The sequence below is a fragment of the Nicotiana tomentosiformis genome, chromosome 1 (genome assembly GCF_000390325.3).
Source record: "Nicotiana tomentosiformis chromosome 1, ASM39032v3, whole genome shotgun sequence".
In the NCBI taxonomy this organism is placed as follows: Eukaryota; Viridiplantae; Streptophyta; class Magnoliopsida; order Solanales; family Solanaceae; genus Nicotiana; species Nicotiana tomentosiformis.
In genome coordinates this window covers 155,684,166-155,828,344 of record NC_090812.1, presented here as the reverse complement: position 1 = coordinate 155,828,344, position 144,179 = coordinate 155,684,166, and the positions used below count along the sequence as shown (strand labels likewise).

General features: G+C 36.6%; 5 protein-coding genes and 1 long non-coding RNA gene across 10 annotated transcripts; 5 read left to right on the top strand and 1 right to left on the bottom strand.

Moving 5' to 3' along the window:
- The first annotated feature begins 23,207 nt into the window (after positions 1-23,207).
- LOC104084593 (E3 ubiquitin-protein ligase PUB23-like) lies at positions 23,208-24,813 on the top strand. The gene has a single exon (XM_009588493.3). The coding sequence runs from the start codon at positions 23,524-23,526 to the stop codon at positions 24,796-24,798; it is 1,275 nt and encodes a 424-aa protein (XP_009586788.1). The 5' UTR covers positions 23,208-23,523; the 3' UTR covers positions 24,799-24,813.
- Positions 24,814-35,495: 10,682 nt separating this feature from the next.
- LOC138891663 (uncharacterized) lies at positions 35,496-74,314 on the bottom strand. Its single transcript, XM_070175354.1, has 3 exons — positions 73,940-74,314; positions 36,533-36,698; positions 35,496-36,394 (listed from the first exon to the last, which is right to left on the bottom strand). Exons 1-3 carry the CDS (start codon positions 74,312-74,314, stop codon positions 35,496-35,498), a joined length of 1,440 nt encoding a protein of 479 aa, XP_070031455.1.
- Positions 74,315-77,947: 3,633 nt separating this feature from the next.
- LOC108945052 (uncharacterized) lies at positions 77,948-81,046 on the top strand. Of its 3 annotated transcripts, none has more exons than XR_011413369.1 (4): positions 77,948-78,113; positions 78,433-78,519; positions 80,027-80,526; positions 80,794-81,046. It is a non-coding gene; the product is annotated as an uncharacterized lncRNA (long non-coding RNA). The 3 variants fall into 3 exon arrangements; XR_011413367.1 differs by having other exon boundaries at positions 80,023-80,526; XR_011413368.1 differs by having other exon boundaries at positions 77,954-78,113; positions 80,374-80,526.
- A 12,838-nt stretch (positions 81,047-93,884) lies between these two features.
- On the top strand, positions 93,885-96,277 carry LOC104120111 (E3 ubiquitin-protein ligase PUB23-like). The gene is made up of 2 exons (XM_033652542.2): positions 93,885-94,365; positions 94,728-96,277. The coding sequence occupies exons 1-2, from the start codon at positions 94,027-94,029 to the stop codon at positions 95,652-95,654; spliced, it is 1,266 nt and encodes a 421-aa protein (XP_033508433.1). The 5' UTR covers positions 93,885-94,026; the 3' UTR covers positions 95,655-96,277.
- A 25,292-nt stretch (positions 96,278-121,569) lies between these two features.
- On the top strand, positions 121,570-128,507 carry LOC104120110 (serine/threonine-protein kinase Nek5-like). Of its 2 annotated transcripts, XM_009631809.4 has the most exons (14): positions 121,570-122,376; positions 122,474-122,540; positions 123,416-123,481; positions 123,570-123,616; positions 123,730-123,775; positions 123,928-124,008; positions 124,096-124,138; positions 124,213-124,262; positions 124,966-125,047; positions 125,270-125,319; positions 125,430-125,503; positions 125,743-125,794; positions 125,878-126,489; positions 126,765-128,507. In XM_009631809.4, exons 1-14 carry the CDS (start codon positions 122,279-122,281, stop codon positions 128,226-128,228), a joined length of 2,832 nt encoding a protein of 943 aa, XP_009630104.1. In that variant the 5' UTR covers positions 121,570-122,278; the 3' UTR covers positions 128,229-128,507. The 2 variants fall into 2 exon arrangements, with proteins under 2 accessions (XP_009630104.1, XP_018634531.1); XM_018779015.3 differs by lacking the exons at positions 121,570-122,376; positions 122,474-122,540; positions 123,416-123,481; ... (1 more) ...; positions 123,730-123,775; positions 124,096-124,138 and having other exon boundaries at positions 123,939-124,008.
- A 1,730-nt stretch (positions 128,508-130,237) lies between these two features.
- Positions 130,238-140,380, top strand: LOC104120109 (protein CLP1 homolog). 2 transcript variants are annotated; one of them, XM_009631808.4, is made up of 11 exons: positions 130,238-130,376; positions 132,850-133,098; positions 134,243-134,311; positions 134,439-134,531; positions 135,857-136,098; positions 136,247-136,385; positions 136,479-136,535; positions 138,892-139,026; positions 139,197-139,432; positions 139,940-139,984; positions 140,077-140,380. In XM_009631808.4, the coding sequence occupies exons 2-11, from the start codon at positions 132,883-132,885 to the stop codon at positions 140,162-140,164; spliced, it is 1,320 nt and encodes a 439-aa protein (XP_009630103.1). In that variant the 5' UTR covers positions 130,238-130,376; positions 132,850-132,882; the 3' UTR covers positions 140,165-140,380. The 2 variants fall into 2 exon arrangements, with proteins under 2 accessions (XP_009630103.1, XP_070048729.1); XM_070192628.1 differs by lacking the exon at positions 134,243-134,311.
- The last annotated feature ends 3,799 nt before the right edge of the window (positions 140,381-144,179 follow it).

The window sequence follows — 144,179 nt, the reverse complement described above, 5'->3', positions numbered from 1 at the left end:
CACCTTTAGACTTACATGTACGGATTTATTATGGAAATATGAGTATGAATTATGTATACTCATGGTATGGTGATTAGAAGCCATAAATTCCCAATTTAAATATATAACCATGGTAGATATTGAAAGGTGATTAATTGATGTAAATTTGTTGGTTGGGTGTAGATGAATGGTCATGCATGTGATGATTGGAAGTTATAAATTGTTGGTAAATGGTGGTAGTTGGATGAACTAATTCCATGGTTAAGAGATGTAGAGATTTATGCACTCTATGCGTTTGATAAAATGCCTAAATAACCTAAAACTTGGAAACTTAATTAATATTGGTCCAATCGAATTATGTTGATGTAGATCGAAGTTATAAAAGTAGTTGGAGGATTTAATATCATTAAAAAGCTGAATCAAGAAAGCTTGGTTTGTAGCAATTTTTGCCGAAGTATTTTCTAGGAAATATTCATCAGGATTCGAGCCATTCGGAGTTGGATAATCGCGAAAAATGGTTTACCAGTAGATTGAGTTGCTTGAGATAAGTATCTTGCCTAACTTTGAGTGAGGGAATTACCCTTTAGGCATTGAGTTTTATGTGGAAATTGTGTAATTTAAAATATTATACACGAGGTGACAAGTATGTACTTGGTTTATATGTGCACATTATATCGGTTGAAATTCGTAGACGCCCTTATGTATTAAATTGGAAAATTTTTGGAACTTAGTAAATCCTTGATTTGTCATTCCTCATTACTTGTTTCTCGAGTTTATATTTTATATGATAATTTGGTGTGATTGCCACTTGGATTTTTATGTGAATTCTGTGTGTTTGTTGATTTGATATTTCTTGGAAATAATCACATTATGCATTTTTTTATCTGCAAATAATTAATTAAATAAGTTTAAATTGAGGCGTTTATATATTTATCTAAAATTTGGATTAAAGAAGGTGTTGTCCTATGATGAGTTATCTTCCCATCCTTGTGGTTGTTTTTGAGATTTTATATACATTGTGTTGAGTCGTGGACTATCTGTTGTGAAATTAATTGACTTTGTTGTACCTTTAGAATGGTTGTGGCCTACGGGAAATTTGTATATACGAATTGACGATGTTTTGCTGTTGTGATAATATTTTGTGTGATTTGAGTTACTGTTATACTGTGTATAAGGGTGGCATTTCATTGTTGCCATTATGCGGGCATAAGGGTGGAATTTCACGGTTGTTATGTGTGTTGGGATATTGTCTGGGGGAGTGATAAGTGAGGCTATTAAAACGGAGCGATAAGGGAGGCTATTATAGGAGCGATAAGGGTGGCTATAAGAGCGATAAGGCTGGCTATTGATATTCTTAAGGCGGAGGGATAAGGGAGATTATTATAGGAGTGATAATGGTGGCTATAGGAGAAATAAGAGTGGCTATTGTGAAGGATGATATGTGATGATGTGGGGTTATTGTGTTGATAATTTTTATGTGATGATGTGGGGTTATTGCATTGGTAATTTTCATGTGATGTTGCGATTTTTCTTGTAATTATTTTTATATCTTGTGCAACTTGTCTTGTTGTTTCAGTAAACTTGATAGTTGTCTCATCTATATTGAAATTATGAGCTTGTGGCTAGTGCCGAGCGGATTATGTTATATGGGATCGGGTTGCACGCCGTAATAAGTATAATTAATATTATATTTGATTGGCTTGCACACCGCACCTGATATGAAATGTGAGCACGAGGTGCCGAGGAAAATATGATGATTTTTATTATTGGCACGTGAGTTGTCTGTGCGATTTTGATAGAAATATGGGCACGAGGTGCCGTGGAAATATGAAATTGGGATGAGACCCGTGTTTTATGAATATTAAATGAGGTGTCACAGAGTGACTTTTATTTGAAAGAATTTTATATTCGAAAGATATTTGTTTGAATGATGTATATTCGGAAGTTATTTATTCGGAAGAATTATATGTGAAAGATTTATATTTGAAGGACTTGATTAATTGGTTGTACTAGTGTTCCTTATTTGTTTGAGCAATAATTATGGTGTTCTTGTTGCCTTGCTGTTTATATCACTGGTTGACTTTTGTTGTTATCACTGCTAGTTGTTATTTAGTAATACTGTATACTTCTATATTGCACAGGTTATTTGACTAGTGAGTGTCTTGACTGTACCTCGTCACTATTCCACCGAGGTTAGAGCTGCTTGGTCGTCACAGTCCCTTGGAGTGTTTCTATTTTATTGTACTGTCAACTCTTATTCGAATAGTATTGTATATTCGATCCTTGAGATCATTACATGTATTCAGTTAGAGTTCGTGACTGAGTATTACCAGTCTTGGGAGGTTGTTATATTTGTTTCCGCTTTTGGTTTCAACACTTGTATTAAATTATATTTAAAACAAATGGCGCAAAATGTAATTGTAATCGGCTTAGCTAGTCAGAGAGACTAAGTGCCATCACGACGCCTATGGTGGGATGTTTGGGTCATGACAAGTTGGTATCAGATCTCTAGGTTCATAAGTTATACGAGTCACGAACGAGTCTAGCGGCTCGGTACGAAGACGTATGTACTTATCTTCGAGAGGCTACAGAACTGTTAGGAAATTTCCACTTCTTTCATTCCTGTCGTGCGGAATTTTTTGATTTTGGAGTTTGAGCCTTTGTATCTCTATTCTCTCACAGATGGTGAGGACACGTGCTACTAGGTCAGCTAAGCATGCACCCGCTCATTCTGCTAGGGTCGCAAAAGGACTTGGCTGACGTAGAGACTGAGGAAGGGCACGTGCCGCAGCTAGAGCACCTGTCAGAGTAGCGGTTGAGGAGCCTTAAGTAGCTCCGGTTGGGGGATAAGTACCGGAAGCACCTGTTGTTACCCCCGGACATCAGGAGACTTTAGCACAGTTCCTGAACATGTTTGGAACATTAACTCAGGCAAGATTGATCTCCGTTTCACCAAATATTTCACATATTGGGGGAGGAGCTCAGACTCATACCGCCCGTACTCCACAACATGAGTTCACATTGGTCAGGTTCCGAGTGTAGTACCGGTACAGCCTGTTATTCTGGTTCAGCCCGAGGTTAGGCTAGAGGCATCAGTAGAATAACAAAAGACACTTGGGAGATTTAAGAGGTATAGTCCACCTACCTTCAGTGGCACAACTACCGAGGATACACATGGATTTCTAGAGAAGTGTCACCGTATTCTCCACACCATAGGTATTGGGGAAGTGAGTGGAGTTGCCTTTACTATATTTCAGTTATCATGAGCAGTGTATCAATGATGGCAAGTTTATGAAGAGGGTAGACCAGCTGATGTAGTACCACCAACTTGGGCTCAATTTGCACAGATATTTTTAAAAGAATTTGGTCCCTAGACTCTCCGGGATGTGTGGCGCATAGAGTTTGAATGGTTGCGTCAGAGCACCATGACAATGTCAGAATATGCCATCAGGTTCAGTGAGTTAGCCCTACATGCACTTGTTTTGATTCCTACAGTCAGAGAGCGAATACACATATTCATTGAGGGGATAAATTATGATCTTAAATTATGCATGGCTCGAGAATTATAGTCTGATACTCCATTTCAGCAAGTGGTAGAGATTTCCAGAATGTTATAACGTGTTAGGAATGAGGAAAATGAGTCTAAGGAGGCCAAAAGGTCTTAAAATTCTGGAGGATTCAGTGGATTCTACTCTATATCTAGCAGTCATCATTGTGTAGGCTTGTGTAATCGGTTAGCCCAGTCCGCAATTCAGAGTACTCGTAGCGCTCCAGTTATTTGGTTTAGTGCACCAACGGCAAGAGGTTCTTACAATGGTTATTTCAGTTATCTGACACAAACTCAATACGAGCAGCCGCGACCTTAGAGGGTTTGTTATGAGTGTGGCGATACCAGGCACATCATGTGAGATTGTCCCAAACTTGGGAAAGGCGAATTTCATCAAAATACTCAGGCTACAGGATTTATTTCAGTTAATACTCCACGTACACAGCCAGTTAGGGGTGGAGGACAGGCGAGTAGAGGGAACCTAAGAGTGGGAGGCCTGACCCGTTGATATATTTACTATGATTTGGCTGAGGCCGATACACCATATGGTTTCGTTACAAGTATGATTTAATTTATAATAGAGGAGCACTATTCTTATTTTGATTAGACTATGATTATCAAGGTGAAAGCTCCTTTCATGCTCCTTATATGGTGAGTTTGTGAATTTGTACTCCACTCAAGTGTTTATCCCTGTTGGGAGATTTGATAGTGTTAGCCCATGTCTATCATTTTTGTTTTGTACATTATTATGGGCTATGAGTCCAAAAGTGACTTTCTATTACTCACTACAATGGGCTTTGATATAAATTCAGGATAGTTTGATTAAAAAAGAACTGTGAATTATATGCTCTACCGGTGTGGGAGTTCATTATGTGTTGTGAAATTGTTTCACGAAATTTATTAAAAAAAGAAAGAAGACGAAAGAAAAGAAATGGAAAATTTCAGTTGGCACAATGTCCAAAGTACTTGTGATTCAGATTTGAGGATGGGATCCTCGCAGTTTAACATGATTTGATATGTTTAACTCGGGCTATGTGTCACGGTGGAAGTTATATCATGGTGAGATCTTTGTGGTTAAACTCCCTTTGTGAAATTGAATTTGTACTATAGTACTAATAGGGAGTCATGCATGTTAGGCTTATCTGATAATTTCTTTATGTGTTTCTATGCATATTTAGTCATATTCGTGCTGTAATTATTGAGTTTTAGCCTACGAGGTGAGTGCCCAGGTGGTTTCAAATGTGACTCGTTATTCCGGATAAATAATTACGAGGTCTTCATGCCTCGCTTGTTGCTGTCAGTGTTGTGAAAAAATTGAAACAAGGTTTTGGATAATGTGAGGTTAATTGACGATGCTGGAATTAATTATGAACAACTTTTATGACCATAGATGTGATTATGGGAATACGTATGACGTGTGCGTATGCACGAGTTGTTACAACCGGTTGAGACTAATACCGTGTGTTGATGTAAAAATCAGGTCTTTTGAAAATATTTAGAGTGTAAAAAAATGTTTTTTAAAGTGTATAAAAGAAATAATCTCAATTGAGACAGTGTTGCCGGACCCATGTAAAATTTGCGGTGACGTAGAATCACCCACAAGTATGTGTGTAAGAATATACTCGGTAATTTAATGTCCTCAGAATAATTCTTGGCACGTTCGAGGATGAAGGTATGTTTAAGAGGGGGAGAATGTAACGATCCGACTTGTTGTTTTGAGATTAACGATCCGTTCAGCGACTTAAGGTCCCGAGCAACTTCATAATATGTATTATGACTTCGGTGTGCGGTCGAGTTTGGTTTTGGAAGGTTCAGAATTAAATTGGAAGAACAATCCTTATTTAAGAAGCTTAAAAGAAAAGTGTTGACCCGGAGTTGACCTTGATGTATCGGGCTTGGACTTCAATTCTGGAAATTTGAATAGATTCGTTATGTCATTTACAACTTGTGTGCAAAATTTGAGGTCATTCCGGATCGATTTGTTATGTTTCGGCACAAGACCTGACTTACAACGAGAGTATATATATAAGGAGTTATGTGATGGAAAACCTATCAAATGCAAGATGTTCGAGTATAGTTTCTAACGCTTCAAACTGTTTGTCATTTAGACATTTCTACAAGAAGTTATAACCATATTACCAAAGGCTGGCATAGGAGTGAACTGCGGATGCGAAGCATCCGGGGCCGCATCCGAAAGAAGGGATGGCACAGATGTGCTGCCATAGCATCCGGGGCAGCATCCAGAATCCAAAATTCTGGGCCTATAGATACAATTTCGGGGTTCATTTTTCCCACCTCACTTTGGACGATTTTGGATCTCTTCTCCACTCACTCAAGACCACCAACTCCTCTCTTCTTCAAGGTAAGCAATCCCGATTATCTTTGTATGAAATTCCATCATTTCTACACTAGTATTGATAAAATCTACACATAAAATATTTAGATCTTCAAGAAATTTCTTCAAGAACTCAAAGGAGGGTTTTGAAAGATTTCTTCTAAAATATTAATCCTACACCCTTAGACTTACATGTACGGATTTATTATGGGAATATGAGTATGAATTATGTATTGGAACTCATGGTATGGTGATTGGAAGCCATAAATTTCGATTTAAATACATAACCATGGTAGAGATTGAAAGGTGATTAATTGATGTAATTTTGTTGGTTGGGTGCAGATGAATGGTCACACATGTGATGATTAGAAGTTATAAATTTTTGGTAAATGGTGGTAGTTGGATGAACTAATTTCATGGTTCAGAGATGTAGAGATTTATGCACTCTATGTGTTTGATAAAATGCCTAAATGACCTAAAACCTGAAAATTTTACTAATATTAGTCCAATCAAATTATGTTGATGGAGATCGAAGTTGTAAGAGTAGTTGGAGGTTTTAATATCACTAAAGATATGAATCAAGAAAGCTCGCTTTCTAGTGATTTTGCTGAAGGATTTTCAACGAAATATTCATCTGGATTCGAGCCATTCGGGGTTGGATAATCGCGAGAAAAGGCTTACCAATAAATTTAGTTGCCTGGGGTAAGTATCTTGCCTAACCTTGAGTAAGGGAATTACCCCTTAGACATTGAGTTTTATGTGAAAATTGTGTAATTGAAAACCATGTATACGAGGTGACGAGTACGTACTTGGTTTATATGTGCAAATTATATCGGTTGAAATTTGTAGACACCCTTATGTATTAAATTGAAAAATTGTTGCAACTTAGTAAATCATTGATTTGTCATGCCTCATTCCTTGTTTGTAGAGTTTGTATTTTATATGATAATTTGGTGTGATTGCCACTTGGAGTTTTATGTGAATTTCGTGTGTTTGTTGATTTGATATATCTTGGAAATAATCACATAATGGATTTTTTATCTACAAATAATTAATTAATTAAATAATTTTAAAAATGAGGCATTTATATATTTATCTAAAATTTGGATTAAAGAAGGTGTTGTTCTATGATAAGTTATCTTACCATCCTTGTGGTTATTTTTGAGATTTTATATACATTGTGTTGAGCTGTGGACTATCTGTTGTGAAATTAATTATCTTTATTGTACCTTTGGAATGGTTGTGGCCTATGGGCAATTTGTAAATACGAGTTGATGATGTTTTGCTGTTGTGATAATATTCTGTTTGAATTGTTGTGTGATCTGAGTTACTGTTATACTGTGTATAAGAGTGGCATTCCATTGTTGCCATTAAGCGGGCATAAGGGTGACATTTCATTGTTGTTATGTGTGCTGTGATATTGTCTCGGCGGAGTGATAAGGGAGGCTATTAAAATGGAGCGATAAAGAAGGCTATTATAGGAGCAATAAGGATGGCTATAAGAGCGATAAGGGTGGCTATTGATATTATCAAGGCAGAGGGATAAGGGAGGTTATTATAGGAGTGATAAGGTTGGTTATAGGAGAAATAATGGTGGCTATTGTCAGGGATGATATGTGATGATGTGGGGTTATTGTGTTGGTAATCTTTATGTGATGATGTGGGGTTATTGCGTTGGTAATTTTCATGTGATGTTGTGATTTTTCTTGTGTTTATTTTTATATCTTGTGCAACTTGTCTTGTTGTTTCAGTAAACTTAATAGTAGTCTGATCTATGTTGAAATTGTGAGCCTTTGGCTAGTGCCGATCGGATTATGTTATATGGGATCGAGTTGCACGCCACAATAGGTATGATTAGTATTATAAGGGATCAGGTTGCACTCCACAATATATATGAAATGTGGGCACGAGGTGTCGGGAAAATATGATAATTTTTATATTGGCACGTGAGTTGTCTGTGCGGTTTTGATATAAATATGGGCAAGAGGTGCCGTGGAAATTTGAAAGTGGGTTGAGACTCTTGTTACGAAAATATAAAATTAGGATGAGACCTGTGTTTTATGATTATTAAATTAGGTGTCACAAAGTGACTTTTATTTCGAAAGATATTTATTTGAAAGAAGTATATTCAGAAGGTATTTATTCGAAAGAATTATATGTGAAAGATTTATATTTGAAGGACTTGATTCATTTGTTGTACTTGTATTCCTTATTCGTTTGAGCAATAATTATGGTGTTCTTGTTGCTTTGCTGTTTATATCACTGGTTGATTTTTGTTGCTATCACTTCTAGTTGTTTTTCAGTACTACTGTATACTTGTATATTGCACAGGTTATTTGACTAGTGAGTGTCTTGACTGTACCTCGTCACTACTCCACCGAGATTAGTCTTGATACATACCGGGTACCGTTTATAGTGTACTCATACTACACTTCTGCACATTTTTGTGTTCAACCTAAAACCTAGAAATTTTACTAATATTAGTCCAATCGAATTATGTTGATGGAGATCGAAGTTGTAAGAGTAGTTGGAGGTTTTAATATCACTAAAGATCTAAATCAAGAAATCTCGGTTTTTAGCGATTTTGCCGAAGGATTTTCAAGGAAATATTCATATGGATTCGAGCCATTCTGGGTTGGATAGTCGCGGAAAAAGGCTTACCACTAGATTGAGTTGTTTGAGATAAGTATCTTGCCTAACCTTGAGTGGGGGAATTATCCCTTAGGCATTGAGTTTTATGTGAAAATTGTGTAATTGAAAACTATGTACACGAGGTGGCGAGTACGCACTTGGTTTATATATGAAAATTATATCGGTTGAAATTTGTAGACGCCCTTATGTATTAAATTGGAAAATTGTTGGAACTTAGTAAATCTTTGATTTGTCATGCCCCATTCCTTGTTGTCGAGTTTGTATTTTATATGATAATTTGGTGTGATTGCCACTTGGATTTTTATCTGAATTCCGTGTGTTTGTTGATTTGATATTTTTTGGAAATAATCACATTATGGATTTTTCATCTACAAATAATTAATTAAATAAGTTTAAATTGAGGCATTTATATATTTATCTAAAATTTGGATTAAAGAAGGTGTTTTCCTATGATGAGTTATTTTCCCATCCTTGTGGTTGTTTTTGAGATTTATATACATTGTGTTGAGTCGTGGACTATCTGTTGTGAAATTAATTGACTTTGTTGTATCTTTGGAATGGTTGTGGCCTACGGACAATTTGTAAATACGAGTTGATGATGATGTACTGTTGTGATAATATTATGTGTGAATTGTTACGTGATTTGGGTTACTGTTATGCGGCCTATAAGGGTGGCATTCCATTTTTGATATTATGAGGGCATAAGGGTGGCATTTCATTGTTGTTATGTGTGTTGGGATATTTTCTGGGCGGAGTGATATGGAGGCTATTAAATAGAGCAATAAGTGAGGCGATTATAGGAGCGATAAGGGCGGTTATAGGAGCGACAAGGGCGACTATTGATATTGTCAAGGCAGAGGGATAAGTGTAACAACCCAGCCGGTCATTTTAAGCATTTACGCTCCTTTCAACTATTTGAAGTATTGAATAGCTTCCTACAAGGTATTATGACTTGTGTAAATTATCGGTTTGGTTTTAAGGTACTTCGGAGTTAGCTTGGAAGAATGAATTTCATTTTGGAAGCTTAAGTTGAAATAGTTAACCGGATATCGACTTATGTGTAAACGACATTGGAATGGAGTTTTGATAATTCCAATAGCTCTGTATGGTGACTTTGGACTTAGGAGCGTGTTCGGAAAAGTTTTTGGAGGTACGTAGTGGAATTTGGTTTGAAATGCCGAAAGTTGAATTTTTGGAAAGTTTGACCGGGGGATTGACTTTTTGATATCGGGGTCGGAATTAAATTCCGTAAATTGGAATAGGTCTGTTATGTCATTTATGACTTGTGTGAAAAATTAGAGGTCAATTGGACTTGATTCGATAGGTTTCGGCATCGAATGTAAAAGTTGGAAATTTCATAAGACTAAAGTTTCAAGTGAGTTAGCGCAAGACCCAACTTTGAACAAGAATATCTATATATATATAGAGTTATGTGATGATCTACCTATCAAATGAAATATCTTCGAGTCTACTTTCCAACGCTTTAAACCGTTCGTCATTCGGACATTCCTACAAGAAGATATGATCAAATATCCAAAGGCTGTCCTGTAGCTCGCTACATAGCTCGCAAGGCCAGGTGTAAGACCAGGCTTTAGCCTGGCGAGGCTAGGTATAATACCAAGCTTTAGCCTGGCAAAGCCAGCCAAAAGCCAGGCTTAACCAGGCTTTAGACTGGCGAGGCCAAGCCTATCGCGCGTTAAAACCAAGCTTTAGCCTGGCGAGGCTAGGTCTGTAGCCTGGTCCAGAATGTTTGGAGTATCCATTCTTTTATTGTTATAACCCGCCCAACTTCAATAAACAAGCCTTGAAGCTCATTTTGGAGCAAAAATCTGATATTTTTAGAGAGAAGGAGAGTGTTCTAGAGAGAGGAAGAAGCTCAAGTACATTGTTCATCAAGATCTTGTTCAAGCTTTGAAATCCAACAAGAAAATATCACAAAATCTTCACCCAAGAAGTAAGGTTCTAACCCCTAGTCTTCAATTTTGAGTTTGGGTAAATATGGGTGATTAAGAGTATGATTCTTGGGTGTAATAGTATCATTTATACATATCAATATGGTTTATGGAAAGATTGTTGAGTTCAAATGGGTGTAAATTGGGTTGAAAATGGTAGAAATCTTCAAGATTTTAATTGAAGATTTGAGGGTCCAGTTGATGTCAGAATTTGATGAATTTTATATGGTTAGACTCGGGAGAGAATGAGGATTATTATTCTACCATTTTTGACTGGTTTCGAGACGTGGGCCTGGGGGCCGGATTTTGGTCGATTTCGGATTTTTGGCCTATTTATGTAGCTTTTCCGTTGGAATTCGATTCTTTCGCCTATGTTGATAGTATTATTCTGATTATGGATAGATTCGGAGCTTTTGGAGACCGAGTCCATAGACGAGGGCATCCCGGAGTAGGATTTTTATGTTGTTAAGTTAAGTAACAGTTTTAAATCTGGTCCTGAGGGTATGAAACCCCGAATTTTGGTATCATGTGATTATTTTTGGAGGTGACACAGATGCTAGGTGACGGGCGTGTGGGCGTGTACCGAAGGGATTGTGACTTGGTCCATCCCGTAGCAACTATAAATTTGAATATTTTATGGAAATTATATGATACTTATATGTTTTAGAAAGAATTTCTGTAAATTGGGTTGAATGCCATGTTTGGGCCTTGCGCTAGTATTGTCTTGACCCTTTGGGGCTTTTTTCTTACTATCCTCTCATTGTTTTCGATTGAAAATCTATACTTAGTCATGTTTATACTTGTTTACCGCATAACTCAGTTTTTCTGACTCTAATTTTGATGCATATAAATGTTTTGGGCCGAATGCCCTATTTTACTAAAATGCCCAAGTGGCTCGAGAGGTTTATGACTGAGTGAGGCATAGGGCCTGATTGTGAGAATATTTTTGGGATCAGGATGCACGCCGCAGCAGGTCATGTTGGCTTTATATATATATATATATATATATATATATATATATATATATATATATATATATATATATTATATTATTGCACGTGAGTTGGTCGTGCAGATCTATATATTATACTATTACACGTGAGTTGGCCGTGCAGATCCAGATATTATTATAGCATGTGAGTTGGCCGTGCGAATCCAGATATTATTACTGCACGTGAGTTGGTCGTGCAGCACGTGAGTTGGCCGTGTGGATCCTTATATTATTATAGCACGTGAGTTGGCCGTGCGGATCCAGATATTATTATTGCACATGAGTTGGCCGTGCGGTTCCTTATATTATTATTGCACATGAGTTGGTCGTGCAGCACGTGAGTTGGCCGTGTGGATCCAGATATTATTATTGCACATGAGTTGGCCGTACAGAAACAGATATTTATATTATGGCATGTGAGTTTTCCGTGCAGCACGTGAGTTGTCCGTGCTTATAGCGCTTGGGTTGTAGGAGCACCTCATGAATCTGTACACCCCCAGTGAGCGCAGGTACCCATTGAGTAAGGGTTGGGACTCCAGGGAGTTATGAGGGCTGGGATCCCAGTGAGTGATTGTTATTCTGAAAGGTTGTACTTAAATTCCATTTGTTGTTGCATTTAGTTGCTATCTGTCATTGTTGTTAAATCTCTGAAAGATTGTTGATATACGGATTACATGAACATAAACTGTATAAAAATTGATTTGACATTAAACTACCAGATTTGATAGCATGTCTATTCTTTGCTGGGATTACTGGAAATGAACCATAACTGTGTAGCTCGTTACTATCTTCAGTTCCTTATTTATTATTGTTACTTGCTGAGTTGGTTGTACTCATACTACACCCTGCACTTCTTGTGCAGATCCAGGTATACCCGGACATAGCGGGTGTTGATTCTTCCGTACAGCTAATTTTTCAGATATTCAGAGGTAGCTGCCGTGTTTCACAAACCTTGTCTCTCCTTCCCTATCTCTGTATTACTATAATATTTGGTCTTAGACTATTGTAGACCGTACTTTCCCAGATTTATATTCATATTAGATGCTCATGTACTCAGTGATACCAGGTTTTGGGGAGTGTTCGTATTTGTATTTGGGAGATTTTGTATTGTATTTAAATATTATATTCTCAAACTTAAAAGAAATTGTGGTTTAGTGACATTAACGGCTTGCCTAGTATCGAGATAGGCGCCATCACGACGGGTGAGATTTTGGGTCGTGACAAGTTGGTATCAGAGCTCTAGGTAACATAGGTCTCATGAGTCATGAGCAGGTTTAGTAGAGTCTTGCGGATCGGTACAGAGACGTCTGTACTTATCTTCGAGAGGCTGCCGAACCCTTAGGAAAATTTCACTTTCTTGTATTCTATCGTGCAGAATTGATTTATCTTGAAACATAACTCTTTGAATTCCTTCCACGTATTTGTATGCGCACATGAGCGCTCGGTATCAGCTGTGCATCACGGCTTGTTATTTCATGAACGAGGTTCGAAATGTGTATTCTGTGTTTTGGTGATGGGCCAGTCTGGAGGACTTGAGGCCAGGATTAGACCGCAGCTTAGGCTCGGTAGTTTCAGTTGTATGAACTTGTACAATTTGACTCATATGTCCGGTGGTAGTGTCCCTATGAGTGGAATTTGTAGCTCTATGTATGGCTGGATGACCATATGATGATTTTTTTTGTGACCGCGGGATGTATTCAGATGGTTAAGGGATGTAAAAAGAGACTATTGGGTATTTGATTTCTGTCTCGATTTGACATAGAGTCTCGAGTTATGAATGTGTTGAAGAATCTTTTATGTGGTGTAATTGTGGAACAAATTGAATTTTCGTGTCTTGTTGATGAGTTCAAACTCATGAAGGTTAAGTGATTACATAGGAGTTGTGGGAGTAAAAAGGGTATAGAAAGATGCCAGTTTGAGGCTAAACATGCGGGGTATCACCTGCGGAATAAATTACAGAGGTGTGATCTTTATAATGTTGTGTGGAGAATCTTCTTTTCTACCAGTAGGGCAGATGTATTGGGATTTGAATTTGAATCTGGTTGAGAAAGTTGACTTGACTGTCACGAGAATAAATGCGAACTTAGCGGATACTTGAGGTAATTATGGTTGATGTGTCTTGATCTTGAGAAGCATTTTCGTTGAACTGACTGTAGTATTATGGCAGTAATAAAGTATGGGTATTGTGAGTTATGAAGTGTTTTAATCTATGGCTTTGAGCCAAGTGAGGGAGCCTTCTTTTGACAATTCAATTCATGGTTATGTGTCAAATATTTTTTATTTTGGTCTGAAGTATACTTGGGAATCGGTGATGACTTGCAGAGGTGGAGTTCGAGAATGAGTCGAGTAAGGAAATTTCTAGATACGGGTTATATTGCGCTTTATAAGTATATAAAAATCGTGGGATGAGTGAGTTGTTATTTGTGAATGATGTAGTGCGCACAGAGTATGAATGTGATAGGTGGTATTAAAGTAGAGTTACTCCTTTGAGTGTTGTTGTGCTAATAGGGAACGTGTCTTTTGGCCCATTTGGGTGGTGTAATGTGGATTTGAACAAAAGGGGTGACTCTCGAGAAAGTTCCAATGGATTTAAGATTAATATGTAATAATTGAGAATTTTTGGCGGATTTGTTTATGGCTAAAATATGAGATTTAAGTTGGATGGTGTCGAGACTTGTGCCATTTTTGTATATCATTAGGGATTTTATATTTCTGTATCAGAAAGGTGAACGAAATGGCCTTAGACTCAAATAAGGTATTTTCAGAGTGGGTGTTTCGGTTGTGGTATTTATAAGGGAAATTATGATGTGGAGAGACTCTACAGATATTTTGGTGGCAATATTCTTGGGTTTTGGTGACCTACGTGGTTTGGTCGAGTTAGAGGAATTTAGTTCTAATAGCTTACTTATGTGCAGATGGATTTCAAAGTGTTCTTGACGGTTTGAACCAGATATTCTCTATCGGTGTGGGAAACATGTTGTATTTTGTGATTTCCTCCTGGAAGGAAGCGAGAGAAGGGTTTCTAACTAACCGGGTATGTAATTTGCCGGTGACTCAGAGTTGATAATGAGATTCTTGTGCCTTTCACATGGTAGGTGTGGTGTGTTGTGCGAGATTTAGATTCACACGCATAAGGTGGCAGTTCATTCTTGAAAGAAAGATCACGAATTTTGGACAGAATGGTCAGTTTCAGATATTTAGAGGAATGTTAAAATTGCCCGAGGATCCCTGAGAAGGGTGTGCATTTCAGAAGGCGCGTTATGTTTTTACTTACAGATGTTCATCGATATTGCAGTACCCACATGGATTATAGACTGCTAATATTCAAATTATTTCTATGTGGCAATAAAGAATTATGAAAGTATTCGTCATGAGAAGATCGTGAAAAGAAGACGTGTTAGTCATTCTAGTGCTGGAGTTGGGATCAGTTAAGGTGATTCATGTGTTTGATGAATTTGGGGACTGGGAGTTTTCAGGAGTATGTTATTTCAGGTTGAGGCCTATTTGAGGTGAGTATTTTAATTTTTACTTAGTGGAGGCACTAGTTGCGTTAATTAATTGTGATAGCTACACGCTATAAGTGTGCATATATGCGGGGTTTGAGCCAATGTGCGGGCATTAGGGCAAGTACTCATACTCGAAATAATGCTTAGGCTATGATATGCCTAGAGTTGGTTGTTGAGCGTAAAGTTATAATGTTTCTCGTGTTCGTACCTTTGTTGAGAACTATCTGGGTTACATTTGAGGTTTAAAAGAGGTTAATTCCCCTGAATAAATGGGTAGTTACTATTTTTGCGTTAACATGCCAATTTGAAGTGTAACACCAGACTTTGCACATGCTTACGCTATGGAGTGTTATTTATACCAATCCAGGAGCATGTGAATCTTATTTCATGTATCATATACATGTGTCCTTATTTGATTTCTCCTCTATGATATGCTTGGACTGGAGGCCTGTGACCATGCCTGGCGGATTACGTTATTGATACGATAGCACGTGAGTTTTCCATGCGAGTGATATTAATATGAGCTCTAAAAGAGTTAGTTACTGTTATTAAACTTGTGTGTATCGGTTGTACAATATATAATGAGATTATAGCATTACAGTGGTGGTAGTTCTTGTTGAACTTACAATACATTTCTCTACTTTGAGACATTTTCCATTTTTGGGTACAAAGTTGCGCAGTTGTGGATTGAGTTGTATTGGTGTGGCATGTTAATAGGATAGTTGTGTTTAATAATATAAGGTCATTGGACCAAGAATGGATACTATCAGGTTGGATTCCGATATATTGGGAGGAAAATATTGAAGGTCGGCATAGAAAGTGATTTTATCTGGGACTATGGTTATGGCTGGATACAACTTGTACATACTTATACAGTGTGTAGATGTGAGATTCGGGTATTGAAAAGAATTCTGGATGTTAGAAATTTGGCTGCATGGTTTTTGGGCTAAGGGTAAATTAATGATTTTCAGTTATGTTGTGTGGTCAGGCTTATATAGAATAAGGTGACGTGAGATCACCCTCGGGTATATGCGTGGTAAGATGGAATAGTGATGTGGTGGCTTGGAAATAACTCTTGACACGTTCGAGGACGAACGTATGTTTAAGTGGGGGAGATTGTAACGACCCGACCGGTCGTTTTAAGAATTTACGCTCCTTTCAACTATTTGAAGTATTGAATAACTTCCTACGAGGTATTATGACTTGTGTAAATTATCGGTTTGGTTTTAAGGTACTTCGAAGTTAGCTTGGAAGAATGAATTTCATTTTGGAAGCTTAAGTTGAAATAGTTGACCGGATGTCGACTTATGTGTAAACGACATTGGAATGGAGTTTTAATAATTCCAATAGCTCCATATGGTGAATTTGGACTTAGGAGCGTGTCCGGAAAACTTTTTGGAGGTACGTAGCGGTATTTGGCTTGAAATGCCGAAAGTTGAATTTTTGGAAAGTTTGACCGGGGGATTGACTTTTTGATATCGGGGTCGGAATTCAATTACGTAAATTGGAATAGGTCCATTATGTCATTTATGACTTGTGTGCAAAATTTGAGGACAATCGGACTTGATTCGATAGGTTTCGGCATCGAATGTAGAAGTTGGAAATTTCATAAGACTAAATTTTCAAGTGAGTTCGCACAAGACCCAACTTTGAACGAGAATATCTACATATATATATATATATATATATATATATATATATATATATATATATGGATTTATGTGATGATATACCTATCAAATGAAATATCTACGAGTCTACTTTCCAACGCTTCAAACCGTTCGTCATTCGGACATTCCTACAAGATGTTATGATCAAATACCCAAAGGTTGTCCTGTAGCTCGCTACAGAGCTCGCAAGGCCAGGTGTAAGACCAGGCTTTAGCCAGGCGAGGCCAGGTGTAATACCAGGCCTTAGCCTGGCGAAGCCAGCCAAAAGCCAGGCTTTATCCTGGCGAGGCCAAGCCTATCGCGCGCTAAGACCAGGCTTTAGCCTGGCGAGGCCAGGTCTGTAGCCTGGTCCGGAATGTTTGGAGTATCCATTCTTTTATTGTTATAACCCAACCCAACTTCGATAAACAAGCCTTGAAGCTCATTTTGGAGCAAAAAGCTGATGTTTTTAGAGAGAAGGGAGAGTGTTCTAGAGAGAGGAAGAAGCTCAAGTACTTTGTTCATCAAGATCTTGTTCAAGCTTTGAAATCCAACAAGGAAATATCACAAGATCTTCACCCAAGAGGTAAGGTTCTAACCCCTAGTCTTCAATTTCGAGTTTGGGTAAAGATGGGTGATTAAGAGTATGATTCTTGGGTGTAATAGTATCATTTATACATATCAATAAGGTTTATGAAAAGATTGTTGAGTTCAACTAGGTATAGATTGGGTTGAAAATGGTAGAAATCTTCAAGACTTTAATTGAAGATTTGAGGGTCGAGTTGATGTCGGAATTTGATGAATTTTATATGGTTAGACTTGGGAGAGAGAGAGAGAGGATTATTATTCTGCCATTTTTAACTGGTTTTGAGACATGGGCCCGGGGGCCGTATTTTGGCCGATTTCGGATTTTTGGGCTATTTATGTAGCTTTTCCGTTGGAATTCGATTCTTTAGCCTATGTTGATAGTATTATTCTGATTATGGATAGATTCAGAGCTTTTGGAGATCGAGTCTAGAGACGAGGGCATCCCGGAGTAGGATTTTTACGTTGTTAAGGTAAGTAACAGTTTTAAATCTGGTCCTGAGGGTATGAAACCCCGAATTTTGGTATCATGTGATTATTTTTGGAGGTGACGCAGATGCTAGATGACAGGCGTGTGGGCGTGCACCAAGGGGATTGTGACTTGGTACATCCCGTAGCAACTATAAATTTGAATATTTTCTGGAAATTATATGATACTTATATGTTTTAGAAAGAATTTCTGTAAATTGGGTTGAATGCCATGTTTGGGCCTTGCGACAGTATTGTTTGGACACTTTGGGGCTTTTTTCTTACTATCCTCTCATTGTTTTCGATTGAAAATCTATACTTAGTTATTTTTATACTTGTTTACCACATAACTCAGTTTTTGTGACTCTAATTTTGATGCATATAAATGTTTTGGGCCGAATGCCCTGTTTTACTGAAATGCCCGAGTGGCTTGAGAGGTTTATGACTGAGTGAGGCCGAGAGCCTGATTGTGAGGATATTTTTGGGATCGGGATGCACGCCGCAGCAGGTCATGTTGGCTTTATATATATATATATATATATATATTATATTATTGCACGTGAGTTGGTCATGAAGATCTATATATTATACTATTGCACGTGAGTTGGCCGTGCAGATCCAGATATTATTATAGCACGTGAGTTGGCCGTGCGGATCCAGATATTATTATTGCACGTGAGTTGGCCGTGTGGATCCTTATATTATTATAGCACGTGAGTTGGCCGTGCGGATCGAGATATTATTATTGCACGTGAGTTGGCCGTGCGGTTCCTTATATTATTATTGCATGTGAGTTGGCCGTGCAGCACGTGAGTTGGACGTGCGGATCCAGATATTTATATTATGGCACATGAGTTGTCCGTGCTTATGGCGCTTGGGCTGAAGGAGCCCCTCATGAGTTTGTCCACCCCTAGTGAGTGCGGGTACCCATTGAGTGAGGGCTGGGAGTCCAAGGAGTGATGAGGGCTGGGAGCCCAGTGAGTGATTGTTGTTCTGAGAGGTTGTACTTAAATTTTATTTGTTGTTGCATTTAGTTGCTATCTGTCGTTGTTGTGAAATCTCTGAAAGATTGTTGATATACGGATTACATGAACAAGAACTGTATAAAAATTGATTTGACATTAAACTGCCAGATTTGATAGCATGTCTATTCTTTGCTGGAATTACTGGAAATGAACCATCACTGTGTAGCTCGTTACTATCCTTAGTTCTTTATTTATTATTGTTACTTACTGAGTTGGTTGTACTCATATTACACCCTACACTTCGTGTGCTGATCCAGGTATTTCCGGACCTTGCGAGTGTTGATTCTTCCGTACAACTGATTTTTCAGAGATTCAGAGGTAGCTGTCGTGTTTCGCAGACCTTGTCTCTCCTTCCCTATCTCTGTATTACTGTAATTTTTGGTCTTAGACTATTGTAGACCGTACTTTCCTAGATTTGAATTCATATTAGATTCTCATGTACTCAGTGACACCAAGTTTTGGGGAGTGTTCGTATTTGTATTTAGGAGATTTTGTATTGTATTTAAATATTATATTCTCAAACTTAAAAGAAATTATGGTTTAGTGACATTAACGGCTTGCCTAGTATCGAGATAGGCGTCATCACGACGGGTGAGATTTTGGGTCGTGACAATAAGTGAGGCTATTATAGGAGTGATAAGGGTGTCTATATGAGAGATAATAGTGGTTATTGTGAAGGATGATATGTGATGATGTGGGGTTATTGTGTTGGTAATTTTTATGTGATGATGTGGGGTTATTGTGTTGGTAATTTTCATGTGAAGTTGTGATTTTACTTGTGTTTATTTTTATATCTTGTACAACTTGTCTTATTGTTTCGATAAACTTGATAATAGTCTGATCTATATGAAATTGTGAGCATGTGTCTAGTGCCGAGCGGATTATGTTATATGGGATCGGGTTGCACGCCGCAACAGGTATGATTAATGTTATATGGGATCGGCTTGCATACCGCGACAGATATGAAATGTGGGCTCGAGGTGTCACGGAAAATATGATGATTTTATTATTAGCACGTGAGTTGTCCGTGTGGTTTTGATAGATATATGGGCACGAGGTGCCATGAAAACATGAAAGTGGACTGAGACCCGTGTTACAAAAATATAAAAGTAGGCTGAGACCTGTATTTTATGATTATGAAATGAGGTGTCATAGAGTGACATTTATTTGAAAGAAGTTTATATTCGAAAGATATTTAATTGAAAGAAGTATTTTTGGAAGGTATTTATTCGAAATAATTATATGTGAATGATTTATATTTAAAGGATTTGATTAATTGATTGTACTTGTGTTCCTTATTCGTTTGAGCAATAATTATAGTGTTCTTGTTGTCTTGATGTTTCTATCACTGACTGATTTTTTTTCCTATCACTGTTAGTTGTTTTCAGTACAATTGTATACTGCTAGATTGCACAGGTTATTTGACTAGTGAGTGTCTTGACTGTACCTCGTCACTACTCCACTGAGATTAGTCTTGATACTTACTGGGTACCGACAGTGGTGTACTCATACTACACTTCTGCATATTTTTATGCAGAGCCAGGTATTGGAGATATCGGACTCGGGCAAAGTTAGTGTGTTGATCGCAAGGATTCAAGGTAGAGTTGCTTGGTTGTCGCAGTCCCTTTGAGTCTTTCCATTTTATTATACTGACAACTCTTATTCGAACAGTATCGTATATTCGATCCTTTAGATCATTGCATGTTTTCAGTTAGAGTTCGTGACTCAGTATTACCAGTCTTGGGAGTTTGTTATATTTGTTTCTGCTTTTGGTTTCGATACTTGTATTAAATTATATTTTCAAAAAAGGAATGGATCGAATGTAATTGTAATCATCTTACCTATTCTTAGAGATTAAGTATCATCACGACGCCTATGGTGGGATTTTTGGGTCGTCACACATACCCTCAGAACCAAGTTTAGAAATGTTACTTACCTCACACCGTGCAAGTTCTTTATTCTAATATGCCCTTGCTTTGCGAATCATCCTCCGAACACCTCGAATCTAGTCACAATTAGTCGGATACAGCCAACACAAATTATAAGAATCAATCCCATATGAAAATACAATAATTTTCAAATAAAAATACGAAATTCAACCCAAAATTGGGCAGTGGGTCAATGTCTCGGAACACGACTAAAGTTACAAAATATGAACGCACATTCAACCACAAGGCCAACTATACCAAATTTACCAAATTCCGACATCAACTCGACTTTCAAACCCTCAAATCCTATTTTCAAACCGTAGGCCCAAATTCTCGAATTTCACCTCAAAAATACTTAATCTAGTCGAAATACTCAATGATAATTCAATATTATTGACTAACAATGATCGCAAGTGATTTACGTCAATATTTCCCGTGAATTCTCTCTGAAAACTCGCCTCAACCCGTGTTTGAAATGTCCAAGAATGAGAAAATTTCGAACCGTTCTGTTTTTGTACACTGCCAGTGCTTTCGCTTCTACGACATGTTTAGCCGCATTTGCGGTCACGCTTTTGCGGTGAAGCTTCCGCTTCTCTGACTATTTTCGATTCTGCGGACTCGCTTCTGCGAAGCAGCCTCGCCCCCTCATTGCCACTTCTGCGGTCGAACCTTCACAGATGTGTGTCGCTTCTGCGGTTAGCCATGCGCATATGCGATCCCTGACTTTGCCTAGCCAATTTCTCTTCTGCGCAACCAGGCTCGCACCTGCGAGAACAGTTCCACAGGTATGATTGCATGAGTAGGCAGCAAGTTCCAGCTTTGTTTTAAGTCTAAATTTTTATCCGTTAACCATCCGAGGCCCCCGGGACCTCAACCAAATATTCCAACAAGTCCTAAAACATCATACAAACTTAGTCGAGACCTCAAATCACATCAAACAATGCTAAAACCATGATTCGCACCCTAATTCAAGACTAATGAAAACTAACGAAATCTATGTTCTACATTCGATGTCGAAACCTATCAAATCAAAACCGACTGATCTCAAATTTTGCACACAAGTCATAAATGACATAACAAATCTATTTTAATTTTCAGAATCGGATTCCGACCACGATATCAATAAATTTAACTCCATGTCAAACTTTCAAACTTTCAATTTCCTATTTTTGTCATTCCAAGCCTAATTTAACTACGGACTTCCACATAATTATCCGTACACAATCCTAGGTCCAAAATCACCATACAGAGCTATTGAAATCATTAAAATTCTATTCCACAGTCGTTTACACACAAGTCAACATTCGGTCAACTATTTCAACTTAAGCTTTAAATCTTGGAACTATGTGTTCCAATTCATTTCGAAACTTCCCTGAAAAATCGCATAATCACAATTGAGCATAAAATATTCAATAAATAGGTAAATGGGGTTGTAATACTCAAAATGACCGGTCAGGTCGATATTTGAATTTTCAGATATCAAGAATCAATTAACTTCTTTTTTCCAAAGTTGCCCTTGGAGTAAAAAGTCAAAGAGCATTTGTTGTATTTCAATAAACAAATTAAGGTTAATAGGATCAACTTTATTAGTAATTAATGTTAAAAGACAAATTTTTTAATATATGTTAAAACAGTCAAATAAAATCAATTAAATTGGACGGAGAGAATAATAGTCTAAGCAATTAATCATTTGTTTTTCCTGTCAAAGCAATAGATCAATTCAAAAGGTCAAAAAAGGGATACCTCAACCGTGAGCACACAAACCAACACCGACGTATCTTTCCTTGGTCCTCCCAATTGTGTGTCTCATGCATTAATTCATCCCCCATCTAATTAATAAGTCGTCTCTTTGAGTTTTTCCACATGTTCTCTTTTCTACTTCATCTTCTCCAAGAAAAATTCTCAAAATAGGAGACAAGATTTCAAATATTTGGGTTTAGGGAATACATGAATTTGTTCATGCATTTTACGATCGTATTCGGATACCATATATCATTCCCTAGCCTAGTAGTGTTACAAAAATGGCAGAAGATTAAAAGAGAAGTATAACTTTGAGACGTAAAAGATCACTATCTTTCCAGAGATATTGCACGTATGTTCTTTAGGCGATTACAAGTAATTTTCTGTCACGATACAACAAGGCTTACTCTTTTAAGGTCTTAAAAATGGCTTTCAGCCAGCCACCGATGTGGGAACCCCCACCTATACAAACTATATCTTACAAATAGCGTGTTGTCATGCTCAACACGTGTCGTTATTCAACTGCCCACGTGGTGTGTATATTTTTCAATAATAGAAATCCCCTATTAGAATATGAATTCCTATTGTTCCCTTTTATCAAATTCATACTTCTTCTAAATATTTTAAAATTTTAATTTTCCAAAATCTTGGGAAAAGTCCATTAAGAACTCCTTTCTCCTTGTTCTGATTCACTTTATCTCTCTCTCTCTTCTGAATTTCCGTGTTGACTTCTCTCCTTTATCAATGTGCATCTTATAATTGCATGCACCTCTCTTTACAAGTGTATATATACAAGAACCCTTCTCCTATTTTTCCACAAAAATCATCACCAACATTTAAATTCCTTCAACCTCCGAAAAATTCCACTTTATTTCCATCAAAACTCTCCCCACTTGGTATTGAATAGTGTATCCGTCGGTTTTATCACCAGAATACTTATGAGATAGTGGTTGACCTATCGAATGCCTTCTTCATTACTTGAAAAGATATGCAGTATCTTTTAGCTTTTTCTTGAAATTGAAAATCTTTTCTTTTTAACCATTCACTATCCAAATCTACTGATTCAACTAATCCAATTCGTGCCCACTAGTTTCACTAAGGAAGTAAACTGTTCCATATCAAGAAGGGTTTGAACCTGAAACCTCTTAACGGTGAAAATTAAAAAGATGGCAGAAGTTGAAGTTCCTGACTATTTTCTTTGTCCAATCTCAATGCAAATGATGAGGGATCCAGTCACAACATCAACTGGAATAACCTATGATAGAGAAAACATAGAGAAGTGGCTAATCAAGTTCAAGAACACAACTTGTCCAGTCACCAAACAAGAGTTGTTGACCATTGATCTTACCCCTAACCACACTCTCCGCCGTCTGATCCAATCTTGGTGCATCATGAATTCTTCCAATGGTGTTGAACCAATTCCAACTCCAAAACCTCAAGTAACAAAAATCCATGTTTTAAAACTCCTTAAAAAAGCTATGGAATCCCCAGAAATACAACTTTCTTGCTTGAGGAAACTTAGATCCATTGCCCATTCAAGTGAGAGCAACAAGAAGTGTTTAGAATCAGTTGGGGTTATTGATTTCTTAGCTTCAATTATAAAAAAGAAAGAGGTGGCTTTTGTTGAAGACTCAGAGTATGTGTCATATGATATTGTTTCGCGAAAAATTCTCCATACGCCAATGGAGTTAACTAAGGCAAGTGATGAAGCATTGGATATTCTCTTCCATCTCAATCCCTCTAATGAAGATTTAAAAAAGTTCATCTCTCAAGATGAACTTTTCTTGGATTCTTTATTGCATTTCTTGAAATGTGGGAATTACCAATCTCGAGCCTATGCAATAACCCTATTAAAATCAGCTTTCAATGTAGCTGATCCAGGGTTTTTAATTGGTGTAAAACAAGAATATTTTAAAGGAATATTGTCTGTTTTAAAAACCAAAATCACACAACAAGCTACTAAAGCTGCACTTAAATTACTAGTGGAACTTTGTCCATGGGGGAGAAATAGAATCAAAGCAATTGAAGTTGGAGCAGTTTCAACCCTAATTGAGCTACTTCTTGACACAAATGAAAGAAGATCATGTGAATTGATCTTAGCAATTTTACACCAACTTTGCAGCTGCGCCGAGGGCCGAGCTGAGTTATCGAGCCATGGGGCTGGAGTCGCCATTGTTTCGAAGAAAATTCTTAGGGTTTCTCAAGTGGCAAGTGATAGAGCAGTGAGGATTCTTTCTTCTATTTCGAAATTCTCGGCGAATTCTAGGGTTCTTCAAGAGATGTTGCAAGTGGGAGTTGTGTCAAAGTTGTGTTTGGTGCTTCAAGTGGATAGTTGTTCAAAGACCAAGGATAGAGTTAAAGAAATTCTAAGGTTACATTCTAGGGTTTGGAGAGATTCTTCTTGTATTCCTCCTTATTTGCTCTCTTCTTATCCTTCATAAAAGAAAATTTGATTTTGTTTTTGCCTTTTCATGTTTGCATGGATCAATTGAACTTGTATATAGTGATGGTGGAATTATTTTTGTTACACTCCCAATGTAATTTAGTTAGTGATGATATTACTTCTATCTTTTAGATCTACCGTCACATAACTATTTATAACGCTAGTCACTACTCCCATTGTAGCTAAAATATAAGCCCAACAATCTAAAGCGATTAAGAACAAATAAAATTTGCTACAAATGTCAACTAACATGGGTATTTCTGCGTATGAGAATATAATAATGGAGAAGGTAATAGTCAAAATAGAATTTGTTTCAGCTAGAATTCTAGTATATATATATATATATATTATAAAACAGTGCATGTATCGAAATTAAAATCTGTCTTTGTTATGTAGATAATTGACAGAGATTTCAAAATGTCGCATTTGAACATAAATGATAGAGTTAATTAGCCTCACAAAACAACAAACATATGAAACGAAAAATTGTTTTGATCTGTGGAGCTTCTTGAGATGTGATCTTTGTTTTCTGTCTACTATTTTAATCTTACTCCCTACATCCTAAAATAAGTATCACTTCTTACTTTTCTAGAGTTAATTTAACTAATTATTAAAGCTAAATTAAATTAAATTAACTTTACAGTTTAAAATTAAAATTAAAATATTTCAAAATTATACGAAAAATACAATAAATTATAATTTATCTTAGGTCAATATTATAGAAAAATATATTTTAAAATGTTAATTAATATACACACAATCTAAATTACGAAAAGCAAAAAGTAACACATATTTTAGAATTTAAGGAGTATGTCATTTTACAAGTGAACATGCAAAGGAAATCGGCCCACCTAAAGATTCTGAAAGTTCAATATTTTCCTAGGGCTTTTATAGTTGATACCTCGTCGGTTCCAATGTATGTGATCGGTGTTAAGATTTCGAGAAGAGTTATTTTTTTTATTATAATTTTTCATATACTTTTCAAATATTTTAAGTTATTAATTAGTATGATTTATAAACGTTCTACATAATTTTTAAATATATAATTTTATTTTGAAAAATTTTAAAAATTTATGTTCAAATACACCATCAAATTAATTAAATTTGATTCTCGAAAAATAAATCACATAAATTAAAGCATACGAAATATAACATGGTCTGAGTTTAGTAATTAATAGTTCGGAAGGTCAAAGTCATACATAGATTTAGATAAGTGTCCCATCCTCGTTTTCTAGTTGATTGTTTATTCTTTTTCTTTTTTCAAAATATTTGTCTGGATCTGAAGTTGTTTGACCTGTCCAATGAATAAACTGAAAAATAACTGTTAATGAAAATTTCCTATTAGAAAAGCTGAAGTGTTTGGACAATGAAATAGACGTATCTATCTAGACCATAAAAAAAGTCTCCCGTCCATATTTCTCCCACGTACTCAAAAGTACATAGCTATAGATCTTGTCTTGCATTTTCTGCATCTATTTAAGATTTAAAATTTCCTAGCTCTTACTGTGGTTTCAAATTAAAATACAAGAATAATAGAGTTCACAATAAAATATTTATTAATTTAATAAATTTATTATTACATATATAAGATCCAGATAAAAGTTACTGAATTATAAGTGTGAACTTTTTAAAGGCTTGGTTGGAACTTATATAATATTACATGTTAGCTCCGTACATGCACCTTCCTACATCATAATTAGGTAAAAATAGTATGCGCTAGCCAATTTTTGGATTGGTAATTAAAAAATAGCAAGTGTTTGTAAAGTCATTAAAAAATAATTACTATTTTGCTTAAACACGGAAAGTTCCAGCATAATATGCTAGATCATGAAGCTCCTGCGTATAAAAACTTCTAGCATATTATGTTGGAATTCCAGCACATGAAAAGTTCCAATATAATATATTGGATTATGGAGCTCCTACGTATAAACTTCCAGCATATTATGTTGGAACTCCAGCACATTATAAAATTCCAGCACATTATGCTGGAATCTCATATATAAAAATATTCGAATGTTGGTATTTTTTCGAATTTTAAAGAGTGTTTTAGTTTAAATTTTATCTTTACATGAAAAACTGACTAAATTTTAATTATTTTTGAAACTGTAGCTATTTTTTAATTATTAGCCGTAGTTCTAACTATTTTTGATTTTTCCTCCATAATTAGATCTAGTCATGTTCCTTGCGGGCTATGAGCCTTAGCGTTACATCGCTGGCAAATTGTAGAAATGACACCAAGTGGAATTAGGTATCATGACTTTAAATATTTTAATTCTTTGGACATAAATGTCTTGAATTTTAATTTTTATGATAAAATAAGTATTGACTAATCTCTAAATAACACCTATAAGAATGATTTTTTGTATACTTCCAGGCAAATTTTGGAACTACTCTAACGAATTTTGTGTGGAAAAAGCACTAGTATTTTTATTGACAAATAGTCATGCTTTTCATAGATTCGTCTGTGCTGTAGCATAAGAAAAAAAATTATAAGTGATGTCGATATTTTAAGATGTAAATATATGTATAATCACATAACAATCACCACTGTAAAATGAGCCTATGGCAACAGTTCCAATATCGTTGCAATAGGTATTAAAACCATTGCAATATATCTATTAGAACGGTTTAGGGACCGTTTCATTAGGTCGCGCGCCTATAGCTCTATTGGAACGGTTTGCAACGGTTTTCCATTTATCTATTGTCACAGTTAATTTTAATCCAATGCAACGGCCTTGAACCGTTACAATATCATTTATAATGGTTTTACAGTGATGATGCTACAACTTTAATTGTTATCGCAACGCTTCAAATTATCTATTGCAACGGTTCTTAGGATAAAATGTTGCGCTTTCTTAAAGCTATCGCGACAGTGTTTATGATCAAGTGCAACGCTTTCTGAAAAGAAACTATTCATTGACACAATATAATAAAAAATATCCAACTAGTAATATCTATAAAAATAAAATATACAATATTATTTGACAATTCAAGAGTTAGCATACATAAGTTTGTAAATACTCGAAAATAAAAGATTTGAAGTCTTAATAATAATTTCTAGTACACATAAGTATTGTCTTCACTTCTTTCGTTAATCCTTTGTTTATTTGCTCCACCTACAAAATATCATAAATAAATAATTCAGCAAAATTTCACAGAAGCGATCATTAGAACTTCACAAAAAAATCGGTCGAAGCTAATAACCAGTTAAGAAATATTAGTTTACTGGGAGTAACAAAGAACACCAACTGGAGTAAAATACAGCTCCAACAAAATCCAGAAAGCTTCACAGAAACAATAGATATAGCAACAAAGTACACCAGCTCAAAGCACAACATGATACAAAATAATATCACACCAGATGGCATAAAAAGGACCTGAACAACAACAAGTAAAACACCTACTGAACCAGCCTGAAAATGATATGAAATATTACACCAATGGCATAAAAACGACCTGAATTGCAGTAAGTACAACATCCTCATACCACCGTAAAAATGATATGAAACATTACTCCAAATGAAAATAAGGAACTAAATTGCAGCAAGTAAAATACCTCCAGAACCAGCCTAAAAAGGATAGAAACATCACACCGAAGGCATAAAAGAACTTGAAAGAAAGCAAGTAAAGCACCTCCTGAACCAACCTAAATATTATACAAAATACCATACAAAACGATATAAAAATGACCTGAACATCAGCAAGTAAATCACCTCCAAACCCAGACTAAAAGTCTTACCATTAATTCTATATTGAAGATCTGGTTTGTCCATGTGCGATAATTGACCAACATTATTCAACCTTTTAGCAGCCGTGAAAAAAGCACAAACACTATAGGATTAGCAAATTATATTGTGGTAAGACCCGACCGGTTGTTTTGAGAGTTGTAGCCTCGTTCCCCCATTTACTGCTCATTTTGTGCTTTATAGCTATTATGTTACTTGTTGGGGTAATCGATTCGGGTCCGAACAGGTTTCGGAATGAATTGAGATACTTGGTCTCATGGTTGAAGGTTTAGGTTGAAAAGGTGGACCGGGTGTTGACTTATGTGTAAACTAATGCGGAATAGAGTTTTGATGGTTTCGTTAGCTCCGTTGGGTGATTTTGGAGTTAGAAGTGTGTTCTGATTGTGACTTGGAGGTCTGAAGATAAATTAGGCTTGAAATGGCGAAAGTTGAAAATTTGGAAGTTTGACCGAGAGTGTACTTTGTGGTTATTGGGCTCGGATTGGGGTTCCTGGAGTTGGAGTAGGTCAAAGACGTCGTTTGTGACTTATGTGCAAAATTTGAGGTCAATCGAACATGATTTTATAGGTTTCGGCATCGGTTATAGAATTTGAATTTGCTTAGTTTCAATAGGCTTGAATTGAGGTGTGATTTGTGTTTTTGATATTGTTTGATGTGATTTGAGGGCTCGACTAAGTTCGTATAATATTTTGGGACTTGATGGTATATTTGATTGAGGTCCCGAGGGCCTCGGGTGAGTTTCAAATGGTTAACAGATCAATTTTGGACTTGGAAGACTACTGAAGAATTTCTGGTGTCCAGTTCTTGTTTCCTTCTTTGCGTTCGCGACGGGAGTTACCATGATAGGCACTATCATGACAGGTTGGTTTTGGGTCGTGACAAGTTGGTATCAGAGTCTAGGTGACATAGGTCTCAAGAGTCATGAGCAGGTTTAGTAGAGTCTCGCGGATCGGTACGGAGACATCTGTACTTATCTTCGAGAGGCCGCCTAACCCTATAGAAACTTCACATTCTTGTATTCTTTTCGTGCAGATTTGCTGATTCCGGTAACTAAACTTTTGTATTCTATTCTCTCGCAGATGGTGAGGACACATGCTACATGGGCAGGATGGACAACCACCAGTACCACCAGCTAGGGGCAGAGGCGCAGCTCGTACATCAGCTAGGGCAGCACCTGTAGATCCGCAAGTTGCCCCAGTTCAGGAGCAGGTTCTAGTTGTGGATGAGCCAGTGGGACTAGCTCAGACACCAGTTGTTCCCATTGTGATTCCAGGACTTCACGAAGCTTTGACTCAGATTTTGACTGTGTGCACCAGCCTTGCTCAGGTGGTCTCTGTTCCGACCGCAACAGCCACTTCTCAGGCCGGTGGAGGTACTCAGACTCTCGCCACCCGTACTCCAGAGCAGGTGATGTAGGGACTTCAGACTCTGGGGTGCTACCAGCCCAAACAATTACAGCTACTCATGCCTAGGTCGTCCCCGCTTTGGCTGATGATGAGCAGAGGAGACTAGAGAGATTTGGGAGGCTTCAGCCTCCATCATTTAGTGGGACTGAGTCAGAGGATGCTCAAGGCTTCTTGGATAAGTGCCAGTGAATTCTTCGCACGACGGGTATTCTGGAGACTAGTGGGGTCTCGTTCACTACCTTTTAGTTTATTGGGGATGCCTTTAGATGGTGGGATACGTATGAGAGGCGTAGGCCGGTCGATGCATCACCACTTACATGACATGAGTTTTTCGTTCTCTTCTTGGAGAATTTCGTGCCACAATATCGCATGAAGGAGCTGCGTAGACAGTTTGAGCATCTTCGTTAGAAGGGCATGTCTGTGACCCAGTACGAGATGCGGTTTTCAGATTTGGCTCATCACGCAGTTTGGTTGTTCCCACTGATAGGGAGAGGATTAAGAGATTCATTGATGGCCTCACATATCAGTTGTGGTTGCATATGACTCGGGAGAGGGTATCTGGTGCTACTTTCGATGAGGTGGTTAACAATGATCGGTAGATAGAGATAGCCTGTATCCAGGAGCGTGGAGAGAGGAATGCCAAGAGGCCTCGTGGACCGGGTGTTTTCAGCGGTGTTCCTTCTAGGGGTCAGTTCTACCACAGCATGGGTCGTCCTTATAGACATGCTCAGACGGCTCATCCAGTTGACCATGATGCATTATCCAACCATGGTTCATAGAGTACTCATCAGGGTCAGTTATCTATCAGTGCCCTTCCAACTCAGAGTTCATCCCGTCCTCTATCAGTTCAGGGTTAATCTGTACCAGGTCCTCGGATAGTTATTGTGGTTCTCGGGGTCTACCTCAGTACTCACTACCATTTACAGGGAGGAGTTGTTTTGAGTGTGGAGATTTGGGTCACATAAAGAGACATTATCCGCACCTTTAGGGAGGTCCAGCTCAACAGAGAAGTCAGACTACGACTTCAGCACCAGTTACTTCACCACCGACCCAACTAGGTTGGGGTGGGGCTCAGGCAGATAGGGTTTGCCCAAGAAGGGGAGGTCGATCAAGTGGCGGTTAAGCCTGATTCTATGATATTCCTGCCAGGCCAGATGTCGTTGCTTCAAACACAGTAATCACAGGTATTGTCTCAGTATGCCACATGAATGCTTCTGTATTATTTGACCCTAGTTCCACTTATTCATATGTATCATCGTATTTTTCTCATTATCTGGATATTCCCCGTGAGTCCTTAATTTCATCTATTCATGTATCTATACCAGTGAGTGATACTATTGTTGTGGATCGTGTATACCGTTCATGTGTAGTGACTGTTGAGGGATTGGAGACGAGAGTTGATCTCTTATTGCTTAGTATGGTTGATTCGACGTGATCATGGGTATGGATTGGTTGTCTCTATCTCATGCTATTCTGGATTGTCACACTAAGACCGTGACGTTGACGATGCCAGATTTGCCAAGGATTGAGTGGAGAGGTTCTCTAAACTATGTACCTAGCAAAGTGATTTCATTCTTGAAGGCCCATCGGATGGTTGGGAATGGTTGTTTGTCTTATTTGGCATTTGTGAGGGATGTTGTTGCTCATACTCCTACTATTGATTCTGTTCCGGTGGTGCAAGAATTTTTGAATATGTTTCCTGCAGACCTGTCGGGCATGCCGGCTGATAGGGATATTGATTTCAATATTGACTTGGTGTTGGGCACTCAGCCCATTTCTATTTATTTCGTATCATATGGCACAAGCTGAGTTGAAGGAATTGAAAGAGCAACTTTAGGAGCTTCTTGATAAGGGCTTTATTAGGCCTAGTGTGTCGCCTTGGGGTGCACCGGTTCTGTTTGTGAAGAAGAAGGATGGTACTATACGCATGTGCATCGATTATAGACAGTTGAACAAAGTTAAAATCAAGAACATGTATCTGTTGTTGCGTATTGATGATCTATTTGACCAGCTTTAGAGAGCGAGAGTGTTCTCCAATATTGATTTGAGGTCTGGGTATCACCAGTTGAAGATTCGGGACTCAGATATTCTAAAGACAACATCCAGAACTCGTTATGGTCATTATGAGTTCCTTGTGATGTATTTTCGGCTGACCAACACCCCAACAACATTCATGCATCTGATGAATAGTGTATTTCAGCCTTATCTCGACTTGTTTGTCATAGTATTCATTGATGATATCCCGATGTACTCTAGTAGGCAGGAGGAGCATACCCAGCATTTGAGGATTGTGTTACAGCGGTTGAGGGAGAAGAAACTTTATGGCAAGTTCTCCAAGTGTGAGTTTTGGCTTAGTTTAGTGGCGTTCTTAGGGTACGTGGTGTCCAGTGAGGGGATTCAAATGGATCCAAAGAAGACAAAGGCGGTTCAGAGTTGACCCAGACCGTCCTCAGCTATGAAAATTTGGAATTTTCTCGGCTTGGTTGGTTATTATCGTCACTTCGTGGAGGGTTTCTCATCTATTGCATATCCTTTGACCAAATTAACCCAAAAGGGTGCTACTTTCAGGTGGTCATATGAGTGTGAAGAGAGCTTTCAGAACCTCAAGACTTCCTTGACCACAACTCTAGTTCTAGTTTTTCCTTCAGCGTAAGGCTCTTATACGGTGTATTGTAATGCTTCTCAGATTGGCATTGGGTGTGTCTTGATGTATGAGGGTAGAGTAATTGCGTATGCTTCACGCTAGTTGAAGCCCCATGAGAAGAACTACCATGTTCATTCTTTGGAGTTGGCTGACATCGTTTATGCATTGAAAATTTGGAGGCATTATATCTACGGTGTGTCGTGTGAGCTATTTACGGATCATCAGAGTCTCCAACACTTGTTCAAACAAAAAGATCTAAATTTGAGGCAGCGGAGATGGTTGGAGTTGCTAAAGGACTATGATATCACTATTTTGTATCATCCTTGAAAGGCCAATGTGGTGGCTTATGCCTTGTGTAGAAAGGCAGTGAAGTATGGGTAGCCTTACATTTATTCTTGTTGGTGAGAGGAAACTAGCAGTTGATGTTAAGGCCTTGGCCAACAAGTTCATGAGATTAGATATTTCGGAGCCAAGTCGGGTTATAACTTGTGTGGTTTCTCGGATTTGTGTGCCTAATGTAGATGGGCTACGTGAGTTGATTGTTGAAGAGGCTCACAGTTCGCGATATTCCATTCATCCATGTGCCTGGAAGATGTACCAGGACTTGAGGAAGCATTATTGGTGGAGGAGAATAAAGAAGGACATAGTGGGGTTTGTAACTCGGTGCCTTAACTGTCAGTAGATGAAGTATGAGCATTAGAAACCGGGTGGATTACTTCAGAGGCTTGAGATTCTAGAGTGGAAATGGGAGCAGATCACCATGAAATTTGTAGTTAGGATCCCATAGACTTCAAGAAAGTTCGATGCTATCTGGATGATTATGGATCGACTGACTAGGTACACGTACTCCAAAGAATAAGTAATCCCTTAAGTGTGCGTTGTATGATTTTGGACTTAGGAGTGTGTCTGGATTGTGATTTGGAGGCCTATAGATGAATTAGGCTTGAAATAGAGAAAGTTAGAAATTTGGAAGTTTGACCGAGAGTAGAATTTCTAGTTACTGGGCACGGATTGGGGTTCCTAGAGTTGGAGTACATTTGTGGTGTTGTTTGTGACTTGTGTGCAAAATTTGAGGTCAATCGGATGTGATTATATAGGTTTCAGCATCGGTTGTAGAAGTTGGATTACCTTAGTTTCAATAGGCTTAAATTGGGGTGCGATTCATATTTTTATATTATTTGATGTGATTTGAGGGCTCGGCTAAGTTTGTATGATATTTTGGGACTTGATGGTATGTTTGGTTGAGGTCCTGGGAGCCTCGAGTAAGTTTTGGATGGTTAACAGATCAATTTTGGACTTGGAAGACTGCTGAAGAATTTCTGGTGTACAGATGTGATTTTCTTCTTCGTGTTCGCGACGGGAATCTCGCATTCGCGAAGGGTAGCTGGTGGCAGGTGAAGTATAATTCTTCGCGTTCATGAAAAGGGAGTCGCGTTTGCTAATGACTGGGTAGGTGATGCACCGCGTATGCATGAAGAGGGTCGCGTTCGCGTAGAGGAAGAAGAGGCAGTTGGGACCCCACACATTTGGTCTTCGCGTTCGAGAAATAGGCATCGCGTTCGCGATGCTAGGGATCATATGGGCACCGCATTCGCGAGTGGAGCCTCGTGTTCACAAAAAGGTCTCTGGTACAGCAAATGGATTTGTGCTACGCGAGCGCGGGAGGAGGACCTCGTTCGCGAAGAAGAAGATCACTGGGCAGATTTAAGTATTCCAAAAATGAGGGTTTGAGTTCATGACACAAAAATTGATTTGGGAGCTCGGTGGGAGGCTATTCTTGGATATATGTTCAAGTAGGTGATTAAGGTAAGTGATTCCTACCTAGTTTTGATTAATTTCCATTATTATGTCTTTAATTTCATCATTACATTAGTGATTTGGTGTGGAAATTTGGGGGGAAATAGAGGAAAGTTCGTAGGCCGAATTTTGGGGTTTTGATCAAGATATTGATATCGGATTTGAGTAATTTTGGTATGGTTGGACTCATGGTTGAATGTGTGTTCGGATTTTGTGACTTTTACCCGATTCCGAGACGTGGGCTCGGGGGTCGGCTTTTGGGTCGATTTGTGACTTTTGATTAATAACATAGTATTTTCTTATGGAATTCCTTCCTTTAGCACGTGTTGATTGTATCGCATTGTTTGTGGCTAGATTCGAGGTATTCGGAGGCCGTTTCGCGAGGAAAAAGTGTGTTGGAGTGGAGATTTGCTCGGATTGAGGTAAGTAACACTTCTAAACTTGGCCCTAAGGGTTCGAAACCCCGAATTATGTGTTATATGATTGGTGTTGAGGTGATGCACATGCCAAGTGATAGGTGTGTAAACGTGCACTGTAAGAACTGTGACATGGTCGATTCTATGGAACTGTATAGTGGATTTATCTTGTTGATATCTGTGTTTTCATCATGTAATAATAATTGAGCTACTAATCATGTTAGGAGTCATGTTTAGGCTATATGTTGGTACTGTTAGGCCCCATAGTGGTCGTTTCATGCTGTTGACTTATTGATTACATTGAAATTTCGTACTCAGTCGTATTTATTCATTGCATATCGTATCTCAGTATCCGATGCTATTTATTGCTATATCATATCATTATTTTTGGGCTAGTTTCATGACATTGTAAGCCCGAGAGAGAGTCTGGAGAGATTGATGACTGAGTGAGGCCGATGGCCTAATTGAGAGTGACAGTTATGGGATCGAGCTACACACCACAGCCAGAAGCGGCCCAGTATTTAAGCATAACGGGGGCACCATTGTCTTTAGTATGCCAATCACCGGCGATAAAGTTCGGGTGCAACTCTTTGAAATGACTATGATAATTTATCATCAAAATAAAAATATAAATATTATCAAATACCATTAACTTGATACTAATATAACAAAAGTATATTGTCCACTCATAGTTTAACTCGGCGCGCTTTCATATTTTGAAAACGGTCAATAATAGCATCATTGCTTATATTTACAAATACTTCCTTCTCAAAGTAACAAACTAAACAATCATATAAAAATGCATCAATAATATTACTACGCAATTCATCTTTGATGTACTTCACGGATAAGAATGCTCCTTCTACCGTTGCAGTTGTGACATGTAAAATTAAAGTCAACTTCACAAGCAAATAAACAAGTGAATAAGTCTCCACAAGATTTTCCTCAACCAATGCTTTTGCCAAATCACCAATTCCTTTCAAATCAGAGAACCTAGGGTCCCCATGTTGCATGTTCCAAATGAAAGTGTCAAGTTGGCGACTAAGATCTCGAAACTTCAATTCACCAAACTCATCGGGATAATGCTTGGCCAATGTCATTATTCTTTCCTTATCAAAATTAGCAAATGAGTTAGCCGGATTCAAGGTAGCCATACCAAGAAGCAAGTTATTACTCACAACATCAAAATGACTATTAAGCTCTAGAAATTGCAAATCAATCACTGCATAAAAAAGCTCAGCACGTAAGTGATGTGAATATGTAACACTAGAAGGCCTACGCGTCGACTTTCCAGGAATATAGAATTCTTCCATCTTGGGCACCAAAATATAATAATTTGCACAAAATGAAGATACTTCATCTATCAATGGTTCCCATCCTCCATCTCTCATTTCTTGCAACCTTTCCTTTGTGATATCAAGAAATACCATGGCATTGACAATATCTTGCTCTTTCTTCTGTAAAGCTTTGCTAAACTCGTTTGACATTATCAATACTTTCAACATTAAGTGAAGCAAGAAAATAAATTCAAATGCTTTAATTTTACTCGAAAAAGCTTTTGCTTGCAACTTATCATTAACATCACCTTCACATTCAATCACCCCAAGCACATGAACAATAGAAGAAAATAAAATAACAAAGTTATCCAATATTTTACAATGTGATCCCCAACGAGTGTTACCTGGCCTTTGAAGCCCTTGCTCTTGATTTAATCATTTCCCACTTTGAACTTCACCACTCTCTAGCAATTGCTCTAATAATTTTTCTTGATGTTCCCGAAGTTGATCTCTACGCTTAAAAGAAAGTCCAGTCACATTCAACACGTTAGTAACAATAGCAAAGAAAGTCTCCAACTCCTTGTGTTTTTTAGCAACAACTACACGCATCAACTGTAATTGATGAGAAAAATAATGAACGGAGTATATCGATGGAGTTTATTGCACAATTAAAGCTTAAAAACCATTCATCTTTCCATGCATATTACTAGCCCCATAATAGCCCTGTCCACGTATTTTGGATGGACTTAATGACTGTTTTATTAGCAAAGAAAGTATTGTTTATTTCAAATACTTTGCAGATGTATCACTAACACGAACAAGACCAATAAATGGCTCGTTCACTTGGCCTTTTTTTGTTAACATACCGCAAAACAAAAGCCATTTGTTCATGGTGTGAAATATCCTTGGATTCATCAACTAATATCCCAAAATAATCTCCATTCAGGTCATTAATTATAGCTTTCACGGTCTCTTGTGCACAAGCACTCACAATATCCTTTTAAATTTTTGGCTAAGTCGTCATATCATTTTTTGGAGCATGTTTTAATATAACTCTATCTATATCTGGAAGCCTATTTCCAAGCCATTCCAAAAGCCCTAGAAAAGGGCCTTTGTTTTTTGAAGATTCACTTTCATCGTGACCTCGAAAAGACAATCCAAAGTCCAAGAGAAACCTTGTAACATCTGTTGAGGCATTTAAACGAATTCAATATTCACTTTTTTGTTTCTCAGATTGCTTTTCAAAAGCAGCTTGAATTGATTATGATTGATTTGACAAGTCTAGCATTTTATTGAAACACTTATGGTGGAGGCTATTTACTTCACCAACATGTAGACCAAGTCTTCTGGATCCTTTATTCCAAGCCTTAAAGCCAGTTTTTGTGAAAGAGTCACCCGTACTTCCATGAACGTAATCATTATAATAACATAAACAAAATGCGGTATCTTTTTTCACATTATACTCTAACCATCTAAAATGTGAATCTTTAAACCAACCCGGACTAAATTGGTGCTTTTTCTTCCCAAATAAAGTTTTAGAAAATTTGTGATTAACTGGTTGGCAAGGCCCTCTTTGGATGTAGTGTCTTCTCACTTCATCCCGTATTATGGGGCTATATGTATCAATGGGTATTCTCTCTCCGGGATCAGAATTAAGTGATTTCACATCAAACTCCTCTACAAGATGGAAGAAATTGTCTCTAGAATTAGAACTTAGTTTAGAAGAATTAAACCTCGTAAAAAGTATGTCCATCTCAATTCACATCAACAAAACTTCCTACAAAGCAACAATGGCAAGTAAAATAACATTTTTAATATGATTAATCACACTCCTTATTATAATACTAGAATAGAAATAACATATAATAGATGAATCAAACCCCTTATATCAAGAACAAAGCAAAGATAATATTTCTAATAGAGGAATCATGCCCCTTCCATCAAGAACAAAGCAAAAAACTATTTCTAATAGGGGAATCACACTCCTTCCATCAAGATTAAAGCAAAGAAAATATTTCTAGTAGGGGAATCACACCACTTCTATCACGAACAAAAGCAAATATAATATTTCTAATAGGGGAATCACACCCCTATATTTTATTATAAGTCATAACTATATTATTATTATTATTATCTTAAAGATAGAAGGAACACTTACCAATTTGTGAAAGGTATCCTTGAAATCCAAATACAACTTGGTTTCAAATCATCCACTTCACTGAAATAATATTTCAAATAGCATTAGCACAAAATCTCCAAATACCTATGAAATTAATTTATTAAGATAAAAGAATTAGCACACCAACTAAAGATTTAACATCATGTAAATGTGCACCGTGATTGTTATCTTCTCAAACAATGAATTCAAAAACTAAAAGAACATTAGCGAATTCAAAAACTAAAAGAAGTATCCTTGAAATCCAAATACAATTTGGTTTCTTGCAAGCATTATCTACTATATTAAAGAACTCCAGAAAATTAAGCTAACAAAAAGAGGAATTTACAGGAGTACTTTACTCATCAATTATTTGTTCAACTTAAGTACTACTAATTGGATTTGCATTTGATGGTGTTAGTAAAAAGGGATATTTTGAATGAGTAAGAACGTAAATCTGTTCATAAGTCATAACCAATCTAGGTCAACTGCTAATCTAGGTCAAAATCACAAAAATAAAAATAAAGGCAATATTTGTAAAAGAAGAAAAAGTTACTCAAATAATCAAAGATTTGAATAAGAGTCTCCCTCACCTAATAGAACAGTGGGATTCGAAGTTCAAAGGGATGCAAAGAAGTGAAGAACTGAAACGAAAGTTGAAGTTGAAGGGAGGCACAGAAGGTTTGTTTCTTGGAGAAAAATGAGTGTTTGTTTAATTGTTCTCTGTTGGGTTCAGTTGAATACTAAGTAATTAAATAATCATTCAAATTTAAAAAGTAAAAATAAAATATTATGGACCATAGGACCCCAAATTCGAACCTGGGTCGTCAGGCAAAAGAAGCATGCTGAGCACTTCGACAAACCAACTCTTATGTCCAGTCTTTGTGACTTAGAGGGGTGCATTAAATATTTAAAGGGGCCCTCCCTGTGTGTGTGTATATATATATATATATATATATATATATATATATATATATATATATATATATATATAATATTTTGCCGAGGCAAACTGGTTCCGGTAACCCCCCACCCCCTAGCGTAGGTCCGCCCCTGGCCACATCATGTCTTATTGATTCATGTCTGGATCTAGCTTATTATAGCTCTTAGGCTGAAGGAGCCTCTCCGGAGTCTATACACACCCCCAGTGAGCGCATTTGATTTTGAGGGATGGATCTTCCCCTGGACTGGATTGACTTTATACAGTACTGTGCAATTGATTGTCAGTTGATGTATATATATATATATATGGGATGGATCTTCCCTGGGCCGGATTGAACATATACAATACTGAGTAATTGTGTATTCTGAGAGTGTGAGTACACGAGGCTTTTAGCGTGGTGCATCACATACAGCATGTGCATTGGTATGTAGATGTAGAGAGGTCGTACTCCTCATATTATTCAGTATTGATTTATTTTACATGAATTGAGTTTAACTGTTGAACTTGAAGGTATGCCTATACTTATGTACTGTTATTTATATATTGAACTATATCTGCTGAGTTCATCACTACCTTTCAGTCCAATGGTTAGATTTGTTACTTATTGAGTTGGTTGTACTCACCCTACACCCTGCACCTCGTGCGCAGTTCCAGGTGCTTCCGGCCATGGCGGTTGCTAGTTGTGGAGACCGGATTTTCGGAGACTATCGAAGTAATTGCTTGGCGGTCGCAGACCTTGACTCTCCCTCCTTATCTTTCATTTTATGTTTCAATTTTTATTACCTAGACGGTGTATTAGACTATGTCTTTATTTAGATGCTCATGTACTCGGTGATGCCCCGGTTTTGGGAGAGAGTTTGTATTGAGTTATGATTTCATACTCTATTTTTAAAAGGTTTTCCTTAATTTTAACCGCTTCTGTATCTTTCAAAGCTTTAGAGTGTTGGAAATGTATGTGTAGTCGATTTGCCTAGTACCATGATAGGCGCCATCATGACAGGTTAGTTTTGGGTCGTGACAGTCTTGCAAAAGGAAAACTAACATATAGCTACTTCAGAGAAATACTTTTGAAGCTGCATCTATGGAAGTTAAAATGAAAGTTGAGATGAACTGCGAACAAATAACACTTGACATTTTATATCATACAACTCCATTGATTTTATCAGGAAAAATAGAGATATCCTAAATAAATAATTTCAAATCCTTGATACCTCATACAAAAAGATTGGAAAAAAGAGATTGAACAAGAAAATGGTTAATCATTAGCTTATTCACAAGCAATTAAAGACCCAATGACACCTAGATACATATTTGATTTTAATATTCAACTATCCTTCAACAACAGTCTACGTATCGACAATATATTCATGTGTATTAAATAACTACTAGTGGGGGTAGCCCGGGCTTCACCCGACCCGACGTGAATAAAGCCGTGTTGTTTCATTATATATTATATATTATGCTACTTTTATTATAACTTTAACATTCAGTGAAGAATTGTCTTTAAGTTATCTTACTGTTAAATTTTAAGAAGAATATAACATCCAGGTAATAGGTAACTGAACAATGAGAAGTAGGAGAATGCGCAAACAATTCATTCGAGACAAGAACGTGTATTTCATTAATGTTGGCATAGTTCAAAGATAATCAAATCAATTTTGGGGATTTCTCCCATAATAATATCAGAGTACACATGAATTTTCTACCCTTTAAGTGCACATAATTAGTTAGAGCCTAATTTCACAAGAAAAAGCTATATTGCTAAGAGAATAACTTCGAATTTCACATAAATGAGAAAGAGAACAAATTTTGACATTTTTTCGGTACCCCAACTAGCATTTAACGTTGTCAAAAGAAAAGACATTAATTTGAAACTAAGAAAAGTAATAAGCGATAAGTATGGCATCCAATTTTTCACTCCACAATTGCTAATCTGGTTATGTAAATATTTTTTAAACAATTACGTGAAAGCATAATGGCAAAATCACATAGTATAGTAGCTCCCAAAAATAATAGCCGACAAAATATATTTTTTTGTATATTAATATAATATATATATATATATATTTTGTATATTTGGCTAGCAAATATAATTATTTTTGATCGATCGACTAAATATGTAACTTGGCCAAATATAAAATATTTATACAAGGTTAATATTTTATTCGTAAGAAGCGTATAATATTGTAAAATATCATGTCAGGTCTGTAAATTTTGTCGATAAAAGTTAATTGGCTATGCGGCTGTAAACTTAAAAACATGGCTAGATAGGTACAATATAATTTATAAGGCTATTTTATGCAAATATCCCAATATTTTTGCAGTAAAATAACTTACGACAACATAAGTCAATTACATATGCTTATTACTTATTAAGTCTAGGTTATTTCCAAAAGCGAGATTGCAAGTTCGAATCTATTGATTTTTTCCATTATAGGATTTCATTTTAATAAAACAAATGATTCTCCAAAACGAAATAGCTACATATTCAACCGCTTAAATTAAAAATAGTCCGTAGAAATATTACCTATGTATAATTCATATAATCAATATAAATTTTACGTATATAGGCTAAGAAAAATAAATAATAAATTCGGTGTGCTATGTATGCAAAGATTCCAAGATAAATCATATGAGTAGCCCAATCAGTATGATCCAACTTATAATGATTAATGTTTGATCTTTTTCTTCATGACCGTATAAAACCTGATAATCGAAAAAAATGTATATATTTTGTATATAACATTCAAAAATGTATATATATACAAAAAAATATATTTTTTCGACTATTATTTGGAGAGTCGGTTATACAATGTCACTTTCCCAATTCTCCTTATGTATTTAGTCTTTTGTACTAAATGGAGATCATGTTTCTGTTATTATTATGCAAACTCATCTCAGATTTTTATTAACCTTCTTCTGTTCTTCATCAGTATTAATAAATGGAGAGCTTGTCATCTAATGATAACAATGTAACTCCCCACTGATTGCAGTTGGTACTGGAAGAGAATATACAACATAATGGTAAAGTTCTAAGGGGGATATGTGGTAGGAGGAAGGTATTCCATACAAAAGGAATATCATTGGAGGAAAAGATTAACAAGGAATGTCAAAGGTAAAATGTGCAGAAAGTTTATACTAGCAACCTTGGCTGCGTTGGTGTACAAAATCTAGCAAGCAAGGAATGATGCAATTTGGAATAACAGAGTACCTAGTCCAATGGTGATATGTAAACGGATTAAACAAGAGTGTAAAGTTAGATTGAATATGCAAAATATCAGAAGAGAAAGTAGGGATAGTAGAAAACAGATGGAGGAACTGTATAGCACATAGAGATAGGAAAAATTGATTAGCCAGGAGAACTTTTGCGACTAGAAGGAAATTTCCTCTAGTCTGTACAGACTTGATTTGATTGTATATTTAGTTGGTTGGAGATTAATAATATTTTTATTTACACAAAAAAATATGTAACTCCCCACAGTTGATTAATATGGTCCTTTTTTAGCACTAAAGGTGACAAAGAATTTTCATTTGACATGAGAGCTTAATTTGGCTTTGGACTGAAATGCCAAGGAAATATTTTCAGGGTTGCTTAAACTTCTTCAGCGTACAGAGAGGATTGAAGTTTCAGTTTCTCTAACATTATTAAAAGTTAGGTGAATGACTTCAGATATATTAATTAAACGGTGTAAAAGGATTTAAACATTATCATATCACCAAAAAAATTAAATTAATTATATGCACACAAATATTATATCTGAAATCTCTAAAGTATGAAGCAATCTCACTTTTAACTTTTGAACAGATTATCAACTTCATCGAATTTGATAGAATGTGTAAAGATTATGAGGGTCCCTCATATTAGCTCATTGGTCAAACACTACTCATTAGTTATCTTTGTTGGGATCAAAATAGCGGCACGGAAACTAACACAGAGAATTTTTTATAAATTCGACAAAAATCGAGGCCAAAAAATTGATCAAAGCTGGTTGGTTTTTCAAAATATTTTATTTTTAAATTTTTTTTACTAAATCGGCAATACTTTGGTCGGTTTTCTTTGGCGCAAAAATGCGAGAAATTATTTTTGAGTCCCGCAAAATTTATTTTTCAAGAAACCGACCAAAGCGAAATTTATTTTTTAAGAAACCGACCAACTTTGGTCGGTTCATTTAAAATAAATTAATATTAAAAACACCAACCGAAATCGGTCGGTTAATTCGGCCGGTCATTTTAAAATACCGACCGAATTCGGTCGGTAATTTTATTTTTTAATAAAACCGACCAACTTTGATTTGTTATTTTCGTGCGAAAATACAATTAAAGAGTATAAATCAAATAAAAGACAGTCTTAAAACAAAATGCATCAATGGTCTAGTGCATTTTTGGACGGTTATTGGCCATTACCGACCCACTTTGGTCGGTTTTTTTGGACGATTTTTCTCAAATTTTTAGTAGTGGATGACGATAAATCAGGCATAAAAGAAAGGAGTATTATCACTTTTAGCCAGCGCCAGAAACTATTTACATCTGATAGCCGAAAAAGTATATAAAAGTTGTATAATTTTTGTATATAACATACATAATATATATATATATATACAAAAAAATATATAAATTTTATATATTTTCAGCTATTATTTTTACAACGGCTATACAATATCATTTTTCCTAAAAGAAATATATCAAACAAGACTATCATTTAAAGTAGTTTGGTCAATTGAGCTACATATGATAAAACTAATATTTAAAAAACTAGTGAGAATAATCTCCCCTTAAACAAAACTCTTTTAATGATTACATTGTGAATTAATAATATTGTTGCTGTTGTGAGAAACATATATCCTCAATTTATAGATGTCCAAGACTTTTCCTCCAAGAAAATAATAATGCATATGAAGGAGATTTTTTTCTTTTAGGAGTTTTTTCCCTTCCATCAAGAAAGAAAATCCTAATACATTAGAAATTCAAGACAAAACCCTAACAATCTTCGCCTCTTTATATTGACACAATCAATCATCACTAATTGATTGTATATGATTGTGTTGTAGCATGCTTTTTGGTAAAGGCCCATTAATGTCCTGATGAAGTCCTCTAAATTAAACCTCTCCGTGGGCCTTTACCTTTCAAATAGAAGAGAGTAGATGCAGTAGGAGAAGCACCCCTAAATCCCTAAGATCACTCGACCACGATCGGTCAATCTCTTGTCATTACTATTTCGTGCATGAAGGGTTGCTCACGCTTTCCAAAACATCACGCAATTCTTACATCATTAGCTAACATGTCAAGTTCTTTTGAATGATTTTGAACTGTTGACCTTGCAAATAATGCATCAGTTGAACACTGGCTTTCATACATCTAATTTTTATTCTAGTATCACTAACGAGTGTGATGCAATAGTTGAAATCTTCAATATTAACAATATGTCCTGGGTTTGAGTGATGAAATTAAAGGATTTCTTGATAGGAAGTACTTTAATTTACCTCCATTACTAGACATACATACTCAGCGCGAAATATTGACATGGTCACCTTTAAGTACTTTTATCTTCTTTGCCTTAGGTGTCTTACACGGTACGAATCTAGATTAGTTTGGGAGGTGAGTTCACACTATTGAATGGTTAAACAAAAAAATGTATTCTCTTTTTCTTTTCCTCCGGACTTGAGGATGGACTTGGTAAGATTGAAAGTTTGAAACAGTGTACGTAGCAAATGATGCAAGATAGGGTTGTAATTTGTAACCAATTAATTGCAACTCTAATCTCTTTCAAAATATTATTATGTATATCTATTATCTAGTTGCCCTCTAATATACTAGTTGAGGAACAAACTGACTTGATCACCTAAAATGCTGAGTTAGCTAGGAACCATACAAGTTTAGAGATGTAACCATCATTTGAAGTTAATTTGCTATCGAACTCATAGATCATTTTAGTTTCTAGGTTCGATTAAATATTTAAATATTTATATATTTAATAAATTTTTAAAGACAAACAATTATAAAGTTTAAATAAAAACTTATTCGGCTCGTCTGAACCCGTAGCTAATATTGTAGCTCTCAGATATAACATTTCGTTGACGCATTCCACTTCATAATCAATATTGTTCATGCCTTGGTCAAATTTTAAGCTACATTATCTATGACAACTAATTATTTGTTAAAGGAGATGTCAAAGTAGTGCTCTTTTGGTGATGCCTGCAAGAAAGAAACCTATCAAAGCACGTAATGGCCATCCTCTTCATAGTTGAATATCCCATTGATTAAATTATCCTAGGACTAATGTTTTAGTTACTTTGATCAAGTTTCCATGCACAAATTAAACAAGTTTATCGTTTGGAAGGTTTTTTTCTTCTTAAGTTCATAACGCATATAATAGTAGGAAAAGTTACTGTAACGACTCGGCCGGTCATTTTGAGTATTACAGCCCCGTTCCCCCATTTACTGCTTATCATGTGTTAAATTATAATTATGTGACTTGCCGGGGAGGTTTCAGAATGAATTGGAACACTTAGTTTGAATATTTAAAGCTTAAGTTGAAATAGTTGACCGAATATTAACTTATGTATAAACGACTTCGGATTATAGTCTTGATGATTCCAAAAGCTCCGTATGGTAATTTTGGACTTAGGAGTGTGTCCGAAAAATTATTTGGAAGTCCGGAGTTAAATTAGGCTTGAAATGGCGAAAATAGGAAATTGAAAGTTTGGAAGTTTGGCCGGGAGTTGACTTTTTAATATCGGGGTCGGAATCCGGTTCTGAAAATTGAAATAGGTTTGTTATGTCATTTATGAATTATGTGCAAAATTTGAGGTCAATCGGACTTGATTTGATAGGTTTCGGCACCGAATGTAGAAGTTGGAATTTCTTAGTTTTATTAAACTTTAATTGGGGTGTGATTCATGTTTTTGGCGTTATTTGATGTGATTTGAGGCATTGATAAAGTTCGTATGATATTTTGGGACTTATTGGTATATTTGGTTCAGGTCCCGGAGGCCTCGGGTGAGTTTCGAATGGTTAACGGATCAAATTTGGACGTAAGGAAAAATATGGAAATTTTGGCCTTCTGGTGCAATCGCACCTGCGGAATTTTGCTCGCATGCGCGAGCTCGCAGAAGCGGAAAATGGGAAGGGGCAGCCTCATCGCAGAAGTGGACAGCTTCTTCGCAGAAGCGGACTGCTGTCCACAGAAGCGTCGAAACCCTCACATCTACGTGACCGCAGATACGATCAAGTGAGCCGCAAACGCGAAAAGCCATGGAGGGGTTGTGGGATTTTGGCATTTTGGACATTTCCAACATGGATTAAGGGTAATTTTCAGAGGGAATTCACGGTAAAATTTGAGGTAAGTCACTTATAATCATTGTTAGTCAATAATATTGAATTATCATTGAGAGGGAGATAGATCATGAGGTTTATTAATGGCCTCAACCTTCAGTTCCATTTTGTTATGACTATGGGAAATGTAGCAGGTGCTAAATTCGACGAGGTGGTTGACAGTGCTCGACGGGTAGAAATGGTCCATACTCAGGAGCATGAGGAGAGGGAGACCAAGAGGTCTCGTGGTCCGGGTAACTCCAGCGGTGTTCCTTCTAGGAGACAGTCCTATCACAATAGGGGTCGACCTTATAGGCCCGCTCAGATGGCTCGTCCAGCTCATCGTGGCGCATTGGCTAGCCATGGTTCATACAGTTCTCGACCGAGTCAGTCTTCTCTTAGTGCACTTCTACCTCAGAGTTCATCTCGTGCACCATCAGTTCAGGGTTCATCTGTACCAGGTTCTTCTGGTTCTCGAGGTCCGCCTTAGTACTTGCTGCCATTATTCGAGAAGGGTTGTTTTGAGTGTGAAGATTTGGGTCATATGAAGAGAAATTGTCCCCGCCTTTCGGGAGGTTCATCTCGGCAAAGGAATCAGACTACGACTTCAGCACCAGTTGCTTCACCAACCGCCCAGCCAGCTCGGGGTGGAGCTAAGTCAACTAGGGTTCGCCCAAGAGGGGGAGGCCGATCAGGTGGCATTCAGGCCCGATTCTATATTTTTCCTGCCAAGCCAGATGACGTTGCTTCAAATGCAGTGATCACAGGTATTGTCTTAGTATGCCACAGGGAAGCTTCTATATTATTTGACCCCGGTTCCACATATTCGTTTGTATCATCATATTTTACTCGTCATCTAGAAATGCCCCGTGAGTCCTTAGTTTCACTTGTTCATGTATCTACACTGGTGAGCGATACTATTATTGTGGACCGTATGTATAGGTCGTGTGTGGTAACTATTGGGGGGCTGGAGACTAGAGTTTATCTCTTATTACATAGTATGGTTGATTTCGATGTAATCTTGGGTATGGATTAGTTGTCTCCATGTCATACTATTATGGATTATCACACTAAAATCGTGACATTGGCGATGCCGGGGTTGCCTAGGATCGAATGGAGAGGTACTCTAGATTATGTTCCCAGCAAAGTAATTTCTTATTTGAAGGCCCGACGAATGGTTGGGAAGGGATGTTTGTCATGTTTGGCCTTTGTAAGAGATGTTGATGCAAACACTCCTCCTATTGATTCTATATCGGTAGTGCGATACTTTTCGAATGTACTTCCTACAGACCTGCCAGGTATGCCATCCGACATGGATATGATTTCGGTATTGACTTGGTGTCGGGCACTCAGCCCATTTCTATTCCTCTGTATTGTATGGCACCAGCTGAATTGAAAGAATTGAAAGAGCAACTTCATGAACTTCTTGATAAGGGGTTTATTAGGCCTAGTGTGTCGCCTTGGGGTGCACCAGTTCTGTTTGTGAAAAAGAAAGATGGTACTATGCGGATATGCATCGACTACACACAGTTGAACAAAGTTACAATCAATAACATGTATCTTTTGCCACGTATTGATGATTTATTTAACCAGCTTCAGGGAGCGAGGATGTTCTCCAAAATTGATTTGAGATCTGGGTATCACGAGTTGAAAATTCGGGATTCGGATATTCTAAAGACGACATTCAGGGCCTGTTATGGTCACTATGAATTTCTCGTGATATCTTTTGGGTTGACCAACGCCCCAGCAATATTTATGCACTTGATGAATAGTGTATTCCAATCGTATCTTGATTTGTTTGTCGTAGTATTTATTGATGATATCCTGGTGTACTCACATAGCCAGAAGAAACATGCACAACATTTGAGTAATGTACTATAGAGGCTGATGGAGGAGAAACTTTATGCCAAATTCTCTAAGTGTGAGTTCTGGCTCAGTTCGGTGGAATTCTTGGGACACATAGTGTCCAATTAAGTAATTAAGGTGGATCCGAAGAAGATAGAGGCAGTTCATAGTTGGTCCATGCCATCTTCAACTACTAAAATTCGAAGTTTTCTCGGCTTGCCCGGTTATTATCATCGCTTTGTGGAGGGATTCTCGTCTATTTTGGCGCCTATATCTAAATTGACCCAGAAATGTGCTCCATTCAGGTGGTCGGATGAGTGCGAGGAGAGCTTTGAGAAGCTCACGACTGCCTTGACGACAGCTCCAGTTCTAGTTTTGCCTTCAGCTTCAGGCTCTTATACAGTGTATTATGATGCTTCTTGGATCGGTATTGGGTGTGTCTTAATGAAGGAGGGTAGAGTGATTGTTTATGCTTCGCGCCAATTGAAGCCACATGAAAAGAACTACCATGTTCATGATTTAGAATTGGCAACCATCGTTCATGCATTGAAGATTTGGAGGCACTATCTCTATGGTGTGGATTGTGAGGTATTTATAGATCATCGGAGTCTCCAGCATTTATTCAAACAGAAGGATCTCAATTTGAGGCAGCGGATATGGTTGGAGTTGCTAAAGGACTGTGATATTACTATTCTATATCATCATGGGAAAGCCAATGTGGTGGTCGATGCCTTGAGTTAAAAGGGGGTGAGTATGTGTAACGACCCGACTGGTCATTTTGAGCATTTATGCTCCTTTAAACTATTTGAAGTCTTGAATAACTTCCTACAAGGTATTATGACTTGTGTGAATTATCGATTTTGGTTTTAAGGTATTTTGGAGTTAGCTTGGAAGGATGAATTTTCATGTTGGAAACTTAAGTTGAAATAGTTGATCGGATATTGACTTATGAGTAAACGACCTCGGAATTTAATTTTGATGATTCCAATAGCTCCGTATGGTAATTTTGGACTTAGGAGCGTGTCCGGAAAATTATTTGGAAGTCCGTACTGGAATGAGGCTTGAAATGCCGAAAATTTAATTTTGTAAAGGTTGACCGGGGGGTTGACTTTTTGATATCAATGTCGAAATCTGATTCTGGAAATTTGAATAGCTTTGTTATGTCATTTATGACTTGTGTGCAAAATTTGAAGTCATTCCAGATTGATTTGATATGTTTTGGCACAAGATATAGAATTTGAAAGTTCAAAGTTCATAGATTTTGATTTGAGGTGCGATTCTCCATTTTGATGTTGTTTGATATGGTTTGAGGCCTCAAGTAGGTCCATGTTATGTTATGAAACTTGTTGGTATGTTCGGACGCGGTCCCGAGGGCTTCGGGTGAGTTTCAGATGTTTAACGGATCAAATTTGGATTTGGAGGAGGAGCTGAAGCGGCTGGGTTGCTGGTGTGATCACACCTGCGCGAAAAAGGGCCGCATGTGCGAGCTCGTGGATGTGAGGAATGATTCGTAGAAGCAAAAATGCATGGGCTGTCCAGGCACCGCGGGTGCGAAGACCGCGGGTACGAAAACAGTCATCGCGGGTGCGAAGTCCGCAAGTGCGAAGAAATCACCGCAAATGCGAAAACCACAAGTGCGAAGACTACAAGTGCGAAGAAATCACCGCGGATGCGAAGACTGCAGGTGCGAAGAAATCACCGTGGATGCGAAAAATCCTGGACAGAATGTTAAAAACAGAGAGGGTTCCGAGTTTTGCCATTTTTGGACCTTCAAGCACGGTTTTTGGGGTAATTTTGAGAGAGAATTCAAGAGAAACTTGAGGTAAATCACTTGTGATCATTTCTACTCCATAATATTGAATTATCATCGAATAATCCGACTAGATTACATGTTTTTGAGATGTAAATCGGGGGGGTTGAACTTAGGGATTGAAAAAAAGATTTGAAGATTTGGAGGTCGAATTGAGGTTAGATTTTGGTAAACTTAGTATGGTTAGACTCATGGTTGAATGGGCTTCCGGATTTTATAATTTTTATCGGATTCCGAGATGTGGGCCCCACATGTGAATTTTGAGGCATAATTTTGGATTTTTGAAAAATATTAGTATTTTGATATGGAATTAATTTCTATAATTTTTGTGGGCTGAATCAAATTAATTGTGACTAGATTCTAGCCATTTGGAAGTCGATACACGCATAATGGAATTTTTGGAGCATTTCTTAGCTTGCTCGACGTTGGATTTTGCTTGTTCGAGGTAAGTAACTCTTCTAATCTTGGAGTTGAGGATATGAACCCTGAATATATATATTTCGTGAATTGTTGGGAGGTGACGCACATGCTAGGTGACGGGCGCGTGGGCGTGCACTATAGAAATTGTGGCATAATTGTTTCTGTGGAATTTTGTAGTTAAATGATCTTGGCATTTTCCATGCGATTTTATGAGTTAAAGAAATTGAGCTGAAAAGCATATTATAAATCATGTTGAGGCTATGTGCCATTATTATTGGGACACACAGAGGTCATATTGTTGTGAAATATTTATTTTAAAATAAAAATTTCATACTCAGTCATATTCATTACATTGCATATCATATCCCAGTCTCTATTGTTATTTATTGATACATCATATCATCATTTTCTTTTTTGGGGCTATTCTCATGACATTGTAAGCTCATGAAAGAGAGACTAGAGAGATTGATGACTGAGGGAGGCCGAGTGCCTGATTGTGAGGATATTTTTGGGATCGGGTTGCACGCCGCAGCAGACCATGTTGGCTTTATATATATTATATTATTGCACATGAGTTGGCCGTGCGGATCTATATATTATATTATTGCACATGAATTGGCCGTGTAGATCAATATATTATACTATTGCACGTGAATTGGCCATGCGGATCCAGATATTATTATAGCATGTGAGTTGGTCGTGCAGCACGTGAGTTGGCCGTGCGGATCCTTATATTATTATTGCACGTGAGTTGGCCGTGCAACACGTGAGTTGGCCGTGCGGATCCAGATATTCATATTATGGCATGTGAGTTGTCTGTGCAGCACGTGAGTTGTCCGTGCTTATAGTGCTTGGGCTGTAGGAGCCCCTCATGAGTCTGTACAACCCCACTGAGCGTAGTCGACTATAAACAGGGATCGGGTTGCACGTCGCAACAGGTATTGTATAGCGCTAAGTGATTGAGTATGCTGAGCACAGTGAGAGAGAATGCGAGATAATAAGATTGAGTACTCTGAGAGTGTGAGTACATGAGTGAAATCTCTGAGATACATTGCATTGACATGCACACATGACATATATTCATAGAGATGTATTTTCCTCATGTTGTACGGTATCGCATTATTCATAATTTCTCTCACATGTTGACAGATGGGCATAGTGATGCATTTGTTTTACACTAGTTATCAGGGAAAGAAAATGAGATATTTTATTTATCATTGAAAGGATTTTGGAAAAATTACAGTTTTCAAACTTATTCATATTTTTGGTAATCTTCGGTATACGATTCGGGTTTTCATTGATGTACTTGAAAGGAAGAACTATTTTCAGAAGTCATGATTTAGCTGAGCCTTTATTCTTGAGTTACTTCTAGTATTACTTTTTTAATATTGTTATGAACTATTGTTAGTTATGGAAGATGGACTCTCACCTTGGTATAAGCTCGTCACTACTTTCAACCTACGACTAGGTTTGTTACTTACTCAGTACATGGGGTCGGTTATACTGATACTACACTTCTGCACATTGCGTGCAGATATTGGTTGTCGTTGTTGCTGTGCTCGATGGTTACGGGACTTGAAGATGTACTTGCCTCTTGTTCAAGGTATCCTTAGATTTATAAAAGCTATGTTTATGTATTATTCAAACAGACTATGTATTTATTTCATTTCCGCTTTGTATACTCTATTCTTAGAAGCTCATAGTTTGTACTACCAGTTCTTGGGGATTGTACAAGATTAAGACCTTTATTCACTCAAATTGCTTTAATAATTATTATTGAAATTGGATAGTTGGTAATTGGCTTACCTAATGGGATGGGTTAGGTGTCATCACGACTAGTTGAATTTTGGGTCGTGACGGTATGGGTAGCTTTGCATTCATTCATGTTGGTGAGAGGCCTCTTGCAGTTGATGTTTAGGCCTTGGCCAACCAGTTCGTGAGATTAGATATTTCAAAGCCCAGTCGGGTTCTAACTTGTGTAGTTTCTCGGTCTTCCTTATATGGCCGCATCAGAGAATGCCAGTATGATGATGCCCATTTGCTTGTCCTGAAGGACACAATCCGCCTTCACGATGTGCCAGTGTCCATCATTTCAAATCGTGGCATGCAATTTAAATCCCAGTTTTGGAGAGCAGTGCAACAAGAATTAGGCACACAAGTTCAGTTCAGTATAGTATTTCACCCTCAGACGGACGGACAATCCGAGTGCACTATTCAGATATTGGAAGATATGTCACGCACTTGTGTTATAGATTTTGGGGGTTCTTGGGATTAGTTTTTGCCATTTGTAGAGTTTGCCTATAACAACATCTACCAATCGAGCATTCAGATGGCTCTGTATGAGGCTTTGTATGAGAGACTATGTCAATCTCCGGTGGGTTGGTTTGAGTCGGGTGAGATGAAGCTATTGGGTACTGATTTAGTTCAGGATGCTTTGGATAAAGTTAAATTAATTCAGGATTGACTTCGCATGGCGCAGTCTAGACAGAAGAGTTATGCCGACCGGAAGGTCTGCGACGTTGCTTACATGGTAGGAGAGAAGGTACTACTCCGAGTTTCGCCTATGAAGGGTGTTATGAGATTCGGGAAGAAGGGCAAGTTGAGTCATAGATATATTGCGCCTTTTGAATACTTAAGAAGATTGGATAAGTAGCTTATGCACTTGCATTGTCGCCTAGTCTATCGGGTATTCATCCAGTGTTTCATGCATCCATGCTCCAAAAGTATGTCAGAGATCTGTCTCATGTTTTGGATTTCAGTACACTGCGGTTGGATAGTGATTTGACTTATGATGTGGAACCGGTGGCCATTTTGGACTTGCAGGTTCGATAGTTGAGATCAAAGAACATAACTTCAGTGAAAGTGTATTGGAGAAGCCATCCAGTCGGAGAAGCTACTTGGGAGACTGAGCGGGAGATGTGGAGCAAATATCCACACCTATTTGAGGCTCCATGTATGATTCTAAACCCGTTCGAGGATGAACGTTTATTTAAGAGGGGAAAATATAATGACACAGCCGGTCATTTTAAATATTATAGCCTCGTTCCCCTGTTTACTGTTTATCTTGTGTTAAATTATAATTATGTGACTTGCCGGGGAGATTTCAGAATGAATTGGAATACTTAGTTCCAATATTTAAAGCTTAAGTTGAAATAGTTGATCGAATATTAACTTATGTGTAAATGATTCTGGAATATAGTTTTGATGATTTCAAAAGCTCTGTATGGTGATTTTGGACTTAAGAGTGTGTCCAAAAAATTATTTGGAAGTCCAGAGTTAAATTAGGCTTGAAATGGCAAAAATAGGAAATTGAAAGTTTGAAAGTTTGACAGGGAGTTGACTTTTTGATATCGGGGTCGGAATCCGATTCTGGATATTGGAATAGGCCAGTTATGTCATTTATGAATTATGTGCAAAATTTGAGGTCAATCGGACTTGATTTGATAGGTTTCAGCATCGAATGTAAAAGTTGGAATTTCTTAGTTTCATTTAGCTTGAATTAGGGTATGATTCATATTTTTAGCGTTATTTGATGTGATTTGAGGCATTGACTAAGTTCGTATGATGTTTTGGGACTTTATTGGTATATTTGGTTGAGGTCCTGGGGGCCTCGGGTTAGTTTCGGATGGTTAACTGATCAAATTTGAACCTAAGAAAAAATCTAGAAATTTTGACCTTCTGGTGCAATCGCACCTGCTGAAGTTTGCTCGCAGGTGTGAGCTTGCAGAAGTGACGCATCCATCGCAGAAGAGGAAAATAAGAATGAGCAGCCTTATCGCAGAAGCGGACTGTTGTCCGCAGAAGTGCCCCGAGCCGCAGAAGCGTCGAAGCCCTTGCATCTGCGTGACCGCAGATGTGGTCAAGTGAGCCGCAGATACGAATGCCCTGGACATAATAAAATGGCCAAATACATAGACAACCCCTCTAACTTGACACCAATTTTTATTTTGGCACTTCATTTCATCTTTGTTCCATTTTGGCACTCCCACTCCATTTCTTATGTTTCATTTTAACACAAAAAACTGATCCACAGTAAAAAAATAAAAAAATAAAGAGTGTGTGTATAAACGCTTCTGAGGTGCAATAACTATCCAATTAAATGTAGCCACCTGTTTTGTTATTCATGTCAAATGGATCTAACTCAAATACCCAAATATTCAAAACCCTAAATTAAAAACTTTGAATGTGATTTAAACACATTGTTATGTTATTGGCAGCTTTGTTACTTTTGAAAGTAGCAAACTTAAGTTGTGTATTTTGAAGACTATATATCTAATATCTTATTTCAGGCCATTGTTGTTCACGATCAAGCTAAAAACGAGAACTTCCTTGTATCATAATGGTGTCTTCCTATTATTTTGAGAATGGATGGCCTCTCTATTTCAGCTCAAAAGTATATATCTGTTAGGCTAGATAATTCAATTCAATTATACAAATTAGCTCCTATAGTAGTCTAATATGGATGGAATTGCTAGGACTTGTGACAAGGATAATATTTGACTGATAGAAGGATTATGTTATGTAGTGACATGTTAGATTAACGGTTCCTTCCTATTAATTTCAGATGAAGATATGGATTCTAATAAATAAATAAAAGAAAAAACCGACAGACTAAATAAAGAAATTAAAAAATGGCAAAACTCTGAAGCTTACCGAAGATGGAGATCAAAAGAAACCAATAAATTATTTAAGAGTAGATGAAAGAAATAACGGGGAAGGAGGTTAGGCATTTAAATATGTGTCCAACAGAAATAAAATTACCATTAAAATAATGTCGCACGCGCCTATCAAGCAAGGAAACTCACCCAATATAACTAATCAGCTTTTTGTGTTTAAATAAATTATAAAAAATAGGGTTGAAGTACCAAAATGGAACAAGGCTGAGATGAAGAGTCAAAATAAAAATTGGTGCCAAGTTAAAGTGGTTATCTATGTATCGGGCCTAATAAAATCAAAGGGGTTGCAGGATTTTGGCATTTTTGGAAATATCCAACACGGATTGAGGCGATTTTTCAGAGGGAATTCACGGGAAAAAATTAGGTAAGTCACGTATGATCAGTTTTAGTCAATAATATTGAATTATCATTGAGTATTTTGACTAGATTACGTGTTTTTGAGGTAAAATTCAAGGATTTGATTCTAGGGATTTGAAAATAAGATTTGAGGATTTGAAGGTCGAGTTGATGTCGGAATTTGGTAAATTTGGTATGGTTGGACTAGTGATTGAATGGGCATTCATATTTGTAACTTTTGTCGGGTTTCGAGACATGGGCCCCGCTGATAATATTTTAATTGAATTTCGAATTTTGTTGGAAAAATTAGTATTTTCATATGGAATTAATTCCTATAAATTGTGTTGACTGTATCGAATTAATTGTGATTAGATTCGAGGTATTCGGAGGCTGATTCGCAAGGTAAAGGCATATTGGAATAACGGACTTGCACGGTTTGAGGTAAGTAACACTTCTAAACTTGGTTCTTAGGGTATAAATTCCGAAAATACGTGTTATGTGATTTGTTTGGAGGTGACGCACATGCTAGGTGATGGGCGTGTCGGTGTACACCGTAGAAATTATAACGTAATTGATTCCGTGGAATTGTGTACTCAAATAATCTGGGCATTTTCCCATGTACTTTCATGTGTTAAAGGAATTGAGTGGAAACTCGTATTAAAGATCATGTTTAGGCTACGTGCCGATATTTTGGGACCTACAAGGGTCGTGTTGTTGTTGAATTATTTGTTTAAATTGTAATTATATACTCAGTCACATCCATCATTTGCATATCATATCTCAGTCTCTATTGTCATTCATTGATACATCATATCATCATGTCGGGCCGAGTTTTCGTGTCATTGTGAGCCCGAGAGACTGGAGATTTTGAGTGATATTTATGGGATCGGGCTGCACGCCGCAACATATTTTTATTCATTTATTTATTATAGCGCTTGGGCTGAAGGAGCCCCTCCGGAGTCTGCACCCCCACGGTGAGCACTGTTTCTTTATATTTGGGATGGAGTTACCTTATTTATTTATATTCGGGATGGAGCTCCCTAGGCATGGAGTTGCCTTATTTATTTATATTTGGGATGGAGTTTTGTCACGACCCGAAATCCAACTAGCCGTGATGGCACCTAGCCCAACCCGTTAGGTAAGCCAATTTATAAATATCCGATTCAATAATATTTAACTGACTCTAATACACTTTCCAAGGACTGGTAGTACAAATCATGAGCTTCTAAGATTTAGTGTTTACAAAGCTGGTATGAAATAAAATACAACTTCTGTTTGAAGTATACATGAACAGATTACATTTCTAACGCTACCATGAATAAGAGGCAGTAATTCTTGGAACGCAGGTACATGTTCACATCCAGCTCCCACCATGTACAACAACATCAACATCCAAAATTTGCACGCAAGGTGCAGAAGTGTAGTATGAGTACAACCGCCCTCAGGTACTCAATAAGTAACAAACCTAAACTTAGGTTGAAAGTAGTGACGAGCTTGTACCAAGGCCAGAGTCCAACTCCAATAACCAACAACAGTTCCTAACAATATAATTGAAGGCAGCACGAGTATAACTTCAACAATAAAATGCTCAGCTCGTATACAGTTCTGGAAAATAAACATTTTCTTTTTAGATATAATAGTAAAACTCAAATCTTTTGCCGAAAATCACTGAAAGTATGAGTAAGTCTGACATTTGTGATTTCTCTCAAAAACTTTAACAACAAATAAGAAATTCCATTATCAGATGGCATGAGGAACAATACTTCTCTATGCTTACATATCAAGTATGCATATCTAATGCAATGCATCACAGTGATGAACTCATGTACTCAAACCCTCGGAGTACTCAATCACTTAGTATTGTATATGGCCAATCCAGCACAAGAAAGATTCATCCCAACCATATATATACATAATAACTGATATTCAGTCAGTCAGTACGGTACAAAGCCATTTCACCCCAAAGGTAAATTTATCCCCAAATATAATGACTTAGAGAAAATCCATGTCCAGGGAAAAATTCAACACAATTACAAATAAATAAGGCAAGTCCATGCTCTAGGAAGTCCATCCCGAATATAAATAAATAAGGCAAGTCCATGCCCTAGGAAGTCCATTTCGAATATAAATAAATAAGGCAAGTCAATGCCCTGGAAAATCTATCCCGAATATAAATCATCTACGCTCATTGTGGGGGGTGCAGACTCCGGAGGGGCTCCTTCAGCCCAAGCATGATATAAAGTCGATATGGCCTGCTGCAGGCGGGCAGTCCCGATCCATATAATAACAATTTATGGGCGTGTAGCTCGATCCCATAAATATTCTCACAAATGGATTAATATGACTGAGCATGAAATGTACATTTTAAAATAATTAATTCAACAACAACATGACCTTATGGGTCATAAAATATCGGCACATAGCCTAAACGTGTTCTTTAATATGATTCTCAGCTCAATTTCTTTAACGCATGAAAGTACATGGATAATGCCAAGATTATTTGACTACAAAATTCCAATTTTTCCATGTTTGGTAACTTAAATGTTTTGGAAATATTTTCCTTATGAACTTATTTTTCTCCAATTGGAGGAAAATGTTTCATTATCAAGAGAAGGAAAAATATTTTCCAAAATCCCTTCTCAACCTTTCAAATTTCAGTTTTTTTTTTCGTCACCACCCACCCTACACACCCCCGTAAAAAATAATTACTTTTTTTGTAATTTTAAATTTCTATTTTTTCGTTTTTCTGCACCACCTCCTCCCCCCACCTCGCATAAAAAAAGCTTTTTTTAATTTTTTTTTTTTTTAATTTTAAATTTCTGCTTTTTGTTTTCTCCACTAATGGCTTGTTTTGCCAAGCATCTTCAAGGTCAAGAGCACAAAAAAAGTATTTTTTTTTGTTTTCAAAGTTGAAGTGTTTGGTCAAGCTTTTAGAAGAAAAAATATATTTTTAAGCAGAAGCATATGTCCGGGAAAAAATAAATGTTTTTAAATATTTTCAGTTTTAGTTTTTTCATCTTTCGGTTTACAGGTTCGAAATTTTACAAGTTCCAAAGTTATGAGTTCGGAGGTTTATGTGTTTGAAAGTTTACGGGTTTAAAAATTAAAAAGTTTAGGGGTTCGAAATTTCGCGGTTTCGAAAGTTTAGCGGTTCAGAAGTTTATAAAAATTGTGGGTTCGAAAGGTTGTTGGTTCGAAAGTTTATGACTTCATGTTTATTGTATCTAAATTATTTATGAATACTTTTTGAAAAATTATTTTCCTTAATTTGCGTACCAAACACAGAAAATTGAATACAATTACTACTTGTTTTTCAAGAAAATATTTTCTTGAAAAATATTTTTCACGGAAACATTATACCAAACACACCCTTGATATTAAATATTTTTTGCCCAATTGTTCTACCTCGTTTCATCTGCCAAAAAATTCTGAAACTCTCTTTTGATGCCTCCAATGGATTCCTTGTTAAATTTCAGTCAAGTTATGTTTTTGAATCACCCTATTTGGCCTTAAAATGAGGGAGATATGATGTTTTGAAGATTTAAATGAAGTCTGGAAATTTAAGGGATAAAAAATAATATTTTCGTAATTACTTTACACCGGAAAATCAGCAACGAAAGAATTTTCGTTTTAGCACCCAAAACTCATTCAGAACCTCCCAGACACAAATCATATATGCGTTTCAATAAAATACGCTACGAACCTGCTCGCGCACTCAAAATACTGAAAAGAGGTCATCTTGACCCGATATTGACCATGGTCAAACACCAAATCCTTAACTAGTTTCTCAACCAATGATCCAAAATACACCTGATCCCTTCAGGACCCTATTTAATCATACCAACAAGTCTTAAAATATGATACGAACTTAGTTGAAACCTCAAATCATATCAAACAACGCTAAAACACAATCATACCTCAATTCAAGCTTAACGAAACTAAGAAATTACAACTTCTACATTTGATGCCGAAACCTATCAAATCAACTCCGATTGACCTCAATTTTTTCACACAAGTCATAAATGACATAACGAACCTATAAAAAAATTTAGAACTGGATTCCAACCCCGATATCAAAAATCAACTCCCCGGTCAAACTTCCAAACTTAAATTTCTATTTTAGTCATTTCAAGCCTAATTTAACTATAGACTTTCAAATGATTTTCCGAACACGCTTCTAAGTCCAAAATCACTATACAGAGCAATTGAAATCATCAAAACTCCGTTCCGAGGTCAAATTCACAAAAGTCAAACTTGGCAACTCTTCCAACTTAAAGCTTCATACTTGAGAATCGTTTTTCCAAATCAATTCCGAATAACCTGAAAACTAAAACCGACGATTCACACAAGTCATAATACATCATACGGAACTACTTATACCCTCAAACTACCGAGCGAAGTATAAATGCTCAAAATGACCAGTCGGGTCATTACAAGTTCCCTGGGCTGGATTGGCCTTGTACAGTTCTGAGTGACTGACTGACTGTCGATATATATGTATTTGGGATAGAGTTCCCTGGGATGGATTGGCCATATACAGTACTGAGTGATTGAGTATTCTGAGAGTATGAATACACGAGGTTTCCATTGTGGCACATCACATGCAACATATATTTTGGCATGTAGAGATAAAGATGTCATATTCCTCATATCAGGTAGAATTTATTTATTTTATTGGTATTGGTCTTATTTATTAAACTTGAGAACATGCCTACATTTTTGTACTGTTATTTTTATATTGGATTGTACCTATTAAGCTCGCCACTACTTTCAGCTAAAGGTTAGTCTTGTTACTTATTGAGTACATGAGGTCGGTTGTACGCATACTACACTCTGCACTTCATGTGCATAACCAGGTACTTTCGGACACGGCGACTGCTAGATTTTGTATTTTTATCTGTTGAAGACTATCGAGGTAGTTGTTTGACGTCTGCATACCTTAACTCTCTTTCCCTTCAGTTATTTGTATTGTTCTATATTTTTATATAGTATTTTTATCAGTCAGACTATGTTATCATTCAGATGCGTATGTACTCAATGACACCGAGTTTTGGGAGCGTATTTGTTTCAGAATTTTTGGGATTTTCTGTTAAATTTAAATATTATATTTTCAAACTTAAAACAAATTATGATTTATTGAGGTTATCGGCTTGCCTAGTATTGAGATAGGCGCCATCACGACATGCGGATTTTGGGTCATGACAGTTACCTTTATATGTATTGTTGCAAAGTCATGCTGGTAGAAACAGGAAATTAACATTTTCCACAATTCACACACCAATAGTTCATATAATCATAGGTGGATCCAGAATTTTGGGATGATGGGTTCTCAATAACGAAAAGGTAAATTCAGGATATAAATTTTATGTGTTCAGTCTTTAATTATTACTATTTCAACCACTACACGTTTGGAATTATAAGTTCATACTTAATTTTTTTTTTAAATAGAAATTTTTTACATCGATATTTATATTCCGTGTCAAAAATGTTGAGATCAATTGAACTCATTGATTGTATGCTACATCATCCACTTCTACTAGTTTTAATATACGCATTTTATATAATCATATAAGATTTTATGGTGACAAAAGAAGAATAGAAATTTCAATGTATGAAAAATTTGAAAGGATAAACCTAACAACGAAAGAAAGAAATAAAAAGGAAAAGTACTCAATTGATACGCAAAAAGTGACACTAGACATACCCATATCCCCTACGCGCCTAGTTCTAGAAAAAAATAACAACATTGACATAAGAATTGAACTTGCAATCTCACTTAGAGTGGTGTACCTAGTAACCTTTGCATAGTATGATACTTTGAGGTTGGGTGCACACACATATATTTAAGTATTTCTAAGAAACATATAATATTAGTATACATGATCTAGGGAGTGGATCATGGGTTCACGTGTCCCATGGAACCTCTCCTAGATGCGCCCCTGCATATAATAATGCAACCGGAAGGTTTATTCATAAACGGATTCAGGATTTAAACTCTATATGTGTTCAAGTTTTAATTTCTTAGTTTTGAACTCATCGTATTTCTAGAATTATGGGTTCAAACCTATTATTTATAATTTTGGAGAATTTTTACACATAAATCTATGCTCCCGTTCAACATACTAGGTTCAAATAAATTCGGCGCCACAATGCTAGATGTACCTCTGGATTCATTGTTGATCAAAAATAACCTCAGCGGCAATTGTTTTTTACTTTCCCAGCTTTTCAAAGTCACAACTAACGACTAGCGACCATGCTTTCTTTTCTGGACAAATTGGTTTGGTTGTTCTTTTACAAATCTTAGCATGTCCTACAGACCATTGACCTCTTTTCTAGGCTTTGAAACTAGAAAGTTACCACTACACTTTTAATTTTATGTAACCATTTACACCATTGTTCACGTTTATGTCGTATATAATTTCCATTTGCCTAGCATCGTCTTTACATTGGAATATTTAACCTAACTTTTTTAGATATTGTTGTACTGAACTCTCTATCCGTTGTTGGCCGGAGAGTGTGGAGGTCGAGGATTAAGGTTGTAGGTTAGTAGGTAGTCGCGCATTTTTCTTTTCCATACCAGTAGTATTAGTACTATTACACTTGTTTTCTCTTATTTTTAGACTTAGATTTCTATACGGTCAAAACCGATTTTCGACTTTCGTATGATTAGTCAAGATTGGAACATAATGGACCGAAGGTCATCTTCATAATATCGAGATGAGATCTGAAGCCAGGATACCGAGCTCAAGTTTCAGGGACCGATCAAATACCGAGCTCGAAGTCACTATCGAGCTCGGGTCCAAATCGAACTATGATGTGAAGTGGTGTTATCGAGTTCAAGAGCCAGAGACCGACCAATACCGGGCCTCGAGTCAATATCGATCTCTAAATCTGGAGATCGACCAATACCAAGTCCGATCAAGATCGAGCTAAGGGACAAGAGATGTTATAGCCGCACTAAGGGAGAGAATCTCGGCGAAAATTAAGAAAACGCCAATTAACTAATCTATCATGGAATCCCCGCTATGTATTTTTTATATCCAAATTGGATTTTCTCCACTATAAGAAGGATGACTATCATTTCTTTAAAGGGGACATCGACACACTCCCATATTAAAAAGATTACTAATATTCATATACAGATTATCCTTTTTTGGGATTTGTACATTGATTCGTCTTGATTGTTCATAAATCGCGTGCCATTCAATTTGGTCTGTATTTTATTCTTTTTTCAGTCAATATTCGACATATTTCTACTTACTTTTCTGATTTGTGCCAAGTTATACCACGTATCCTTATAACTACGTATAAATTCAACTCTATCTATTTTTCGGGTAAACAGTTTGGCGCCCACCGTGGGGATAAGGATAATAGTGATTATTTTGTACAAATATCTATGAAACACATTATTTTACACTTGCTCTTGGAAGTGTCTTTGAATTTCTGGTTGAAAATGACGGATTCTCAATTAATGGCCCTACCCATCGACAATGAAGCTGGCCTTCGATATGAGAACAACAACTTAACCCCCGGGGGTGGAAGGACACTCATCGATCCCATTGGAGCTTGGGTCGAAGAACTAATAGACGTCAATTCACATGCAGCCATCGAGGCAAACCAACGTTCCGACCCTGAAAATAGCATTCATGGTGGAACTCGATCTGCAGCTCGAAATACCCAAAACGCTGAAGAAAACAAAATCAGCTTGCGTATGATTTTTGAAATATTGCAAGCTCAACAAGTAGCAATAGCCCAATTGCAGAGCGAAACATAGGCACCGACCAGACTCGAGCCCAGTCCACCCCAAGAAGTCACCCACAAAACGGGGCCAGCTGTAGTAAGGTCAAATGAGCAAGAATCGGGGACTAATCCCGAAATTGTTAAGATGTTCGAAGAACTGATAAAATGAATAGAGTCGGGAGAAAGAAGGATTGAAGCAAATGACAAAAAGGTGGAAACATATAACTCCAGGGTTGATCGGATCCCGGGGGCACCACCAATATTGAAAGGCTTGGATTCCAAAACATTTGTACCCAGCTGTTACCTGGGCCAATGTGCACAATCGATATAAATCGAAGATCAGAGTTGAAGACGGCCAGTTGGTGTAACACCCCGGCCAATAACATGTGGATAGGCCCAGTTATAGGAAAAACTCTGTCAAAATTTTTACGAATTTGTAAAGATAGCTAATTTTAAGGGCCATAAGTAAGTTGAGATTTTGGAAGGGAAGTATAATACTCATGTAGTCATAAGCGCCTATATATAATGGTTGGAGGTAAAAGTATGGTAACTCTATTCTTAGAAGTAACTTGTAAAATATTCGAGGACTAACTTACTGACGCACATCAACCTAGTAAGAAAGTTGATGTACACTAATTATATTATTTTCTGTACAGACAAGGGCTATTATAAGAATGATATCAATATATTATAATAATATGTGTATGAGGTGCATTAAGAATGGTCTAAGAATAGCCCCAAGGCTAAGGCAAGTTGAAACTTTTATGATGTGATAAAGTTTCAAGTGAGTTCGCACAAGACCTAACTTCAAACGAAAATACCTCTCTTGATATGAAGATTTATATGGTGTATTACCTATCAAAAAAACGTTCTATGTGTCTAGTTTTCAACTCGTCAACCCGTTCGTCATTTGGACACTCATATAAGAAGTTATGACCATATTACCAAAGGTTGGATCTGCGATCAATTTCGTGACCGCAAAACGATTCCGCAGACCGCATAAGCATCGCAAAGTGGAGCAGAGACGGGCAAATTTTGAAAAACAAATATTATGTTGTCGCATAATTATTATGTTGTCCTATAATTGGTTTTTTTTTCCCACAAAACGATTATGCTATAACATAATTGCACCACATAATTGACTTCGGGGGTCATTTTTGAAAATTTTCATATCCGATCCAATTTTGATATAAGGCCTTAGGGGGTTATTTTAGAAGGTAAAATGTGATTTTATAGAGAGAGGAGAGAGCTATCTTAGAGATAGAAAGAGAAGACCTAGTTATTTTGTTCATCAATTCTTGCTCAAGGCTTGAAGATTTCACAAGATTTTCATCTAATAGGTAAGATTCTACTCCCTAGCCCTAAATTTCGGGATTTTGATTAAAAGTAGGTCATGAGAAGTTTGATTCTTGGGTGTGAGAGTATTATGTATATATATATATATATATATATATATATATATATATATATATTTATATACCAATAAGGTTTGTGGGAAGATTGTTGAGCTTAAATAAGTAAGGATTGGGTTGAGTAGTGAAGGAAATATTGTAGAAGAACCTTGTGGTTAAATTTGCATATCTAGTATTTGATAAAATGCTCAAATGATCTGAGACCATAAATATCTTCTTAATTATGGTTCAATTTTGTTATGTCTGAAAATAGGTTGGGATTGCTAAAATTTCTGGAATGTTATAGTAATTTAAGGAAAGCTCAATTGAGGTATGTTGGTTAAACTTTCTCTCTTAGAATTGAATTTCATGATGTTTCCATAAGTTTCAAGTATGGTTATCTCAAGTTCCTTATTCTATATTCTGAGTTGTTCCCAATAAATTCAATTGTCCCGAATAAGCAAAGTGTCAAGAATTGTGTAATCAAAACTTGTTCTGAATGTTCCTATCACATTACGTCATCCTTCGGGAATGTGTTCAAGAATGATATATGTATTAAAATGTTATGGATTTGAGTCGTATTTCAAATGAAAGCTAGTATGCCAAATTGTGTGAGAAAAACTCAATATGCTTAAGACCCTTAATTGCTCAAATGTGTAACTAAAGTCTTGATTTGGAAATGTCTTGTTGTTGATAATCTATAATGATACTTGAAAATGAAATAAGTGAATTGGGGATATAGAGTGTGGACAACGTGCAAAGAATGAAGGTTATACTTGTGGCAAATGGTACCAATAAAATAAGATGATGTGAGAAAGATTATGAAATGATCTTTGATTCAACTATTCCAAAATTGACTTCGAAAATAGAATTTGCCTAAAAGCTTATGTACTCAAGTCATACCCATATGTGGTTGTTTCAACTAATGTTATGCTTTGTGAGTATTTTCAATGTGTTTTTTATTCTTACATATTCGTGAATGAAAATTGTGTAGTGTCCTTTTTGGGGAAAAGTATTTCAAGAATAAATGGTGTGTTACTTGTTGATGATTTTAACTTACGCATCAATTGCCAATTATTTTACTCCATTTATCGGAAAGAAATCTATTGTACTTAAATTGTTCATTTCTAATGAAATTAAAGTTGTGATTTTCGGAATATTCTATATGTTGATATTTGATGATGATATATGAAAGGGAAGAAATGAAAGTATAGAATATGAAATATGGCCATTGCGCCATGAATAAAGAATTATATGTTTGGCCAAGAGAGCCAATAAAATAATAATGTTGTAAGTGGTTGAAAGTACGATTAAGTGATATGTGGTGTGAAAGGTTATGAGATGTACGTATTTGTACTTTTGTTTCCATTGTGTTATGAAATCCTGTGGACGGTCTATGAAACACATTGGTATATTGTGTTATGAAATCCTGTGGACAGTCTATGAAATGCATAGGTATATTGTGTTATGAAATCCTATGGACGGTCTATGAAACGCATAGGTATATTGTGTTATGAAATCCTATGGACGGTCTATGAAACGCATAGGTACATTGTGATATGAAATCCTGTGGACGGTTTATGAAACGCATAGGTACATTGTGTTATGAAATCCTGTGGACGGTCTATGAAATATATAGGTACATTGTGATATGAAATCCTGTGGACGGTCTATGAAACGCATACGTATATTGTGTTATGAAATCCTGTGGACGGTCTATGAAACGCATAGGTATATTGTGATATGAAATCTTGTGGACGGTCTATGAAATGCATAGGTGCATTGTGTATAAGAAGTATCAGTGTACGGTATGAATAAATACTATGAACGGTCTATGAAACTTATAAGTGCATAATATGATATGTGAACACTACCGACGGTCTAATGAGACACATTATTAATGCACATAATAGGTGCCCCTTTCGTTGTCCTTGTTTGTACAGGTTGTTTCAATTACATTATATTATGTGTTCCACGTATAGATCATATGGACATTCTATTTTGTAAGAGGATTTCTAGCTATATATACTAGTGTTATTCGACAGTACTAACGTCCCTTTTGCCGGGGGCGCTGCATCTTTAATGGATGCAGGTGGTTCTACAGTAGGTTGCATTGATCAGTGATAGCAGTACACTCTTTTCAGCTGATTTGATGAGCCCCACTTCATTTCGGGGTCATATATCTTTTGTTTCTCATGTACTTTGTGGTTGAGGTATAGTCGGGGCCTTGTTGCCGACATTTCCATATTACTATTCAGTTTTACTTAGAGGCTCCGTAGAAAGGTTGTGGGTGGTATTTGATGTTGGGAATTAGATTAGAACTGTTGGTATTTGTCAACATGTTTTTCATTAAATCTATAAACTCGTACTATTTTGGAAATATTGAATGATGATGTTAGTGGGAATAAAATCGAAGCGGTTAATGAAACCTCTTCAATATTTGATTAACGGACTACATCTCCTCTCTATGCAAGGATGAATTTGGGTAGAATAAAATCTAACAGGCTTGCTCAGCCGGGTTTACTCGGTTGAGCGTCGGTCGCGCTCCCCGAGTTTGGGGCGTGACAGTTGGGTTCTGGGTCTATTATTAAAAGGGTTACCAACCGAGAACAAAGGCCGATCAGGGACCGATATCGGCTGTATAGTAGAGATCATAGGGGTAACGAACCAAGACATAACCCCATACAAGGCAATAAAGAAGTGATCGAGGCCAAAGGTCTCGAGGGCTGAAGAACAAGAATAGGTTAGATAGGCATATCAGACCTAAGGAAGCACCACGGTTATCAGAGTTTAACTTCAACGTTGATGCATCCGCCATCGTGTCGGCTATTGGACGTATCAAAGATACTAAGTGGCCTCGACCTCTGCAGACCGATCCAACCCAGAGGAATCCCAATCAAATATCTGAATATCATGGAACTCATAGCCACGGGACAGAAGATTGCAGACAATTGAGAGAGGAGGTAGCCTGGTTATTCAATAAACCGCACCTTCGAGAATCTTGAAGCGACCGGGCCAAAATCCATTTTATAAATAGGGATTTCAGAAGACAAAACGAACAAGAAGAGCCACAACTCATCATCCACATGATCATTGGTGGGATCGATAACCCCCACGGGGCGGTACTTAAGCGCACTAGGATGTCGATTGAAAGAGAAATGTGATCTCGGTCTCAGGATTATGCACCTAAAGGAACATTGTCCTTTAGTGATGAAGACGTAGAACGAATCATGTATCCCCACAACGATGCACTGGTAATATATGTACTTATGAATAAAACACAAGTTAAGCGTGTGTTAATTGATTCAGATAGTTCGGCAAACATTATTATATCGAAGGTCGTAGAGCAGCTCGGTCTACTGGACCAGATCGTGGCCTTGACCATCCAAGAAATGAATTTCCACGTAATCTAAGGTGACATGAGGTATAACGCGCTTTTTGGAAGTTCGTGGATCCATAATACGATAGTTGTACCCTAGACCCTCCACCAGGTTATGAAATTCCCAACATCGGAGGGAGTCAAAACGGTCTAAGGAGAGCATTTGACCACAAGAGAAATGTTTTCCATCGATGAGGTAATTCCGATATCTACACTTTCATCGATAAAGGGATCATATTCGAAGGGTGAACGGGATACCAAATAACAATCACAAACGTCAGCTTCGACACAGCTAGGGAATTAGAAGACTGACGAAGATGATGACTATGGGATCCCTCGATCCTTTATAGTCCCCGATGATACCAATGCTTCTCAGTGAATGGTCGAAGGACTGGAGCAAATCACGCTAGTCGAATATCTTCCCGAGCGAAAGGTATACCTGGGCACGGGGTTAGACCCTGAGCTCAGGAAAAAGCTTATTCAATTTCTTATAGCTAACATGAACTGTTTCGTTTGGTCCCATCTCGACATAACAGGGATCCCACCGGATATAGCCACTCATAGATTGAGCTTGGATCCAAAATTCCGTCCGAAAAAGCAAAAAAGAAGGCCCCAGTCCTAGGTCAAACATGAATTCATCAAGGACAAGGTAACTAAACTTCTTAAAATAGGATCCATTCGAGAAGTTAAATATCCTGATTGGCTAGCAAATGTGGTGGTGGTCCCTAAGAAAGGAGACAAACTTAGAATGTGTATAGATTATAAAGACTTGAACAAAGCATGCCCTAAGGATTCTTTTCCTTTGCCCAGCATCAATCGTATGATCGACGCCACGGTCGGCCACGAGACTCTTAGTTTTCTCGATGCCTACTCCAGGTACAACCAAATACAAATGAACCCGGAGGATCAAGAAAATACCTCATGTGTCACCAAGTACGACACCTATTGTTATAATGTAATGCCATTCGGTCTAAAAAATGCCGATGCAACTAATCAATGCCTAGTAAATCAAATGTTCGAAACAAAATAGGAAAATCAATGGAAGTTTATATTGATGACATGTTAGTTAAGTCCCTGCGAGCAGAGGACCATTTAAAACATTTGCAGGAAACTTTCGACATACTAAAAAAGTACAATATGAAGCTTAACCCCTAAAAATGTTCATTCGGGGTTGGATCGGGCAAGTTTCTTGATTTCATGGTATCCAACCGATGAATCGAAATCAACCCCGATAAAATCAAAGCTATCGAGGACATCACGATGGTAGATAATGTAAAGGTCGTGCAAAGGTTAATAGGGAGAATAGCCACCTTGGGATAATTCATTTCAAGATCCTCATATAGGAGCCACCGATTTTTCTCACTACTTAAGAAGAAATGAAACTTTGCATGGACTCTGAAATGCAAACACGCTTTGGAAGAACTAAAGCGGTATTTATTAAGCCTGCCTATACTTCATACCCCGAAAGTGGACGAACAGCTTTACTTGTACTTAGCTGTATCGGAGATAGCGGTAAGTGGAGTCTTGGTTCGGGAAGAACGAGGTACGTAATTCCCTATTTATTATGTCAGTCGGACCTTAGGCGAGGTCGAAACTAGATATCCATACTTAGAAACATTAGCGCTTGCTTTAATAAGCGCCTCTAGGAAATTAAAACCATATTTCCAATCTCACTCGATACATGTTGTAACAACTTATCCTCTTAGAAATATTTTGTGCAAACTCGATATTTCAGGTCGATTGGCTAAATGGGCCATAGAAATCGGTGGGTACGATATTGAATATCGACCCTGAATCGCTATCAAGTCTTAAATCTTGGCAGACTTCGTAGCTGACTTTTTGCCAACCCTCGTGCCCGAGAGTAAAAGAGAACTACTTATAAAATTGGGTACCTCTTCGGGAGTCTGGACCCTTTTCACGGACGGTGCCTCGAACGCGAAGGGGTCCGAATTAGGCATTGTACTAAAATCACACACATGTAATGTAATTAGACAATCTATTAGAACTACAAAATTGACTAACAATGAGACCGAGTATGAGGTTGTGATTGCAGGTCTCGAACTAGCTAGAAGCTTGGGAGCCGAGGTCATAGAGGCTTAATGTGATTCCCTCCTCGTGGTAAATCAAGCCAACGGGACTTTTGAAGTCCTAGAAGATCGAATGCATAGGTACTTGGATAAATTACAAGTGACTCTACATCAATTTAAGGAATGGACTTTGCAACATGTACCCCGAGAACAGAACAGCGAGGTCGACGCTCTTGAAACTTAGGTTCGTCGGTCGAAGATGACGAACTCAACTCGTGAACTGTCATACAACTCATAAGATCGGTGGTCTAAGAAGGACACGTCGAAATAAACTCCATAAGTTTAACCTAGGAATGGAGAAACAAATACATAGAGTACTTCAAAAATAGGAAGCTTCTGTCAGATCCAAAAGAATCGAGGGCTCTACGCACGAAGGCAGCATGGTTCACTTTGTCCGAAGACGGAACGCTATTTAGGAGGACGTTCGATGGTCTATTGGCAATATGTTTGGGACTAGGAGACACCGATTATATCTTACATGAAATTCATGAAGGCACTTGTGGGAATCATTCCGGTGCAGATTCATTGGTCCACAAAATAATCAGAGCAGGATATTATTGGGCCGATATAAACAAAGATGCAAGGGAGTTCGTTCGAAAATACGACAAATGTCAAAGACATGTGCCCATGATTCATCAACTCGGGGAGCTACTCCATTCAGTCCTATCTCCATGTCCTTTCATGAAATGGGGGATGGACATCGTCATCCCCCTCCCCTCGGCCCCAGGTAAAGCTCGGTTTATTTTGTTTATGATTGATTATTTTTCTAAATGGGTCGAAGCACAAACTTTCGAGAAAATCAGAGAAAAGGAAGTGATAGACTTCATTTCGAACCACATCGTATTTAGATTCGGGGTACCAACGGAGATTGTATGTGATAATGGAAAATAATTTATCGGCAGCAAAGTAACTAAATTTCTCGAGGATCACAAAATCAAAAGGATCCTATCAATACCTTATCATCCCAGTGGAAACGGACAGGACGAATCGACCAACAAAACTATCATCCAAAATCTTAAGAAAAGATTAACCGATGCTAAAGGAAAATGGAGAGAAATACTGCCCGAAGTCCTATGGGCATACCGCACAACATCTAAATCCAGTACCGGGGCAACACCATTCTCGTTGGTTTATGGCACCGAAGCTCTCATCCCGGTTGAGGTCGGAGAACCTAGCATCATGTTTCGATATGCAACAATGGAGTCGAAAAACAAGACCATGAACACGACCCTAGAATTATTGGACAAAAGATAAGAGGCCATTCTCGTCCGATTGGCCGCCCAAAAATAGCGGATCGAAAGATACTACAATCGAAGAACCAATCTTCGATATTTTAAAATCGGGGACTTGGTACTAAGGAAAGTCACTCTCAACACCCGAAATCTGAATGAAGGAAAACTGGGTCTAAACTGGGAAGGACCATATCAGGTCCTTGAAATAGTCGGAAAGGGGTCCTACAAGCTCGGCGTGATAAACGGCAAACAACGACCGAGCAATTGGAATGTTTCGCACCTAAAATGATATTACTGCTAAGGTATGGCCCTCCCATGTTCATTTGTATTTTGAAATTAACCCTTGCAAGTGCTCGACCAGAAACATGGATGGATTATTCAACCCAAAGACTTTAGGTCTGAAAGCACGTGTTGCACTCTTTTTCCCTTAGACCAGTTTTATCCCAAACGGGTTTTTCGGCAAGGTTTTTAATGAGGCAACCATTGATCGTGCTAACTTAGAACATTTCAACAATATCTGAAGCCTCTTTTAAATCAACCTCGAATACTGGGGGAAATTACCCTCGAATATATTAAGTTTTATGCAAGAAAGCTACTTCATGGTAACAAGATTTCGATAGAAAATATTGTAAGGGCCAAATGGTCAAAACGAACCATGCCCGTATAGTTCGCTCAAGCCCTGGCACAAAACATAAACGTGTATAATGACTTATAAAGAGAAATTTCTTTTTTACCGATATCTCATATCTAGGAAAGATTCTTCTATTTTATGATCTATTATGCAAACAGGCTCAAGGGCCGACCATGACCGGAGTTTGAAACATTACCCGATAAATCGGGAATTGCCAACCGAAAAATCAACAAGATCAAGCTCCACGTATGCCTAAGGGCTACATCAATTCGAGTTCGAGCAACACTCACTTGATTATAAAGCCTAAGGGATGCCCCAACTCGAGTTCGAGCAACCATTCTCACTCAAGGACTATCTACAAAGCCCAAGGACTACTCTTAATTCGAGTTCGAGCAAACACTCACTCAACTATTATGCCTAAGGGCTACTCTCACTTCGAGCTCGAACAAATGCTCGCTCGACCATTAAGCCTACGGGCTACATTACTTCGAGTTTGAGCAAACACTCACTCGACCATAAAACTAAGGGCTACTTTTAATTCGAGTTCGAGCAAACTATGACTCGACCACTAAGCCTAAGGGCTATTCTTATTTGGAGTTCGAGAAATCATTCTCACTCGGCTACAAAGCCTAAAGGCTACATTACTTCGAGTTCGAGAAATCATTCTCACTCGACTACGAAGCCCAAGGGCTACCTTATTTCGAGTTTGAGCAAATCCTCCCTCGATCACTAAGCCTAAGGGCTATTTTTATTTCGAGTTCGAGAAATCATTCTCACTCAACTACGAAGCCTAATGGCTACATTACTTCGAATTCGAGCAACACTCACTTGACCATAAATCCTAAGGCCTACCACAACTCGAGTTCGAGCAACCATTCTCACTCGGGGACTATCTATAAAGCCTAAGGGCTACACTAATTCGAGTTCGAGCGAAACACTCACTAGACCACAAAGCACAAATTCTACATTACTTCGAGTTCGAGCAAATACTCACTCGGCCGTTAAGCCTAAGGGATACATTACTTCGAGTTCGAGAAATCATTCTCACTCGACTATGAAGCCCAAGGGCTACCTTATTTCGAGTTTGAGAAAATCCTCACTCGGTCACTAAGCCTAAGGGCTACTTTTAAATTCGAGTTCGAGCAAACACTCACTAGACCACTAAGCCTAAGGGCTATTCTTATTTCGATTTCGAGAAATCATTCTCACTCGGCTACAAAGCCTAAGGGCTACATTACTTCGAGTTCGAGAAATCATTCTCACTCGAATACGATACCCAAGGGATACCTTATTTCGAGTTCGAGCAAATCCTCACTCGATCACTAAGCCTAAGGGCTATTCTTATTTCTAGTTCGAGAAATCATTCTCACTAGACTAGAAGCCTAAGGGTTACATTACTTCGAGTTCGAGAAATAATTCTCACTCGACTATGAAATCCAAGGGCTACCTTATTTCGAGTTCGAGCAAATCCTCACTCAATCACTAAGCCTATGGGCTATTCTTATTTCGAGTTCGATAAATCATTCTCACTCAACTACGAAGCCTAAGAGCTACATTACTTCGAGTTCGAGCAACATTCACTCGACTATAAAGCCTAAGGGCTACCCCAACTCGAGTTCGAGCAACCATTCTCACACGGGGACTATCTATAAAGCCTAAGGGCTATATTAATTCGAGTTCGAGCAAACATTCACTTGACCATAAAACCTACAGGCTACATTACTTTGAGTTCGAGTAAACGCTCACTCGGTTATAAAAACTACAAGGTCCGACTTCGATCAAATTGTCTAAAGCCTCGAACTTATGAAAACTTTCATAAGGCATGAATGAAACAAAATTTTCACAAGGCAGAAATTAAACCAAAAACAAGTCGGGAAAGGAAAGGATCTCTATATACATAAGAGTATTTACAATGTCCAATCAGGACCCTACACAAAAAGATCAAAAAGAGAAAAAACCCTAAGGTTCCTGATTTTCTCCGGGAGGCAGTCTCTTCTCCATCGAGCTCCTCCCCACTCTCAGACCCACTCTTGCTCTCATCATCATCATCGTCATCATCAGAAGCTAAGGCTCTAGCATCGGCTTTAAGTTCTTTAGCCTTTATTATCTCTTCGGTAAGGTCAAAACCTCGAGCATATATCTCCTCGAGGGTATCCCTCCGAGATTGGCATTTGGTAAAATTAGCAATCCAATATGCCCGAGTTTGGTCGGTCTTGGCTGCCTTTCTCACTTGTACTTGAGCGGCTTCAGTATCAGCCCGGTAGATGGCCATAATCGCCTCGGCCTTTGCTTTTTCAGCTTCAAACTTGGCGTTTGCAAGATATGAAGCCAATTGGGCCTCGAGCTCCTCTATCCTCTTCGCCTAAATTGAGTTTTTTTCCTTCAAACCTCGAAGCTGACTTTCGGTTGATGACAACTTTGATAGAGTAGTTTACTTTTCTGCAGCGAAGCGGTCCATACCTTTTTTCCAACCCAAGGTATCCACCTTTATCATATCGACCTCCTCACGAAGCTGCCCGATCATCTCCATCTTCAGCTGTAAGATTGAAATGTTAGACTCCGTTCCCGAATCGAGCCCATGAGTTTTTAAAATTTTTATTACATGCTCGGTCAGGTCGGCCTGGTTTTGACGAGCCTTGGCCAATTTGGCTCGGAGGTCCTTGATCTCCTCTTCTATTTTCCCATAAAGAAGTTTAAAGGCATTTCTCTCCTCCGTGAGCCCTCGAAGGTCGGCCTCATATCGACTCAACTCAGATCGAGACCGAGAAAATACTTCCCGATTAAATGTTGAGGCCTATGTAGAAAGAAGAAAAAAAGTTATATAGGAAGAGAGAAACAAACACAAGGGTAATACCAACAAGATGAGAAAAAGGCTTACCCGATTCAGTGCTCGCTGCACTTCATTGAAAGGGCTCGATGTCTCACCCAAGTCCTTCCTCGAGACCTCCAAATTGCTCAGGCTGGTAGCATCTTCGACCCCAGTAAAATAATCACAAAACGGATCTTCCCTTCAGTGGCCTCCTTCGATGGAAAGGGTCTTCAAGGCCCAAGCCTCTCGAATCATGCCCTCGAAAAACATGGGGACCAAAGGGAAGCCTCCAATTTCTATTGCCCAAACTGAACCACTTGGGGCGTTCTCTCCATCTCGAGGGGCCTCAAGATCATCCCCTATAACTGTACTCACCATTGGCTCATTATGGTGAGAGGTAGCTTCGATCATCGATGACTCGGGGACTTCGACCAATTCTATTCCCGAGACTCCCTTATCACGAGATGGAATCTCTGCTGCCTTCACCGATTAAGTAGCCTTTAAGGCCTCGGTGCTCATTTTCACTATGGCCACCAGCCCGGAGTCATCATCTCCCTCTTCTTCATCTTCATCCCTAAGACGCCGAATAGATTCTTCGGTTAGGAGGATGATATTTTTTCTCGTCTTACGAGTCGCCTTCTTAGGTTCCGAATCCTCGGAGGCCGAGATCTTTTTCCTCTTTTTTTCCTTCACCTATATATATATCGGGATCAAAGTCTCCTCCTCATCAGATAAGCGCCTCATAAAAGCATCTTTTCCAAGGCATGTATAAAAAGAGAAAGTAAGAAACGCCTTACAAAGTCAACAAAGACGTGGTAAAGAAGCTTACCATGTGTTTTGGCCTCCCATCGGCCCTTTGATAAATCGCGCCATGAGCGCTCGGCGTATGTAGAGGTCTAAGCCAGGTCTCGTACCTAGATCTTAAGGTTAGGAATTTCACCGGGAATCCAAGCAACTACTACATCACGGAAAAGTATTTCGGTGAAAAAGAAACGAATGAGTAAAACAATAGGATAATACTTACACTTCATATTCCATTCCTCGGGAAATGGCATCTTCTCGGCCGGTATTAGGTCAGAAGTCTTCACTCGAATGAACCGGCCCATCCAGCCTCGGTCTTTGTCCTCGTCTATGCTCGAGAATAGCACTTTGGTTGCCCGGAGATGGAGTTTTATTAACCCACCTCAGTAGAGGCGGGGGCTGTACAACCTGATGAGATGGTCGAGGGTGAAAGGCATCCCCTCAATTTTGTTTACAAAGAAGTGGATCGGAATAACGATTCGCCAAAAGGAAGGATGGATTTGGCCTAGGTTTATGTGGTATTGGCGGCAAAAATTGATAACAACATGGTCGAGGGGGCCCAACGTGAAAGGGTAAGTATAAACACTTAAAAACCTTTCACATAAATAGTAATATCTTCTTCCGGAGCTGGGATTATCACTTCTTTGTTCTCTCAGTGGAAATCTTTCCTTACTTGTTTAAGGTATCCCTCTGCTATCGAGCACATATACCTCGATACCGGCTCGTATCGACCAAGAACCGACGAGGCTTTGTCGGTCTTAAAAGCGGAAGTGAGAACACACGCCCCGGGAATACATTCCTCAGGTCGTGGCTCCACCGATGTTTTGTCGCCGGCGGGGCGTGAAGAAGAAGCGTTTTCTTTTTTAGGAACAATTTTTGACGTTTTCGCCATTTGGATTTGAAGATTGAAAATAGAGGGAGATGACAATATTTGGTGTTCTAAAGAGAGATTTTGTAGTGAAAATCATAGATTCACAGATGAAGAACTCAGAAGATGCGAAAAGGAACTTAGAAGATTTGGAGATTGGAGATCTAAAAGTAAAAAATGATAAAAAGAAGAGCTATTTATAGGGTTGGCAATGATGGTTCAATATCAGCAGTGGCCGACCATCGTATGACACACATTTAATGCATTGGTAACTGATCCAATAGAACATCTATCACGTACATCATGGTCGGGCTCGATGAAAACTTCAGTGTATATCTGGTTGTGCCATTGGAAAATCATGTCGTTTCTCACCACATCCTTCCTAAGAAATGAGGGGACTATCTGTATACGGTCAAAACCGGTTTTCGACTTTCGTATAATTAGTCAAGATTGGAACATAATGGACCGAAGGTCGTCTTCATAATATCGAGATGAGATATGAAGCCAGGATACCGAGCTCAAGTTTCAAGGACCGATCAAATACCGAGCTCGAAGTCACTATCGAGATCGGGTCCAAATCTAACTATAATATGAAGTGGTGTTATCGAGTTCAAGAGCCAGAGACCGACCAATACTGGGCCTCGAGTCAATATCGAGCTCTAAATCTGTAGATCGACCAATACCAAGTCCGATCAAGATCGAACTAAGGGACAAGAGCCGGTATAGCCGCACTAAGGGAGAGAATCTCGGTGAAAATTAAGAAAAAAATAATTAACTAATCTATCATGGGATCCCCGCTATGTATTTTTTATATCCAAAGTAGGATTTTCTCCACTATAAGAAGGATGACTATCATTTCTGTAAAGGGGGCATCGACACACTCCCATATTAAAAAGATCACTGATATTCATATAGATATTATCCTTTTTTCGGCTTTGTACATTGATTCGTCTTGCTTGTTCATAAATCGCTTGCCATTCAATTTGGTCTGTATTTCATTCTTTTTTCAGTCAATATTCGACATATTTCTACTTACTTTCTCGATTTGTGCCAAGTTATCCCACGTATCCTTAGAACTACGTAGGGGTGTACAAATAAAATCGACAAACCGCATCAACCCGATAATTCGAATCAAACCGAGAAAAAAAAAATCTGACTATGGTTTGGTTTGATTGGTTTGGTGTTAGAAAAAAAACCAACGATATTTGGTTTGGTTTGGTTTTAACTAAATTAAGTCAAATCGAAACCAAACCAACCTGATATTTTGTAAATTTAAATATTAATATAATATAATTTCTAAATATTTATTTAAATTTATCAAGATCTTTGTTTATTAACAATTTAATAATATGTCGGAGTTAAATTATTGCCCACTCCTGTAGAACAACAAAATAAGCCCAAGCCCAAAGCAAATTACACCATAAATCCCCAATGTCATAAATTGTACGACTAAATCCCTAATATCATTAGTTATGCCGCTTGTGCGTTCATTTCATGAAAGCAACCATCATTCAAATTCAAGGTTTGTTCAAGCTCTGTTCAAGTCGTCATTGTTAGCCTCCATTTAACACAGGTTCATCATCTTGATTTCAGGTATTATGGGTGACCTTTTAATCTGTATTTCAACCTTAGAAAGAAAGAAATTGGGAAAGAAAGAAAACCAGAACATCTGTATTGTATTGCAAATAAATTAGTTTGTGTTCCTCTGTTTTTTTATTGTTTATTATATATTTTTGCTTTGTAACTTGACCTTTGACAAAATTATTCACTTTCCACTGCTTCTTCTATTGTAGGCTCATAAACTTTTATTGGGTCAATTTTGTACAAATCTCGAATTAATTAAATTTTAAACTTTAATACCTTTAGTTAAAACGAAGTTGTGGTTTAACGTTTTAGATCAAATTATGTGCAGAACTCTCTTTTCAGATAGATTCTGGAAATGATATGGAGGTGATTGTCAACAATCCTTCGACTATGCCAGGGGTGTCTCAACAACAAGGTAAAGATACTTCTCATCAATGCACTCCTCCTAAAAAATAAAAAAGAACAACTCCTCGAGAACCTTCTGAATCTGGGAAGACTGGTAGAGAGACGTCTGAAATTTGGGATCATTTCACCAAATTTATTGGTAAAGGAGGTAAATGTATGGCAAAATGTAATTATTGTCCTAAAACCTTTGTTGCCGCTAGCAAGAATAGGGCTACTTCATTGTGGAATCATTTAAATGTGACATGTCATAAATCCCCTTTTAAATTCGCCGATAAGAGGCAATCATTATTAAAGCCTATCAAAGAATGATTGCTAGGAGGTGGCTCAGGTTTTACTGAAAGGGTAGTGTATAATATGGATGATATTAGAAAGGCCATTGCCGAATTTATAATTATTGACGAGCAACCGTTTAGAGTAGTTGAAGGAGAAGGATTTAAGAGATTAATGGCTAAGGCCTTGCCTAAGTTTCAATTACCTTCCCGTGTAACTGTTGCTAGACATTGTTTGAGGATTTATCAGGAAGAGAAAAAAAAGCTTTAAAATCTTATCAAGAACCAACGTGTATGCCTCACTAGTGATACATGGACATCACTTCAAAACTTAACTTATATGGTTATCACTACGCATTGGATTGGTGATCAATGGAATATACAAAAGAAAATTATAAACTTTTTTCCAACACGAGATCACAAAGGTGAGACTATTGCGAAGGGGATTGAAGCATGCTTATTTGATTAGGGCATTGAGAATTTATTTACAGTGACCTTGGATAATGTAAGTACTAATGATGTTGTCATTAAGCATTTGAAGGTGCGTATTGATGATTGGAAAGGGGTAATACTTGGAAATGAGTTTTTGCATATTAGATGTAATGCACATATTTTGAACTTAATCGTAAAAGATGGGTTAGATGAACAAATTGAGCCTATTTCTCGTGTAATAAATGCGATAAAATATGTTAGGTCTTCTCCTTCAAGATTTGCTTCCTTCAAGTCATTTGTTGAGAAAGCTAAGATACATACTCATGGTCTTGTGAGTCTTGATATTGAAACAAGATGGAACTCGACATATACAATGTTAGATACAGCTGTAAAATTTGAAAAAACCTTTCCAAAAATGTATGTGGATGATCATAAGTACTAAAAGTATTGTCGAGAAATAAGTGCATTAAGAGGAAGTCCATATGTAGATGATTGGAAGAATGTGAAAGCTTTTATCAAGTTTCTTAACATTTTCTACTAGACAATTTTGAAATTTTCAGGCAGTTTATATGCTACTTCCAACTCTTTCTTCCATGAGTTTTTCAATCTTCGAAATGCCATTATTAAGTATACAAAAAGTGATGATCTTATTTTGATTGATATGGCTGGAAGGATGAAAAGTAAGCTTGAGAAATATTGGGGTAAGTTTGAAGATATGAATATGTTGTTGCTTGTTGTTGTTGTGTTGGATCCTAGACACAAGATGAATTATGTGAGCTTCATTCTTACCGATGCATATGGTTCTTTGTTAGGAAGATTGAAGTCTGAAGATGTCCTAAGTGTTTTGACTAGCTTATATAATAGCTATAATGATTCTTTCTTTGAGGCTTCTTATGACAATATTGGAGGTGATGTTAATATGAGTGAAGACGGTGATCTATTGCAATCTAAGTGGGAGAAGCTTTTGGAAGATGAGGGAGATATTAAAAAATAGTCTGATCTTTAGATATACTTGATGGATGACGTGGTGAAGACCAAGAATTTTAATATCTTGGCATGGTTGAAAGCTCCATCTAGTAAATATCCAATGGTTTCAAAGATTGCAAGGGATGTTCTTTCTATTCTTATTTCTACTGTTGAATCTGAGTCGGCATTTAGTACAGGTGGTCGAGTTCTTGATTCTTATCGGAGTTATTTATTACCAAAAACAGTAGAAGCTCTTATTTGTATCCAACGGTGGATACGGTCACCTTCCAAGGAATTCAAGTTGGAAGACATGTTGGAGGAAGTCTAGAAAATTGAGCAAGTTGAAGAAGGTAATAACTTATCTTCGATTCGTAATGAATATAGTTATTTTTGTGTATTACTTAATATTAAATATGTTAATTGTTTCTTTTATTTCATAATATCCAGACTCACCTTTGAGGATTGATTAGAGGGGTAGTTAACTATAATTTTCCAAGAGACTATTTTTGGAATCTTGACTACTTAAAGGTAATTAAAAGAGGTTCTATTAGTTTCTTTACTTTTGTCTATAACCTTTCTGTTGAGCCTAAAGTATTTGATTATTACTAATATTTCAGGTATTACAAAATATTATCCCAAGGAAAAGGATGGAACTGCAATGAATCTCCCTATGGTTGTAATTTGGGTCATTATGCCTTTACTAACATTCTAGAACATGCTCCTCTAGATTAAGATGCCCAACTTCTTAGAGTTTAATATATTCTATTTTTATTTATTTTCTATGACTCTTGGTTGTAGTGTCTACTCTTAAAATGTTGGTGATAATTCATATGTAGGGTGCAATATAATTTGCAGTTTATCTTTTTGGCAGTCTATGACTCTTAGCTATAATTCTATGACTCTTGGTTATAACTAAGGTTGTCCAACGGGACGGGCCGTCCCGTCCCGTCCCGTCCCCCTTAATTCTAAACGGGATGTGGCCATGTTAAACGGGATACAGGATGGGACGGGATGGCCATTTCGTCCCGTTTATCCCATCTCATTTCGTCCCATCCCGCCTATCCCGCTTCGTCCTGTCCCGTCACCAACATTTGTTTTTGAATTATAGCCGTTGGGCAACGGCTATAATTGCAAAAATAGTCGTTCACAACGGCCATATTTGGCTCCCACCCCTCAAAACACCCCTACTCCCTATCCCTCCCCTCCCCCCCTCCCCAAATTTTTTTTTTTTAATAATATAATCCCTAAGTTTATTAAATTACACTTTGACCCTATTTTCTACTATAAATATCCCTCATCCTTCATCATTTATTTTTACAAAAATAAATCATTCTCTCTCAAATCTCTTACATTCTATCTATATTATTCTCTCAATTTTCTCACAATCAAGTGATAAGTTACAAGTATTTGGGCAAATATTTGGAGCAACTTTCAAGCTTCAAATTAATTCGTCAAGTATTTGGAGCAATATTTTGGGCAATTTCTTCAAGTTTCAATATTTAATCATTGTGCACTCGTTCCATCTCCTAATTTTAATATATATATTTTGCGCATTATTTTAGTGCTTAATTTTTGTGTTTACTTTATGTGTTCTATTTTCGTATTTCATTTGTGTTTTTAATTTTTGTGTTAACTTTTTAAATTTAATTTTATATTTAAATTATGGCACATAAGAATGTATTTGGCGTATTTAAAAAAAACTTAGTAAAAAGGGTAGTAAATGTGAAAGTAATAGTAATCTTAATCCTAGTTTGACCCTGTTTCTGGTACTATTTTACTCCCCTATAACAAAGATAGAGATCGTGAGAACTTAGCAAAAATGGTGGTTGTCTGTGGCTTACCTTTTACTTTTCCTTCTCACCCTGCTTTTGTGCATTATATACAAGAAACTTATAATCCTGCTTTTCAATGTTTTCCTAACACTACAGTTAGAAATGATGTTTTTTAAATTTCAAATCGAATATTTTATGTATATTCGTTGTCTATTTTTTTACTTAGATTGTAAAAAGTCTATCACATCTGATATAGGTCGTAGTCCTAATGGTTGTGATTATTTAACAGTTACATGTCATTGGGTTGATCGTCATTTGAACATGCAAAAATGTATTATTGGTTATAAATTTGTTGATTCAAAATACACTGGAGCATATATTGCAACTATTGTTCTACAAATACTTGATTTTTATGGACTCGTTGATAAAGTTTTAACTATCACCTTAGATAATGATTCTGCTAACACAACTGCATCAACTAGCTTAAGAACTAGACTTTGTCCAATTAATTCGGTAATTTTTCATGTTAGATGTGCATGCCATATTTTAAACTTGGTTGTAAAAGATGGTATTAATTAATTTTCTGATGCTTTTAGTAAAGTACAACATGCTTGCGGCTATATTTTTCGTGCTAATAAAGCGAGTAGAATTCGTGAATTTGCTCAACAATGTGCTAGTGCTAACCTTCTGTAACGACCCGGCCAGTCATTTTGAATATTATAACCCCGTTCTCTCATTTACTACTCAATTTATATCTTGCAATTGATTTATGACTTATCAGGTTAGTTGGATCGGGTCCGGAAGGAACTCAGAGTGAAATGAAACACTTAGTCTCATAATTAAATATTTTAAGTTTGGAAAGTGGACCGGATATGGATCTATGTGTAAACGACCTCGAATTTGAATTTTGATGATTCCAATAGCTTTGTATGGTGATTTTGGTCGTAGGAGCGTGTCCAAAATATTATTTGGAAGTCCGTAGCGGAATTAGACTTGAAATGTCGAAAGTTTAATTTTTTGAGAAGTTTGACCGGGGGTTGACTTTTTGATATCGGGGTCGGAAACAGATTCTGAAAATTGAAATACCTCTGTTATGTCATTTATGACTTATATGCAAAATTTGAGGTCAATCGGACGTGATTTGATAGGTTCCGGAGTCGTTTGTAGAAATTAGAAATTTTAAAGTTCATTAGGCTTGAATTAGGGTGTAATTCATGGCTTTAGCACTGTTTGAGGTGATTTGAGGATTCAACTATGTCTGTATGATATATTATGACTTTTTGGTATATTTGGTCTAGGTCCCGAGGGGCTCGGGAAAGTTTCGGATGGTTAACGGGTTGAATTTTGGACTTGGAACTCTGCTAGAATTTTTCTGATGCACCATCTGGTTTCCTTCATTGCGTTTGCGAGTGGAGCCTCGCGTCGCAAAGAGGAACTGAGTGGCTGGCAATATTTTCTCTTCACGATCGAGAAGAGAAGCACGCGTTCGCAAAGGGACTAGGTGAGCATCGCAAATGCGAGAGGTGTTACGTGATCGCGAAGAAGAGAGGAAGCAGCTGAGGACCCCATGCAATTGGTCTACACGTTCGCGTAGGGGGTGTCGCGTTCGCGTAGTGAGGGGGAACGAAGCATCGCGTTTGAGATAGGTTTAACGCGTTCGCGTAGAAGGCATTAAGGCAGAGGCATTTGGTGCTTCGCGAATGCGAGGGTGATGTCACGTTCGCGAAGGAGGAATTTGGATGGGAGATATTTTGCGCTTCGCGAATGCGAGGCACGGACCGCGTTCGCGAAGAAGAAAAGCCTATGCAGTGAGTTTAAGTTCTGAAAATGGGACAGTTTTTGACGATTTGGAGCTTGGATTTGAGGCGATTTTGGGTGATTTTCAGAGAAAACAACGGGGTAAGTGTTCTTAACTCAATATTGGTTAAATTACTCGAATCCATGATTATTTTTATCATTTAATTGGTGAATTAAGTTGGGAAAATTTGAAAATCTTCTTCGTTTAAATTGAAGATTTGAGGGACCAAACGATGTCGGATTTTGATGAATTTTGTATGGTTAGACTCGTGAGTGAATGAGCTTTCTAGTTTTGTAAATTTTGTCGAATTTCGAGACGTGAGCCCGGGGGCCGGGTATGAGCCGATTTCGGGTTTTGGACTAATTTAATAGTTTTTCTTGTGGAATTCATTCCATTAGCGTATATTGATTGTATTGTACTGATTGTGAATAGATTCAGAGCATTTGAAGACCGAGTCCAGAGACAAGGGCATCCCGGAGTATGATTTTTACGTTGTTAAGGTAAGTAACAGTTTTAACTCTGGCTTTGAGAGTATAAACCCAGAGAATTTGATATCGTGTGACTGTTTGGAGGTGATAGCCACGCAAGGTGACGGGAGTGTGGGTGTATACCTCGAGGGATTAAGACTTGGTCCGTCCCGTGAGGCCTCATGGCCATCATTTGTGTTTACGTAGTTACTTGTTGTTGAACTTGTCTGCCTTCATGTTAGAGATCATGCTTAGGCTTTATTCATGCTCACATTATTTGTACTCAGTCGTAGAAATTATTGTACATGTTTACCTCAGTCTCTATTATTTTCTAATATGTTGTGATACTTGATGTGGGTTGTGTTCCCTTATTTATTGGTGATGATAAGGCTAGTGAGGTACATGATTGAGTGAGGCTGAGGACCTGGTTGTGAGTATATTAATACCATAGCGCATGAGTTGTCCGCGTAGCACGTGAGTTGACCGTGTGTGTCCAGGTATTGATACCATAGCGCGTGAGTTGTTCGCGTAGCACATGAGTTGACCGTGCAGATCCAGGTATTGATATGATGGCACGTGAGATGTATGTGCTTAGTGCTTGGGATTTGGGAGCCCCTCCGGAGTCTGTACACACCCCTGGTGAGCGCAGACTGTTGAGTTTTTTGAGTATTGAGTGTTGAGTGCGAGTAATGATGATGGAGTGATACTGCTGTGAGGTTGTATTTATTTGTGTTGTTGTTGCATTTATCTGTTAAACTTCTTTTTGGCATTTACTGAGTTATGGAATTTACCTGTTTATTTCTGTTTATTTTTAAATTGTGAAAATAAATAATTTGACAGTTTTACTTAGCTCGTCACTATTGCTCAGTTCCTTAGTTATTTCTGTTACTTGCTGAGGTGGTTGTACTCATGCTACACCCTACACTTTATGTGCAGATTCAGGTGAGTTAGAGCGCGACGATCATTGAGTTCAGGCCGGCTATCTGTGGAGATTGCAAGGTAGCTGCTAGCGTCTGCAAGACCTTGTTACTCCTTTTATCATTTCTTCTTTTTGATTGTATTGATAGTTAGACAGTTTCATTTCTTAGTTCATAGATTTAGACGCTCATGACTTAGTGACACCCCGATGTTTGGGGCTCATTTCCGTATTTCTAAAATTATATTTAGAGTTGATTTAGTTTATGAGAAATTCAAATGTTGAAATGTTTTATTAAATTCTAATAATCGGTTTAGTAGAAATATTTTGGGAAGTAGGCTTACCTTGTAACACGATAGGCACTATCACGACCATGGTCAGATTTTGGGTCGTGACACCTTCCATATAGAAAAGTTCCAAAATATGTTTGTACTAGGTGGAATTTTACTTATGAAATACTTAAAGTTGCTTATGATTATCGGGTGCCTATACAAAAAGTATTTAATATGCATAATGGTATCCACGCAGATCAAATTGTTGATTCTGATTGGGATCAGATCAAAGAGCTTACTAAATTTTTTAAAAAAAATTATTATGCTACAAAATAATTTTCTGGTATATATATATTATCCTACTATTACACAAATATTATGGTATATTTGTGAAATTTCTGTTGTATTTGGTAAGTATAAAACTAATCCAACTTATGCACCGGCCATTAATGAAATGATTGCAAAATTTTAAAAGTATTTTTTCCCTATTCCCCAAGTTTATTTAATTTATACTATACTTAACCCATCTTAAAAATTAAGAGGTGCAAAGGTACTTGTTCGTAAAATTTATGAGAATTTAGCAATTCAAGAAAATGAACAACCATCTCTCGAAGTGTGATGACCCAAAATGTCATCTTTAAATTTAATAAATAATTTTGTGTTCTAAGACCTCGAAAAGCACCATTTATTATTCCTCGACTTGCGTGCGTAGTCCGTAAAATTTTCCAGAAAGTTTTCATGTGAAAAAATCAATTAAAATATGAAATAGAGCTTTAAAACTCAACTAAGTTGACTTTGGTCAACATTTTGAGCAAACAGACCCGGATCAGTATTTTGACAATTCCGGTAGGTCCGTATCGTGATTTGGGACTTGGGCGTATGCCCGAAATCGAATTTCGAGGTGCCTAGCTCGAGATGGAATTTTGAAGAAAAATTAAAAGCTTGAAAGCTTAATGATTTCTAAAAAATTACTGATATTGGATTTATTGACCTCGGGTCCGTATTTTGGTTTTGGAGCCCGGTATAGGTCCACTATAATATTTATGATGTGTCTGCCGAATTTGGTGAGAATCAGAGTTGATTTGACGTGATTCGGACGTCCGGTTGTAAAAATATAAGTTTTAAAGTTTTCTTGAAAACTATCTTTGATTTGGTATCCGATTCGTAGTTCTAGGTGTTATTTTGGCGATTTGATCACGCGAGCAAGTTCGTATGATGTGTTAAAACTTGTGTGCATATTTGGTTTGGAACCCCGAGGGCTCGGGTGAGTTTCGGATAGGCTACGGGATGATTTTGGACTTAAGAAATCTGGTTTTCTGCAGATTTCAGGCTTCTGGTGTGTCCTTCTACGCGTTCGCGAAGGTACTCTCGCGAACGCGAAGAGCAAATTGGGGCTGGCATGTTTTGTGCTTCGCGTTCGCGACATAGCGACTATTTTCGCGAAGGCTTGAGGTTCAAAACTTCGCCTTCGCGATAGAAGCCTCGCGTTCGCGAAGGATCGAGCTGCAAAACTTCGCGATCGAACCCCCGCATTCGCGAAGGAAAAGAGACTGGACAGGAAAATTAGCCTTCGTTTTCGCGAGGCAGCCCTCGCGTTCGCGAAGAGTAAAATTGGACATCACAAAAATTGTGCTTCGCGAACGCGAGGCACTGACCGCATTCGCGAAGGGTAAAAATCTCAGAAACAGAACTTAAGTTCTAGAAAATGGGATTCGTCCCATTTTCAACCCTTTTTCATTTTTGAGCTCGGGTAAGGCGATTTTTACGGGGAAATATTGGAGTAAGTGTTCCTTATCCTATATTGATTATATTTCATGATTTCATACTCATTTATATCATGAATCCGTGAATTTATGGAAGAAAAATCAGATTTTTATAAAATCTTCCAAAAATAAAAAATTAAGATTTGAAGGTCCATTTGATATCGGAATTGGACAAATTTGGTATGGTTGAACTCGTATCGGAACGGGTGTCCGGATTTCGTGAGTTTTTCTGAGATTTGAGATGTGGGTCCCACTGTCGAATATAATAATGAATTTCGAATTTTTATTCGGAAAATTTGGAAATTCATATGAAATTAATTCCTATGATTCGTATTGAATATATCGAATTGTTTGTGAATAGATTTGAAGCTTTCGGAGGCAAATTTAAAAGGAAAAGTTGTGGTCGAATAATTGATTGGAATTTGCAAAGCAAGGTAAGTGTCTTGGTTAACCTTGACTTGAGAGAATAGAACCCTTAAATTATTTGTTATGTGAATTGCATGTGAATGACGTATAGGCGAGGTGACGAGTGTCTATACGTCGTCAAATTAATTGTTTGCCTCCTTACTTGAAAATTCATAAATTATTTTTAATCTTAAATTAATTATTATAATAATTGTTTCTCTCTTATTCTTTGTCAAATATTAATTCTTGAATTCTTGCATTAATTGTTACATGTTATTTGAATTATGTGCCTTAATTATTATTTGACATTTAGCATATTAAATATTAAACTGCTTATTTGTTCCATGATTTCCATAATAATTTGCTATTTGTCATTGTTTCCTTCATAATTAAATCATAATTATTATATGCTTGTTGCCTTATAATTTTATATGAATTGTTACATTTATTGGGAAAATTTCTTCTATAAGAATTTGTGAATGAATAGTTGGGGGAGCGGGTTGCACGCCGCAACAGGATTGATTATAATGAATATATTGGAGGATCGGGTTGCATGCCGCAACAGACTTATTAAAAGTCAATATTGTGGATCGGGTTGCACGCCGCAACAGACTTATTAAAAGTCAATATTGTGGATCGGGTTGCACGCCGCAACAGACTTATTAAAAGGCAATATTGTGGATCGGGTTGCACGCCGCAACAGACTTATTAAAAGTCCATATTGGAGGATCGGGTTGCACGCCGCAACAAATTTGATTAAAATGAATACATTGGAGAAGCGGGTTGCACGCCGCAACAGAATCGAATGTGATAATATTGTGAGAGCGGGTTGCACGCTGCAACAGAATTGAATGTGAATATATTGTGAGAGCGGGTTGCACGCTGCAACAGAATTGAATGTGAATATATTGTGAGAGCGGGTTGCACGCTGCAACAGAATTGGTTGAAATAATAATGGATTATGACTGCTGAGTTGGCTTCAATTATTATACATGTGTTACCTGATTTATTCTATTATTTTTGGTTGTTATTAATACTGTGTATAGGTTAATGTAAGTGAACCGCCTTAACCTCGTCACAACTTCGTCGAGGTTAGGCTCAGCACTTACCAGTACATGGGGTCGGTTGTACTGATACTACACTCTATACTTCTTGTGCAGATTTTGGAGTTGGTCCCAGCGGCGTACCATAGACTTGCTCGGATTTCAGCAACCAGAGGAGACTTGAGGTATAACTGCATGGCGTCCGCAGTTCTGAAGTCCCCGTCTATTTTAATTTGGTTGTGTGTTTATTTTCAGACAGCTTTACTTTATTCAGACCGTTTATTTGTATTTATTCTAGAAGCTCGTGCACTTGTGATACCAATTCTGGGATGATATTTAGACACCGTTGTGTTTATGGATTATTCACTATATTTCAAACTTGCTTTCGCATTTGTTCTTGGATTATTAATAAATTTAAAAACTGTTTAAAATTGGATAATATTATTCTAACGTTGGCTTGCCTAGCAAGTAAAATATTAAGCGCCATCACGATCCGAAGGTGGGAATTTCGGGTCGTGACACGAAGACTGCCAAGCTAACATATATTCTTATGTTAGATCAACGTTTGATAAATATAAATCTATGAAAACAACATGTGGTGAAACTGCTCCTTCTACTTCTAAGTCTAGAGTAGAAGTTATATGGGAAGATATGGATGATATAACAGGTTTTGATTCCTCTATTGATGATGAACTTGATTCTTATCTTAATCAAGGATTGGAAAGTATTAAAGACGAAGAAGGCAACAAACAACTTTTGGCATGGTGGAGGGAGCGTGGCAAGGCTCTACGCGTTGAAATTTGTATGATCTATTAATAAAATAAAAGGCTCTACGCGTTGAATGTTTTTTATGAATTGTCTTACACTCTTACTTAGTTACTTAATGGCTTGAAATTATATTAAATAAACTATAACTCTATTATAAATTTATAATTACTAGAATATTTCATTACAAGTTTTTTGTATTAATATTTTATAATTCTTTACTTAGTTTTCTAATTTTCGTTTAATTTTTAAGTTTATTAAATAAGTCAAAAAACTAGCCGTTACAAACTTTAAAAACTTAGTCATTGTCAAAAAAATAGTCGTTGCCAAACTTAATGCTTAATTTTTTATTTTTTTTAAAACGGCACTTAAGGCTCGCGAACCCGTCCCGTCCCATCCTGTTTGTTAGCGAGACGGGATGGGCCTACCGTTACATCCCGTTTGTCCCGTCCCGTTTGTCCCGTCCCATCCCGTTTGTTAGCGGGACAGGACGGACCTACCATTTCGTCCCATTTGCTCCGTCCCGTCCCTGCTAAATATCGTCCCGTCTAGTCCCGTCCCATTAATTTTATCCCGTCCCATTGGATAGCCATAGTTGTAACTATTGTTGGGCTTAGGTTTGTTTGAAAGATTTCATTAGAGATAGAAGAATATGATGATAATTGGTATCAAATATTAAAGGAAGGTTATGGCAAGGAAATGATTTCAGGTAAAGTTTATGATTGTCCATTCTATATCGGAAGAAAAAGAAGCAAGCCTACAACATTAAAGATCTTGTGCAACATTCTTCAGGAGTGATCAAAGGCTCAACAGAAAGGTACTAAAGAAATATTTTGGAGTATAGGTTTATCGAAAAAAATCTGAAAAACTCGAGAAAATCGAGATTGAAAAACCCGACTTTTGTTGGTTTGGTTTGATCTATAGATTTAAAACCCCGATATAGATGGTTTGATTTGGTTTTGATAAAAACCGAACCAACCCGGTCCATGTACACCTCTAGAACTACGTATAAATTCAACTCTATCTGTTTTTCGGGTAAACAAACCGTTTACATACTACCAGCTAAAAGATTAGTGTTTATAAGAAGAAAATTGGAATATTAGATATATAACCACAAAGGTTATTAGAGAAATTAGCGTATATTCTGAAAATTGGAATATAAAAGTTATTAGAGAAATTAGCTTATATTTTGAAAATTGGAATATTAGATATATAACCACAAAAGTTATTAGAGAAATTAGCGTATATTCTCTCTTCAACTTATTACTTAATTAATCATGATAAATTACCAGGTGGGGATAACTTTCCTCCAAATAAGATCCTTGTGGTTTCAATTCAATCATCTAAAGTAAAAACTGTTTTGATAATTAAATTATTAAAATAAAAAATAAAAGTAATGACCTTAGATTGTAGTTGTCTCCCTTCGTATGAAAATTGCCAGCTTGTGGTGGCCGGTTCTATTTGGGTTTTTCGAATACTTAAAAAAGTACGTTCTCCGTTTTAAGTTGTGTTACTATCTTCTTTTTAAGTATATTTGAAAAACATTATCACCTTTATATAATTAGTAAAATTTAATTTAAACGTTCTCATTTTATCATTATTGACACTCGACACTCCTTGTAGGTTTGATATAATATGGAGATGACAAGATTCAAATAGTACTTTTAGGTACATTATACACACCTTAAAAATCACATCATTTAAAAGTTTTTTTCTGTATTCTTGAACTTCAGTCCAAATATGATATATATTTATATATATATGTGTGTATTAAGAAATTAATTATATATTTATAAATATTTAACTGTAAATCCAATTATTATTGTACTCTTAGCTTGAGGATGTTATAAGAATTCATAAACCTTAAATTTTAAATCTACATATATGAGAGTGAGTATATAGTGTTAAAATGAAGTCTTTAAGTCAAACAATGTAGCTAGAGTTATTTGACTTGAAACTTTCTAGATAATTTTGAACATCACGAGAGAGGACATTAACTTCTTCAGTCCCACTTTAAAATAGTTGTGACAGCGCCATAGACGAAATATGAATTGACAAAAATAGTTTGTTAAAATACTACAACAACAACAATCTAGTATAATCCCACTAAGTGGAGTCTGGGGAGGGTAGTATGTACGCAGACTTTATCCTTACCATGAGGTAGAGAGGCTGTTTCCAATAGACCCTCGGCATCCTTCCCTCCAAGAACTTCTCACATTGCTCTTGGGGTGACTCGAACTCACAACCTCTTGGTTGGAAGGAGGTTGCTTACCATCAGAGCAATACCACTTGTCTAGTTTGTTAAAATACGATTACATAATAAATTAGATTTAAATTCTTAAGACGTGTGAGTAAGCGTTAGGAACCGACTTATTTATAAACCAAATTTGCAGAAAATATTACAAAAATTAAAGGTGATAAGTGGTTTAAAGGAAAGACGGAAGCGGAGGTAGAGCCAGAATTTGTAATTTATAGGTTCTAATCATATTTTTTTATGCTTACTTGGTTATGGATCAATTATTTATACATATTAAACAAGTTTTAACAAAATTATAAATTTTGAGTCAAAACTATTGAATTCTGCTAACTATAATTGTTGATACAACGTTTTATCTATCATATAATGGGCATTAGCACCAACCACAAAACTAGTTAAGTCCTATGAATTTCTACTTTAGTACTTACAGAAATTAAATTTAGATTATATGTAAGAAATGAACATATACTGATCATTTAGCTATCTAAACATAATAACATATGTACTGTAAGTCTGTTTCTAATTCTCGATAATTTGGACACCTCGAGACTCGAGTACATTCATTTCGTGTTGGAGTTCCATTAATAAAAGGCAAATGATTTGCTAATAATAAGGATATAGTGGACCAAATAAAATGAAACTATATACTCTCTTCATTCACTTTTACTTGTCCACTATTCTAAAAATAGATTTTTACTTTTACTTGTCCACTTTCGCATATCAAGAGAAAAATAATTTATTTTTTCTGTTTTGTCCTTAGCATTAATTACTCATTCCAAATCATTTTACAAAGTACATTAAGACTATACACTAATTAATATGGGTATCATGGTAAATTATGCACTTTATTAGTATTTCTTAATTAAGGGGTGTGCAAAATCAATAGTGGACAAGTAAAAATGAACAGAGGGAGTAAAAAGTAATATAAATCACAATAGTTAACAATTTAAAATATATAAAAGGCATATAAAAAGTTATGATCAAAGAAAAACTTATTTGACTCTCGAAATTCAAACTCTGCCATATAAATTGAGACGGAGAGAGTAGGTATTTAATGGTAAAAAAATTATTTATACTATTATTGTATATAAATTAATTTTTTATACATTATAGTATAGAATTTTGGCTAACCACTTTTATTGAGAGAAGAAAAAGGTTTGTATACGTCACTAGGCAGAAGAAAATGTATGGAAGACAACAATACATTTGAAAACATATACGGCGCAGCAAAAATTATTTTGCTTCGTGTGACAAACTTTAACAACCAGCCAGCTTAGATTTTCATCATTCACATCACTCATGATGTGACTTAAAAAGAAAGTAACTTGTCCAAAATAATAAAAATCTGAAAGTAAAGTGTATCTGGGATTTAAATATAATGGTTTCGGATTTTATATATAAATTTATATTTCGTGTCGAAAGTAATGAATTCAGTTGAATCGGTAACCGAAAGGTTACATTCGCCCCTGCTTATTCACCAAGGATAGTGATGGAATAGATAGGATACCTCCATATTTAATTAAATGTCTAAAGTTCGAGATCTTGGAAAGAAAAAATTACAATAGGGTGTGATTCTTCCCTTAAAGAGTCTTATGCGGAGCAAAACTAAATTAATTAGGGTCCAATATAAATATCGAATACCGAATAAAAACCTCACTATGGAAAAACACTATTATCGCCCCTCCCATGCATGAACGCATTCGTGAACCACATGTTAAGCCATATGAATCAGATGACCTTTAATATATTTCCTTTTATGAGCAAAAAAAAGATTTAAAAAATCAGACATTTCAAACTTCCATAAAACATTGCAAATACAAAAAAGAAAAAAGAAAAATATTCTGGAATTTAATTTTTATATATACACTAACAATACAAAAAAATTATATGATCAGTTTGTTTTATAAGCGACCTAATTATATTAAATATTAATTATTAACACATAAATCATGAATTTAATATTTCTAATTCTGTCTTTTGTCCCTTACCTTAGTGAAGAAACAAAGCAACAAAAAACTAACCAGAAAGAAGAAATCATAAGAGGAATAAAAATCTCAATAATTGCATCTACCATAAGGCAAATATTAGAAAGTCAAACACAAAAAATGTGATTTACATTTCTCAATTGTTTACTCGTAAGTAGAGTAGACCCACCTCATTCAACCTTTGACCAGTAAACCAAACCAAAAGAACGAATATTTCCTATCATATTAAAATATTAGGGTTTTGTCTAGACTTTACAAAGTCTTTATTCAAACTTCACACATGTAATAGCCGCTTTCTCTTACCACTTTTATTATTATATATATACTTAAACTTATATTCTTGTTCATATATACTTAGATTCGTGTTTTGTTTTGATCGAAGAATTTAATTATTTGTAGACAAAAATATGGAAGAAGTTGAGATACCACAATATTTTTTATGCCCGATATCACTTATGATCATGAAAGATCCGGTGACGACGGTGACCGGAATAACATACGACCGAGAAAGTATCGAGATGTGGTTGTTAACGGCGGAGGAAGAGGCCGAGGCTGAGGCCGAGGCGGTGACATGTCCGGTGACAAAGCAGAAATTGCCTAGAGATACTGAGTTGTTGACACCAAACCATATGCTCCGGCGACTTATTCAAGCTTGGTGTATTGCCAATGCAAGTAAAGGGATTGACAGAATTCCAACTCCTAAATATCCTCTTGACAAATCCCATATGCTTCGACTCGTTCGTCAGGTAAATGAGTTTAAATTCTATGCATTGAAGTGTATGATAGTGTTTCATATTGTGCAGTATTTTATAACAAGCATGATCCGAGTCCTTGAAGGTGTTGCACTTGAATCCCATGAAAATATAATACTACTGACATAAATACCAGAAAATCATAAATCATGAGAAAAATCTCTAGCTTGTACTACAAATACGTGGCATAAATTTCTGCACTATCACATTAAGTTATCTATAGTAACATATAGTAATTGTTTATAACAACCATGATTTGATAACTTGAAAGATAGAATCTACTATAATAAGTTAAATTACATTGACGTATAGTGTAAAATACTTTGCACTGATATTATATATAAATTAAATTCCAGGTGAATAATCATCAAATTTGTGTTGAAGCGTTGAGGAAAATTGATGCTTTGGTGATTGAGAATGAGAAGAACAAGAAATGCTTAGAGGAAGTTGGTGCAATTAAGGCTATGGTTTCTTTTATAGTGAAAAGTTTTAAAGAAAAAAAACTAATCAATGGTCTTGAACAAGCTTTGAGAATTTTTCACCTTGTTTGGAGCCCAACAACTAAAAATGAGCAACTTGTGAAGGAAAATCATGATCTAATTGAAGCTATTTTATGGATTCTAAGGAGTGAAATGATGAACAATAATCAAGTTATTATCAAGACTCATGCAATGATGGTGTTGAAAAACGTCATAGAGGTCTCGAGTTCAAATCTTTTATCAGAGTTACAACCCGAGTTTTTTCAAGATATGGTAAATATATTACGAAAAGAAAGCAAATATCACATCTCTCAGCAAGCAACAAAAGTAGCATTACAAGTGCTAATAGATACTTGCCCATGGGGAAGAAACAAGCATAAAATCGTCGAATCGGGAGCCATTTTCGAGCTAATCGAGCTTGAATTATGTAACACAGAAAAAAGGGTTAGTGAATTAATATTTTGCATTTTGGCTCATTTATGTACCTGTGCTGACGGGAGAGCGGAGTTCTTGAAACATGCAGCTGGAATTAGTGTTATTACTAAAAGGACACTTAGGGTTTCTTCAACTACAGATGATTGTGCAATTCAAATTCTTGGATCAATTTCCAAATTTTCTGCAACAAAAGAAGTGTTGATTGAGATGTTGAGAATTGGAGCTGTTTCAAAACTTTGTATGGTGATTCAAGCAGATTGTGAAGATTATTTAAAGAAGAAAGCTATGGAGATTTTGAGGACACATTCTTATGCTTGGAGTAATTCTCCATGTATACAAATTTATCTCTTGACTCGATATCCTGGATAATATAGCCATAAGTTGGTCGTTTGGTAGGCGGACTAAGTTATCCCGAGATTATATTCCTAGTAATATAATCCTTGGACTAATTTATCCCTCTAGATGGGATAAAATAATCTCAAGTTTGATGGGATTTGTTTTGTGTTTGATTGACGGTCTAAATTTATCATGGGATAAATTTATACCTTTAACCAAATAATATAAATTTAATCTCACACCTTATCCCACCTTATTCTGCATACCAAAACGATTAAATTCTTTGATTATTCTATTCTTTTCTTTTTTTAATGACACTTGTATAAATACAGAAACACTCTTTCTTCTTTATTTCTGTATAACAACTCTAGTAAGGATAATATGATAGTAGGCTATTATGTAGTCGAGAGTGTTTTTTCCTATACCAGTAGTAATGTTAGTCTTATTTTCTAATATTGTTAAATTTCTATTACTATGTGCTGGTCTTTCGCTTCATTTTCCTAATATTTTGTTGTTACTATTTGTTATTGCTATTTTCTTTTCATCTATACTTGAGCCGAAGATCTATAGAAAATAACATTTTTATCTTGAGAGTAAGGTTTGCGTACATACTATACTCTCCAAACTCCATTTGGGACTTGAATTTGTTGTTGTTGTAATTCTAGCAAGGATAATAGCAACCCCATATATAACTAAAGTTTATGAACAAAGCAAATGGTTCTCCTTGTAAGTTTCAAGAATATAAATAGTACTCGTTATTCTTTTTTCTGTTTGCCTTTTTCGGTTTCTTTAATTTTACTTAATTGATTTGGAGTTTATTCTACATAGAGAGCCCGTTTTAGAGTATAATTATCGTTTTTACTACCCGACAAGAAAACTGAAGTAATACACTTGTCTTTCTCATCTTCACGTCATTAGTATCGTTGTTATTATAATTCATGCTTAGCAGATAGACTAACCAAATGGAAATACATCAGAGATTATGAAGTTTGAAGAAGACCAGCTCAAAGTAATCTCAGCTAGAGGTTTATTAATGGAAAACTATAGCTATGTCCATTTATAAGTAGTTTATTACAAAAATTGGTTAATTCAAAATATATTACTAGCATTAGCCAATTATTATCAATATTAGCCAATTAGTTATTTGTAGCCAAAAAGGTTAAATTTTTGTTTTCTTTTTTGAGTGGTGTTATTAGAATATATTAGGTACATTTTAAGAAGCTTGAATCTCAGTTTTGAGATGATTTGGTGGAGTTTTGAGCTGGTTAGAATTGAAAATTCGAAGTAGAAGAGCAACATGAAAAATATTGATGTGTATTAATTGTGTATCACATATGTATCATATTTGTATCAAATGTGTATCACACATATATCCATGTATACATGTGTGTGAGTTACATGCGTGATACATGCGTCGTAGAAGATTTTTTTGAACTCGATTTTAACTACGAATTTTGATACCAAATCAGTCCAAATCACCTCAAATCTTCCTCAAATTTTGTATATTGATTAATCTATATGTTTTCAATGAATTTTAACCATACCCATTGAATATATGTATATAAGATTCTCAAAATCTAAGCAAAAAGGGACCTTTTGCTTATTCGCTACCTCATCCGTGAACTTTTCTTTTTTGTCTTGCATCTAAGGTTGCTAATCATGCTTTAAAATAAGGAAGGAATATTTGTGTGTGATTCTTGGAGAGAAAGAACCTTATTTATTTGGGTTTTCAATTTTTATATGTGTTTGGCTAGTTTTGGTAAGTTTATGATTAATGGCTAGAGATTGGTAAGTTGAGACTTATTTGGGATATTTCTATAAGCTTCTCTTTATTAATTTTAAAGTTATTGGAATACTTCCGCCGTTTAAGAGATTTTTACACTCTTGATCCTTTTTTAACTATTATTTAAAAGAATAGCATCATTTATTGTTTATTCCATAAATAGCACTTTTATTTTTCATTAGTAGCATATTATAAAAATTAAGCTCAACATTTAATAAGTTAACTGACTCACTAATCACGGGAAGTACTTTTTTTGTCCATATCCATTCTCCCTTTCCAACATTCATCTTCTTCACTCCATTTTTGAAAATCTGATGCATATGTGAATGCCACCTAAATTCAAGATGTATTGATTTATACGACTTTTATACTTTGTATATCAAGTATCACTTTAATTCAATATGTATCTTTATGTATATAATTTTTGTATATTTATTTGTGAAGTGTCATCTTATTTTAAGATGTATTTTTAATGTATATTTCGAATATATTTTATATGTCAAGTGCCATTTTAATTCGGGATATTATATATATATATATATATATATATATATATATATATATATATATTATTTTGTATATTTATATGTCATCTAAATTAAATTTAAGATATATTTTTTATGTATATTCCACATGTCTAAGTGTCATCTTAATTGAAGATGTATTTTTATGTATATTTTTTGTATATTTTATGTGTTAATTCAATGTATATTTTTTATATATACATTTTGTATATATTAACTTATATTATTATCGAAGTAAGATCGTTATGTTAAGAAAGGAAGAAAGAAGGAAGAGAAAACCTTAAGAAATATAATTAAAAAGAAAACGAATGGAACAAATTTAGAAAATATGTTGGCTTCGATAGAAAACATAATGAAGAAGAAGAAGAAGAAGAAGAAGAAGAAGAAGAAGGAAATCTAATAGATAAAGAGAAAAAAAGACATGATTTTTGTATAAAATATTATTGACTTTCCATTCAAATAGCTTATGTTTAGGGATTAATAATTAATATTCCTATTTTAATGGAACTATGTACTACAAATATAAATATTTTCCTGCCACAACTGTAATATTAGATTTCATGCTAATAATTTATTATATTTTTTTTAAATTGTGACAGTTATGTAAAATTCCCTGTTTAAAGGATGATACATTGGGCTACCCTCCAACTCAATACAAATTAAAGGGAGGCCCATAATTGGCCCAAATCAGAATCCATTATCTGATTGGGCCACAAAATGGATATCTTGACTGATTTACATAAATATCCCTTCTTAGGCCAATGTTTAGATTTTGTCTTCATTTGAAAAATTATGCAAATATAACCCCTGAGAAATTACTCATTCCAGACAATTTTAGTCTCAAATTTAATGTTTGCTCATATAATTTTCAGTTTGCATACAAAATATTAGACGGTGGTGTAATATTTGCAATAACATTTTAGACCGTGGTCTAATGTTCTCTCATTAGATTTTTAGTTTTTCCTCAGTGGAGAAATAAATAATCATTTATTAAATAGCTGCTACAAAAAAGGATAACTAACGACAATTTCACAATATTCCTTTAACTCTAATAGTTCTCATTGTAAGTAGGATATAATACCAATTTTTAGCATGAATTGCCCCTTTATATTTTCTTGAACAGTAGACAACTTATGACATAAAATATGTCTCTTTGTATGTACCTACTAAATGAAGTAATTATTATTTTTCGCTTTGTACTATTTCAAGTAATATCCTTGCAAATAATCCTTTGGTTATTTCTTTATTCGCTCTAAACAGCACTAAGTTCAACTCTTAAAACGTAATTAAAAAAATATTTTTGGCTTATAAGTACTTTTTTGTTATTTTCTTCATAATTTGTCCTTGCAGTCAAATATATTTTACTGTTTCTTTCTTTCTTGAGTCCTTGACAAAGTAATTCGAACTAATGCATATAGAACAAGTAACTAAGAAAACAAAATGTAAGGAAATAAATTATCAATTATATCGACTTCAATTGAATATTTCACTTGATTCCCTGGTTAATTACATTTATAAACAAGATCTAAACAATATTTTGAAAAATACACTTAAAATTAATGTCCCTATCTTAGCTTCAAAATATTAATTGAATAATCGGATTTCTTATATGTCTCATTATTCCTATCCTACTCGATAACTATGGAAACACCTAAATCATGTGGGGTTTAGCATCAAACAAAATTTGTGGATGAGGATGAGCAATTATAAGTGCAATAATTGTACTAATTTATGTCAACTTACTGCCATTAGTTTAGTGGTAACTGGAATTGTTATTTTTTTATTCACTAACTCAAAATCTTGAATTTATCTGTGTTTATTATCCTACTTACTAATAAAAGCAAACATTTAGGTTACATTAATCAATTTTATTTAACTTTTGCTTAATTCAACTTTACTAGAGCTAGCATCCAATTGTCCCAGGACCCTGAACTTTAACGTGAATATTATTATATTTACATATACTAGTGTAACGAATTTTTATATTATTATTGAATTTTAACCATTTGTAACATATATATTACTCTATGTTTCAGGTTGCAATGTCATGTTTATTATGCAATGTGTACAACAACTTAACCAACATGCCCAGATTCTAGAATTAAAAGAAGTTATTGATGGCAAAATTAAGTTAGATGGACCTTTTTAAAATTATTATTTATAATAATTTTGAAAAAATAGCTCCAAATCAAAATTTTAAAGTACGTTAATTAGAATATTGAAACACTAGGGATACTGATGTTTCAATAGAATTTTTTTGCAGCCACAATGAGAAAAAAAATTGTGATTGACCAAAATTGTGTGGCCAGTTGCACAAAAATATGGCAACCGTCAGAGTTTTGTGATAAAACACCATAAGACTTGCCCGAAGGGTGTTCAAACTTGAACGAAATGAAAAAAATTCCGACAAAAAGTGTTCAATATATGTTATATACCTCTAAAACCTAATATTTTATCTATATATACAGTGTAATTTTTCGACAAATGATTGTCAATCACCCTTAAGTGAATGTAACTTCGTCCCTGTATCCATATCTCGATGTCCTACCCTGCGAGAAGTCTTTCGCTTCGGAAATCCCTCTTACATCACGTAGCTTTAGATGAAAACAACTCTTTCATTGACTATTAGATTACTTAATACTTTAATTAAAGTGAAAAAAAATAAACAACAAGCTTAATTTGTAACTTTAAATACCAACTTTGATAAATAATTGGAAGAAGAAACATGATTGGAACCAATTGAAAATTAAAGTGTCACATGGTGTACTTGTAATAACTATAGATAATTAAAAGATGTTGCTTTTGAAAGATTTCATTAGTTGGAAGACAAAGGAGAAAGGACCGCCCTGTTTCCACACATCATAACTATATAAGGTATTTTTTTTGTTTCTGATTCAATTCCCGTACTAATATTGGAGTTCGATTATATTCGAATTCGTACCGTGTAAGGCCCATTTAAGGAAAAACGCTTCCTAGCAGGATTTTTTTCATACCTAAGACTCGAACACGAGACATCTGATTAAGAGTGGAAGAATTTTATTCATTCCACCACAGCCTCGTGTATTTCATATGATTGAACATGGCCTTTGTATATAGAATTAGGCAAGCATTGAACAGTCTAAAAAAGATCTCCAACTCCAACTCATACATTTTCTTTTTCTTTTATATTGTTATATCATATATGCCAGTTCATGCTTCAAAGATGCTTGTTCCATATGAAAGAGAGATGATTTTTTTTTAAAAAAAATTGCAAACATACAAACGAAACATCTTATTCAGCGGGAAAATCACTCTAAAACAATTGTCCATATTTGAGGAAAACTTGGGTATAGAATGAACAATTAAATCACCCTTCTATTTAGATGAAATGATACAATTCTAAGCCAACTCCAAACTTAAAGAAACAAAAACAAAATGATACAATTCTTATGATAACCCGGCCTTATGACCTAGAGCTATATAAAAAGCTATTATAATTTGAATACGGCCGTATATACGAAGAACTAGTTCAATTGTTAAAATTTAATTAGACTCTTAAACAGTCACTATATATGTATACACACAAACAATATTATTTATATGTGTATATTTTTTTTATCCAGGATACATAGACTATACAAATTATAACATATTATACATAAATTATAAAGATATTATATAACCGACAACTTTTTTTAATTCAAATGATTGAAGGGCGATTATTTAAATTAGTTCTTCTATTGTCGTTTCTTTTTTAATTTAAATGATCCCTTCATTTTCCTTAGCTCCGACCCAATATTAGAGAAACTAATAAAAGTAATCCAACTGGAAATCCTATTGCCCAGCTATATTAGTAAGTATGGTGTCATTTAGTGAAATAGCCATGTGCAAAATATTATAGCCAACTTCAATATATAAAATCCCAGTCTGATATCAATTATTGGCCGCCGGTCCAAAAGCCACGAGCTGCCAGACTGCCAATCTGGCAGTCTTTCTCTTGCTAAATATGAAGTTAAATAGTTAAAAGAAAATAATTATTCATTTATATTATTTATTAACAAATAAATTATTTTTTTAAAAAAACGGGTCACATATGTATAGTAATCATATTATCCATTTAGAAAATAGATAACTAATGGATTTAACCTTTATATTTTATGTAAAATCTTAAATTGGCAGTTCCTCAAGTATGAGAGATTATGAATTTTTCCAAATGTGATCATATGGATATTCATATTATTCGCCGATTAACCAGTTTTTTATCCGTATTAAATATGAATTGATCGAATAATTTATCTGTTTTTACATTACTCATTTTCGACCCGCCATATCCGGCCCGACTCGCTAGTTTACCACTCCTAAAGCTAACTACGAAACCGGGCTCATCAATGGGGACCATTGAGTTTAACGCATATTAGTTGGTTTAAAACCAGAATATTTCAGGATAATAATAATTTATAAATTATAATTATGATTAAAACTTAAATAACTTATTTCACGTTCTATATAGGATAAGTTTTATTATGATTTTTATATTAAAGTAATATCGATTTTAACTACTATCTCCAATCAAATACGAGATAGATTTAATTCCAAAATATATATTGGGGTAACTCACCCAATTCCTTGAACCAAACGAGCAATAACAATGTAGAGAGCTTTTATACTATCAAATAATTTTAAGTTGTTGTAGTATGTTAACCTACCTTATTTTTAAAATTACAAGTCTAATTTTTATAGAGGGTACCTATAGATATTTTATGAGTAATAAAAGAACTTTTTACGCTATCAAGTTATCATTTTGCCGGCATGCCCTATTTTCAAGATTACAAATCTTATTTTTTATAAAAGGTGCTTGTAGATATCCTTTTGATAATCCGCTAGTGTAAAAATTTTAAACACACAAAAGAAATATGCACGTACCTTTATAAAAATAAAGATAAAGATTTGTAACCTTAAGCACAAATAAATTACGTACTATGACCTGATATAAAGTGTAAAAGAATAATTTTCCAATAGGTAAAAGATGAAGAGTTTTAAATATTAAAAGCAATAAATGGTTCAATAGTTATTTTTAAATATCTGCGAATAATATTAAACAAATATATACATATAACTATTAAGTCACCAAATTTTGTATTATAAAAAAAAAAAAAAAAAAAAACTACCGGCTATGATCATTTATAAGTAGCTTAATACAAAAATTGGTCAATTCATTAAATATTATTAATATTAGTCAAATATTATAAATATTAGCCAAATATTATAAATATTAGCCAATTAGCTATTTGTAGCCAAAATAAGTCAAAAATTTGCTTTCTTTTGAGTAAGCATTATTAGAATAGATTGGGTGCATCCTAAAGAGTTTAAATATCAGTTTTGGAATGATTTGGCGGAGTTTTGAGGTGTTTTGAATTGAATATTTGAAGTAGAAGATGAAACATGAAAAAAAAATATGTGTATCACACTGTGTATCATTTGTGTACCACATACGTACCATATTTTATATCAAATGTGTATCACATGTATACGTGTATGTGTGATACGTGTTTGATACATGTGTCGCATAAAATAATTTGAACTCGATTTTAACTCGATTTTTTATACCAAATCAGTCCAAATCACCTCCAATCTTCCTCGAATTTTGTATATTGACTCATCTATATGTTTTCAATGAATTCTAACCATACCAATTGAAAAAAGTATATTTTTGCTTAGATTTTTAGAATCTTATATATATACACACATATATTTCATCACCATGTTTGCTACCTAGTACATGAAATTTTATTTCCGTCTTACATCTAATATTTCTGATCTCGTTTAAAAATATGAAATGAGGTTTTTACGTATGATTTTTGGAGAGAAATAACCTTATTTATTTGGGTTTTTAATTTTTATAGGCCAAATACCCAGACAACCCCTTAAACTTGGCTCCAATTTTTATTTAGAAACTTCAACTTCATCACATATGTTCCTATTAAACACTTCAACTTCATCTCATGTGTGCCTATTAAACACACATTTGACAACTCTAAACATACATAAGTGTGTGGATGCTACTTGGTGCTTACTCTACTAATAAGACCAATAAGAAAATGACAAGTCAACAAAATAAAAAAAATAAAAAATAAAAATAGAGACAAACATTAATTTTCCTCCCAGCAGCCCCCCGCCCGTCTTCTTCCTTGATCTCTCTCCACCTTTCGTCATCTTCTTTCTCCCAAAAAAATATCATATCAAATACTTCACAGTCAACTAGCTAATATGTTAAGATTCCACTTCACTTATTATCCCCCCAATTTCTAAAGTCATCCATTTCCTCTCCAATCCATCTTTAATATCTACCCAATTTCATGGTCAGCAAAAAAAATAAGAAAATCCACAACCTGCTATATTCACCGTTGTGACACCACCTCAAGTCGATAAACATTTGATTGTTTTTGCTTTAAGGAGAAAACGAGAAAATATTGGAAGATAAATCTCATTGGAGGAATAATGGTTGGCTTGACTTCGTCGGCCAGTATTATTTTAGAGCTTTCAAGTTTTTTTTTCGATTTCGTCGGGTCTGCTGTGACTCACGAAATTATGCCTATCACTTTTGAAATTGTTTGATTTTGATGTGAAGAATCCATTCTGATTTCTTAGTAGGTAAAATTGTTGATTTTTCTTGCTGGGTTTCTCTCTATTTTCTTTAATATTGTGGTGGTTTTGCCTTTGATTTATGAGATAAATCATGTTAATTTTAAAGATTCTCAGATTCTCAAATTCTAGCATTTGAACTTTAAAATCTTTTATCTTTGAACTATGGTGAGTGGTGGTAAAATGTGGTGAGGAAGAAGATGCTATTTTTATAATAGGATGTCACATGTTTGTGGCTGATCGATCTTTGGGGAATGATGGTGAATGGTGACGGTAATGAATAAAGAGTGGCGGTGGTCTAATGGTTACACGGTGAGTGTTGGTGGTTGTTGTATATGTGGGGGGAAAGAAATATTTTGAAAAAAAATAAAAAAAATGATGAACATTATTTCAGGCGCCTAATTTAGGTGCAGCTCACACAAATGTGTCATGTCATCATTTGTGTTTAATAGATACACTTTTGTTTGAATTAGAGTGTTTAATAGGTACTACCGTTAGTTGAAGTGTCTAAATGAAAATTGAGATCAAGTTTAAGGGGCTGTATAGGTATTTGGTTATTTTTTTATGTACTTGGCTAGTTTTGATAAGTGTATGATCAATAACTAGAGTTTGGTAAGTTTGAAATTTATTTGAGATATTTATGTAAGATTTCCAAAAACAAATGTATGTATTGTACAATTATAGTTAAAATTTAAAGAAAAATTATGAAAGACCGTGAAATATGTGGAGTGGACACCATCAACCATAAAGTGTGTCAAAATGGTTTTTAAACGAACAAAGTGGAAATTCAACTTTTGCTTTGTCAAACCTAACACTTTATTTTCAGTAGCGTAGTTAAGTGGTTTGCCATTAGCCTAATTATATTAATAAAAAGTTTGTTCTTTTCTCCTCTAAATGAAAATACGAAAGTAAATAAGTCATCGTGCTTTTTTGAGTTCTTTATATGAGGGGCCAGTCTATAGACTATAAATAGATCAAAAAGGGAAAATAAAAGAGGAAAAGATTTTAAAGGATAAAATTGTAATCTTTGAACTATGATCTCACACTTTGTTTTATTTCCCACCTAATTTTTCTAGAGAATTATTTAAATTGAGGTGGGGTTTTGAGAGGTATATCGTATATAGTTGAGGAAGAATCCTACCATCCACTTGTATATTCACTATATTTCATAAGCGGTGTCACAATTTTAAAAATTAGATTAATGAACAAATTACTATAATGATAAGTGGTATCATTATTTATATTTATCCTTAATATTTTTATTTTTCCTATGCATAAAAAAAATAGACGAAGTAGTATTCCATGACACCGTATGCAACAAGTACATACGCCCGTTACCGTCAATTTAAATAATTTAATTACAAGAATCAAATATTAAAGTAAAGATTTATTCTATAACTTGACTATAGTTAAATAATAAAAATGTAAATTGAAAACAGACATGTCTAAAAGTCATTTATTTAATTTGATTCCCATGAGATCAGCTTTTTAACTCTTACACTCCATTAACTTAATTGTTAAAGTAAGTAGGAAAATAAACTTGGAAAAAATATTTAACTTAATTTTATCCCTTTCCGTGACTTGCATAACGTGTCTATTGATTACTTCTTCTTTTTTTAAAAAAAATAAATTTTCTATAAGGTTAAATATCTCAAGTGTAAAAGATCTAAAGATAAGATTTGAAAAACACAATATTATATTAATCAACAAAAAACTGAAAATAAACTTTATCATCAAAAAATACAAAAAGAAAAATTAATTTATATCAGGAAATTAAACGCATGTATAGTAATTGACTATACAACTTTTTTGCTTCCCATGTTTGCTTCTTGTCCATTTAGAAGCATATTCCTTTGTCACATATCATGTTCAATAATTCTTCGACAGCCACACCCTACCAAGATTATAATAAACGATATTCTCAGGGTTTTTCAAACACCATTTTTTTTTTCCATCTCCCTTCCCCCCCCCCCCCCCAAATAAAAAAAACTTCTTCTCACAAGAAGACAATAATGTGAGGATTCGAATTTATACGCTAAAAGATCATTTATTTACGATTTAGTTATGAAGATTATAATGATGTGATTGTTTAAGTTTTTTTTTAAAAAAAACAATGACTATTATGCGTTGAATAATAATGCATGAATTACTATGGGCTATATAATAATACATGATTACATACATGAACTATTATGTGAAAATTGCCTAATTTAAAGGTATTTTTATCTTGAGATATTCTTATTGATGTATTGCTCAATTTAGTATTTTACGATGCTGCTACTATTTTCCTGATTTCTGTTGTGGTTACGAATTTATTGTTTTTGAGCCAAATGTCTCCCGAAAACAGTCTCTCTATCCCTTCGGAGTAGGGGTAAGTTTTGCATACATTCTACCCTGCTCAGACTCCACTAATGGAATTCTACTAAGTTGTTGTTGTTGTTGTTGTTGTATTGCTCAATTTATATATTCTTATCTAATAGTATATTAGAATAGTTTTCGTATACGTTACATTGAACTTAATAAGTTTGGTTTTCAATACTTATCTCGAGTTTTATATTGGAAATCAGACATTGTATTTTATACGAAAGGTTTTGTATAGAAAACCAAGCAATTGTATAGTATAAAATTATATACAGAGATTACTTTTTATACATCAAACGGGAAGACCCCTACAATAATTGTTTAATAATTGGATTACTTTTATGAGAACTTTATCTCTTTGAGAGATAAATATTTTAGTGAAATTTTTAAAATTTACTATTGTTTAGTGGCTATTAACTTGATATAACTATCATTTACTTAATCATTTCATATAGCTATATTTTCACTTGTTATAGAGTGTATTCGATGTATTCAAGCTACTGTATTAATGAATACAGTAGCAAAATTCGGTGAAAAATTAAGAAGTCCAGCTAAACATAGACTATATTCATATGTATTTGCGAGTTGTACTCGTGAATACAGTAATGGAAATCTGCGAAAAAAAGGTCTTCGGCTGTTTAAAAACGGTAAGTGAATCAATTAACGCGATAGACTCCTAATATGACTCAACAAACTCAATTATAACACGCAAAATTTGTATTTTCAGTTATAGAAAAGATTATCAGCTGAAAAACACCCAAAAATAAAGCAATATTTAGAGATTTAAGAATCATTTCATTTTTAGTGGTATCTTTACTAAAATATTTTTTAGTGGTATCTTTTACAAATAGATTTATATATTGAAATTATATAATTACATTGAATATAGTTAAATACATACAATACATTGAATACATGAAGTATAGCTGGTCATCTATAATGCAAAAACATATGAATACATACTGCAGATACATTTGAATACATATATACATATGAATACATAAATTATATTAATTAAAAATATATGAATACATTCTACAATACATTGAATACATATTGCTGAATATATAATGCTAGACAAAACAGTGAAACAAAGTGAAGCTTTAAAATTATATAATTAACTTGAATACAAATACAATGAATATATTGAAAAAGTGGAAAATACTAAATTCGTGAATACAATGAAATACATGGAATATAGCGAGATACATTGAATACAATGAAAATAAAGGTAACGGACTCTTCAAGTTTCTCAGCCCCAATCTCCGTCCCCAATCCACCAATATCCAGGTCGCCGCCATGTGAGGCGTCGCCACCGGTACTGGCGCCCTCTGGGTCGTCCAGGTAGTGAATCTCTCATTTCTGCTTTGAAAATTTTGAGATTTGCACTTGTATTTCTCCAGATCTTTATTTCTCCTTTATCTTTTTCTGTTTCGTTTTGTCTTGTCTTTTCCATTCAATTATGATACCAGCGAAAATCTATCAACTTTAACACTTACCACAATTTTTTGGAGCAAAAAAATTGAAAATTTCGCAAGACAATGGGGATGAATCAATGGAGAATCGTGGTTGTATTCATGGAGAAGAGTCTGCCGTTGAGAGAGAGAGAGATCGTGGTTAAGTTGTGTACAGAAAGTAGGAGAGAGAAAAATATTACCCACCGTATTTAATGGCTAAACAATAGGAAGTGACTATAAATACATATTTTGCTATAAAACCTAAAAGGTAGCTATAGAAAAAAATATTTTAAAAGAATATTTATTTATAATAAATAAGGTATAAAGCTTTTCTATAGGAGGTAAAATTTCCAATATTTTAAACTAATAAAGTGATTAGTGATCCACTTACAAAATAGCTAAGATCTCGACTAATCTATATTTACCCGGAAAACGGACAGAGTTGAATTTATACGTAACTCTAAGGATACGTGGTATAACTTGGTACATATTGGAAAATAAGTAAATGTATATGGAAATTAACTATAAAAGAAATGAATACAAACCCTAAATTGAATGAAGAGTGATTGATAAGAGAGCAATATGAATCAATATCAAAGCCCAAAAAGGATAATATTTGCTAGATGTTTATGTAAATCTTAGTAAATCTGAATGTGTGAATGAATAATGAGCCCCCCATTACAAATGATAACCACTCCTAATATAGTGGAAAAATTCTACTTTAAATACAATTAAAAATACATAATGGGGATCCCATGATAGATTAATTAATTAGATTTTCCTTGATTCAAGCCGTGATTTCCGCAGAGATTCTATCCCCACTTGCGGCTATAACAACTTTTTTGTTTCTTGGCTCGGTCTCGATCTTGGCTGATCTCGATATTGATCGGTCTCTGGGTCTCGAGATCGATCTTGGCTTATCTCGATATTGATCGGTCTCTGGATTTCGAGCTCGATCTTGGTTGATCTCAATATTGATCGGTCTCTGGGTCTCGAGCTTGATCTCGGTCGAACTCGATATTGATCGGTCTTAGGGGTTTAAGCTCGACAGTCTAAATTTGTATCATGGCTTCGATATTACAATGATGAACCTCGGATCATTATGTCCCAATCTTGATTTGTCATAAGAAGGGCAAACTCGGTTTTGACCGTATACAGATCGTCCCCTCGTTTCTCAAAAAGAAGATGGCAAGAAACGATATGATTTTTCAACCTCCGACTAGATGAATACTGACGTCTACGACGAGCCCGATTGTGACGTATGTGACAAACATCCCCTCGGTCCAGTTACCAAAGTATTAAATATGCGTCAGTCGATGGTCGGCCACTGCCAATTTTGAACCGTCATTGTGAAATCTATAAATAGCCCCCTTCATCATTATTTCAAACTTTTACCTTCAAATCTTTTTCATTCTCATCTACATAGTTCTTCGTCTTCCCCAAAGCTCCTTATTTCTAGGTTTTAGAATTTCTTTGCTTGTTCTTCTCAACATACCAAATACTTCAATCTCCCTTCTTCTTTGTTCACAAAAATCTAGATGGCAAAAATATCTAAAACCGTTCCGCAGAAAGAGGTTGTTTCCTCATCTCGGCCGGCCGGCGATAAAATAGTGGTGGAGCCACGCCTTGAAAAATTTGTTCCCTAGGGGTGCGTTATTAATTCCGATTTGAAAGTCGAGAAACCCTTATCGGTTGTTGGTCGATGCAAGTCGGTATCGAAATATATATGCTCGATACCAAAATATCTTCTTGATCTGGTAAAAAAGGACTGCAAATAGGAAAACAAAAAGGTTGTGATATCGGCACCGGAGGAGGCGATCACTACCCACATGGAAAGGTATCTGAGTGTTTACACTTATCCTTTCACGCTGGGTACCCTCGATTCAGTCATCGTCGATTTTTGCAAGAAATACCAGGTGACCTTCGGTCAAATACACCCTTCTTTCTGGAGGATTGTGATACTGCTTCGCTTCTTTGTGAGCAAAATCGACGCTCTTCCCTTTACCCTCGACCACCTCTTAAGATTATATAGCCCCCGACTTTACCGAGGTGGACTGGTAAAGCTTCAAAGCCGGGCCACCAAGGCGTTTACCTCGAGCATAGATGAAGACAAATATCGGGGTTGGATGGGCCGGTTCATTCAAGTAAAGACCTCAAACATAATACTGGCTGAGAGTGTGTCATTTCCCGAGAAATGGAATATGAAATGTAAGTGTGATACCGCTTTTAGTTTTCGTTGTTTATACTTCTTCATCTTTACTTATCAGTGTTTTTCTTGACGTAATTGTTACTTGGATGCCGGGTGTGGTTCCCTAACTCGAGAACTGGGTCAGGAGTCTAGTTTCGATATCAACACACGCCAAGTGTGCATGGCACTATTTTTCAAAGGGTCAATGGGAGGCTCGTACTCATGGTAAGCCTTTTTCTCGGCTTTACCGATTTTGCTTATTATTCAAGCATTTTGTCTCAAGTATGAGTTTATTTACTTTCTCCTATTATAGGTCTCGGAAAGGATGCGGTTATGAGACCCTCGCTCGGAGATAAAGATTCTTTACCGCCTATCTCGAAATCGATGACGGAGATTAAGAGAAAAAGGGCCTCGAACCCCGGGGGTCAAAAACCCAATAAGCGAGCGGCCCGTAAACCCAAAGGGAACACAATCCCATTGACTATGGAGTCAGTCTTGAGTCTAAGGGATGAAGAAGAATAAGAAGAAGAAGGTGACTCTAGGCTTGTGGCCCGTGCACGAGCTAGCACCGAATTCAAAAAAAATTGGTACCGGTGGAAGTTGATACTAGTCTGTCCAGGCTTGATGAGGTCGGGGAGGAGACTTAAACCTAAGTTCCCGGGCTGAGGGAGACCGGGGATGTTTTACCTCGGGGCAAAGAGACTGTCGAAGAGGCAGTGGATGTCGGTGCAAGAACCGAGCTTGAGGCTCCCCAAGACGGAGGTTGTGCCCCGAAAAAACTACTTGGGGCAATAGAGATCGGGGATTCCCCCTAGTTTCCTTCATTTTTACAGTCGATGATATGTGACGCTCAGGCCGTGGAGGCCTATCACAGGGAAGGAGCCCATGAAGAGAAATACCATTTTCCGTAGTTATTTTATCGGGGTAGAAGATGTCACCGGTCTTAGTGACTCGGAGGTTCCGAAGAAGAGCTCGGGCGAGGTGAAATGACATGCCTTTTCAACGAAGATCAATAGACCCTGAATCGGGTAAGTTCATATTTTCTCTTTATCAATTTTCATGCTTGTATTTTTCTTTCCTTGCATAATTCCTTTTTTTTATTCTTGTAGGCTTATGCGCTTCATCACGAGGCGTTCCTCCGATCCCGAGGGGAGTTAAGCCAGTATGAAGCCGAATTATGAAGGCTTACTAAGGAGAGAGATGCCTTCAAGATTCTCAGTAAGTAGAGAGAAGGAGAAGAAAAATGACTTCGGGCTGAGCTAGACGCAACTCGGAAAGAACAAGCCGATCTATCTAAGCAGGTAAAAAGAATCTTTGAAGTTAATGTCACTAACACGGACGTTATGGCTAACAGTTCAGTCCCACAAGTCCATCAAATGTTTGACGTTATCAAGCAGCTTCGTGTTGAAGTGGACGCCGTAAAAATGGAATCCTAGGAATGGAAAAAGAACATAGGTCGCCTTGCACCAGAAAAGGAGGCTGCCCGAGCTCAACTGGCCTCGGCTTAGACACAACTTCGAGGCTTGAAAGAGAAGGCATGGGTGCAAGCTAAGGAAATCGAGGAGTTCCAGTCTCGGGTGGGATCAACAACTTTTGAACCATAGATACTGGCTATAGAACTTGCAGCGGCCAAATCGGAGGTCGAAATAGCCACGGCAGATGCTTATGCAATGGTGACCGTCTACCGGTCTGATGCTGAAGCTGCTCAGGTTTGAGCAAATGAGGTTACCGAAGTGGCTCAGGCTCAAGAAAACTGGGTTGTCGAGCATGCTAAATACCAGTCTCTAAGGGAGACTCTCGAGGAGATCCATGCTCGTGGCTTCGATCTTACAGCCGAAATCGACAATGCTAAGGAGCTCGAGGTCGAAACCAGAGTGTTGGCTTTTCTTGATGATGATGATGAGACAAGGAGTATGAGCGGATCTAAAAGCGAAGGGGGCCTCGAGGGCGAAGATACTACTCCCGGAGAGGACTAAGTCCATTAGGATTAGTATGTTATGTGTTTCTTTTAAGACAATTTCGGTATTTTGTAGAGAAACTTGATCGGGCCATGCTTCCCTTGTAAATGATTTTTGACATATATAATTTTTTTTTCCTTTCTTCCTTATAGAATTGTGAAGTTGTATTCTAAGGTCGGGGTTCAGATAATTTGATCAAAACCAAACTAGTGTAACCCTTATGCATTTTGATCGAGTGAGTGCTTGCTCGAACTAGAAGTAAAGTAACCCTTAGGTTTTTAGTTGAGCGAGAACAGTCTCGAACTCAAAGCAGAAAATAACCCTTAGGCTTTATGGTCGAGTGAGTGCTTGCTCGAACTCGAAGTAAAGTAACCCTTAGTTTTTTGTAAAAAGGATTATTTATAACTTTGTCCCCTTTCCGGCTTGAAAGAGTTTCTTATCATTCGTATTTGCGAAACTTGTAATGCCTTAGCATGAAATAAGGAATTGTTCGAGAGTTTGAATAATTTTGTACTCGTTAGAGTTTTCGAGGCTTGATATTATCGAAGCCTTTTATGATTTTGCCGGGGGTAACCTTTCTAACCCTGTTTTATTACGGAATTCGGACGTCTCCGATTCATGTTAATTAGGTCGTAGCCTCTTTAGTCCGGGATTTGCATCTTGGGCTTGTTTTCCTGTTTTACTTCGAGCTTGCCCGAAGTATCAGTCTCCGAGTTAGATGGTCATGGCCTATAAAAATCCCTCTTTAGTTCGTGATTTGCCTATTGGGCTTCTGATTTTCAGAGTTTATATAATTTGATCTCGTTGGTTTATCGGATGACAATCCCCGATTTGTGGGGGTAATCATTCGAACTCCGGTCATGGTCGGTCCTTAAGCCTGTTTGCATAATTGATCGAGAATATGAAGTAGAAGAACTTTTCTGAGGTATGAGATATCGGTAAAAAAAAAGAAATTTCTCTTTATCAGTCATTACACATGCGTACATATTTTGTGCCAGGGCTCGAGCAAACTACGCGGGCATGTTTTGTTTGACCATTTGGCCCTTACAAATATTTCCTATCGAGACCATGTTGCCATGAAGTAACTTCTTTGCATCGAACTTGTTTTTTCGAGGGCAATGTTGCCCCCCAGTATTCAAGGTTGATTGTAAAAAGGCCTCGGATACTGTTGAATTGTTCTAAGTTAGCACGATCAATTGTTGTCTCATTAAAAACCTCGCCGGAAAACCCATTTGGGACAAAGTCAGTCGAAGGGAAAAAGTGTGTAATGCGTGCTTTTAGACCTAAAGGCTTCAAGCTGAAGAATCCATCCTTGTTTCTGGTCGAACACCTGCAAGGGTTAGTTTCGAAACACAAATGAACATGGGAAGGTCGTACCTTAGCAGTAATATCATTTTAGGTGTGATACGTTCCAATTGCTCGGTAGTTGTTTGCCGTTTATCATATCGAGCATGTAGAATCCTTTTCCGACGATTCCGAGGACCTGATACAGTCCTTCCCAGTTCGTACCCAGTTTCCCTTCATTCAGATTTTAAGTGTTGAGACTGACTTTTCTTAGCACCAAGTCCTCGATTTTAAAATGTCGAAGATTGGTTCTTCGATTGTAGTACCTCTCGATTCGTTATTTTTTGGCGGCCAATCGGACGAGAACGGTTTCTCGTCTTTCGTCCAACAATTCTAGGCTCGTATTCATGGTCTCGTTATTCGAATCCTCTGTTGCATATCAAAACCCGATGCTAGGGTCTCCAACCTCAACCGAGATTAGAGCTTCGGCACCATAAACCAACGAGAATGGTGTTGCTCCGATAATGGATTTCGATGTTGTGCGGTATGCCCATAGGACCTCAGGTAGTATTTCTCTCCATTTTCCTGTGGCGCCGGTCAATCTTTTCTTAAGATTTTGGATGATGGTTTTGTTGGTCGATTCGGCTTGTCCGTTCCCGCTGGGATGATAAGGTGTTGATAGGATCCTTTTGATCTTGTGATCCTCGAGAAATTTAGTTACTTTGTTGCCGATGAATTGCTTTCCATTATCACATACAATCTTGGATGCAATCCCGAATCGACATATGATGTGGTCCCAAATGAAGTCTATCACTTCTTTTTCTTTGACTTTCTCGAAAGCCTGTGCTTCAATCCATTTAGAGAAATAATTAGTCATAAACAAAATAATCTGAGATTTTTACATTCAAACCAAAGTAAACCAAGCCTAAGCGGTCACGACATCTTGTTGATATTGATTGAGGAGTTTGATAGAGTTTAGCTGACTGAATCCATAAACCTAGAAAGTCGTCGTCACTAGTACTTTTTTATTTTAATTTTACTTTATAGGTAGGTATCGGCGGGCTTGCGTAATGTAATTGTAGTTAAGGCTGAAGTAGCGCTATTTATTTTAGAAGATCTACTGAAATACCAAAGGCAAACGGGGCTCCCAGGTCGGTACATCTGGCAAAATGCTTGGCCTCTTACGCTGGAAGCGAGACCCGAATGGTGAGCTTATGGCGGTTAGCTTCTAGCACTAAATAATAGGCATTAGGCATTCTGATCTGAAAAGAGGCTCCGATGGGAGAGTGCCACCGATGTCCATTTCCCATTTAATGAAAGTCCATGGAGATAGGACCGAGTGGAGTAGCTCCCCGGGTTGATGAATCATGGGTGCATGTCTTTGGCCTTTGTCGCATTTTCGAAAGAACCCCCATGCATCTTTTCCCATATCGGTCCAATAATACCCTACTTTGATTACTTTGCGGACCAGCGAATCGGCACCGAAATGGTTTCCACAAGTGCCCTCGTGAATTTCCCGTATGATATAATCGGTATCTCCTGGTTCCAAACATATTGCCAATGGTCCATCAAACGTCCTTCTAAACAACGTTCCATCTTCGGACAAGGTGAACCATGATGCATTTGTGCACAGAGATCTCGATTCCTTGGGATCTGATGGAAGCTTCTCGTTCTTGAAGTACTATATATATTTATTTCTCAAATCCTAAGTTAAACTTGTGAAGTTTATCTCGGCGTGACCTTCTTCGATTACCGATTTCATGAGTTGTACGACAGTCCCTGAGTTGAGTTCGTCATTTTTCGACCGATGAACCTAAGTTTGCAAGAGCGTCGGCCTCGCTGTTCTGTTCTCGGGGTACATGTTGCAAGGTCCATTCTTTAAATCGATGTAGAGTCACCTGTAGTTTATCCAAGTGCCTATACATTCGATCTTCTCGGACTTTGAAAGTCACGTTAACTTGATTTTCTACGATGAGGGAATCACACTTGGCCTTTACGACTTCCGCTCCCAAGCTTCTAGCTAGTTTGAGACCTGTAATCATGGCCTCATATTCGGCCTCATTGTTAATCAATTGTAGTTCTGATGGACTGTCTAACTACATTACATGTGGGTGATTTCAGTACGATGACTAGTCTGGACCCCTTCGCGTTCGAGGCATCGTCCGTAAAAGAGTGTCTAAACTCCCGAAGAGGTACCCGATTTTATAAGTAGTCCTTTATCAATCTCTGGTATGAAAGGCCGGCGTAAAGTCAGCCATGAAGTTCGCCAAGATTTGAGATTTGAAGGCGGTTCGGGGTCGATACTCAATATCGTACCCGCTGATTTCTATGGCCCATTTGGCCAATCGACCCGAAAGCTCAAGTTTGTGCAAAAAAAATCGAAGAGGATAAGTTGTTACAACATATGTCGGATGACACTGGTAATATGGTTTTAATTTCCTAGAGACGCTTATTAAAGCAATCGCTAATTTTTCTAAGTATGGATATCAAGTTTTGGCCTCGCCTAAGGTCCGACTGACATAATAAATAGGGAATTGCGTACCTTGTTCTTCTCGAACCAGGACTCCACTTACCGCTATCTCCGAGACAGCTAATTACAGGGTAAGTTGTTTGTCCACTTTCGGGGTATGAATAAGTGATGGGCTCGATAAAAATCGCTTTAGTTCCTCTAAAGCCTGTCGATATTCTGGAGTCCATGCAAATTGGCTCTTCTTTTTAAGTAGTGAGAAAAATCGGCGACTCCTATCTGAGGATCTCGAAATGAATCATCCTAGGGCGGCTATCCATCTCGTTAGCCTCTGTACGGACTTTACATTATCTACCTCCGTGATATCCTCGATAGCTTTGATTTATCGGGGTTGATCTCGATTCCCCGATTGGACACCATGAAACCAAGAAACTTGCCCGAGCCAACCCCGAATGCACAGTTTTGGGTGTTGAGCTTTATATTGTACTCTCTCAGTATATCGAAAGTTTCTTGCAAATGCTTTAAATTGTCCTCTGCTCGCAGGGACTTAACTAACATGTAATCAATGTAAACTTCCATTGATTTTCTTATTTGGTTTTCGAATATTCGGTTTACTAGGTGTTGATAAGTTGCACCAGCATTCTCTAGACCGAATGACATTACGTTATAACAGTAGGTACCATACTTAGTGATAAACAAGGTCTTTTCCTGGTCCTCAGGGTTCATATGTATCTGGTTGTACCCGGAGTAGGCATCAAGAAAACTGAGAGTCTCGTGGCCGTCCATGGCATTTATTATACGATCGATATTAGGCAAAGGAAAAGAATTCTTAGGGCATGCTTTATTCAGGTCTTTATAATCTATACACATTCTAAGTTTATTTCCCTTCTTAGGGACCACCACCACGTTTGCTAACCATTTATGGTATTTTAATTCTCAAATGGATCCTATCTTAAGAAGTTTGGTTACCTCGTTCTTGATGAAGGCATGTTTGACCTCGGACTGGGGCCTTCTTTTTTGCTTTACCAGATGAAATTTTGAATCCAAGCTTAGTCTATAAGTGGTTATTTTCTGTGGGATCCCTGTCATGTCAAGATGGACCAAGCGAAACAGTTCATGTTAGCTATAAGAAATTGAATAAGTTTTTTCATGAGCTCGAGATTTAACCTCGTGCCCAGATATACCTTTCGCTCGGGCAGATGTTCGATTAGCGTGATTTGCTCCAGTTCTTCGACCGTTGATTTAGTAGCGTCGGAATCATTGGGGACCATGAAGGATCGTTGGGCCCCTTAATCATCATCTTCGTCAGTCTTCTCATTTTCTAGCTGGGTCGAGGCTGACATTTATGATTGCAATTTGGTGTCCTGTTTCTCCTTCGAATCTGATCCCTTTGTCGATGATAGTGATGATATCAGAATCACATCGTCGATGGCAAACATTTTCTTTGCGGTCGGTTGCTCCCCGTAGACCATTTTGATTCCTTCTAGTGTTGGGAATTTTAGAACCTGGTGAAGGGTCGAGGGTACTGCTCTCATATTGTGGAACCGCGGCCTCCCGAACAGGGCGTTATATCTCATATCGCTTTCGATCACGTGGAACTTCATTTCTTGGATGGTCCTAACCACGTTTACTGGCAAAATTATCTCGCCCTTAGTAGTTTCACACGTCATATTGAATCCGTTTAGTACTAGGGTTGCGGGCACGACCTGGTCCTGTAGACCGAGTTGCTCTACGACCCTTGATCGAATGATGTTGGCCGAACTACCCGGATCGTTATGGGGATGCATGATTCCTTCCGTGTCTTCATCACTAAAGGACAAGGTTCCTTTAGGTATGTAATCCTGAGTCCGAGATCGCTTCTCTCTTATAATCGACATCTTAGTGCGTTTAAGCACTGGCCCATGGGGGACATCGATCCCTACGATGATCATGTGGATGATGTGTTGTGGCACTTCTTGTTCATTTTGTCTATTGAAATCTATGTTTTTCAAATGGTTTTTAGCCCGGTCACTTAAAAACTCTCGAAGGTGTCCTTCATTGAATAACCGGGCTACTTTCCCTTTCAATCGCATGCAATCTTCCATTTTGTGGCCATGGTGCCATGATACTTGCACATTTGATTAGTATTTCTCTGGGATGGATTAGACTGCAGATGTCGAGGTCATTTAGTATCTTTGATGCGTCTGATAGCCGACACGATGGCGGATGCATCAATGTTGAAGTTATATTATGATAACCGCGATGCTTCCTTAGGTCTGGTATGCATGTCGAACCCATTTTTGTTCATCAGGCCTCGAGACCCTTGGCCTTGATCACTTCTCCTTTCGGGTCGTACAAGGTTACGTCCCGGTTCGCTTCCCCTACCATATCCGTTATACGGCCGGTATCAGTCCTTATTCGACCTTGGTTCTCGGTCAATGTCCCTTTTAATAACGGACCCGGAACCCAACTGGTCGTCTTCTACTCTAATTTTTAATTGATATCGATTGTGTACATCGGCCCAGGTGACAGTCGGGTACTCGATCAAGTTCTTTTTCAACTGTCGTGAAGCCATCGAGCTTCGTTCGTTCAGTCCTTGGGTGAAAGCTTGAACGACCCAATCATCCGTGGCCGGTGGTAGATCTATTCGTTATATTTGGAAACGAGATACGAACTCTCTTAGCATCTCGTTATCCTTTTGCCTTACCTTAAAAAGGTCAGACTTCCCGGTCTCGATCTTTATGGCTCCGGCATATGCTTTTACGAAAGAGTGTGCAAGCATAGAAAAAGAATCGATAAAGTTAGGCGGTAAATTATGATACTATATCATTGCTCCATCTGACAAGGTTTCCCCAAATTTCTTTAATAATACGGATTCGATCTCGTCGTCTTCTAGATCATTCCCTTTAATGGTACATGTGTAAGAGGTGACCTGTTCGTTGGGGTCGGTCGTTCCATTATATTTAGGAATCTCGGGCATGCAAAACTTCTTGGGGATTGGTTTGGAAGTCGCGCTCAGGGGGGGGGGCTTTTTGTACGATTTTTTTGGAATCCAAGCCTTTCAATATTGGTGGTGCCACCGGGATCTGATCAACCCTGGAGTTATAAGTTTATACTTTTTTGTCGTTTGCTTAAATCATTTTTTCTCCCGACTCAAATTCGTTTTCTTAGCTCCTCGAGCATCCTAATAATTTCGGGATTAGTCCCCGATTCTTGTTCATTTGATCTTACTACAACTGGCCCCGTTTTGTGGGTGACTTCTCAGGGTGGACCGGGCTCGGCCCTGCTCGGTGCCTGGGTTTGGCTTTGCAACTGAGCTATCGCTACTTGTTGAGCTTGCAATATTTCAAAAATAATACGTAAGTTGATCCCGTCTACTCTAACATTTTGGGTATTTCGAACTGCAGATCGAGTTCCACCATGAATGCTGTTTTTGGGGTTGGAACGTTGGTTCGCCTCAATTGCCACATGTGAATTAACGTCAACAGGATCTACGGCCAGAGTTCCAACGGGATCGACGAGTGGCCTTTCATCCCCGGTCGTCAGGTTGTTTTTCTCATCATGAAGGCCAACTTCGTTATCGATAGGTAGGGCCATTAGTTGAGAGTTCGTCATTTTAAACCTGAAATCGAAAATATTTCCAAGACCAAGTGTAAAATAGTGTGTTTTATAGAGATTCGTACCAGATAACTACTATTATCCTTGGGCCCACTGTGGCCCCCAAATTATTTACCCGGAAAACGGATAGAGTTGAATTTATACGTAGCTCTAAGGATACGTGGTATAACTTGGTACAAATTGGAAAAATAAGCAAATGTATATGGAAATTAACTATAAAAGGAATGAATACAAACCCTAAATTGAATGGAGAGTAATTGATAAGAGAGCAATATGAATCAATATCAAAGCCCAAAAAGAATAATATTTGCTAGATGTTTATGTAAATCTTAGTAAATCTGAATGTTTGAATGAATAATGAGCCCCCCTTTACAAATGATAACCACTCTTAATATAATGGATGAATTATACTTTGGATATAATTAAAAATACATAGTGTGGATCTCATGATATATTAATTAATTGGATTTTCCTTGATTCAAGCCGTGATTTCCGCAGAGATTCTATCCCCACTTGCGGCTATAACAGCTTTTTTGTTTCTTGGCTCGATCTCGATCTTGGCTGATCTCGATATTGATCGATCTTTGGATCTCGAGCTTGATCTCGATTGAACTCGATATCGATCGATCTTTGGGGTCCGAGCTCGATAATCTAACTTTGCATTAATATCCCAATCTTGATTTGTAGCAAACTCGATTTGACCGTATACAATCTATTTGCAGGAAATTTATATTCTGTTGAAAAACTCTAGAACTAAAAACACTAGGATTACTGGAAATGTAAAAAGGTTTTACATGTTCTATGTGATTGAGCTATTTACTACCCACTTAATTTAGGTTACTATTCAATGATTATTATATATAATTATCTACTATTACTTATTAAATGACGAATTTATGTTTTATACATTAATAGTGACAACATATTTATTATTAGGCTACTTAAAAAGTAAGTACATGCAATTCTATTTAATAAGCGTTAATGATAATATAAAAATAAATAATATGCTATAATACATTAAATTTCACAAATAATATTATATTTTTATATTTTCAATGCGTAAAACTTAAATAACCTGATAGGACAAATTAAAAAATACACGGCCAAATGTACAACTGACCATGTAAGAGATAGCATGGTTGGAAGTTGTAGTGACTTAAAACTAAACCTACCCTATCCATGATTAAACTAATAATAATACCATATCTTTCAACATTAATATGTAGACCATTACTACATTAAATAATTGTGTTTATTAATGAATGTACTCCACAAATGCTTGAAGAGTTGAGAACTGTGACAACTGTTTTTTTAAGACCAGCATCTCCAAGAATAAACTAGAAACCAAAGCAATAGTATATACTTTGGTACCCGCGACTCAAATTATGTGTCGCATTTTTATTTTACACGCTCCTTAATAAAATAATAATTACGAAATAATTTTGATTATTTTATATTTATTGGTATTTGAACAATCATAATATTATATCATAATTGAAAAACTTTTTATTTTTAAGAATAATTACTATTAAGGATAAAATAAAATATAATAATAAATTTTATCTTGAATTTTTAAAATAACAAATAAATTAAGATAACTATGCCGTAATTAAATTGAGATAACTATTTCCAAAAATTACGAAACATAATTGACTGAAAATAATGCTAAAATAAAAAGAGGAAAAACACACGCCCAAAGCTCACCCACTTCCCTTTTTTCTCATTCTATTTTGACTCAGCACCTAAAAGAGTCCTAAATCCCTTTTCCCAATACCCAAAAGGCCAATTCAATTCCAATCTTACCAATCTTGGATAAAGAATCAAACTTTGTGCATGTATCTTGATGAAGAAGTAAATTTTGTACTGTCAATCTCATTTCTTAGAGTACCCAAAAAGGCCATTTTGATTCCAATCTTGGATAAAGATTCATACTTTTTCTCTTTTGATTACGGTGGTTTTCGGGTCAGTTTGCGTGCTGTATAAAGATTCAAACCTTACGTATATATGTTGTTAAAGAAGTAATTTTTGTACTGTAAATGTCATTTCCTGAGTACCCAAAAGGCCATTTGGGTTTAAATCTTACCTACCTTTGATAAAGTAGCAATCTTTGTGTGTATATTTTTTTGGGGGTATTGCCTTTTTTCTTTGGAATTTATCTGCAAATGGATAGGAGGAATTGCTGTTGATCCAAAATATTAGAGTGGGGTTTGACTGAATGAAGAAAATGTACAGTGATTGATTTAATTCCAGTGTCTCTCATTTTGTCACTATTTGGCAGATTCAAGATTTAGAGTCAGAGAATTCAGAATGAGTTCAGTCTATTGTACTCTTTTTTTAAAAAATTTGTTTGCATATGTATACATGGTCCGAGTCGAAAGCAAATTTTACTGAACACATTTCAAAGGGCAATTTGTGAGATGGAATCAAGAATGGATCAATATGAGATCATGGAACAGATTGGGCGAGGAGCATTTGGTGCAGCTATTCTAGTGCATCACAAACAGGAGAAAAAAAAGTAAACTATATATTTTTTTACCTGAATATGTGCTTTGAATTTCTGTAGTTTGATTTGGTTTATGACATTTTCTTTGTGGGTTTTATTTAATTGATAGGTATGTGTTAAAGAAGATTCGTTTGGCTCGACAAACAGAGAGATGCAGGAGATCTGCTCATCAAGAGGTGGATTTTTGTTCTTTTTGTTGGTTAAGGATTATATTTTATGTCCTTTTTCTCTTTGAAGTTACTAAATAAGGAGATAAAGATGACTTACTCAAAGAAAAGATTCTTTAGCTTAATTTGTTGAATACAATGCCCTTTCCTCCCAAATTATCGATTAGTAGTATGAGATTAGCAACAATTGAGTTTGCCTTCCACTTCTGTTTTTTTGTTTGATTTCATACTTTGTTGGACTGTTCATTGAATTGAATGTTTAAAGGGTTCTTGAAAACTGTTAAAGAAATGTACCGTGGGCTTAACTCAATCCTAAAATCTAACTCAAGAGGTGAGGATTGCTCAAGACGAGATAAATTGCCTCCCACCCAACCGATGTGGGACTACAGACTCCCCCTGCATGCCTAGGCCTGACAATTAGAGGGTGGACGACATAATACGGGGGGGCCAACATTGGGTGAAACAAGAACTGGGAGGGCCTGACTCTAATACCATGATAAAAAATGGATTTTGGACCTAACTCAACCCTAAAAGCTAGCTCAAGATTCTGCTTTTACTTTATCTTCTCTTGCTGTGATAGCCCGTTCATTATATTCCAATATCACTTTTTAGAGATTCTGGACTTGAAATTCATCCTATTCTTGTAATATTAGGGAAACTTTATGAAGAATACTTGCACTGGTTGATTTAGTTCATTTCTCCTTAAACTTTTCGAGATACATTACATGTTTGCCAATTGCATGTATATTTTGTTACCTGATAGTGATTTCGTTTGCATCTTAGTGTTTGTGGGATGTGTGGCTTTTTTTAGCATAATACTAATTACATGAATGCATATATGCTCAAGATTTCTACGTAGATGTAATCCAAATTTTGATGTGCAGATGGCGTTAATTGCACGGATTCAACACCCATTTATTGTTGAATTCAAGGAAGCATGGGTAGAGAAGGTGAAGGGCGTGAAGTTTTGCCAGTGAATTGGACTTAACTTCTCTGTACATAATGTAATTATTTGCCCTTTGTTGATCGTAAATGCAGGGCTGCTATGTTTGCATTGTTACTGGCTATTGCGAAGGTGGCGATATGTAAGTTTCTTGAACAATTCAAGTTGACATTGTTTTCTGTTATTAGTGCTTTAACTGGTAAACAAGGGTTTCAAGTCTTTGCTTACCCCCTTTGATAAAACATTTTTTGATAGGGCTGAACTGATGAAGAAACAAAATGGTCAATATTTTCCAGAAGAGGTATGTCCATAGATTATTAAGCTAATAACTCGATTGAGACATGTTAGTTATAAATTTGGATTGTAGGTGGTACTGTATACTTTATCTAGAATAGATTTCTATTACTTGCCTTTTTTGTTTGTTGATTGTTTAAGTAAATGTTCACCTTGCAGAAACTTCTGAACTGGTTCACTCAACTACTGTTGGCAGTAGAATATCTGCATTCAAATTATGTGCTGCATCGTGACCTTAAAGTATGTATTTCAATATTTGTCAAATATGTTGGCATTTAAGGTTATCTCCTTATTTTCTAAGGTAATTTTTACAACCTGTTGTGGCAGTGCTCAAACATCTTTCTCACCAAGGAACAAGATGTTCGCCTTGGTAAGTTCAGTGCAGTTTTTTTACTGAACTTGAGATGAATGCAATTCTTATTTCGGCAATACTCTTTGTTGCAGGGGATTTTGGGCTTGCAAAAACATTGAAAGCAGATGACTTGGCTTCTTCGGTAAGTTCCGATATACATACTTCTTTTTTATTTACTGTCTAATTTGGATATACCATCCAATGAAATGCAAAAATTTGCATTCTACGTTCCCATTATTAGTATTGTTTGGTTAATGGAGACTATTGGAACTTTTGATAGCGCTACATATTGTAGCTTGCACCTGTAGAAAAGTATAGAGAGAAAATTGGGTGACGTTCTCAGATGTCTAGGATATGACGTTGAATAGGGTAATACTACTTTTGGTTAATATTTTAACATAAATAGTTAGTACTCGAAGAGAAAAAGCAGACACATCACATCTATTGACATATTATATAGAATATGTTGTTGTTAACCGACATATACACGCCACTTTTGATTTCTCTCGAGTCTTGACTCAATTGCTATCCATCTTTTGGAAGTTCAAAATCCCGATCAAATCGAAAATATTCAGGATTTGTGGTTCTGGTGATAAAACAACTATAAAATATCATAACGTGCTTAGTGTGTTTTGGATGAAGCATTTGGGCTTGAAAATGATTTAACGCGTGTCTGCGCTGCAAATACCTAAATAAATTTGGAAGTTTGTTTTAAACATTTTCACTCTGAACGGAGAAAAAACAAACCAAGGATGAAGAGTCCACCCCACCCATCTTTTACAAGAAGTAAGGATGGAAGATGCTTGTTTAGAAAGCTGATGATATTTTTTTGTTTCACATTCCAGGTAGTTGGAACTCCCAATTACATGTGCCCTGAACTTCTTGCGGATATTCCTTATGGTTTTAAATCAGATATTTGGTCCCTAGGTATGCAGCTTCCTGTACCTTATACTCTCCATCAAAGTAGTGCATTTATATCAAGCGGTGCTATTAGAATTTGGTGTCACATTGTATAAAGTACCAATTATACATTGGTGAGGATACTGCGATCGGTTTCTAATCTTACGCTTGTTGGCTTGAGTATCGTGCACTATGTTTTAAATGTTATTATTAACTTCTGTGGATTAAAGTCATTCATTTCTTGACCAGGCTGTTGTATGTATGAAATGGCTGCTTATCGCCCTGCATTTAAAGCATTTGTAAGATTCTACTCTTCTCTATTTCTTTTCCTTGATTCCCTTCCTTCAAGTGTGGAGCTTCTTACTTGCTACAAATCGGACCTGAAAATGTAATTTTAATAATGATTCAGGACATGGCTGGATTAATAAGTAAGATTAATCGGTCGTCCATTGGACCTCTGCCGTCTTGTTATTCTCCACCCTTGTAAGTCTGCCATTTGTTTGTCACAATTGCTTTATGTTTGAATCAAATCTAATCACTATGAAGCAGAGGAATACGAAATTGTGTGTATTTCTAATCCTTATGTCAGATGCTATCACATGTCTCTTCAAGTTTCTTTTCGGGTTTTTAGTAAATTTTCCACAAACTGCTCTTGATTTAACTTTCTTCCATTACACTATGTAATTTTGTATATTAAATATTGTTATATATTGTTTTCACAGGAAAACACTTATTAAAGGAATGCTGAGAAAGAATCCCGAGCATCGTCCCAGTGTAAGCTTACCAAGGATTTATTCTTCCATAACTTTTGCGTCGGAATAATACGTAGTTCAATCATTTGACATCAACCTTTTCAGGCTTCTGAGCTCCTAAAGCACCCGTATTTGCTGCCATATGTTGAGCTATACCGACCATCCTTTACTACTCGTGTGGCAAATCATATTGAAAAACCTGTCGCTACTGGTCGTGACTCTAGAAAGAACATGGCGGAAAGCCAAAGTAGTACAAGTTCTTGTAGCAGGGCTTCCAATTATGATAATAAGGGCACTGATATAGATGTTGCTTTCGTTGACGACGATATTGACTTTGAGCAACCTCATTCCTTTGACGAAAATCACAGAGCTGATACTTTTCCTGAAGATACAGATGACTATGAGTCTAAGAACATTATTGACGAAGAGAGGAGATGTCATGCAGAAGCTAAGCAACCTAAAACAATAAAAAGTATCGTGCTGGCTGTGAAAGAAGGAAAAACGAGAGAGCATAGTTCTCCCATGAGGGGCAACCGAGTGAAGGTTGGTGGTTCAGGCGCACAGAAAGCTAACACCGAACCATTACCAAAGATCCCAAAACCAAGTTCAGTTACTCCTACTTCTAAACCTAATGCAGAGATGCCATCTCCTGTATCAGCAAAGGCTGGATGTGATTCAGCAAAAAGGAATCACGGACCGCATACTTTAAAGCATCAGGTAATTTAGCCATTTAATCTCTCATCTCCAGTAGTATTTGCCTATTGGTTTGTACAATTAATTAAGGGATAATTACATTTTTGGGCCACCTAAAAAATAATATCCGGCAAATGTATAAGTTGTATATTAAGTATAAATATACATATAATATACATATTATATACATAATCAGTGTATATGTTTTTCTATATTCGGGCTAGCGCCCGTAATTAATTTCGGTTGACTGGCCAAAATGAAAAAAGTCCTATAATTAATTAATGCCCCTTTCCTTGCAGTTGCCTGCAATTGAGTCTAGTACCAAGACTAAACCTAGACATGAGGGCATCTCTACCTCTGGTCCTTCAAGACACGTTGCTGAAGATGGATTTCCTGCAAAGGCGAGACTGCGTACCCCTCCTAACCTGATTAGACGACCCTCGTTTCCGAGAAGGATGAAACAAGTGGGGCATGATGCCCCAAATACTCTTAACAATAATGTTAAGTCTGGTCCCGGCGACAATTCCCCCTGTCCTGAAACGATTCCTGATTCTACGCCCGATGGCTGCCATACACATGCTATAAAGAATTGTGTGCAACATTCTCGAAAGGTTTCATTAGGAGCTTCAAAAGAAATGCAAGCGGAGAGTAGCATTTCTGCTTCTTCTTCTTCTTCTGTATCAATTCAAGGATTTGAACTTTGTGACGATGCAACAACTCCTCCTTTTATAAATTTGACCGCACAGATGCTCCTAAGTCACGAAAGAGCTACTGAAACTGAGACCACAAGATCAAGGCCTTCCTGGTCAACCACTAACTCATCTCTCTCGGAGATTGCTTTTGGTTCAGGGGAAACCCGTGATAACAAGAATTCTGAACCATGCTCCGTAGAAAAGGTTGAGGAGCCTCATCACATTTTGGATGTTGGTGCTTGCAATCAGAAATCATACCCCACTTCGGCCTCCCCTGGGGACGATAAGTTTATGGTGAAGTTGTCATCCTTGACAACAGAAATTGCCTCTCCCACTGCTCCTCTTGTTCCCTTGAGTCAAATTAGTCTTCCTCACTCAGACAGCGCCTCAAAATCTGATGGTGACGACAAGTTTATTACAAAGGAACTCTTATGCTCTCCGACCGAAAGTATTACTCCCTCGCTCCCTCCTTTTTCACCTCCTCAAATCAATTTGTCATCAGAGAAGGGACTGACGACGGTTGTTCCAAAGAATATGGTTCTTGAAAAACCAGCTGCTTCTGACGACATCATACATGTCATTCGACACAGTAGTTTCCGAGTTGGTTGTGATCAGCCAGCGACAGACACTATGGAGACAAATGCTGATGTTGGAAAACTGATAAATGTGGTAAGAGATGAAGTTGATATCGACAATCTAGGTTCTCATGGCGCTCCAAATGCTTCTACTTTTGCTGGATCGGTGATTGGTGTCCATACTAAGGAGATGGATGTAAGAAACAACAGCAGTCCAACCTCTTCAGCACAAAGAATAGATTCTTCAGAACCGGCTGCAGAGGAGGAAAGGCCGGTAAAGGAAACGTTAGATGTCAAGTCTTTTAGACAAAGGGCAGATGCACTTGAAGGACTATTAGAACTATCTGCTGACTTACTGGAACAAGACAGATTAGAAGAGCTCGCTGTCGTTCTAAAACCTTTCGGCAAGAACAAGGTTTCACCGAGGGAGACGGCTATTTGGTTGGCCAAGAGTCTGAAAGGAATGATGCTTGACGAATCTGTGCGAAATTCATGATCCGTTCTGCAGATTGGTATTTGCAGATACTTGTTTTATAGTTTTGCTCACTTGTTTATCTTTTTCATTTTTTTGGTCATTCAACTTCCTATTGAATTCTTGAAGAGGGGCACTTAAAAGAGGTGCTTGACTTCCTTTTTTCTCATAAGTATTTATGTAATTCTTTCACTTTAGTAATTGTAAATAGAGAAAGATAGAAACTTGAATAAATCTTTTGATCTGTGATGTGAAATGTAAGGATGTGTTAAAACACTATTGTTAATAGACATTTTCATGTCATGTTTTCCTGTTTTTCTTGGACATAAATAAGGCCAACCTTTTCTCATATTTGACGTTGTGCACAACCAGGGGCGAAGCTAGGGGCAGAAGGAGGTTAATTATACTGCGTATATAAGATTAACTCTCTTTCTATATATATATATATATATATATAATGTTGAAATTTTTTGGCTTTTTCGCGTGTTTGCTTTTTTTTTTTTTAAATTATTATTTTTGAATCTCTTTAGTAAAAATGTTGATTCTACCGGTGTACAAGTACATTTCTAGAGTAGTTGTTGCGTGAAATAAATATGAGTGTATAGTTAAGTTGCGAATTGGATTCAAATGTGATTGAATTACTAGTTTAAATAATAAAAAAACAAATTTGTATATTGGTTAATTGAATATTTTAAGGCCAAAAAGAATAAATAACAATAACATCAAGAATTTTGAACTAAAATAAACTTCATTAATAATCTGAATTCTTAAATTAGAAGTTTTAATCACATTCCATGTCACCCTGACATTGCTTAACTAACAATCTTGATTGACAACTTAATTATATCGCATAAAAAGTACACAGTGTTGTAAATTGATGTCCCCAGTTCTGACTGCTCTTCTCTATGGTAACTCCCTGCTCCTTATAATTATGTTTGTAATTCCTACACCTCCGTAAATATTTTCATAATCTCAATGTAGCCCTACACGGTGGCAAAACCAGGAGTTTCTCCAAGGGTGTTAAAACTTCGAAAAAGTGAAAAAACATTCCCAATAAAGGGTGTGCAATATATGTTATATACCTCTAAAACCTAATATTTTACCTATATACACATTGTAAGTTTTCGACGAAGGGTGGTCAGTCTTTGGATAATGTTGGCTTCGCCCCTGGCCCTACAAATAGATGTATATACGATAACCATGTTATACACACTCGAAAGTAATAAGAAAGCTATCTTTTCCTCTCTACATCTCATATTATTGTTACTGTGAGCTTAATTTCTTAACACAAATTCATATTTGATAGTTAACAATCATGCTCATGGAAAGATTACTATTCTTCATTATATACTAAACTGTGAATCTACTTTAATATTTATTGTTCAATCACTTAGCTAAATCAACGATTTGAGTAACTGAGTCAAGTCGATTCAGAATTTAAATAAATATTAGTTTACTAGTGCCATTAATCTCAGCCCGTTTGGACATAAGAATTTTTTTACTTTTTTCGAAATCAGTACTTGACCATAAAATTTCTAATTTTCACTTGAAGATGAATTTTGGAATTTTTCAAAAATTTAAAAAACTCCAAAAAAGTTATTTTTCAAAATTTTCACTCAGATCACTCACAAAAATTCAAAAACAACCCAAAAATTCAAAATTATATTCATGTCCAAACACAACTCTAATTTTTAAATACTATTTTCAGTCATTTTTTTTTTTTTTGAAAATTTACAATTCTTATGTCCAAACGCCCACTAAATTTGCACTAAATTCCATTATAGGAAAAATTTCTCTATCAATTTTTTCTTGGGAAAAAGATCAAATTTTTATTCATTTACCCTATGAGACCAAATTTACCTCTATAATAATAGTTGTGCCAAATTTACCTTTGTAGTAAACTTTTAAAATTATCTCCAATATCAAGAATACCGCCGTTAATGGTTGCACCAAGCTAAAATACACGCTCGAGCCGGCTCAATACCCAAGCTCAGTGGTCAAATTGGGCAACAAACCTTTGGATTTCGGCCCGCCAATTTCAAACGACGCAATATATATATAGCTGTAGCCGTTTTCTCTTTTGGGCCTAGCGGTGAGCTAAAACCACACTCTTCGTCGGCGGCGAACTTGCTTTTCTCCGTCTCCCTTTTCTCCGGCGAAATCTATTCCTGGGTAACCTTCTTCCTCTCTGACTTTTTTCCTCTTGATTTCTACCCTTACACTCCAAAATTTCTGCTCTATGCTAAAAGCCCTAAATTTTGTCTTATTCCCTTATTGTGATTTTGGGTAAAAATGCGTATTTTAATTGTGTTGCTATACTTTTTCTTTTTTTCATTGTTTGAATGCGTAGAGACTTTGTACCTTAGTGTACAATTGGTCATTTATAAATTAGAAAAAACTGTGTGATTATGTAGTTATTTCCTTCAATAATTTTTATCAGTCAGTGTGCTTTTTTTTTTTCTTTTGCTCCTAGCTTTGTAGCACAAGCTTTTTTTTTTTTAATAGTTTTTTTGTTGCTCATGCTTAATATTAATGCTCTGAACGATGGAAAGAAAGGGCCTTTGTCCTATAGGTTTCTTCCTCTTCTCAGGAATGAATAATTTGATTGAAAAAAATGTTTTCTTTTAATTAACTTTTTTACTTTTTTGGTAGTCTGTGATAAATATGGAATACTCGTAATCCCATAGAAAGAATTTCTATTTGGGCTCATCTAGTGGCGTAGCCACATATAGCGAAAGAGGTGGTCAGTTGAACTCACTTTGTCGGAAAAATTATACTAGGTATATAGAAAATTATATTGAATATAAGGTCAAAGATTACTTTTTATACATACATATTAAAACTTTGAACACCTTCAGCAAAATTTTGTGGTTTCGCCACGAGCACTCGTCATAAGTCTACTATGAGCATATACGTCAGTACATGTGCCAACTTCACCGCAGATACCGTGACCAAGATGTACCGAACTTCATCGTAGATACCCTGATAATAGTTGTTCCAAGTGGAATGACGAAAGTCCTATAAGATTGCTATGACTACTGGCACTTCAAAAGGCTCAGATTGTAAGTAAAGCCCGTTTTAAGTCCTATAGCCTGAAGTGGATAGGAAGTGTTTGAGTTGGTACCCCTGTGGAGCAACTACTGCATTGGATTTGATCTATTTACTCGAAAAATCATCTAGTTACTTCGTGCCGTCAAAGCAGCCTCAAGAAGTATCAAACGTTAACTCTCACACTTATACCAGCATTGACATACAATTCTATAAAGTCTAACCAGTCTATAAAGACCACGGTCAAACATCCAACTTGATGTTGATCGTAACCAAGAAAACAAAATGAAGTCTTGATTGGAACTAGTTAATCTCGCCTATGTGGATAGAAGGATACCTTTTAAAAAATAATAGAGTATATCCTTCCTTTTTCCTTTCTTATGTATCTTCAATATAGGTATTAGAATCTGACTGATCTTATTTTTTCGGAGGTCTCCTTATCCGTTTATCGATCTTGCAATTGCTACAAGTTTATTTTGACTGAGTTTTGTGGGTTTTTCCTTTAACCCCTTGAGCCGTGCCATAATGTGTAATGCATAAAATATATAGATGTGTGTGTGTGCATGTTCTTTGATATGGTAAGCCCCACTCTCTAAACTCTCTATTCAGGAGTCAGCAGTGTCTCTTTCCCACTTTACTTCTCGTTGACTTAACCGCCCAACTTATGGGTGGAAGTGGAGTGCTCTTGCCATTAGAGCAACGTCACTTGTTGTAATGCATAGAATATAGTTGCAGCCTAACACACATAATGTTGTTTCACCTCTTTAGGATTCATCATGTGTGCAATGTTTCCCATGTGAGAATTTATGCTGCATGAACATTGGGTAACCCTCAAATTAGCTTTTATTGCTAGTTTGATGTATTTCCCTTCTGAAACTATTTGCTTTACCTTTTTCTTAATATATGTTGACTTCAGTCTTGCGAAAGTTGTGTTATAATGCTCTTTATGCTTATTAGAAGATGATGGTAAAAAGTTACATCGCCAACAAGATGTATTCATGCCTTTGATACACTTCTGATCATCATTTAATGCTTATGAGAGAAGAGATTTTTTTATTTTATTTTTATGGCTAAACTTGGGCTTTGATATGTAGGTTAGGGACAATAACATGTTGAAAAATGCGATTAAGAAAATAGGACATCTGAGTATGTCACTGCGATTATGAGGAGAAGAAAAAGCTTCCTGCTACGTGAAGCAGCACCTCCAAATTAACACATCTTTCTTTGGAGCAACCAAAACAATAGATTCAATGTTCAGGAAATACATGCCCAATTAACTTCATCCAAAAAAAAAAAAAAAAAGAAGAAATGCATGCCCAATTAATTAGAAAACAAAGAATTGATATGGGAGTTTAATAAGAACTGGTTAAAAACTAAGAGAGTTCATTAGAGCATTCAGCTGTCTACTCTTTTGGGAAAAGGTCCCCCAGTTCCCCCACACCATAGTATATAGACTAATAAAGTAGAATCATACCAGATGGGGGAAAAAGCATGAAGATTGTTTTACCTTCTCATTGCTGTAATAGAAAGCATAGATCTTCCTTTAATTCTTCTATTATGACTTAAGTATACTCATATGCTTGGTGAAAATTGGCAGATAGTTGGAGCCAACAATAGAAGCAGCTCTCATATGGCTTATGGAGGCACAAATGTCAATCCATTGGCAGCAACAGGTGGTTCAACAACTGTGAGACAGGTGAAGCTGGATAAAGAATGTGAGCTCCGAATTGAAACCAGCCTTGACTCGCCCCTCCGTCTCCGACTCCTCACTGGAACAGCTGAGATTTTTGGGACTGAAATCCCTCCTGAGATCTGGCTTACCATCCCTCCAAGACTCAAATTTGCTGTATGATATTATTTCTATCATCTATGCAATCAAATGAATGTGTGCCCTTGAATGATTGCCTAACTGTTTGACACTTGTGAATATCTGTTGCTGGATGCATCTGATACATGCCTCAAGTTTCATGACTGTGTGTATCTTTGAAGTTTGTCTCATTTTTGTTTTGGTTAATATATCTTTTGGACATGAGTATCAATTTAGATTATGTTTGATCAAAAGAACTGCTTGCCGAAATACAAGGATATGAAAAATTCTTTCTAGATTTACAAGGATTAGAAAGAGGCTAGCTTGATGGAGTAGTTTCCACAACGTGGGAGCTATATATTATTGCAGTCAACATTATCCTCTTTTGCCTTCTGGGTACTCATTCATTTGCAGGGATTATTTTTTGGCCCCTAGGTTTTGATCTAGGTAAGAACGCAACGTGTGATGTGTAGGTTAGGCATACGTCACGGATTCGAACCCTGCCACGAACAAAAGCCTGGTATTTAAGTGGAGAAGGGTAGAGTGGTGGACCTATTATCCACTGAGTTTTAAACCGTGCGCTACTGATCCCTCGGGGATTTCTCGGTTATTAAAGAACCTGCTATAAAAGGACAGGAGAAGGTACATAAAACGTCTTTACTAAAGTACTGGACATGTTCAAAATAAAGTCAGTTGATTGAAATAGAGATGCTGGATTAAAAAATTTAGTGGGGTTTGCTAGGGAGTTCCTTTTGATGGATAGAACAGAAGAAGGGGTTTTGCAGAAGGAAACACTCTATTCCTAGTTATTGTTGTCTGGAAATTTTGGCTTGTTGTGGGAATGGTTTTGCAATCAGATTTGGGTTGAAGTTCTGAGTCCACTGCAACATGTAAAGAAACTTTTTTGTTTTTTCGAAAAATGCTAAGTTGTACTGTTGTTAGGAAGCACTAGGTGCTGAGACTATGATCAAATATTTTATTTTACCCCCAAAAGGCAAAAATGCATTTACATCTGCTGTGGTTCTTTAATTTGATGTCTGTTAAAGTGAACCAAATTCTTTCCTAGCCAAAAATAAGAATACGAATCACCTATCTGGATATCTTGCTCAAGATTTTGCATCTTGCGAGTATATCTGTTCCTTTTTTTTTTTTTTTTTTGACATGTTCGATTTGTAAAAGCTAGGTTTTTACTTGGTATGGAGCGACAATCGAGATGGATGGCCCCACTGAAACTGATTATACAGCAGATGAGGTGTGGCCTTTCTCCCTAGCCATCTGTACTTTTTGTATTGTTTCTGCATTTTTGTATTTGAAATGGTTTTGTTGAATTGAACTTCACTAAACCGAATGACTAATTGCGTTGTAATTTCTTTTTCTAGACGCCGATGATAAGTTATATAAATGTTCATGCTGTACTTGATGGACGAAGAAATCGTGCCAAAGCTTCACCTAGTGATTCTGACACTTCTCAGGTATCATTTTTGGTTATTATTCAGCAAAGGATAAAAGTCAAAGAATTTAAAAGGTTCATTTCTCTTTCTTAATCATTTACTCTTCTGCTTATGGGGCATTCGGAAACCAACTTCTTTCTCTGATTTTTGCAAAATCACTGTTAAGTTTTGTAGCATGAGAAGATGTTTACAGTTGTAGGAGTGAGAGGGAGGGAGGGAGGGAGGGGAAATCCTAGGCGGAGGGAGGGGAAATGCTGGGCACCGGTGATAAAGATAACTCACTGCATGACACAAAGGTGGTATTATCAAGTTAAAGAATGAGGAAGCTATATGAAAGCCAATTTAAGTCAATTGAGGCTTTAAACTCAAAGCGTGAGTCTTAACGAGAAAGGGAAAGATATAAAAATATATGTTGTTAAAATAGAATGTAATAAAAAACCCAAACAACAATTAGATAGACTACAAAATAGAAAAAATAAATAAATACAATTAGGTAAAATAAATATAGTTTAGTGTGGTTGTCCTCCAGACAGATCCCATGGGCAATGAGATGAGACGCACGGCTTAGCACCTTGGTGCCTATATTGAAGAGCCGCTTAAGTGCCACAAAGCGCAGAACCTATTTCGCACCTAGCTTCAGGTCTCAAGCGCACATCAAGTGAGCCTTTGACAACACTGCTCCTTGCTTGACCATCCACGAGGCATTGTAGGAACAAAATCAAGCGGCTAAATAGAAGATATCTAATAGAAAGGGAAGAAACCATATAGTATACTTTGTCATGCTATTTGCTTCTGATCTTCTACTATGCTGCTTTTGATACTGTAAACTTATGTGTTTAGGTCATGAGAGAGAACGACTTTAGGTAAAAAAAATTCCCATTGCAAGTGTATAGAGGAAATTGAAATGCGGTGGTGCTCGGCCACTCTCAGGTTATGTAGGTCAGCCTTTAGGAAATCATGGAAGTTCTTGTTGATCCGCTTTGTTTAATGTTGCGATTCCTTAAGATACATTAGTTTCTGTCATGATAATGCACGGAATCCAAATTGGAGAGGTTACAAGAATAAGAGGTAATATGTGAATGGTAGAAGCCTGCTTCTATGTAAGATGATACTTCATCCTTATCAGAAAACAAAAGATGATATTTCACTTGGGATGATAGGAAGAGGAAATGGTGATTCTTAGGGTGCTCTTGCGGAGTGTATATTATCCTAGTTATTGATATAAGTTGAGGATTTCTCTGCTAATCTAATTCTTAGCTCCTTTCTGTTATTTAACCATCGGACATATTCTTTATCAGAATTACATGTGTTTCATCGACAAGTTTTTACATACTTGATTTGGCCAGGGCCCGAGGGTAGTCGTCGTGGGACCTACAGATTCTGGCAAGAGTACTTTATCAAGGATGCTTCTTAGTTGGGCAGCAAAACAGGGATGGAAACCTACTTTTGTGGATTTGGACATCGGTCAAGGATCGATAACTATTCCAGGATGTGTTGCTGCTACGCCAATTGAGTTGCCTATTGATCCAGTTGAAGGAATTCCGCTTGAAATGCCTATGGTCTACTTCTTTGGTCATGTGACTCCTAGGTAGAAACCTTGTCCCTTGACATAGTGTTATTTTGACCTCGACCCTCTTGTATAACTTAAAGTTTGTAAGAAGAAAACTTGCTTTAGCACTTGCAGTTTGCTTTTAGCTTATTTACTAACTAGCAGACACCACTTCTCTATTTAACAGTGCCAACATAGATCACTACAAGGTACTCGTCAAGGAGCTAGCTCAGACTCTGGAGAGGCAATTTTCTGGCAATGCTGAATCTCGAGCTTCAGGCATGGTAATAAATACAATGGGATGGATAGAGGGAGTTGGTTATGAGGTATTTAAGCTCAATTCTGTTTTTTTTTGTGTGTAAAAAACAGTGAGGGTGGCATTTAGAGTGCTGTGGTCACCATTTGGTCGTCTTTTGCAGTTGCTACTCCATGCGATTGATACATTCAATGCCACCGTTATTCTTGTCTTGGGTCAGGTATGTTCTCTACTGACAGTGAAGTTCATTTTATATGATTAATTTTGCACACGAAGGAATTTGATATGTATGCCATGGGGTTAAATATCAAGGGAAACTCGAGTGCTGTGAACGAAGGGACTAGAATTCAAAACCGCAAAGATATATTCTACACTTACCTAATAAAAGAAGAAAGAGTTACTAATTAGGCATATTAACATTTTGAAAGCTAATATTCATGTAAGTCTTCCAAAGAGAGCACTAGCTTGCCTTGAGCTGATATCTTTTCGCCATTATTTGTAGTATTGATCAAAATGTCAACACCTGAGGTCTCTTTATTGGTTGAAATTTCTACTCTCCAGTAGGCAGTTGTCTAGGAAGTACTTCACTTGGGAGCATGTTACTTCCAACTAGTCTTCGTTCTCCTAGAACGAATCTCTTAGTTGTTCAGAAGGTTAGAAGAAAATGATGTACAGTGCTTAAACTTACAAGAAACCAGATTGAAAGTAGTGATTGGTGTTTCTCTTTTAATGAAGAATAATACACATACTTGGAACTTCTTATATCTCATTGTCTGATCTTCACCCATTTACATGCTTCAGTATTGTTACTAGGAGTAAGCAATGTAGCCTTTCTTTGATAATCAGATACTTGATTAAACCAAGCCTCTGAAATTTCAGAATTTCCCTAACTGTGTCGAAATTGTCTATGAAATGAGGTACTAAACTTGAATAAGAAGCTTTGCAGTTAATAAAGCATTTAATTTTGATAATTCCGCACTTCTGTTTTAGCCTTATGTTGTTTGGCTTTTGATCGTTCTACTTGTCAGTACAGTTTTTCTCCCTGGTCATCTTTGGATTCAAATGGTAATGGCAACATCCCCCCACCCCACCCCCACACCCCTGGTAACCAATAAACTTTCCAAATTTCTGCAAGTTCTGATCTCTGTTGCATTTAGATTTCTACAATTTCATCATTTAGTATCAATAGCCGTCTAAGGAGCAAAGGAAATATTTCTGATACGGCTCATTTTTTTAGAACTGTGCGAGAGTACTCCCTTTCCCATAGCTATCCTTACAAAAGAAAAGGTTGCTGTTGTTATCATAGATTAGCAAAGAAAGTATTTTGTTTCTGATAATTGTTTCATCATTTACTTAATTTAGAAATTGTATTGGTTGGTTTCAAACTTACAACTAATAATTATGGTCCATCAAGAACTCCTTTAAAGACAATTAGCCCCTGCATAACTTACACGTGATTCAGAAATTGTTTACTAGATAAACTTCTGTTTGCGAGACAAAGTCGTGCTCTAGAATATTCGTCAGTTTGTGCCACTACTATTTTCTAGGAACATTAGATGTGATAGCTGATTTCTCTTAGACAGTAGACAACTGACAAATAGGCAAGCTCAGTACAAAATTTGCTTCAAATATTATGGACAAAATTAGTATAATTACTACTACACTTATTTATATCTGCCATATGGGTTATGAGTAAGAGAAGTAGAATGATTTTACTGAAACTGGCAAAGGTTATCTGTTCACATAACTCTCTTCTCGAGCCTGTTTAATTGAGGATTAGTGTAAAAGTTTAGGACCTGAGTTGAATGAACTAACAAAATAGTGTATGATATTTATGAAGGATTGAGCAGAATTCCAATTCACCAGGGGATTAAAATCAATGCAGCCGTTGGACATTAAGTAGGACATGTAAGCTATGAGCTCAGTGCAGGGGAGTTTTGTGGGGTTGAAGCTCTTTAGTCCAGAAGATTCTCTTGGTTTCTTTTCCGTTCAGTTTAAAAAATGTTGAAAGTGAGTACTGTGGTATTCTCTTTCTGGAAAAGTATCGGAGAAGATAAATGCAACACAGTATGTCATTTGGGATAATCCCTGGACATTCTGCGGTTTCCTAGGAAAAATGAAAATAACTGCACCCGTAAGATATACTCTCTAATACTAAAGTACATGAGACCTCCTCCTCTAACCGATGCCCTTCCACCCACCTACGGCTTCTCAGTTCTCCCTCCCCAAAATGGCAAAGCTATTGCCTAAATTTCATTATAATCACTATCGAGTTGTTGTGCATTGCTTGGCAGTCCCACATATGTTAAAGCCATTTTCTTGAGTGGGTGTTTTATCAGAGGGGTAGAAGAGGAAAGTATATCAGGAAACATTTGAAAATGGACCAAATAATACAGATATCGAAAGGAAATAGAGAGTGAAAGTATGGAAAGTTGAAATTTTGGTGTTGCCAAACTATTCTTGTTAGACATTAATTAAGCTTGAGAACTGGTTTCCAGCAATTACTCGTTTGTAGAGCTGTTTTCTACAGTGTAAGAGTTGATCTTGTTTCTATTATATGGTTGTACTCTGGACAGGAAAAACTTTGTAGCATGCTAAAAGATGTATTGAAGAATCGGCCTAATGTGGATGTGGTGAAACTTCAAAAGTCTGGTGGTGTTGTATCAAGGAATGCAAAAGTACGCCAGAAAGCAAGGGGCTACAGAATAAGGGTACAGATTTCTTTATTGATTAATAATAGAGAGAGTTCGGAGTCAGTCACACTCACAGTTCATGCACTGGAACATGAACACTTGCTCTAGGGGAGTGTGGTCTTCTTAGTTTTCACCTTATCCTTGTAATGCAAAACTTAACATTTTTTTGTCTTTGCTTCCCCTACCAGGAGTACTTTTATGGCCCTTCAAATGACCTCTCACCACATTCTAATGTAGTAAACTTCGGTGACTTGTTCATCTACCGAATTGGGGGTGGACCACAGGCTCCACGCTCAGCTTTACCTATTGGTGCAGAGCCTGCTGCAGATCCTACAAGATTGGTTCCTGTTAGTATCAACCGTGACTTGCTTCATTTGGTTCTTGCCGTCTCGTATGCCAATGAACCAGATCAAATAATTTCCAGGTAAGGCTGAGTTCGTTTTTCTATCGTCATTCTTATGCTCAGTGATATTTGATTATTCTGTTTTAGCTAAAAGAGTTTAAGGTTATGAGGTTCATTTTTAGAATTACTGCTCTCAATTTGTGAGTCCTAGCTGTAAAAGAAACCCCTGTTTATTATTAAAAAGCTTAAATAACACAAGTTTGACATAACAGTGAGCCTCAGTTTCATCCATTAGTGACGTAGCCTGGAAATTTGGCATATTTATCTTTAGTCTTTTTGGCTCCTGTAACAATTGTAGTATCGTGATCTAAAATTTGTAAAATTCACTGGCGAGGTAACTACTATTTCATTTCCTTCACTGTTTCTTACAAAATATATTTCTGCTATTGAAGCATCTACCTTATCGAGTATTATGCTGTTCATCGGAATTATGCAAAGTGGTGTTTATTCCTGCCATCTCATTCCCTCCTTCCCCAGGAAAAACTGTTTTTATATCTCATATACTTCCTTCTTTTCTTCCCATTACAGTAATGTTGCCGGATTCATCTATGTCACAGACGTTGACATGCATAGGTGTGAACTCGAACTCTCCTCTTATTAGATAGTCATTTTTACTATTCTGAGCACGAGTAAGATCTTTATCTTTGATTATCTCCCATTTTCAGGAAAAAGATAACATATCTTGCACCATGTGCTGGGGAACTTCCGAGCAAATACCTAATCGTGGGAACCTTAACATGGATTGAAAACTGAATTACATAGATGCAGTAGCCAGTGGTTTTTTTCGGCCTCTGAATTATACTAAGCTTTTGGTAGTGTAGAAATGCATTAGGCTTTTCTGTGATGACTGTATAATACTACGACTGTACCATAGGTGTGAGGCTTTATGGGGAAAATTCGAATGTACAAATAACATTAGCTCCATCTTTTTTATCGGCAAATGATAAGTTAAATGGTCTTTTTGCATCACCGTATCTGAGGAAGTATGAATGCTATTTCTCTTTTTCAACAAATACTTACTCGTATCTGGCCTTTTCCAAAAAAGAAATTGAGGAGATAGGTTTTTGGTTCGTGAATTCTGCTCAGTTGTATCAACAGATAAGACGCCATATAAAGAAAAAAGAGGACATCTTGAGGCCTCAATCTCAAGCAATTTGTCATTTGCATATGAATTTTCACTATTCTTTTCATAGTTTAAGGGTGGAAATATTTAATTTTAAAATACAAGAGATGTATGCGAAGTTGATTATATTATAGAGGTGTTAGTGGGAAGAAATAATAAGAAGATATTGGAACATAAATTTGGAGATGATAGGGAATGAGTTCATTTTGGTCATGGTACCATTGGCGGAGTAAGAATTTTCCCTAAGGAGAGTCAAAATATAAATAAGTAAGCATATGAAAAAATTAAGGGGAGTCAATAAATAGTATCTATACATAAAAATAAAATATTTAACCTATCTACGCGATATAATTTTCCGATAAAGGGGTGTCAATTGACTCCCCTCGTCAATGAGTGGTTCTGCCACTGCATGGTACTAGAAAATGGAATCCTAAAATGACGTCTTATATCTTTACAAAGCGTAAGGTATTTTTATCTGAAGTTTGTGAGTATAATTAATCGTGCCACATAAAATAGGACAATGAAAATATTAGTACTCTCTTTATCTGGGGAACAATTAGGGCCAAACACTAATTTTGAAATTTTCGAAAAATTTTAAAATTCATTTTCAAGTGAAAATTATAAATTTTATGGCCAATCAATCAATCGATCATTTGACCAAATCCAAATCCAAATCCGAATCCGAAGCCGAAGCCGAAGCCGAAGCCGTAGCCGTAGCCGAAGCCGAGCCGAGCGAGCAACGACGACGACGGCGCGAGACTTGCTTTCTTCTTAACTCTTTAAGAGCTACAAGAAGAGCAATTATATATATACCCACCAAAAATGTCTTCCACTTCCAATATGGGACAATGTCTCATTGTTAAGAGGGGGAAACTTAAAATTTTACTCAAAATTTCATTTTCCCTCCATTTCCCATTCACCCTCATTTTAAGAATATTACATCTTAAAAATAAAACCTCAACAATCCCCCACATGAATGGGGAATGGCTATATCACGGAAGTATGCATGAAAAACTGTGTGATTTACAAGCAAGGATTAATTGCATCTGGATAAGTAGGTTTCCCTTTGAACTTTCCGTAGTAAACTTATGTCGGATATACTCGGTCAATCGGTAGATTTGATATCTTTGAACCGTCGATCTTTGGTGTATACCTAGACAACCATAAGTCACACAATCAACCCTTAACCGTCTTTGATTCTCATTGTTGTGTTCGTTTCAGCCATGAACACCGCCTGGTTTCATAAGTGCGTAGAGAACTGGCCTTACAAAGTTCTCCTTGAAGCGGCTAACACTTTACACTTACATATGTGATTCCTAAAAGTGTCATCCTGTAGATACACTATTTGATATACCCCGTATCAAATTTAGAAATCATTAAAAAGTCTTAATGCTTTATCCTTGGTACTGAACATTGTCTCATCACGAGAACGGACTAAAATTTTATTTGACAATGTTGAACCGTCATTAATGACTTTGTTTGATCTCCTTGAACCTAGATCTTGGGATCTCCAGTCTTCTAGGTAGAGTTACCGCCACAATGACTTGTTCTCGGCCATAGCCCCATTCCCCTTGATGATTTCTCAACTACCTCTCTAGTTAGGCCTTTTGTAAGTGGATCCGACACATTATCACTTGACTTTACATAGTCAATCGTGATAATTCCTCTAGAGAGTAATTGCCTAACGGTTTTATGTCTTCGTCGTATATGACGAGATTTACCGTTATACATAACGCTCCCAACCCTTCCAATTGCCGCTTGACTATCACAATGTATGCATATTGGTGCCAACGATTTGGGCTAAAATGGAATGTCTTCTAAGAAATTCCGGAGCCATTCAGCTTCTTCACCGGCTTTATCTAAGGCTATGAATTCAGCCTCCATTGTAGAGCGGGCAATACATATTTATTTGGACGACTTCCAAGATACCGCTCCTCCACCAATACTGAATACATATCCACTCGTGGACTTAGAATCAGTTGAACCGGTGATCCAATTTGCATCACAGTATCCCTCAATCACCGCAGGGAAATTACTGTAGTGCAATTCAAAGTTCTGGGTATGTTCTAAATATCCCAAAACTCGTTTCATTGCCATCCAATGAGATTGGCCTGGATTGCTCGTATATCGACTCAGTTTACTTATAGCACAAGCTATATCTGGTCGTGTACAATTCATGATATACATTAAGCATCCCAACACACGAGCATAATCCAATTGTGATATGCTTTGGCCTTTATTCTTTGCTAATGCAAGATTCACGTCAATTGGAGTCTTTGCAACTTTAAAGCCCAAGTGCTTGAATTTTTCAAGTACTGTCTTAATATAATGAGATTGTGACAATGCCAGACCTTGAGGAGTCTTATGGATCTTAATTCCTAGAATTAAATCAGCAACTCCCAAGTCTTTCATATCAAACTTGCTATTGAGCAAACGCTTAGTAGCATTTATGTTGGCAATGTCATTACTCATTATCAACATATCATCCACATATAGGCAAACAATGACTATGTGATTTGGAACATTTTTAATGTACACACATTTATCACATTCATTTATCTTAAAACCATTTGACAACATTGTTTGGTCAAATTTCGCATGTCATTGTTTGGATGCTTGTTTTAGTCCGTAAAGAGACTTAACAAGTCTACATACCTTCTTTTCTTTACCTGGAACCACAACCCCTTCAGGTTGTTTCATGTAAATTTCTTCCTCCAACTCTCCATTTAAGAAGGCCGTCTTAACATCCATTTGATGAATTTCAAGACCATACACTGCAGCTAATGCTACTAACATCCGTATGGACGTAATTCTTGTAACTGGAGAGTATGTATCAAAGTAGTCTAGACCTTCTCGTTGTCTATACCCTTTGACTACGAGCCTTGCCTTGAATTTATCAATAGTGCCATCATCTTTGATTTTTCTCTTAAAAATCTATTTAGAACCCAAAGGTTTATTTCCAGGAGGAAGATCAACCAATTCCCATGTATGGTTGTTCAATATAGATTCTATTTCACTATTGACTGCCTCTTTCCAAAACAATGATTCCGAAGAAGTCATAGCTTCTTTAAATGTTTGAGGCTCATTCTCCAATAAGAAAGTCACAATATCTGGTCCAAATGAAGTAGACGTTTTTTGACGTTTACTACGTCTTAGATCCTCCTGATTACATGTACTTTCTTTTGTTTCTTCCCGAGGTCGTTTAGATCCTTCACCAAACGACTCACATTCCTTTTTATACGGATATATATTTTCAAAGAACTCAGCATTATCTGATTCTATAACCGTATTATTATGAATGTCGGAATTTTCTGATTTATGAACCAGAAATCGATATGCTTTACTATTTGTCGCATATCCTATGAAAATACAATCAACGGTTTTCGGTCATATCTTTACCCTTTTGGGTTTAGGAACTTGCACTTTTGCCAAACACCCTCACACTTTAAAGTAATTCAAGTTGGGCTTCCTTCCTTTCCATTTTTCATATGGAATGGATTGTGTTTTGCTATGGGGCACTCGATTTAATATTTGATTAGCCGTAAGAATGGCTTCCCCCCACAAGTTCTGTGGCAAACCAGAACTTATCAACAACGCATTCATCATTTCCTTTAATGTGTGATTCTTTCTTTCCGCAATCCCATT

Excerpts from the sequence above, each read along its gene's own strand:
- LOC104084593 (XM_009588493.3), top strand. The coding sequence starts at position 23,524 with ATGGCAGAAGTTGAAGTTCCTGACTATTTTCTTTGTCCAATCTCAATG.
- LOC138891663 (XM_070175354.1), bottom strand. The coding sequence starts at position 74,314 with ATGGCCATCTACCGGGCTGATACTGAAGCCGCTCAAGTACAAGTGAGA. Across the intron at positions 36,699-73,939 it reads GACATTGTAAATACTCTTAT|TTGATGCGTGTAGTTGTTGC; the intron begins GTATATAGAGAT and ends CATCAATTACAG. Across the intron at positions 36,395-36,532 it reads AGAGAGTGGTGAAGTTCAAA|GTGATGTTAATGATAAGTTG; the intron begins GTGGGAAATGAT and ends TTGAATGTGAAG.
- LOC104120111 (XM_033652542.2), top strand. The coding sequence starts at position 94,027 with ATGGAAGAAGTTGAGATACCACAATATTTTTTATGCCCGATATCACTT. Across the intron at positions 94,366-94,727 it reads TGCTTCGACTCGTTCGTCAG|GTGAATAATCATCAAATTTG; the intron begins GTAAATGAGTTT and ends ATTAAATTCCAG.
- LOC104120110 (XM_009631809.4), top strand. The coding sequence starts at position 122,279 with ATGGAATCAAGAATGGATCAATATGAGATCATGGAACAGATTGGGCGA. Across the intron at positions 122,377-122,473 it reads CACAAACAGGAGAAAAAAAA|GTATGTGTTAAAGAAGATTC; the intron begins GTAAACTATATA and ends TTTAATTGATAG. Across the intron at positions 126,490-126,764 it reads CGCATACTTTAAAGCATCAG|TTGCCTGCAATTGAGTCTAG; the intron begins GTAATTTAGCCA and ends CTTTCCTTGCAG.
- LOC104120109 (XM_009631808.4), top strand. The coding sequence starts at position 132,883 with ATGGCTTATGGAGGCACAAATGTCAATCCATTGGCAGCAACAGGTGGT. Across the intron at positions 133,099-134,242 it reads CTCCAAGACTCAAATTTGCT|GTTTTTACTTGGTATGGAGC; the intron begins GTATGATATTAT and ends TGTAAAAGCTAG. Across the intron at positions 134,532-135,856 it reads GTGATTCTGACACTTCTCAG|GGCCCGAGGGTAGTCGTCGT; the intron begins GTATCATTTTTG and ends TGATTTGGCCAG.